Raw genomic sequence first — 118,122 nt, 5'->3', positions numbered from 1 at the left:
ACGAAGTCAGCCACAAGTAAGCATGCAGTTAGTACACAAAACACAACATCAAGCTGTACATGGGGAGGCAGAGTGACGGTCAGCAGCTACCTGGAGTGCGCCCCTCGTCTTTGTATCTTACCTGGTTCCTGAGTGTACAAAACTTGAAATTTGACCTGGATCTAGTTTTCTCATGGTCATGGTCTCATTTTCCCCGTATGAGGCGGGGGAAACTCCGGGCGTGACGCCAGTGCACCGCGGGGCCACAGATACGCAAACGTACACGCACATACTCATAATTACAGTCAATTTGGGACTGGCCAATTAACCTGAATAGCATGTTTGTTTGTTTTTTATCATAATACGGAGTTTTTTTAAATTGTTTTTTTCTTAGCTATTAACTCGTTGATTTTAAACTCTTTTTTCATTTGTGCGATTGAAAAACATGTAATGGAACGGTTCCTTTTGTTACTAATTTTCTCCAGCATTTCACGTCTACTTGAATCTGCTTTTTATGTTTATTGACCTTCACTTCAAAGGTGACACTGAATGTACATAATTTTGCAAAACATCAAAAAAAAACTTGCGCCCGAACAGGGACTTGAACCCTGGACCCTCAGATTAAAAGTCTGATGCTCTACCGACTGAGCTATCCGGGCTCTGACACAGATGTAGCACTCACCTTAATTTAACCATGCCTAACACATCATGTTATAACCCATTTTTCCTTTTAAATGGTTTAAATGGCTCATCTTGGCATGTTTTTACCGAATTACTCATACCATCGTCAACTGAATACTTCGGTTTGTAACGTGCCAGCGAGAAGTCCATTTCCAGGTCAATCTGTGACAACCAATCATGCTGCGTGCTTTGTAGTTCTAACCTATCCAGTTCCTCCTTTCATTTGCCAATCAAATCCACTTTTGTTTTGCTTGTGGTGTTTGTTTTTTTTAATTACCAATCAAGCCAAGCACATTTTTCTTTTTTAAAGAAAGGCTGGAGCCAAAGTTTAAAAGTCAGCAAAATACAATATATCTCCTATCGAAAGTGCGGACATTGGAAAAGCTGTCTGAAGAAACAGCGTATAAACCACAGTAATTACAGATCTAACGCGGTGAAGTACTGCGATGCCACATTTAGAACAGAAAATGTCATTTTTGCAATCAGCTAATAAAAAATTAGAAGCGCATGTGTGTTTCTAGCATTGTTTTCTAGAATCAGCTGTTTAGGCTGAGGGCAAAAATTGCTTCCTATTTATGTTTATATTGTCCTGTCTCTCGGGGTCTTTGGCTGTGACCCCACGTAACTGACTTTTGTTCTGTTAGTTGATTTTCAGAAGACAAAAACAGGATCATTGCCTCGTTTTAATGAATTTACAGCTGTACAAAATGGTATTTTACAGGGTTTATAAAACAAATGAACAAACAAACCAAAGAAACCCATTTACCATCAATACACTTAATCACTGCCTGCTTACCATATTACCAGTCCAGGTTAGCAGTGTGTCAGTGATTTTTATCCTGACCAAATGGCACATAACATCTCTTTATTAAGTTAAACAATTACAAAATATCAGCTCTATGTACAAGTGACACCATTTTCCATAACAAATTAATAAAGTGCATGTTTTTTCTTCTGAAGAACTGAGGCTTAATCGCGGGAAACAAGAACCTTAAGTGATAAAGCAGAAGTAGACGCTGGTCAGTGTTTGCTGTGGGATGATCATGCACTTGTGTTTCAGGGCTTTTTGTATGGCACAGAAGTCAGTTGTAATTTTAACATGCTTAAAACAGCCTTGTTTGTTGCACCCGTACACAAGTCTATTAAAATGATTAATATGCACTTCCATACAGCGTCGATGGTTACACATTCCAAAATTACTGACCTTACAGCTGTATAAATTTCGTTACTCTGATGTTCATAATGAGCATTGTGAAATAGCCTGACATTTATTTACACTGGCTGGTAGTCTATTCGTAGAATATCAGCCTTTGTTTTCAATTTGTCTATCTGTGCATATGGAGGCAGAATCTGGGAAAGACAGAATATTTTTGACAATTCACACAAACTTTATACTGCATTATTTGCAAGATGTAAAGCAAAATGATTTGATATTACTTCAAGACTTGGTTTTGAGACACAGACGAGCTGAAACAGAGCACAGGACAGAAAAGGCAGCCTTCCGCTGTTGGTACAAATAGACACGATGAGTGTATGTCTCTGTGTGTGTGTGTGTGTGTGTGTGTGTGTTACCAGCATTTTTCAGTATATTTTGTTGGGTTTTGTTCTAGAAACATCATTCTTTAAAAACTTCAGAGAGAACAACCCAGACAGTACAGTTCTGATCATCATAATCATTTTCGTGGTTTTGCTTGTTTTTGATAATGAGGAAAAGCCAAGGGTGCCTCCAGTAGTTAATTTTGATTTAATTAGTGCTGACGTATTCACAATTTCTCTGCACCTTGTAGTAAAACATATGGACTAAAAATAAAATTTATTGATATTATAAAGGAGTGTTTTCTGACAGCATCTTGACTTATTACAAATTAAAATGTACCCTTTCTTCCTGTAATAAGTCTTGTATCCTCTTTGAATAAGTGATGACGTATCAGTCATAAGCTGTCCAGATGATTTCAAAGTTGAAGTGTTTCTGGTGAACACCTTTCTTGCACATGCCCTTCTTCTGTGTCCCTTGTGATGATCACTCCTAGACATTGGTTTGGTCAAAGAGGGGTAGATGCGTTTGATTATCTACGGATGATGGAACACTGACACACGGTCTTTATGTAACCTAAATTGAGAGGAAGAGAACAGAAATGTCCATTTAGTTTCAGTGCATATGAGCAGATGAAGATAAATATTAACACAAACAATTTTTACCTTGTGGATGTGAGGAGGCATTTCATCTTCTGAGCTCTCCTCTGCTAGAGGCTCATGGCTTCGTGCTGCTTGATCTTCCTCTGCCCACCCTCCCATTGGGACACGGGCTGACCTCACTACCTTTCCTCCTGCACCAAAAAAGCCTGGAAAAAAAGAAAGCATGCTTTTTGAAATTGAAACTAAAGTAAGCATACTCAGCTACAGGGCAGTAAACATTTGACTTAAACATAAAATGACCTCGTGTATAACCTCTGTAGTTGCTCCTTAAAGCTAGCATAAGACTAACTGCTTCGTAAGGCTGTTTAATGCTTTAATAAAATTCATACTGGCATGGCAAATTCTTTGCCATGGCAAATAACATTTTCCTACTTTATATATACTACATGCTAAATGACCTTGCAATAATTTTTATTTTCTGGAAATGATTTCTGATCATTTCTATGACATCTCTTTATTGAAATATGTTTTTTATAAAAGATAATTCCATTGTTTATTTTATTTTGAAAATATAAATAATGTTGGTGCTGTAAGGTGTGCAGAATACTTGGGAAAGGTCAGAAATAACAGAAATAAACTCAATCAAAATGCACACAGTGTGACTACATCCTAAAAAAGATACCTATGAAAGGACCACTCCTCTGCTTCTGTGTGCCGCTCTTTAATAACGCCCCCTGCTGGCCCATGGTGGTACTGTCAGTGGCTGAAGCTGAAGTGGGAATGGCACTGGGACTGGGAACAGTGGTGGGGAAAGTGTGTGAACGAGGAAAATTTCTTGAGTGAGGCTTGGGCTCGCTTCTCACTTCGTCCGGGGTGCTGTCGCTGGTCTCGTCACTTTCCTGCCTGTGCCACGCGTGGCGAGACAGCTCGCCATGGGACTGCTGTTTGTGGAGCTGCAACGAAAAATAAAAAGGAGGTCAAATGGATGGAAGTCAGAAAGATATCCTGAGCTAGAAGATCAATATGCAAATTAATTGTGATACAGCTTGTCCTTTACTCTCTTCCCATTAATTTCACATGCAAGTACCTCATGAATGTAAAGTGCATGGATGCTCATCTCAGTTGAAGCATACTCTGATAAGACCATACTGGTGAGTTGACCCTCCCATGCACTGCTGCCTGAGCTCACAGTTCGGGCATCAGTACTACAGAAAGATAATGCAAAAATTTAAAGACATAAATACATAAAGAGGAGGTTAATAGTTAAGAATACTGAACATTTAGGATGGATTGTCCATCACAAACCTCTTGGAAGAGCAATATAGATATATACTTTATTAATCCCGATATTATGAATTATTTAATTCAAATAGTGAATTTTTCATCACCATGAAAAGAACTGAGTTATAAGTTAATACCACAGGAACACATTCCTACCCAGATCCTGCCATTGCTTTGTTCATGGCTGATGTGTGGCCAGCAACCCTGTGAGCTGCATTCAAACTGCCTCTCAGAGGCAGACTGCTGCTGATCGGAGAGAGGGAGCGTAAGGCAGAAGCTCCATCACTGACGCCACCCACTGCCTGATTGGTTGGAGAGCCGTCCCTGACGAAATGAACAGAGGCGAGTGAAGAGGGGCCTCCAAAGAGGTTTGCAATGAGGCTCCGTGGCTACAAGAGGGAGAAAAGTCAAGAGACAGGACAGGAAATCAATTTTTACTTCTGAAGATGAGAGATATGATTGCCTTGATACTTAAGTATGAATGTTAGCTTAGTACCACACCTCAGACTGAGACAATGAGAATGGATGCGTGTCTGCAGGAGCCCCCATAGCCTCTCTGTGAACTCGTTCTTTCATCTGACTGATGAAGTGTGTGGTCTCCTGAGGAGGCTGCCACTGGGGGTTGGTGATGGCAAAATGCATCAGAGATAATTCGGTTTTCCCATCCTCTGCTTGTTGGTAGATAGAGGCTTCAGTCTTCCCCTCTGACATCCACTGCACAGGTAGGATTGAGGGTCAAACAACAGACTCTCTTAACTTATACTTCATGTTTGATTGAATTAGAATAATTCAAGTCTGACTGTCTATGCATAAATAATTGATTAGATATTTAATGGATGTCTTTATCAAGGTATCTATGTGTGGCTTCACGTCATGTGGCAGTTCTTACTGCAGGGTGTCCATGCTGCCTGATGTCCATCTGAGCAAAGGAGCAGGTGTCTCCTACCCCGACTACCTCCACAGTGAAGTTACGGAAGAAGTCAATGATCTCCAGAGACTTCCTCCTCAGACAGAAGATCAGGATGATGGGAGTCACCACTGGACTGAGCAGCTCCTCTAGAATAAACACCTGCAGGTAAACAGGAAAACAATTCAAAGATTAAGATAAAGATTAAGATCCCTTTATTTGTCCCCTGTAGGAGACTAATAAGGAGTAGTTTAGTAGTAGTTTCAAATATTAGCAATGCACAACTAAATAATATTTATATTTGCTAGTAACAAACTCATTCTGCAAAGTAACTGGTAACTTTAATTATTATACAAGCGTAGTAATAAGTAACCCCAACGCAGAAAACAGAAAAAGTTTGGAGTAAAATACCTCAAGATTACCATCTGAATAAATTCTGTTTTTGTCACTGTACATTCCATCACAGGTACGTTCACACTGAAATATCTAATTCAAATGCAAATGATTACAGCACTGATTAAAGAAATCAGTCCCCGATCTTCTTGATTAATAATAACTGGTACAGCGCCCTGATAAACAGCAACAGGAATTACATTAAATACTGAACATCACATCTTTAATGGACTTTTAATTGAAGTCTTGACTCAGACTGCCACCCACTAGAACAGGGCAGAGAAAGGAGGTACTTAAAGAGCTTCTTAGCGTGATGTGAAAACCCCTATGGCTTTGGTAAGTCTGCTTTATCATTAGCAGGGATTTTTGAGTATGTAATGAGTGTAAAGTTCTACATTAGAAATACAGTAAATATTCTCCAGAAAAAATATCAGTTATAGGAAATTAAATGTTCAAATAGGATTTCAAAAACTACACAGTTCAATAACACAAGTATAATTAACATGTACGGAATGTATTCCAGAATATCCCAGAGAACTAACTTGTACTCCTGTGAAGCCCTAAAATTGGAAAGTACAAAAAGATACAATTTTTAATGTTATTTACAACTTTTAATATCTACCACACAAACACCCACATATTTTTGGCAAGATACAGTAATTCCCTGGCATTTATTCCCACTTATTATTCATACTCACTGCTTTGTACTGGAAGAGCTGGGAGAACTGGTCTCGGGTCTCGTATCTGTGGGCATTGCCCTGCCAGTGGTCTGGCATGTAATGGATATGGGCCAGAATAACCCGCAGCAGCTGCTCAGGACAAAACACCATGTTCTTATCAGGAATGAATGATCTGAGGAGAGACGGCGGAGAAGAACTCAGTCCAATAACTTAAAAGAAAATCAAAGGAAAATATTTAGTAGTGGTTTCTCCCTACCTGCAGACTGTGACGCACACTCCAAGCAGTGTGATTGATGAGAGAACATGTTCCACTGCAAGAACGTCCTCGTCATAGATGGTCAGAGCGATGAGAACAGCCAGAAGGGACCCAGCAAAAAACGCTACATTTTTGGCAACCACCGTGAGCAGGGGTGATAGGAAACAGTTCATATACTTGGATGAAGGCTGAATGGAAGAAAGGAAGAGGGGGAGTAAAAGAAGAAGACAGACATCATTATTAACTCTACAAGCCAAATTATTAATTCAGGACCATTTTAATGGTAAGTAATGTTCTGCACTTCCAAGTAAATTGAATATATTCAAGGAAATTATGATAAATGTATTTTTCAAAGGTCCACTGACCGTAACTGGCTGGAAATAAAACTATAAAATAACCTTGTAGCCTTTGCTGAGGCGCGACATGAGCTCATGGTCCAACTCATTGAAGTGGCGCAGGTAACATCGACCATAAAGAGACCAGCATCTCGCCCCCAGAGAACCAGGCTCTCTCTTGATCACCTAAGCACACACAAACAAAAGCACCAATACAACAACCTATTGTGTACAGCACTCACTGTCAAACAGAATTCTATAATGTCTGTAAGCATATTTAAACCAGATACAGTACCTCTGTGTAACTAAAGAAGGCATAGAGAATCTGCCACACCAGGATGACAGGACATAACAGAAGATTAGCAATCCCAATGCACAAAATACGGGACGCCAGTCTGTCTGCTAACTCGAGCCTGTTGCCTCCTCTCTTGTATTCTGGTTTCAGGCTCCACTCGTTCTCAAACAGAGAGCCTACAGAGAAAGGAAAACAAAATAAGAGGCCAAAAGAAGACATGCTTGTTATTTGAAAACTTCACAAACATATGAGCATGGACACGTGGATGAATCACACATACTGCGTACTGTACAATGAACATCATACATGGACGCACCTGGACCCCAGAAGAAGATAAGCTCAAAGTTGTATTTCAGACCCCGAGTGTAGAACACACAGTCCCTGAGTACGGGAAGTCGAAATCGCACGGGAAGTAGTGATTTGTTCACCATCGCAACCTAGGAAGAGAGCATTAGTATGCTTTTTAATAATTTATGCAAGCAGCTGTATAAGAGGTGTATAGTTCAGTAAAAAAAAGCACACCATGTAATTCTTAAAGCGGAGGATGCGATGGTAGATGTCCAGCTCTGTCAGTTCTTTTTTGTGAATGCAGATCTGGTGCTCTTTCTGGATTTCAACTATCCTAGCCTGAACCTCCTGCCATGTTGCGTAGGGGAGCTCTGACTGGAAAGACATTGAAACATTTTTTGTTGTTGTTAAGATGTGATACAAATCTGCCAATAAAAGAGCTCTACAATACCACTCTGTCTCACCATCGTCATCTTGAGTGCATTGATGTAGAAAGATCGGATCTCCCAGTAGCAGCAGACATTGTAGATGAATTTGACAAAGCGATGAAGCCAGAACACTCCAGAGATTATTAGCACGAAGATGACAAATGCATTGTCTCGGATACTATGGGAGAAAATATTTATTTCCATAATTTCTCTGCATGAACAGTTTCAGATATCCATGTGAATGAGGTTAGGATGATAATCTGTAATCCCCGAACAATAACAGCAGAAAATTAAGACTGAGCATGTGGGAGAACTGACTAATGGAATGGTATAGAAATATGAGAAATAGGTATCATCCACCTGATGGAACTCTTGGTACTGCACCATTACAACTTTACTATTGTTAAAAAGAAAGTGTCATGAACTAAGAACAGAGTAAAGCATCGCACTCACCGGGCACTGCACACATCCACTGGGAGGAAGGCATCAGGCAAGGTGACTTTAGATGAGTCGGTGTGGTTTACAAACTTGTTTGCAAAGAGTATGTCATAGTCGACACAGTTAGCCAGGAACACCGTGAAGCCAACCACAAATAGCAACTGACTGTATGAAGAATTAAAAAAAGAAAAAGAAACTGAGATTAAGACAGCATGATTCCAGGACACATCATGCACCAATACATAAATGATTCCTTCAAAGTCATTATATCTGACGGATGAGATACCTACACTAACTCAAAGATCTCCCCAAGCAGCATACAGGTGAATCCATTCTTCTGGTGCAGATTATAAACGTAATGGATATTAAGGAACATTATCTTAGGTTAGCAATTTTATTGTGTTAAAGCTTTTGAAACAGTTTCACCAAAACTCAGTAAAAGGATATTCTCTGGAAAAACAGGTCCAGGTTTTCTATGTGGTGCCACTGGGCTGCAAAGGATTTATTACACATCAGTATTAATTCAGCAGGTAACACCATGAGTGGAACAGAAGTAAGTGTGTATAAGGTCAAGATTTATTTGTGAATACATGTCGTACATTTGGCTCCTTCGGGCACATGCATCAAGAGGTTCTCCTCTCCAGGGGGGGAATCATTATAGGATGCCTCCAGGCGCTGATACTCCGTGTCAAAGTGTGCCATAGTGACATCGGCTTCAGTCTCACCAGGTCACTGAACCCACTGTGACAGACTGGAGGACAGATAACAGCAGGGAGGAATAAGGGGAAGGTTGAAGGGGTTACAGACAAGTGGTTAAACCTGAAGAGGAACAAAACAGTAAAACTAAAGCAAAACTAGATACGTTTACACGACATGTGTCAGTTAAAAGTCAACTAATTATGACATTTATACTCTTATCTTATGGAAAGCATGGACAAGCTAGCCCCTCTTTGAGAGCTGACCATTAGACGTTTCCCTCCACCAGATTTGGGAGGGAAACTTCTATCGGTGATCCTCAAGAGGCGAGGTTAAGATCAGTAAGAGAACAGCAAACCTGAAGTTGGATTTTTGCTGACACTAGCATTCAAGTCCACTGATAATGCAACTCAGGACCATTTAGTGATCAATTTCACTCTATTTTGAAACACAGCAGGGAGAGCAACCATTTCTCAAAAGCAGAGAAGGTAGATATTGATAATTTCCACAAGTAACAAGAGAAAATATAACAGTTAACAGACTGCTATATAGAATTATATATAGAATAATTTTACTGCAGTTACTAAAATCATCCTCGTCAGGTGGGCTGAATCACAAGAGCTAAATAAATCCCCAGTTGACCAATAGGTAAGTGTTTTTTGTCGTGACATGTCTACTGGTCATGGCCAAAATCCTCCAATCAGATAACAACATCACCAGGAGGAGGTTCCAAAGGTTAAAACCTTATTGACTCAAGACCAAGATTACACATTATGGAGTACAAAACAGCACAGCACAACAATAACAATGAACAAGAGGCAGGATAGTACAGTCGAAATTATTTTAAAATATAAAGACGTGAAGAGAGTGAATCTTGATCTCTCCTTCTTACGTTTAAATTATCTTATATAAGTGTATGTATCTGTGTGTGTGTGTGTGTGTGTGTGTGTGTGTGTGTGTGTGTGTGTGTGTAGTCTGAATTATAATCAGACCTCACATCATGAATTGTCAATACCTAGATTGTTTATTTTGATTTAAAATTAATTATCATTGATTGTTTTTTTAATTGATTGAACTTTCAAAATATCCTGTGGATATTCCAACGTGAGAGATCACATAACCTCCTCCACCGTTCAGATAACGGAGGTCACACCTTTACCATTTTGTGTACAGGTGGGACAAGATAATCCGTGGAGAAAGAAAAAATAAAAGTTAAAGTGAAGTTTGGAACGCTTACCTCCATTTCATTTCAGAACGTCTTATCCAGCTCAGTATTTCACTCAGCATTCCCAGCTGTAAAAACACGGGAGACATTTGTTACCTTCACAGTAACACAGGGTTTAAATTCACGGCATTCTCCATTCCAGCAACATTACAGTAAGTACAGAGCATAGCTCAGACTAACAGAGTGTTGTGAATGTTTGTTATTAGCTGAAAACTAGCGAAAAAAACACTGGGAACACAGCAGGACTGATTCCAGTGTTGTTGTCTTGGGCTAACAGCAGAGGCCTGCCTCCCGAAACAAACAATATCACGCCCAAAACCTGCCGCTCTTACTTACCGTCGGGTTATTATGGCTTCGCGATGCCAGTCAAAACAGCAAATCCAAGCAGAGTTATGTGATGAATGCCTTGGTTTTGTTTTCTTTCAGGTACCTCGAATCCAGTTTCATTTTCGAAATAGCTAACAGTGTGTCGTCCGTGATAGTTGACTGGCAGGTAATATACCCAATCAGAAAAAAGGCTAGTCTGGTTGAAGGGCATCATCCAATCACGTGCAGCTGGAGACGGGCTCTATGAGGAAGTGACGTAAGCAGCTACGCTCTACGGCACGCCCTGTGAATGAAGCCCGTGGGGAAAAGGACTTTGTTTTGCTTCCACCATCTGGTCGTTAGGTTTCATCACAATGGCGTCATACTGTCAGCCTGTAGATGTACTCGCTGAGATACCTTTGATGAAATTCTAAAAGTACATCAGAGAAATAGTTTTTCTTTGAGGTCAGCAACTGTTCATTATTATGCTGGTATTATAAATATTGTTACTAGTAGTAATGATAACATGTTACATGCATAATGTGACATTTTAAATAGAAAAAACATAAGATATTTTCATAGTTTTTACAAAGTATGATTTTTTTAAATTTAACCTTTATTTATTCAGGTTAGCCTCATTGAGATTAAGAACCTCTTTTTCAACAGGGACCTGATTCTTGCTCCATGGCTCATGATATGAAATAGCACTAATGCAGAAATCAATTCCTTCATCAACTGTAATCAAGTTTTCCATTGACTGTGCAGATGGTTTTGATGAGCCAAGACAACGTCCAAGACTCCATAGAAATAAGAAGATGCTTTACAAAGTCAAATGAACTCTCTGATGTGATGACGTTTCATATTATTGTTAAGCCTATTGAGTGACAGCTTGGTTTTTGTTAAATGTGTCACTGTATTTATTACAATGACACCAATCACTTTGAGGATTGTGTGCAGGCATATATGTTGAGTTTGCATGTATTGTATGTTGCATCTTCAGACAGCACAAAAGCAACACAGAAAGGCATGTATGTACATAAAGTCATTGCTGTGAGTAAATGGAGAAATTGAAGGCTTCTGTCTCTAAATTGTTCATCAAGTCCTAATTTTGTCATGATACAAACATTTCTGACAGTATACTTGTTTGTGCCAGTAATTTAAATAGATATTTCAGATGACCAGGGTTGCCTTGAATCAGGGGGAGTCTGTGTAATCCAGTTATTATTGTGATCAGGGTAATTTAATCTGTTCTGATTAGGATTAGGCTTCAGTATAATCCTACAGAAAAGTCTGTCACAAGGAAGCTCACAAACTGATGGGTACCATAAAGCAGCTGTACATAAACTTAAAAGTAAAATAGTCCAGGGCTATGTTCAAAAAATTCCCAATGGAAATGAACATTATTTTCCACCATAAACCATTTGATATTTTATTCTACTTCACCGACTGTACAGGAAATTGACACCATAAATTACCAATGTTGCTGAGAATAAAAATTAAGGAAAGCTGGCATGAGGTTACTCATCTCATGCTTTCAACTATGCATCTTGTTTCATTCTATAAGAAACTCCTGGATTATTTTATGTGGATGTTAGCAAGCTTGACCTTCTGCAAGATGCAGTTTGCTGATTAAATTACCCCTCTGTCTGTTGGGAATTAGGGGGTTGCAATAACAGCTAATTTGTCCTAAAGATGTGCCGTCATGCTGCCATGCAACCCATGGGGGTGCTGAGGTAGCAGGGGTGAGGGGCAGGATGTGGCAAATGGGGGTGCCAGGAAGGGGGTAGGAAACCGAGAATCTGAATGAAGTCATTTCTCTGGAGTAACTTAATTAGATCAAGCTTCATCCTGTACATGAACCCTTTAAACCCAACACAGAAGGTATGGAATACCAGGGGGGGACATTCAGGGAGGGACATTCAGGGAGGGACATTCAGGGAGTCTTGTGTTGCACCCATAGAGACATACAAGGTGTAACACAAGACTCCCTGAATGTCCCTTTTCAATTAAAATCTTTTTAGTCCTCCCTGAGTTTTCACAAATTTTTCCAATTAAGCTTTTAGAACTCGGCAAATATATCACTGTTATTAAATATGTGAAATTGAGATTCATTCATGCCTACATTAGATTGAAATGTAAAGGGAAGCAGAATGCAGGCATGCAAAAAATATTCGGAATGAAGTCTGTAGGTTCTCAGTTATCCAGGTCTTGGTTATCCAAAGCCGTTTAAATCAATCCACTGGGCTTTAAGAAAGTTTCTTGAAAACGTTTCGCCTCTCATCCAAGAGGCTTCGTCAGTTCAGAGAATCTGGATGAAGCCTCTTGGAAGAGAGGTGAAGGTTTTCAAGAAACTTTCTTAAAGTCCAGTGGATTGATTCAAACGGCTTTGGATTTGGAATGAAGAGGACCAAAACTTTGACTGTTTGATCTTATTATCTCTTATTTGATATTTGAAATTTAATCCAAATATTACATTGAATTTGATCAGAAAAAAATGCTCCCTTTGTCCCTCGGGGATCATTTAAAAATAAAAGAGTTTTTAGCCTCCAGGTCTTGTTATAGATTGCCCCATTTTTTCAGTGAAACCAGTACAATTCAAGGTTGATGAACAACCAGGGTGTTTCACACTGACTTTGTCTCAGGACAGTCTCCCAGACTGCCATAAACAGATGTGACTGCAGAAAGAGAGCTGGGAACAGGAGAGGGGTTACTGAAAGAGAGAGAGGTTAATAACTGAAGAGAGATTTATGGATGCTTCAGTCATAAAACTGATTGACTGTGGCATTCTAAATGATGGCTCCGAGCACATGCAACATATGACATGCGTGCACACAGACACTCAGACACACTCAGACATGTTTTACTAAATACATGTGTTAAAATCTATGCTTGCTGCATTTTACTAAATGTGTGGATACCTTGATGAGTGATCTTGGCTCTGGGCTCTACAATAATCTGTCTGTGTTTTCACTCAGAGAACTAGAGAACATATTGATGATCTGTCCGAGATGAACACACATGCACATACATATACACACAGTCGCGCGAGCATGCTCATGTGCAAGCACAGACAGACACACAGTGTAAGTAAGTAAGAGGAGAAGGAGACATCAAGGAGAAAGAGAGAGGAGTGAGACAGACTGCTGTGGCCAGATGAGTAAGCAGTGTTCTGCCTCTGACTAGCAGAGAACAAAATCTATCCCACAATTCACCGCTGCAGGTCACTTTGTCCTGATTTTGTCGTAGCAATGACAATTTCTAAGTCTAGACTTTGTAATAACCATCTGATGCAATGCACGTTTCAATGCATGGGTGTGTTCATGCACAAACACACATGGGGTTGATGTCTACTAACCATATAATTATGACCAGCAGAAACGCCTCATGAACTCTGCTTTAACCCCTCTGGTACAAATGAAATCTGTTGAATTTGTTCTATTCAATTCCATGCATGTTAAAATATGTTAGATTATTTGATTTATACTTACTTACTTATTATACCTGGACTATGAGTTGGGTGGGGTTTCGTTGGGGAAATTTTTCTTTATTATGTCTCCTTGGTACTGGATTTTATAAATTACAATTCATTTCATCATCAGATCATCTATTATTTTTCTATTAGTTGATTAATCCGTCAGTAAAACACAACAAAAATGGTTATCACAGCTCTTAAGAAGTGAAAGGATTATCCTTGTCTTTCCATGCAGTAAAAATAAAGAGTCAAAGATATTAAGATAATATTAAAAAAGAACAAATCTTAAGACAGTATTTGAGAAGCTGCAAAACAAACATGCTTGTTATTATTTATAACTATGAAAGTTTCTGGTGATCAATTTTCTCTTTATGTGATAATTGATTAACTGACTAATCATTTAAGGTTTGCAAAACTCTATGTATTGTCTTTGTGTGCTTTCGGTTGTTGATGTTGACACCAAATCGTCATGGTGACTTATATTCCCCCTAATAATAATTTGAGTAGAAATGTGGCGTCAGTAGTTAATGTTTTTAAATGATTAAATTGCTGTTTTTATACGCCAGCCTTAGTTAAAGTGTGGAAGTGTTCATGATCTACAGCATCAGGTTTAACACACAAGTTCACTTAAAAATTCCCTTCATATTAAAGATTAGGAAGCTTTTATCTCATTTCCTGACTGGGATCTCAATTCCTCAGTGCTTATGTGCACATGTGTGGGTGCTCCTATAGACACATTTCAAACATAAAGGGGGCCCCTGTTGTAGCTTTTGATCTGTCTCGCAGATGAAGATGGAGGGTACAGCTAAATAATATTGCCATGCATAAGGGAGGCCCCCTCTATACCTCCAGGGCTCCAGAGGGAACAGTCTAAGCTTCACAATGCATTATGGGCTCAGCCTGCTGTGCTGTTGATGGCTGCACCTGGCCCCAGCAGCTTGGTCTTCTGATGAGGAGAAGAAACACACGCATGGTCGCCACTACATAAACCAGTTGTCTGTCTACCATACAAGCTGGTGTCAAAGAGATATTGTTTGTTACCCTACTTCAATTTTAGGTTGTTTGTCTGCGCCTGTTCTATGTGTACATATGGGTTATTTGATATCATTTTCCACCCTACAGGGGCTCTAACCCTGTAACTTAGCCCCCCTCTCCTGTGCAGTAAGTTGTGGCCTTTTCAGAAAGATCACTGAGAAATAGTGTATTGAGTCCCCCTCTCACTTGGTCTTCTTTGAGATTTTTGATACAATAACGAATGCCAGTGTCACATCTTTGTCAACGCATACTTCCTTTGTGTTGTTTCATCTTTATATAAGCCCACATAAATTATTTTAAATGTATTATATCCAACAATATATTGTACCATATAATATTCATACCAAAGGAAGCACATAGCTGCACCTGTCTTTTATAAGTCACCTTTCATAATGTGTTTATAGGTTGTGACAAATAGTTCATTAATGTCTGTGAATTGCAAATGTTTTATTGATCAGTTAAAAGCACAAGTGTTTTTAACATTCTAATAAACATTAAAACAATAATTTCAACACCTAAGAGTCATCCACAAAACCAATGCATTAAAGGTAATAAACAAAGCTGCAGTGATATATGGTAATAATTGATCAATAAAAGGGTAATAAAGTACAATCAAGAAGTAATAAATGTAAGTCAATGAGAGAGAGTTCTTGTAATAATGCAAGACTGCATTTGTAAATGTTAATTATTCATAAATGGAGTTTGATTCCGATGCTCTGTGGTCCCTTAAGTTCAGAGGACAAACTAAAAGCATTCGAAGAGCCTTGACATTAAAACCTGACCAAGCAGGAAATCGTTTTCTCACGTAAGAGCCCTTTCAGATCCATCAGCATCCAAGAAAACACAAGCATAGTCCATTTTGTATCACTGTGATAAGATCACATCATGTAATGTTGAATCATTGCATCATCACCATGATGTCACCGTAACTACACGGTGTCACTCAGCTTTGCCTCATGATTAATGATACAGATAATTCTTTGACCCAGGAGGCCTACTCTTAGCATTTTTAATGTATTTTGTAATAATTTTTAATTTATTGTCATCATTTGATGAATTACCAACAAAAATGTTTTTCACAAAGGCAAATCTGTATCTTTTTTTCGTCCCAAATGTAACTGCTTGTCTGCCTGTTCTTTATTGTTCAAATGTCTGCCTTTTTAATTGTAAACAGTGACTTTTTCAAGTTAACATTTTATTATTTCTAGATTATGGCTGTTAGTTTTGTCTGGATGCCTTGCCCAAAACGCTGAATTACTTATTTTCTGACCACCTTCACCCACACCATCCTAAACAGAAACACCCAATATCATCACACTGGGTGTGTGTCTCACTGGGGGAGTCAAACTCACTCTGCCCTGTGACTGGACCTCTTTCTCATGCCCAAGCACAACACTTACAGAAATACGCACGCATCCACACACATGTTGTACACACACATACGCACGCACGCACGCACGCACGCACGCACGCACACACACACACACACACACACACACACACACACACACACACACACACACGCTTCAATTAGCGCTCCTCCGACGGATCCCTGGCGTGGACATTTTAAATATTTCATCACAGCTCCGTGACATTTTTTTTTCATGCGGCTTTTTTGCGCATAGCGCCCGGCCGCTGCTGAGGTGTGTTTGAGCGGCTGAGCCATTTCGGAGATGAAGATTCACGTTCGGTGAATGGAAGACACTAACATACAGGCACTGCTACCTCTCCCCGATCCCGACAAGCCCGCTCATCCCTCCCTAAACGAGATTTAGGAAACGGAGACCGGCGCTGGTGTCTGCGCTGCGAGGGGCCGGGAGCGCGTCGTCTTGGAGGTGGAGGAAGGATGGAGGCGTTTTTTGTAGAGGTAAGATATGAAGGATACGATTCACTTTTATCGGGTTTAACATGACCGACAGATTGAGCGAGATTCAGATCATATCTCCGACGATGATGGACGATGCTTTTTCGTTTTAACCTCGTTGGAGAGTTACGGCAGGTGTTGTTTTGCTCCCGTCGATTCATTCATCCAACAGAACCCACTGGACGCAGGCCTATGTCTTAAACTGCATGTCGATTTTGTCAAAAGACACACCACAGATCGGGTTTATTTGTACCACTGCTGAATATCAAAGCTTCTGGCTGCTTGGTGAATTAATTCTGAGCAGAGCTGCAGATAAATTGGCTAAACGACAGTAAACACGGACTTTTGCTTATACGAGGTTGACACTCGGATTAAAGCAATCTGTTAACGGAGGGTAGAGCGTGTTGGCTGAAAGCAGTGGGCCATCCACACCATGTTGCCCTTATTATTATTATTATTATTATTATTTGTTAATGGAGTATCCATGGGTGTGCCGATACATGCTTGCTGAATTAGGGGTGACGGAAGGGGGATTTTGAAGGTGGTAGAGGAGGAGGATTCTGGCTCTGAAAAAGTGGGAGGAAGGAGGAGAGGAATGAAGGATATGCGTGTGAGTGGATGAGAGGGAGACAAAGGGTTAACACTGTCTGTGTGACTATTTGGTTCCTCATTCATTCCAGTATTTCCATTGAAATGGCCTTTTCTTTTCTTTTCTTTTTTTTTTAACTTTCTAAGCCCCTCGGGAAATACAAGACTTACAACTCTTTTCCTTCCCTTTAAGCATCATTCTGTTCCACTTCACATGTCGATACACATCCACAGTCTCGTGAAACATCATCTAGTCTGATGACTTTGATGCCAATATTCATTCTCGCCAAGCTACTTATCCTTCCCTTCTTAAGTTAATCTGATATGGGTTTAAATGCTTGTCACATTGGCAGTCATCTCATCTATTAGTGGGTGTGTTGTGTGTGTGTGTGTGTGTGTGTGTGTGTATGTGTGTGCCTGTGTAAGTATAGGTTTATGTGTTGGTCCCAGAGACCCTGGTGAGAAATGGCTTCTGAGGGAACACAAAAAGAGCATCTGATAACACGGCATAACAATGAAACCCGTTTGGACGACCATAAGGCAACAGCTAAATGCAAAAACTGTCCTCTCTGCTCCATTTCCCACCAGCCTCTTTGTAATACAGTATATTGATCGAGGCATTGATTAGCAGGCCACCACATCACCAAGCCTGCAGCCACAAATGGTATGGAGACCAAAAGCCTATGTAAACCTGAAAATGGGGTAACTTATTCATTTGTAATGTTCATGCCTGAATTGGATGACACCTGACTTCATACACCTGACTTCATACAATGGTACTGCTGAGTAATCAGTCCTTGGAGAATGTGGCTTTTCCAACATCCACTTAGTTGCATTCCCCCACTTTCTTCATTGCTCCATCCTACAGTTCAGATCCCTCTATTTGTCCGCTATCTATTCATTTAATCAGACAGAGGGAACAGCTGACCTCTCTCTTTGGCTTTCTCTCAAGCCAGGCAGAAAACATGATAGCTGGCCGACCAGCCAAGCATGAAATGTCAGGTGGCAGTGGACCACTGTATAATCCCTCATATTGAAACTGGATTGGTTAGTGGTGGAATATGCAAGTTTTAGTGACATTGTGCTCTGTAAATACAAATAAGAATCTATCTCTATCTGGTTAGGGTAGCTGTTAAAAAACATAAACTTAACCTAATGTGAACAAAAAAAAGACTCTTGGCATACATTAGAAAATAGTAGAAAAGATAAGAATTTTAAATTACAGTATTGCATTACATGACTGCAATATCTTCATTGCAGTATGAAGATATTACTAACTTCATATTGCAATGAAGTTAGCAATATCAATGTGCAGCATACTAGTGCCAGATAATGGGAAGAGCAGTAGGGATGAGATGAGAGTGAGCAACATTGATGAGAAAGATGAGGGTGAACTCTCAGACAATGAGGACAGCAATAGAGCAATAAGAAATTGGACAGTGGCAAAGACGAGATAATGGCAATCTGCATGGATGAGAAAGATGAGATTGAGCTCCAAGACAATGGGAAGAGTTGTGGGGATGAGAGTGAGCAGCACTGATAAGTGAGATGAGAGCGAACCCCAAAACAAGACAATGAGAACAGCAGTGGAGATGAGAATAAACTCCAACACAATGGGAACAGATAAGATTAAAGGGGTAGTATTAATGAGAGAGATGAGAGGGAGCTGACATGTGGGAAAAAGAAGAATCATACATCACCAATGTCAGCAATAAACCTCATTCAGTCCTGGACAGCACTGGAAGGGAACACGATCCATACCCCCTAATGTCTGGCAGCAAAAATGAAATGACTGAAAGGTGCGTAAACAAACGAGTTAACACTGGATGTTATTTTTTATCATGAAGGATCATTCGTCAGAGACAGTTTGATAGAAAGGAGAAGTGGAAGGTCAAAACTGAAAGTTTGGTGTTAGTCAGAGACAGGCTAGCAGATTCAAAGGATATCGACAAGCACCTAGCATCCCTAAGGCAGAGAGGAACTATGAGGACGTAAAGTGGTCAACTCAGGCAAATAATGTACAGAGGGTAAGACAAGCACTGAGAAGCTAGCTCACAGGTAGAAATCAGATCCAAGCCCTCATCACCTAACACTGAAGCCTTCTACCTAGCTGGGAAGGTATGCTCCTCATGAGGTGAATGATGTCACCTCATGAAAGTTACCATCCAAAGTTCAGCACCCTGAGATGCTATGACCAACATAAAGAAATGGAGATGAGTAAATGTCAAATAGCGTCAAGAAATTATACATGAAAAACAGTGTGTGGCAACACTAGATACATAGAGGCAGGGGTCAATCGAATCAGACAGGACCCAAGGTGCATGCTGGACAAAGATGTCCAAGACAGAGTCAAGTTGACAATAGTAGTGTGTAAGATGTTAGCTGGGACTGCATGCAGGGAAAGGCGTAACCAAGTGGCAGGAGTAGCTGCGACAGATGAGGCAATTCCAGTTGACAGTAACATCATGAGATGAACTCATTGTTCAGTTTTTTCCACTCTTAAATGAATTAATATACATTCATTCATTTTCTGCCGCTGTATCCGCTGTAGCGGGTCATGGGGAGCTGGAGCCTATCTCAGCTGGCATAGGGTGTGAGGCGGGGGACACTCCGCGCACGATGCCAGTGCACCGTGGAGCCACACACAAATACATACAACTATGCACAAACACACACTCATTCCTACAGGCAATTTGGGACCGGCCAATCAACCTGAAGTGCATGTTTTTGGAGGTGGGAGGAAGCTGGAGAACCAGGAGAGAACACACGCAGACACAGGGAGAGAATGCAAACTCCCCACCGAGCGGGACTCGAACCCGGACTCGCCGTGTTGTGAGGCGACAGCGCTACCCACTGCGCCACCGTGCCGCCCTGGGCTTCATTTGATCATTTAAAATTTTGTGGTTTCTATATACCCTGTAGTTATGGAACAATAAAAACTTTCACACACTAAAGCTGAATTTCAGGCACTGAAATAAAATACTAATCACCTGAATCACTGAAAGTTATGGAATCTCAAACCATCATAAATTTTTCAACCTTAACCATTATGGTATTTTCTGTAGACTTTTGCTCAAAATTTTACACGTTTCCATATGATGTGCATATTGCAGGAAGCTGGTTGAGTGGAGGGAACAGTCACTGGAGATGTGTGACCTATATTCAGCAGCTCCGAACGCATTTGTTCTGCTCAGAAGCTGCATCAGCTTTGCCTCTTTCTTCCTCTCTCTGAGTCCCTTCCCTCTGATGCAGTCTTACTCCCTGTGGCTATTCACTTGGTGTTTCTCCATCTCAGTTAACCCAACCATTTTGGTATAGATCTGTCTCTCTCCCCTCCCTCTGGTATTTTTCATCTTTCTTTCCTCTACATTCTATCTGTTTCGTTTATTTTCTGTCTCTCGATCCTGTCTGGTCTGTGAGACTACAGTTTGACATCAGCCAATAAAGGTACTTTAAAGTGTGTGAATAAAATAACATTTCCGAGACACAGAACTGAGAAATATTAATTATCATGACACAAATAACATTAAATATAATAATTTTGATGGTATTTGTAATTTATGTAGAATTTAAGTATAATTTCTTGTTTTATTAAAGTAATGGTTTTATATGTAAAACTTTACATATAAACTTTACATATGTAAAACTGGCTCTTCTTGTAAAGTGCTTTGATGTAATTAGTGTTGTGATTTGATATAAATGAATGAACTCAGCTGAGATGAATTGATTTCTACTGATTAATATTGTTATTACATTCACTACTAAACATGCATGTGAGTAAGACAAAAAAAATTACAGGGCACAGTTTCCTAAAACTGTGACTACTCTTCAGATTGTTGTATTAAGTCGAAAGAAGCAAAAGGAAATACAAAAATTTAGTCTAAATTTAAAACGTAGAATTACAAAATTGCAATAATTCAAATTAACGGATATTTATTTTGTTTTAGAAGATCAAACCTTTCTTCTTAACATAGTGTAAAATTTTTCAAAAATATAAGCTGAAACTTGACAGGGTGCACAGTGTTAAATGAATGTGAAAATGAAATGAGTTTACAAAGAAAAAAAACATAAAATTAATAGACTAGTATCAATTCCCACACTTCTCTATACCTGAACACCATCTCCCAGAATCCATCGCATCTTATAGCAGAGAGGCTGTTTCCATGGTGCCCTGCTTCCACACTGTTGCTGTGGAGTTTGGTTGCCAGAGCGACAGTGGGGGTGGGGGCGTGCAACTGTAGTCTAATCCAAGATAAGAGAGAATGTGATAATTAGCAGACTGCTCTAAACTGGCTTCTCAAAGTACTGTAAACACACACACACACACACACACACACACACACACACACACACACACACACACACACACACACACACACACACACACACACACACACACACACACACACACACCATCAGCAGCTGGTTCTACCAGCTGTTTAAGCAGCATGCTCTGATCTGGTTTACTTTGGATAAATCATTCACGTGTTGGTTTTGGAATTCAGGACAGGTTTAAAGGTTTCCTGTCTAAAGCCTCAGATATTGCAGAGTAGCATCAAACTCACAAGGCTTTTAAATCTCATGATGTGTGCAGTAGCTCTGTCTAACAGAGCTTGTGTGTTTGTGGCCATTGTATGTGTCATAAAAGTAAAATTCTACCAAGAAAGAAAGTTTTTCTTTAAATGACTTTGGCATTCCTTCATATCATTGTCTGGTATTCATTTTACATTTTTAGTTTTGTCTCTAAACTGTCATAAAACATCAAATACAAATTATTGTTGCCTGTACATCTTGAAACATCTTATTTTGACTTATCGACAATTCAAAGCACGCCTCTAAAACACTACCCCTGCTTATATGCTATTTATTTTATGTTACTTAATTTTCAGTGTGCACATTTTTCCTTATTTGTCTAGCTTCTTGTATCCACAGCATTGAATTTGAAGTTTAATCTCTTTTACTGCCAGATGTGACTCACACAGATCAGGTGACACCCACCCACGCCCACACATAAACACATGTTGTTCTCCTTCCAGCTGCCATAATCTCTTGAAAGCCTCGCTGGCCCAATTGTATTATCACCTTTAATGGAATATTACTGACACAGTTTAGGTCCCTGACATAAGCTGCGCTACAGGAGATGGATCAGAGAGGCAGCACAGTAATGAAAAGCAGAAAACGCACATGGTAACCTCTGTGACAGCTTCAGGACTTCCCCACCAGGTTCAGGATTGACAAGGCTGTTATTTTCGATTGAGAGAAGCTCTGTTCCATGAAGCATGACAGTTTCACTTAAGAGATGAAAATTATAGTGTTTGTTTATCTTAATTCTTTCTTATAAAACTTCCATCATCATAGAGAGGGCAGCATCTGTGCAGGTGTGTAATCAAGGTCATTAAAACACGCTTGATGGAGCTTAAGATGTTTAAAAAATTCATATTTTGGGCCTGTGGTGTCCGAAAGCACTTATTTTTGCAATAATAGTTTAATAGTGAGCTGTAATTGATGTGTTTAGTAAAGCTGGTAGACAGAAACAGACACACACCACATTCTAAATGTCCTCCGACCTTTAGGCTGCAGACATCCTGTTATGACCTTGCACCTCCCTCCCCTCTTTTTCTTTTGGACATTGAACAGTTTGTGTCATGATCAACCAATTAGTTTTTGTTTTCTGTCATTCTGCATCTTCTTCAGCCTCCTCTGCTTGAAAAATTATCTTTAATTTCTTCCATTTATTACAAAGCAGATCTACTTTACCATAATTTTAATCCATGTCATAGATTTCCTACTATCAGGGGAATTAAGTATGTCTGATATAGTCAAGTTATTGATATTTGAATTATAGTTAACAGTAAATATAATGCCTTTATTAGGTGTGTTAAACTATTGTAGTTGGGACTATAGAGGGTGTTAAAGATAAATTTAAGCTCTACAGTCATGATTACAAGTTGTAAAACTCAAAAAATGCAGTGGCTTGTTTCTTGCCTTGAGGCTTTAAGTCAGGCGTGAGGTCGGAGGTCATGTTTGATGGTAAAGTGACATTTGACGTTGGTTGATCTTTAATGGAGCTTGCTGAACGGATGATAGGGGAACCTGGAGGCTCAGGCTTGCCAGGTGTTCAGTTTGAATTTCACAGAGCAGAAACCTGTGTTTTCCCCATGTATGCAGGTTCCCACACACAGAAAGCATTGGAGATTGTTTGGCATGCATGACCATTCCTGTCTGTCTGGGCTGGTAATAGATGGGGGATGGGGGGAGGACATATAGAAGACGAGTACAAGGGTGTTGGTGGGTCTACGTAGCAATGTTAGCAAGTCATTTATAACCGTCTGTCTCCCAGCTGTTACCTTTGTCTCAGAGATTTCTCATGGCTCAGGCAGAAGAACATTGATCTAGAGGCCAATTTAAAGATGAGACACATAATGGGCCAGACAGACTAAGATGTGATACTTATTATTGTCTGGTCTATAGAGAGAATAAGGAGAAAGAGCAATGTCTCCCTGTATCATCTGTGTGCTTCATCACTGGTGATAAAGACAGAGTCTAAGGCCAGCCTTCATCAGGTCTGGGCTCTGAAGCGACATCATTACAATGGCTCTGTGCTTTGGAATTGAACCAGTAAGGCTGGAACACAGGTTGGCTGGGACAGAGAAAGGGAGAATACAGAAAATGCTTTTGAATTTTTGGGTTGCAGAGTGATCCCGAGATGTGCAATGCTGAAGATAGAACTGAATTAGCATCAAATACAATATGTAGAAAATTCCTCATCTCAGACTTTGATATCTCCAGTGAGGCGAATTTGGGTGAAGCTCATAAATACTGAAAACGGAACAGAACACTATCCTAATCCATATATGCAGAGATTTCTTGATGTTACAGTGTCAACTTTCACGCTCTACAGGCTCTGCGGGTGTTTATGATGTTCACCAAATCAGGCTGGCTCATTAGCATGCAAACATTTGCTAATCTGCACCAAACACAAGGTGCAACTGGATCTGATATGACTGGAAGTGTTTGATCAGACAGAATCAGTAACGATATTGATTTTGAAACTTTTCAGCAGTTCATCCTAAGGGGATCATAAATATCTGATTCAAATTTCAATGTGCCCAATCCAGCAGCTGACAAGACACACTGTGAAACCTGACAACATTATAATCAAATGCCTTCATCACTTCAACATTGATAATATTATTATTACTCAAAAATGCTTTAAACTGCTTTAGTTGAACAAACTCACCATGTTTTTAAAAAACATTTCAGTGTAGCATGATTTTAAACATTTCTGATTAACTAGATCATTATAATGATGGAATTTACATCTATTAATTTACACATCATTTGTTGATATCCCCTGATATACACTCAAGTATAAACGTTAAAGGGAGGAGTTGTGGTCAATTTCATGTCTTTACAATACATCAGTGGCATTGTTACCTCTTTGTCTTCTTCCTCACTTGTGCCCTGTCCTACCACCACCCCACCCCCCCATTATGCTATGTCCCTGTTTGAGTGGAGGTCAGAGGTCAGTGGTCGTTTTAAAGAAAACTTCGCAGTGTGAATTGAACATACTTCCTCTGACCCTCAACCACACACACACGCACGCACGCACGCACGCACACACACACACACACACACGTCAGGCATTGTTACCAGTCCAACTGTGAAAGCTTTTAAATCTTTCAATGCATTTTTAACTGTCTTTTCACCCATAATGAATACAGACTATCAGTGTTGTAGAAACCAATCAAAACAACTGTTTGGTGACATATTGAATCTAACAGAAATACTTCAGTCACACATGAAATCAAATTCGATGGGTGAGAAATTATTTGGAGGAGAATATGATGCAGGTGCTTTGAAATATGACAATATTTTCCTTGATGGCATCACGGTTGATCACATGTGAAGTAGTTGATAGAGAATTAAAAAGACTGAAGTTCAAACCCAGCTTCACAGATTAAATTAAATAAAAATTCATGTAATCTTTATACCCAGGCCTTCAAAATCATTTGGTAACAGATACTGATCAGCACGAGCTGGTTTTGTTCCATGGTTAGATTTTAGTTTAGAGTTAAAAATCACGAGGATGCACTCCACCCATGAATATCTGTGAATATTTCAATGTTATCCACCGACACTCTTGGTGATTTGTCAGTCTTATTGCGCTTACTTAGCATTATTGTACATCTGGATAGTCAACTGTGAAATACCCTTCTAGTTTCGCTCAGTTTTTGTGTCTGTTCTCTAGGGGGCTCGTGTTTGGGTCAGAGAGAAGGAGCAGCTGGTTCCGGCCACGGTCAACTCCTGTGGAGATGGAACACTGGTCGTCACAACCGACTATGGAGAGGTAGGAAACCTACACATGGCTAATGTCTGTCTTTTCGTACCATATTTGCTTGTGGTACATCATCGTGTGATATAATCTGGTGTAAGACAATCGTCCTTCAAATGTCCCTGCACATAATTGTGTTAGTTTAATACCTCAGGGCATCGTGACGGCAGCCAGTCCAACTGAATTCAAGTTGCTGTTCCTTCACCTCCTCCACAGCAACCCCTGTCTTTTGCTACCTTTGTCTTTTATCAATTACTTTATAGATTCACATATAAGTTTCTAAGGACAGATTAATTATTAGAGCATAAATTTGGGTTTAATTGAGTTAGCAGCAATATGCTCTACTATCTGTGATGATCTAAATGTTGAGAATAAAACATTTAGATCATATAAATATAAAAATATTTGAGAACTGCGAATGTGAAGTGCTAGCATCCACGTTGTGTTTCTCATATGTTATACTATTCATCAGCTTCTGGATAAAGGTCAGACTGAAGGTGAAGCAGATGTTCAGGTTCATCCTCTCCTGGTCGAATCAGAAGAAACTACTGGTCATGATGCTCTATTTTCCTGCCCTAGTTCATTCTTCCTCCTCCTCTTCCACCTCATATACTGTATATGCAAAATTTATTTCTGACATATATTCTGCCTCCGGAGGCGAGCTGCGATGATGGGGAGCATTATGAGAGCACAAAAGCATACGCTGGCTTGTTTTAAGATGTCAGGAGTCAGATGTCCAGCCTCTTGTTCTTTGAAATGGCAAACCATGGTCAGAGCGCTGATGTTTAACACCACACCGGTACTAAAATAAAGGAAATTAACATGCAAAATTTATTGAGTATGCATGAGTTTGTCTAATCTCTAACCAGCTAGGACGTGCACACGTTTCTCTTTGGATTCAAAGCTTTCGTAACGGCCGATGCTCGACACACAAACATGTGTGCTCCAGTTAGCAGCATTTAGAGTGTTCTAATAATAGAAAGAGGTCTTTAGCTTGAATTCAAGAGTCTCAATCCTGCTTTTACACCCCATGGAAGGCCCACGTCTGCTTTCTCATTGTCACATGTGCAGTGAATTCACGGTTTGTGGCCTGAAAACGCTAAATACTGCTCGAAAAGCTTTGATGTAGATGGTTCATTGTTCTTGTTAGAGGATACAGCAGGGACATACAGGCATATCCCAAAATAGAGCGCCGGTTATAGGAACAGGCATGCTGTATGCTCTGGATTATGAAAGTGCTCAACCTCCCCAGGCCGCGTCCTGCTCTCCTTGCCCCCCCCCCCCCCCCCTTTGCTGGCTGTTGGTGCCTAAATGTTAGCTCTGCAGGAGGTGGTGAATATTTGATAGAAAATCAGCAGGATGGGAAGCTTTTCCCTGTTATAACAGGAGCTGACCCTTGTTAGCGGTACTGGGCACCTCATCGCCCTACCGGTGGTGATCCTGATGCTGTTTCCAGTGTGAAAACTGGGAATCGTTTCAATTGTTCAGTATTCCATCCAGTTATCTTTGCCGAAGCTGTTGTTAGAACAAGTAACACAAAATTTAACAGCTGGTTGTTTTTTTATCGTTACGTTTACTTTGCAATTTGCTGCTCATCTAATTCACATCATGTTAGAGTTGAGTCACATTACGTTGTTTAAGACAGTCACTATCTACAACAATGTAATTGATTGGATAGTAATATCAGCCTCTGATATTGGTTAGAAATATTAAATGTTTGTTTCCTCATAATGGGATGGAAAGCCTTTAAGTCTTGATCCTTTGATAACTTCACTTATGAGGTAAAAACAAGTCTTTAGGGGTCTTTCTGTTCATGTGATGTATGTTAATGACGATAGCACATACTGTAGTTGAAACGTTTTGAGTCTGATCCTTTCAAAGGAGGTGTAAGCAGTTTCAGTTACATCTGGAATAAGGCTAGAAGCTAAAATAGTGGCTGGTTTATTAGTCCAATAACACAAGATGATTATGCGATCCTTCATCTAACATCTGTGAGGTATTTAAACTTCCTCCTTTCAGCGTGAAGGGGCTACATTTTAACTCTGAACTCCTTTCAATCTCCTGTTCCAGTAGGCCTGTGCAGCAAACTCATTTAATTTGCACGCATTTTAAATCACTGAAGCTTCTAATGAGAAAAGAGTTAACCTGACCAGTTAAAACAGGTGCTTTAAACATTCTCTCTGGACTGGTTAAACTGTGCATCATGGACAAAGAGCTCATCCTTAATCCAAGGTTTTATCTGTCTCTTTTGTCTTTATAGTTTACATACTGCACAGAGAACAGGATTAATTTTGATCTGTTCAAATGGAACTTTATTGAACATGTGGTGACCAAGGTCAGCAGAGAACTGAACTCAACAAGATAGAACAAATAGATGGTTTTGAGACAATGTAGTATAAGACCACACTGATGGTAGAACATAACTAGAGGTAGATGACCAGTCATGATTAGAAAGAGCTTCTATAATAAAACACATGCACATAAAGATGCACGCTAACACACAACAGTTAAGATGGCAATGAGTTATTTAAACTGTTATGTGACCTGGATTTCAAAAGCCAGCATGAAAACCTCGAAGAGACCTCTCACCATCCCGTCTGAATTTTAATTTAATTAGTTCGATCTCAGAATTTTAACATTTTTCTCAGAAATTTTGACTTCATTCTAAGAATTCTGATTTTTACATCAGAATTCTGACATTGTTCTCAGGACTCCTGCTCTATTTTTAAATGGAATTCTGAATTCAACTTTGAATTCACTCCCATCTTGTTTTTTCAATAAAGAATTTGAATAATGTTTGTGAGCTTAGCTGAAATACTACTGTATTTCACAAATCCGAAGTCTTTCAAATTAACTGGCTACTGCAGGGCTAAAACAACTAACTTGTAGCTAAAGGAGGCGGCTGTGTGTATATCAAAAAAATTATTTGGTTTTAAGATAATCACTCTACTGACTGCAACTGCTCCTTTTTTTTTACCGTTAATAAAATCTGATCTGAGGGAGTGGATCATATACTTTTATACCCAAATTCTACTCTGTCCTGTGGAGGACACCGACTGCTGTTCCAAGACCAGTGAGGGGAGCTGCAGGTGTGTGTGTGTGTGTGTGTGTGTGTGTGTGTGTGTGTCTGTGTGTGTGTGTGTCTGTGTGTGTGTGTGGTGTGTATGTGTTCTCTGACACTGTATCTTGAGCTCTGTAGAATATGTAGGTCACTGTGCCCACAGGTCTCTCTCTCTCTCTCTCTCTCTCTCTCTCTCTCTCTCTCTCTCTCTCTCTCCCTCTCCATCTCTCTCTCTCTCTCTCTCTCTCTCTCTCTCTCTCTCTCTCTCCCTCTCCATCTCTCTCTCTCTCTCTCTCTCCCTCTCCATCTCTCTCTCTCTCCCTCTCCATCTTTCTCGCTCTCCCTCTCTCTCCGTGCTTCATCTCCATCTCTCCCTCTCCTCACTCTGGCTGCTGCTAATATGTGAAGTCCGATGAGCAGGCTTGTCTCCCCTGGCTCTCCTGAATCATGTAAAGCAGCTTCAGACATCAGAGGGTTTTACAGTAAAGCTGTGCTAAGCGTTCTCCGTGTGTGTGTGTGAAATTTTATTCATACTGAGAGTCAAACGAATAATAATGTGAAAGTAGCTACGGCTAACTAACCATTGGCTGAACAAAGGGTAGCCTATTCTCCGACAATGTCGACAACAGAATATACTCGCAGTTGTGCTTATAGATGTAATGGTAGCAGGCAAAAATAAATACGGACATCTTCAGCGTGAATTGGTTGGGGGTTGAGTGGCGCATGTAGTGGGAATCCAAAAGATACGTCGAGAGATGCTTGTGAGGCCTACGACTGAAGACAAACCAGCGTTGGTAAACCACAAGCTACTTCTACATCACCCTCATTCTGTCTCCTTGGCTTCCCATCACTCTATGTCAGACTCCTTCATTGTCTTCCACGTTCCCCATTACAAATTTAAGGCATTTCTTCAACTCTCTGCAATAATAAATTCTTGAACAATGTTTCAGTCATTGTGTGTGTGTGTGTGTGTGTGTGTATATGTGTGATAACAAACCACCAGAGGGCAATGAAAGACGAAGGCAAAAACCTTTTCTCTTTCGCTTCACCTGCTTTTTATTTTAGTCAGTGACATACTTTTTTACTTTCTCGGAATCTTCTGCATCTGTATTGTGCCCACACATTTTCACAAAAACTGAAAGCAGCTTCAGTGTTAGAAGTGGATGTAAAACTCAGAACTGTTATTTCTTTTAATTTGATGTCATTTTTAGATGAATTGGGAATAGACTTTACTTCAAATTTACCCACCATTCACAAACACAACTCCAAACCATTTTTCTATGTCCTCTACTCAAGGAATAAACACTTCAATAGAGAAGATTGGAGTGAAAAGAATTAATGCAAATACAGGCAGTAGCATTTAACAACAATAACTAGGTTGATGTGTGGTTACGTTAATCTGAGTTTAATACTTCATATATCTGAATCTATCTTATACTGTGCTTGAAGTTGGTCGAATGGTTGGTCATATAATATGGAAAATCATTCACATGTTGAAGTGAACACAAAAAATGACCATTTTGATAGCAGACATGTCTTGGTCTCAGATTGAGCCGTTAGAGCACTAAATGAATCTGTGTGACGGAAGTCCTTACGAAGATCAGACATGTGCAATAAAAACAAGCTGAAATGGAAAAATGGTAAAATAGAGGAAGTCCAAGGATGATGAAATGTGGGCTGCTCTTTAGGGGAGGGCAGATGAGAGAGGGGCAAATTAATGAAGAGAAGGATAATGTTAAGGAAGGAATAAGGATGAGGGAGAAAATGGGGGTGGGGAGAGTGCACAGGAGTAAGAGATGAGAGTGATTCTTGTGACTTGAAGGCATGAATACATGAGAGCTGGAGAGTGGGAGATGAAAAAGTAAAGAAATAGGAGAGAAGAAAGTCTGATAGAAAATTAATAGGCTTGGAATTTATTTGATGGAATTACCATCTCTCTGTTCTCACAGATAAAAAGAAAACCACACCCAGTCTAGTTCACACCTTCAATAACCACAAATGGCTGCGAGTAGCCAGAAAGATTTATTAATCAGAGTAACTAAATAGCAGTTATGTGGAGAATATGGAAACACACACATATAATCAGCTTTTATATAACGTTGCCCTAAGTAGTTGATTGTTCATATTAAACATCAGGATGACTGCTCAGGCTACCTCAATTCTTTTGATTCTCAACTTCAATTTTTGCTACTCAAGCTGTAAAATCAGTATGTGTTCAATTGTGGTTGTTTATTTATGTATTTTTTTTAATTTTATATACTGGTTTGATTTCCGAAGGGAACTCAGTGGCAAATTATATTAAACCATTTATACAGCATAAAGGACAAACAGTTAAGTAGAAACAATCACAGTGAAGATGCTGTAGAAGAGTTTTCTTTAATAGTGAGTAAGTTACTTCCTGAGTGGCTTGATGAGTAATATCTGTCGTATTCACTCCATATCTATACTTTCACAACAAGAAAAATGCACGGCACACAAATATATTTCTTACATTACACTGCTGTGGGTTTGTGTGTCAGTTGCGTGCAGCAGCTCTTTGAGGTGGAAGACGGTGTTACTGGCGTGAAATAGATTTATTTAAAAACAGGATGTCTGCACGCCTGCAGCATGCCCCTCTGCCAGTCTCAACAGATGACCACCGCATCTGTTAGAGCTACACACACACACACACACACACACACACACACGCACACACACACACACACACGGACAATCCTTTATTGTGAAAGCTTTGGAGTGACTGTAAACCTTTAAAGTGTGTATGGCAGGAAGCAAGCCCTCTAAAGGTGAAGCATCATGGTAGCATGGGCGTGCAACACACTGAAGCGCTGTTGTCTGTCAGATCAGATCTCCTCTTCTCTGCTTCTGGACCTCCTCTTCTTTCCATCCCACACAGTGTTTCCCACCTCTGCTGTCTCCCTGCTCTCTAGTTTCCTTTTTTCATGAGTAAAATAGATGAGACAGAGGTTTGACACACGAAGCTTTGTATTCTCATCTTGGATTTTTGTCATGTTGCATCATTACAAACCTTGTCATTGCTAAAATCAAAATGCCGTGCAAGAGTGGCATCACTGGCCAGACACTTACCTTGCTCAGAAAGACACACTCACGTCAACCCAACCTGAAACACTGAGTGAGATGAGACCAGTATAACACATGATGCAATTTAATCCATTTGAATGCAATACAACACAGAACAAGACTTTTCAGCGTATGCGATGTATTACAAGGAAATATCACTTCACGCAATGATAAAATAATAAATCTCAGCAGAAGATTTAGACAAGGAGATTGAAACCAGTGTCTTGTGTGTATGTTAAATATAATAACAGCTACATCATTTGGCCAGCTATCATCAACATGGGAAACATGGATCAGCCCATTGTATTTGATTTGTTTGGTTTTGCTATTTAGTTAATCTTTTGTGGACATTGGTTGCCTGTCATCATAAGAACCTGCTTTGTGTTGCATCGCTGTCAGATCCACTGCAGATTTGCAGTGATAGGAGAAAGTGTATGAGATCACTGTCTGGGAACATGTCACATCCAGAGAAGATTCATGCACAAAAACTACCATTTCTTCATAGAAAAGAATGGAGTTTAAATGTGGGGCATGCAACAATGGGCAGGCAGACAACTAACCGATGAATAAATAGAGAAATATGAGAGAAAGGAATTAAATTCCACTCAGAATCAATGTTTAAGTATAACAATGACTTGAAAAATAAACAAGTTGTTCTTTATGTAATAAATATGAAGCTTCATGGTTAGCAGAACCACTGGACACGATAAATTTGTGTATTTTTCACTCAGTAAAAGTTGAATAATTCTGCCAACCTGCAATGTGTGTGTTGTTGTCCTCCAGGTGTTGTACTTGCAACAGGCTGAGGTTACCAGGGAGCGGGTGTATGCCATGCACCAGTCCAGCATCGATGGGGTGGAGGACATGTCGGCACTGGCTGAGCTGCACGAGGCCGCCATCATGCACAATCTGTACCAACGCTACCAGAAGGATAACATCTATGTAAATGCTCTCAGATTGACGTGTTTGTATAGCGTGTGAGAGTGTGTATGTATGTATGTGGCCGAACATGTGTGTCTATTATACTGATGTCTTGATGTTCTCCCACTTCTCCTTTTTCCAGTAATGTTTGGATCTAAGAAGCTTTTAGTGGGAAACACAAATCATCTTAAGAAACGTGTTCCCTCAGCGGGACAGGCAAAGTGAAAGGCGAGAGCCTTTTAACGTTAGAACGCTGTAATGAAAAAGTTATTGTGTGGTTGAAATGACTCTCAAGTGAGTCCAGTTCTTTAAAGCTTGAATACTGAATTAAAAAAGAAATATGGCAAAATTTGTGACAACAACAGCGATTTGATGCTTCAGTAAATGACAACTGGTGTGTCTGTATGCAACGCCAAACAATGGAATAAGGTAAATTTCTCTCTGCCCTACATTGACATACATAAAAAACAGTTTGAAATAATTTGTTAAAGATTTACCAATATACAGTATGTTTCCTCATGAGGGTTGCATGTGGAGATTTATGGTTTCCCACAAATAGTTTCAAATGGACAACTAACGGAATGATACAAATAGAAATTAGAAATATACCAAAAGCTACAAATCAAGACAGACAGAAATGGTCCTTTTCTCTTTTTCAGACTAATATTGGCAGCATCCTGGCAGCTGTGAACCCCTACAAGCAGATCTCGGGTCTCTATGACCTGGAGAGGGTGGATCTGTATTCCAAACATCATTTAGGAGAGCTCCCCCCACACATCTTTGCCGTGGCTAATGAATGCTACCGTTGCATCTGGAAACGACATGACAGTCAATGCGTCCTCATCAGGTGAGTCTTAACTGTTTGGATAACTAAACAAATAACTTAATATTTAATTCATGCTTCCTCCATCCTACTCTGTCTTTTCAGATATGAATCCATTATTTTTCAAATCCTGTAACGAGGGGTTGCAGCCAATCCCCCCATGCATTAGGGCTGTTCCTACTGTTCAGTCTTCTAAATGGTTGCATTTTCTTTGTATTAAGAATTGGATGAGAAGACTGACACCACTGAATGTTAAATTATGAAAATGAAAATATGAAACTAAACCACGAGACAGCTGGAGATCTTCATCTAAGAGAGAAATACAAAATTCATTGGCTCTACAGTCTCATTTAATTTTGTTTTCTCACGTAAAATGATTGAGATGATTGAGATAGACGAAGAGCCAGTGCAATAACTGGATCTCTCCAACATCAACAGCCAGACTACGGTACCTTGATATGTAAGGGAATGCAATGAATTTGGGTTGTTTTTGTGTGTGTAAATACACTCCAGTGGTGAATCGGGTGCTGGGAAGACAGAGAGCACTAAACTGTTGCTTCAGTTCCTGTCTGTGATGAGCCAGAATTCGGCCGGGACGTCTCCAGCTGAGAAAAGTACGAGGGTGGAGCAAGCCATCGTTCAGAGCAGGTAAAAATGAGGCACATGAAGAAGAAACGTCTTCCTGCCTCTGAATGTTGTTGATGACCAAATCAATTCTGGGTGTTTAGAATTCTAATTTTGACATTTTAAGTAAAATAAGAACTGAAATCAAGTCACTTTATATAGCTTTAATGATATGATAATCAATATATGATTTTATTCACTTTACAAAATGTCATGAAGTCTTGAGTATGCAGATTCCCCGAAATTTATCATACGTGAGGTTCTTCAGTCTCTTTCCCACATATAATTACTGACCAGCAAAGCTGTTTCTTTTAGAGTGACATGCATATGGTGACTGCACTGCTTTCTCTGCTGCATGCTTATACAAAAGAGAACCAATGTAACTGTTAAATATTTTTTTGCAGTCCTATAATGGAGGCATTTGGTAATGCTAAGACTGTTTACAACAACAACTCCAGTCGGTTTGGGAAGTTCATCCAGCTTCACTTCTCTGAATGCGGCAACATCCAGGGAGGCTGTGTCATTGACTGTATCCTTATATTTCAAATTAATTAATTAATGGATGCATTTCTGTATGATTTAATTTTTGTATTATTATTTGAAGTGTCTCTGCGGAGTAAATGAATTTGTTATATGCCCTGGTTTGTTCCCTTTACTCTCCGCATTTCAGATCTATTGGAGAAGGTAACCAAGTCCATGTGGCCCAATCTGGACATGTCCATTTAAAAGTCAGCAGTATATTATCTGTTTGCATTGGGAATCATAAGATGATGTTAAGTGGCTTTGGTGCGTTGATTTTTGCAGAACCGAGTGGTGCGACAAAACCCCGGAGAACGAAACTACCACATCTTCTATGCTCTGCTGTCTGGAGCAAGCAAGAATCATAAAAGTGAGGATAAACATGATGCCCTTCAGATATTAGTTTTGCTTTTAATTGTTTCACTCATCCTTTTTTTTGTTTGATGTACATGAGTTATTATACTATCACGGCAGAAAATCAGTCATACAAAATCTGTTTCACTCTAATCGCATATATTTCCTCTGTTAGGCCTTTATTTCCTGGAAGACCCTCCGGAATCTTTCCACTACCTCAGCCAATCAGGATGTCTGAAAGACAAGAGCCTGAATGACAAAGAACTGTTTAACAGTGTTATGGTTAGTGTCACTGCATCTGCCTCCTTCCATTTGTATATTCAAATTCATCTTCAGGAATATATAATATGAACTCAGATGAAAACATCAGAGCACAATATTCTTGATGAGCTGATGTTGACCCTTGTGTATTTTTTTTAATTTAGAACGTCAACACTATCAGATGTAAAGACCCAATTTTAAAATTTTAGGGGGGTTTTGCAGTCTCTAAAATATTATTTCATCCATCAAGTTGCTTTATAGCAGATTTCTCTGGCAGCACAATTATTACTTGTCAATAGTCAAATCATTGCACCCCAGGGTTAACATTGCTTGACATTGCTACGCTTTGTGCCAAATGAAATAATATTGTCTAACTCCCTGAGGTAAGGAGCACCGCCTCTGAGAAATGTTTGTTGAATTTTACCATTCATCACATCCCTGTGCTTCATCTCATCGATACACAGTAACTGTGTTTCTTACATTTGACAACTTCCTGCAAAGAATTTCTGAATTGTCTGCAAAGTGCAACAAGCATCTATTCAGTTGACATGTTTTTTTTCTGTGCTTTTCTTTGTGCAGGAGGCGCTGAAGGTGTTGGAGTTCACAGAGGAGGAGATCAGAGACATGTTTAAGCTGCTGTCAGGAGTCCTACAGTTGGGAAACATTGAGTTCATGACAGCTGGAGGAGCCCAGATCACCACCAAGCAAGGTCAGTTCAATGCAACATGAAGTAGGAAAAGTTAAATTTAAGCTAAATATTACAGGAGTGTCTCTGTCCATCCCTCAGTGGTCACTAACGCCAGTGAGCTTCTGGGCTTGGACGCCTTCCAGCTGTCTGAAGTCCTGACTCAGCGTTCCATAATCCTCAGAGGGGAGGAAATCTGCTCCCCCCTCACCATAGAGCAGGTAACATAGACATCTATTCCCCCTGTGGACTGACCCCCACCACACCCGCCGTAACACTTACTCTGGTTTCCTTCCCACCGTTACAGGCTGTGGATTCCAGAGACTCTGTTGCCATGGCTTTGTATTCCCAGTGTTTCTCCTGGATCATCCTCAAGATCAATCAGAAGATAAAAGGGAAGGAAAATTTTAAATCCATCGGGATCCTTGACATCTTTGGCTTTGAGAACTTTGAGGTGCTTGTTTCTCTTGAAGGTGTTTTCTGAGTAGCAGTGGACCACTCTGTGCCTAAAACTCTGTCTTTGCTTCCAGGTGAATCGGTTTGAGCAGTTTAACATCAACTACGCCAACGAGAAGCTTCAGGAGTACTTCAACAAGCACATTTTCTCCCTGGAGCAGCTGGAGTACAACAGGTACATCCTCACAACCTGCATTAGTTGGTTTATTAGTCAACCACAACAACAAATTTATAAGTTTAAGGAATAAAATGAAATAATTATATCCACATGGGAACAAATATACAATAAAGGTTGTATTCTAACATATTTGGAAAAGTCTGCAACATTAAATCTCATTGAGATTCCAAGGACATTAAATTGTAGATATTTACTACAGGATAAAAGTGAATGAAAGTGATTTAAAATAGCTCACATCAGTTTTCTATCTGTAACACCTGGGCTTACTTCCCACAGGGAAGGAGTTCAGTGGGACGCCATAGACTGGATGGATAACGCTGAGTGTCTTGACCTAATCGAGAAAGTAAGAAACTGGTTTATCATAACTGGTAAACAGATTCAATATCTTCCGTTCATCTGACAGGATGAAATTTTATACGAACTTCCTTCCTGTGACCCGAAGTGTTTGAGACTCTTGGTTCAGATTCTGGGCTGATGTTTCAGAGAGTGGTTCTGATTTCATACAGCCAAAGGAATAACATGTTTTTCTCCCGATTGTTCTTAGAAACTGGGCTTGTTGGCGCTGGTGAATGAAGAGAGTCGATTCCCCAAAGGAACTGACTTCACTCTGCTGGAGAAGTTGCACAGCAGACACTCTGTGAGTTATTACACAAACAAACTGAATTATCAGATCAAATATGAAGCTGAAATAATGATTTATTTTTTTGAGCTATATTCTGTTTCTGCAGACAAACCCTTACTATGTCAAACCCAGGCTTGCTGAGTATCAGTTTGGCATCAAACATTATGCCGGGGAGGTGAGTTATAAGGAACTGAATCCCATCATATCAGCATATAGTGTTGTCTGTGAGACTCAGTGTGATCCTGCTTGTCTCGGTTAGGTCCTGTACGACGTCAGAGGGATCCTTGAGAAGAACAGAGACACCTTCAGAGACGACATCCTGAATATGCTCAAGGACAGCAGGCAGGAGGCGCAGACACACTAAACCAACAGCTTCATGGGGCTGTAATAAAAGTGTTGACATTTTATTAAGAGGATCCTTTCAACCATGCAAAGAAGAAATAATCTGCAAATTAAATCCCAAAAATCTTTTAGACAAATACACTCAGCAAGACGCCTTTTAACACGGAGCCTCTCCCCCAAGCTAGAGATCCTTCCTCTACGCCACATTTATTTTTTTACACCATAAAAACCATTTTGCGAGTAGCATTCACACCAGTTGTGACATTTTTGTTGATTTTCTCCTTCATTAAACATCACTGTCCGTCTTTTGGTTCTCGGCAGCTTGCTCTGATTTTACGGATGTCAACTGAGTCCTATCTGTATACTAAAGAGTATCAGGATATATTTTCCTGATCACTTCGAGTTGATTTCTGTTGGAATAACGCACTGTGTTCCCGTTGCCACTCAGACTGGACTTCATCTACGACTTGTTTGAGAAAGTCGGCAGCAGGAACAATGAGGAGAAGATGGGAACGGCCAGACGCAAACCTACTGTGAGCTCCCAGTTCAGGGTGAGTAATGTGAGCAGTTTAAGATCTTTATGGCCAGTTCAGCGTAGAGGTTCAAGAAACAAGATTAAAGTATCTGCAAAGCTCTTGCTTGCAGCGTTCTGGCTTTCCTTGACATGTCTACCAGCCGACAGTGAACTGTAACTGAATTAACTCGATGAAATCACCTCGATATCAAGTCATCAAATATGCTTTGAGAAGTTGGTCAGATTTTAATGGGATATTTAAACATATTGCCGTTTTAGGGAACTTAAATAGGAATCGTTTCCTTTCTCAGGACTCCCTCCACGCTCTGATGGCAACTCTGAGCGTATCAAATCCTTTCTTCATTCGCTGCATTAAGCCCAACATGGAAAAGGTCAGTTTCCGTCTTGCACTTTTTGTAGAAAGAATTTCCTCACATTGCTGAAAATGCCAGATTAAGCTATTGTACCAAATAGTTCTGTAAGTTAGACAATGTGCCATTTCGATCAATTTATTCGTCTCCCATGAACGTCGCTCAAACAGGAGAGTCTGAAATATCAGCTGTAAAATTTTACTTGTATCCGAGCCTGATTAATTGGAAACTTTTGGAAAATTTTTACTGGTAGAATCCAAACGTGTTTGACCCAGAGGTCGTCCAGAACCAGTTGAGGTATTCTGGGATGCTCGAGACGGTGAAGATTCGTCGGGCTGGATTCCCCGTCCGCAGAACTTTCAAAGATTTCTTTTCTCGGTAGGCTTCTCCACACACCTCTGAATTTTTATCCTTGGAGAGGTTTTTGCTATGATCTTTATTTGTTGTTTGCCACACTTTTTGCAACTTGTTTTCTATCAGGTACAAGATCATCGCAAAAGAAAAAATTCCAAATGCAGCAGCAGATGATAAGAAGAGGAGTACAGACCTTCTTTACAAATACGACAAGACCAAGAAAGAGTGGCAGCTTGGCAAGACCAAGGTGAGACGTAGTAATGTCTTGTTTAGGGTTCAAAGTATTTTTACTCTACAACTGAAATACGCATTTGAGGTACTTGTATTTTAAATATTTCCAATTAACACATTTTTGTCATTAGTTAATATTTTAAATGATAAGTTCTGTCAATGCAGAAGGATATTGTGAACCGTCTATCATCCATAAATTATCAAAATGATCATTTTTATTTTTTGTCCTGGTAAACATTCACTTTTGTACGACAGGTATTCATGAAAGAATGTCTGGAGCAGCGTTTGGAAAAAGATAGGGATGAAGTCCGACGCCAAGCCGCTATGATAATTCGAGCCCATCTACTCACCTTCTCTGCCAAGTAAGAAATGAAGGAAAGAAATAAAGGCTAAAACTGGTGTATTTGTTAGTTCTGGTTCACTGTTATTCTGTTCGTCCAACAGGAAGCACTTCAAGCGTGTACGTGCCAGCGTTGTCACCATCCAGAAATACCTCAGAAAGCACATCCATCACAGACAGTTTGTCAAGAAGCGTAAAGCGACGCTGGTGCTGCAGAGACACAGGCGAGGTCAGGTGGCCCGCGCTCGGGTTCGGAAACTCAGAGAAGAGAAGAAGAAAAGGGAGGAAGAGCAGAAGAAGAAAGAGGAGGAGGAGAAGGCATCTGGTGACGGGCAGCAGGAGGAAGACAGTGATGAGATGAAGGTAAAATCAATTATTTTTTAAAATAAAATTAAAATAACATTGGATTAAATTAACATTCTCCTTCCTTTAAAGTTGAGAATAAAGCAAATTATCTTTCTAATCAGTCATGCTTCATCTGTCCCCTCCGTCTTTTCTCCCCCTCCAGGATGAGGCCCGGCAGATGGAGGAGATCTTGCAGTTGGAGCGAGAAATCGAACGCTTGCAGAAGAAGAGAGAGGACGAGGTGTCCCAGCTGTGTGAGTCCTCCAAACAGGAGCTGCAGCTGCGTCGCGATGCTGAACTCAAGCGGATGAAGAAGGAGGCATCCCGCAAAGCCACGGAACTCATCGACCTCCTTAACTTTGGAGGGGTGGATACTTCACAGGGAGCGGTCTCAGAGAAATTTGCCGCAGAGACGAAACCTCCTAAACCTCCCAACGCCGCTAGGAGTGCATCCAAAGAGGATGAGGTGGATGAAGGGTTCCACGCTGAGGAGGAATGCATCCCTCTGCCTGATTTTCCTCCTCCTGTGGAAACGGATGCTCCTTTGGATCAGGACATATTTGTTCACCTCCCTCCCCCACCTCCTGCTTTTGCAGAGGGAACAGTACCTCCTCCACCTCCTCTGCCTGCAGATGGTGTGCCAGGGATTCCTCCCCCTCCTCCTTTACCTCCATTCGGGGACGTGTCCGCCGTTCCTCCACTGCCTCCACCTCTTCCAGGAGAGGGGGAGAAGAAAGATGGAGCCAAAGCTGAGTCGGAGAGAAAGGTCAGCATGGTGGACAGTCTGGGGGACGGGGAGGAGCCGATCTACAGCATGCCGGCCGACACAGAGTCCGATTACGATCAGGAGGAGGAGGAGGGGTCCGTCACTGCCGGGGACGACAGCTCGGTATCGGGGAGCAACCGCGGGAGCGCCGCTGTGACGGATGAGGAGCATCCGAGGAAGTCGACCTGCACGAACGCTAGCATCGAGTCCTACAGAGGCAGCTCTGACTCTGTGAGGACACACACTCACACGCATCCTCACACGCGTGCACGCAGACATGTATGGGCAGCACCGATTTTAAATTTAACTCAGTTTGGATGGAAATCTGATGATGTGATGATGTGATCCTTATGGTGAACACGTTCATTTGTTACAAGGATCCTTGTCGTTGCAGTATGCTGACAGCGACGATGAACACGACGGGATGATGGACACTGATGAAGAAGTGACTAACGGCAGAGTGACCTTACTCAATGGCAATGGACCACCATATTTCCATGGCTACCTCTACATGAAGGGTACATATTGCATCTTCAACCCATCCAACATTAAAATGACGGTGTGATCTGTTATTTACTGATGAATTGTTAGCTAATGTTTGAGAGAAATATCATCTTCAGATTAGTTGTTTCTTCAAAATACTATTTAAAATAGTTCTGGTCATGTCACGTGAGGTTTTTTTTCTAACAGACTTTTTGTTGTCTGTTCCTTCAGCTGGTCTGATGATCCCATGGAGGAGGCGTTGGTGTGTGTTGAAGGATGAAACCTTCATGTGGTTCCGGTCCAAACAAGAGTCTCTCAAGTCCGGGTGGCTCTACAAGAAGGGAGGAGGCCTGTCTACTCTCTCACGCAGGTTGTTGTAGTTGTCACCGGGCGTGACAGTAATTATTAATGGTTGACTGTTGCAAAGACCCGTCTAAATGACATGATGTGAGCGCTTGTTTCATCCATAACCCTCGTGTTTGTCTCAGTAAATGCTTCGAACCCTCTGGAGTGCTTGAAGACGTCAGAATCCCTCTAAAGCTGGAGCTGGATCAACTTGATGCCTTTCTTGGTTTAATTCTATCATGATGAATTGACAATAAACACCTTATTATAGACATTTTAAAAAATATAAAGTTAAAAAAAAAAAAAATCAAACCACTAAAGGACACAAATTTAAACCAAAAGTGGGATTTGGACATGCAAAGAAAAAGTGTTTAAAATATAGTACGCTCTAAAAATATGTAGACAATGTTGTGCATTACATTAAAACATTACTGAGAATAAAAACTCTAAAAGGTATTAACATTTTTTGACCTGAGATGTTATCTTTGAGAGCGTGCACTCTGGATGACTATAACAATACACACCATTATTCAGGAGCTCACACAGCTCACAAAAAGACATTTCAAGCTAAGAAGTTCGAACGAGCCAAAACAATGTTGTCTCTAAACCATTGAAATATATTTCAAAAGATAGTTTATACAAAGGTGTTGTATCAGAATCCAATTCACCTGAGAACTCCAGTGTGAAAAAAAAAACTTCTCCTGCATGCATAAAGGTCAGTTCAGCCTTCTGGGAGAAGACGAATACCGACAACTCAATGAGTTTTGTCTGACGTGATGCAGCATGATTTTACAGAATACACATAAAATGTATTGATGAAGAAACGGTGCGCAACACACATTGTTTATGAACTCACGTAAACGTTTATAATGTTGAGAGTGGACTGTCTTGTTCTTCATCTGTGTCAGAAATTGGAAGATGCGCTGGTTTGTGCTGAGAGACAGTAAACTGATGTACTACGACAACGACAGTGAAGAGAAGCTGAAGGGAACGATCGACATCCGAGCAGCAAAGTGAGATTCATCCCACACATTTATCCCACACACGATTCCCTCTTCCTACTGTCTGGACCCGACCGGCTTGTCTCAAACTTTTGCACCGTTTGCACCTTCACAGAGAAATTGTGGATAATCATGAAAAGGAGAACGCCCTGAACATTGTGACAGATGAGAGGACCTATCAGGTTTTTGCTGAATCACCAGAGGATGCGAGGTGAGGTGGATGAGAACAACCTTATATTTATTCTGGTGCAGATATGGTATATTCTTCTAACTTTTGTCTTCCTGTACAGTGGATGGTTTAATGTGCTCAGTAAGGTACGCGTCTGCACTCCTGAGCAGCTTCTGGACATGTCCCACGAACAGGCCAACCCAAAGAACGCTGTGGTCAGTCTCCACACAGGATAAACGTTTGTGTTCCCACACCTGTAGAGGAAACAGTGCACCAATAATTCACATAGGGAACTGTTTTTCCTTGTTCCTTTTTGTCCTTTTTCAGGGAACTCTAGATGTGGGGCTGATCGACTCCGTTTGTGCTTCTGACAACCCTGATCGGTTAGTTGGATGAACATTAAAAAAGAAAATGCATGTGATGCATAGTTTTTCTATTTGTTGGTGGTTTTCAATTTTTATTCACATCAAAGCTTTTGGTTTTTCTTTGAATTACTTGATAAATGACACCTCCTTTTGAAATATTTTGTAGGAAATTCAAACTATCCATGTAGTTTGCTTCCTGTACTTTGAAATGCTATCAGTACGTACTTCAATAAAATAACGTTCAATTATCTGAAGATGATTTTTCTTTTTCCTGCAGACCAAACTCCTTTGTTATCATTACGGCCAACCGTGTGATCCACTGCAACAGCGACACACCGGAGGAGATGCATCACTGGATTAGCCTGCTGCAGAAACCCAAAGGAGACGCCAGGATAGATGGACAGGAGTTCCTTGTCAGAGGTGGGAATAGAAATGACTTCAGTCCTGTTTAGGGATTTTTCTGAATATTACATGATAAAGATTCAAATTTTTGAGTACATTTACTGATCATGATTAAACATTTCATTCTTCCATGTGTTTCTCCTCTTGCCTTTTCATCTCAAAGGCTGGCTCCAGAAGGAGATGAAGACAAACACGAAGAGCACTTCCCTGAAGCTGAAGAAGCGCTGGTTCGTCTTGACCCACAACTCCCTGGATTACTACAAGAGCTCAGAGCGAAACTCCTCCAAAATGGGAACCCTGGTCCTCAACTCCCTCTGCTCCATCATTCAGCCGGATGAACGGGTGCACAGGGAGACGGGTGAGGAAAGAGAAATGAAAACAGAAAGGGCCATTTTAATTGATTTGATCATGAGAGGTTTTTAAGGCTAGTTTTACAATTACCATTGCATACAGCTGTACACTGAGATACGAGTTAGTCAACATTTTTGAGATACGAGCCATCACTCTGTCCATCCTTTTTTTTTAACGTATGGGTAAAAATCTGAGATACGAGCCGTGCTTTGGGACACCACCGCTAGTTGGGGTATAAATACGACATCAGCTGAGATTGGATTGTAGTCTTTCCCAGATCTAATGACTTTTGCATTTCTTTTCACACTTTATCATTGTTTACTTAACTTATATATAATTATTTATGCACAGTCAAAATATGAATAAAAATATGTTTCTGTTTTTCCCCAATTTGGAGGGGTGTAGGGCTTTTTTACAAGGCTGGAATAGATTAAAATGATTTTAGTTACTGGTATTTTAAATGGGGAAATTTGTTTAAAATAAAGAATTGTTTGAATTATATTGTATCTGAAGGTACTACTGTAAATGAAAATTAGCTAATATCCAGTTGAAATAAATAGTCTATTTCCCCTTGATGGTTAAAATTTTTATTTAATGTTTATTTCTTAATTTCTTTAATGTTTTCTCAGGATATTGGAACATCATCGTTTACGGGAGGAAGCATTCCTACCGCCTCTATACCAAGATGCTCAATGAGGCCATGCGGTGGACGGCTGCCATCCAGGGAGTCATAGACAGCAAGACTCCCATAGAAACTCCAACGCTGCAGCTCATCAGAGATATTAAAGTATCACAAACGACGGCAAACATCCACAAAGACGTTAACATTACAAACCCACTCTTAAATCGAGTTTGTTCTCTTCCCTTCCCCTCAGGAGAACAGTGTGAACCTGGACATCGTGGAGCAAATGTACAGGAGGAATCCTATCCTCAGATACACTCAGCATCCTTTGCATGCTCCTCTCCTGCCACTCCCTTACGGAGAGGTCACCAGCCGTGAGTAAAACTTCACCTTGACCTAAATAAACTGTGGGATTTGGTTTTACGTAGTCATGTCAGATACAGCATGAATATCATGATTCATCTCTAAAAGCACATAATGGCAGGACCTCAACAGATCATGTAACATTAAATAAATGAATATCTAAATAATATTTTCCACCTGAAGGATACATTCCATCTGACAAGCTTGAAATAATATTTTGTGTCACCTTCATGTGAAGTTGACTCATGTTAAATTTTACTGCTCCAGGTGTAATTCTCTGTTGTGTAATATTTGTTTTTGAAAAACGTTCATGACTCATTAGACTTCATTGAATATACAGACAGAGTTATTATGGGATATTTGTTGCACAACTTGTGGACAAGCGTGACTCACAGCCACCATAAGTAGATATAAGGCCTTTTTTAAGAATCTTTTTCCTTCATAAACTGTGCACACAGATGCTCCAGGTCAATGACAGGTGTTAATGTCACATGTTCTAACATCAATACAGAAATAATTAATACAGAAATGAATTGATAACTGAAATACCATAGTTTTGAGCTGTAATGTCTTCCTGCATTCTTATATTTTATGTGTCCTTTCTGCGGTTTTGTGGGTATTGTGCATTTTCTGTACTGACATTCTTCTGTATTTGCTTCCTACTTTCCTTTTCTTTCATTCTTTTTATGCGTGCAGTACAAAGGCAGCAGGGCTATGCAAGTCTGCAGGATGAGGCGGTGCGAGTTTTCAACTCTCTGCAGGAGATGGAGACTCTGGCAGACACGGTGCCCATCATTCAGGGCATCCTGCAGACCTGCCAGGACCTGCGCCCTCTCAGGGATGAGGTATTTTCTTAAATCTTAATAGTGGAAAATGAAAAATAAGGATAAATACTTTCAGCATTTCATAGAAAAACAACAGTTGTTGTTTTTTTTACATTTTTTTTTGAAGAAATCTATTTATCAATTGATTAATCTGCTTGTTACTTTCTTGGGGATTCTGACATGTTTTTGCAACATTAAAATTTTCCATGTTGTCAAATTGAGCAAGGCCATTCTATGTGTCTTTTTCAGGTTTACTGTCAGGTGATCAAGCAGACCAATCATGTGCCTCAGCCAAACAGTCCAGCCAATCGGGCTCACTGGCATTTGCTGACCTGCATGAGCTGCACCTTTCTACCCAGCCGAGCCATCCTTAGATACCTCCGCTTCCACCTCAAGAGGTCTGTATTTTTTTTGGCTTTTACTTCACGTTTGTGATGCATGATTCTTGATGTGAGGCAGTGTGTAAGGGATGTGAAATGTGATCTGATTCAGAGTACGTGAAAGATTTCCTGGCACGGATATCGAACGATACGCCACTTTCATCGGAGAATCTCTTAAGAAGACCAAGACTCGTGAATTTGTTCCCTCCCAAGAGGAGATCGCCGCCCTGTTGGTGAGACAGGAGATGAGCACCACGGTTTATTGCCATGGAGGAGGCTCCTGTAAGATCTCCATCAATTCACACACCACAGCTGGAGAGGTAGAGGACAATAAAACAAATCATAAGACCCTGTAATAGATCTAATGGTGGAGCTGCTGTGTGTTAGAAGCTGATCCATGTTTTTGCGTCGCTGCTGCAGGTTGTGGAGAAGCTGATCCGAGGTTTGGCCATGGAGGACAGCAAGAACCTGTTTTCTCTGTTTGAGCATAACACCTTCACTGACCGAGCGTTGGAGAGCAGAGTGATTGTGGCCGACGTTCTGGCCAAGTTTGAAAGGTAGCTCAGTTTTTAATTGCTGGAAGGTCTAAATACTGTTTAATAAGGCTTGCTGCTCCATACGTTGGTGTTGTTTGGATCCGTTTGGTGACTCATTCTGGACCTGCTATATTTGTTTCCAGACTGGCAGGCAGTGAAGAAGAGGAGGAAGAAGGTGAATGGAAACTTTACTTCAAGCTCTACTGCTTCTTGGATGTGGAGAGCATGCCTAAAGAAGGAGTGGAGTTTGCATTCATGTTTGAACAGGTGAGGTTTAAAGCACGTTATTGTTTTGGTTGACTCCTCTTAAAAGTCATGTTTCAGACAACAAAAGCTTTCACAATAAACTCTAAACTGTTTCATCTTCCCTCACGCTCAGGCCCACGAGTCTCTGATAAGTGGTCACTTCCCAGCCTCAGAGGAGACTCTGCAGCATTTAGCCGCTTTACGCCTTCAATATCTCCATGGTGACGGCGCAGGTCGTGCCGGTTGGAGCCTGGGAAGCGTTTACCCAATTGGACGTCTACGTAATCGAATCCTCCACTCCACCAAACCAGGAGTGGGTGCAGGAGGTGGAGCTGGAGGAGTGGGTGGAGGAGGACCTGGAGATGGGAAGGGCATGGTTGGTGGACAAGGAGGCATTCCAGTTGGACCAGAGAAACGAAAGACGCCAAGCTTCCTGGATGGCACCCTGAGGAGAAGCTTCAAGACTGGCTCACTGAAGAAGCAGAAGGTCAGTGGTGGAACTAAAATTCTAGCCTATATGATATGATTTAATGTAATACAACATGACAATAAATATTATACATACAATTTTAATTCTCAAGCTGATATTGTATTATTACAATGTAGTGAGGAAGTGCTTCTCTGTCCATTGATGCCTGATAATGTGGGTTTTTGCCTTGTGGACATCTAAAGCGATGGATATCTCTGCCCAGCTGAATCCACCTGGATTGTCTGTCGTGCTTTCTGATTGGCTGATTGACATATCCTTCATTGATTGGCTGACCTGTGTTGTCACAGGTGGAGGAGGAGCAGATGTTGGAGATGTGGGTGAAGGAGGAGACGTCAGCCACGAGGACCAGTGTTCTGGAGAAGTGGACGCGGCTGCAGGGAATGCCTCAGCATCAGGCCATGCTCAAATACATGAGCATCATTAAGGAATGGCCTGGATATGGATCCACTCTGTTTGATGTGGAGGTAATTTAAAAAAAAAGAAGAAAAGAAACGATGTATGTCAGAGATCTGTGCAAACATCTGCTGAAAAACATCTTCTCTTCCCCCCGGTAGTGTAAAGAAGGCGGGTTCCCTCACGACCTGTGGTTGAGTGTGAGCGCTGATAACGTGTCCGTGTATAAACGAGGCGAACCGAAGCCACTGGAGACCTTCCAGTATGAACACATCACCTTCTTTGGGGCCTCACAACTCTGCACCTACAAGATCATCGTGGATGAGAGGGAGATGTTCTTCGAGACGCCGCTGGTGAGATCAAGATTTACCTTTTTTTTTTTTCTTTTTTTTTTTCATGTGAGTTTTTCTCTATGCTTGTTTTTAGATGCAGTTAAAGATACCATAAGATTAGGATATAAAGCCCATTGCTTGTGTTTTGTTTCTCTGTCATTAGGTTGGGGAGATCACCAAAATAATGAGGGCCTACATTAACATGGTGGTAAAGAAACGCTGCAGTATCATGTCAGTGAGCAGCGTGACGAGTTCCTGGGTCAGGTGATTGCAACCCACCAGTCACAGCTCCTCAGTGCACCCAGTGGCAATAGATGCTTTCGCACCCCGGCATCGGTTGCTTGATTTTCTTGGAGGCAGTCGCATCAAACATTTCAAAGTCATTCAAACGGGGATAAGAAAGAAAGAAGAAGCCTGGGATCAGGGTGATTGAACGGAGCATCATAAAGAGGAACGACCTGCAAATTCGGACATCCCTTTCAAATGCATAACCCCCCCCCGCCCCCATTTGTAGTCTTGCATGTAGATATTCAAGCACACTTGAAAACTTCACTCCGCTCCTCTTTCCGGATGAAACTCAACAAGCACAACTCAGCCACCAAGTCCTGGTCTGTCCCAGGCAGAGACGAACAACCTCACCCATCAGTGCACTGCCAGATAGAAGAAAGTCACATTTCCCAGTTAAATCTCTTTCTTTCTCCCTCCTCCAGTTTCAGAGTCTCTCTCTTTCTCTTCATGGTTCCTCCAGTTTTTTTTTGTTTTTGTTTGGTGTTAAGTTCTACATGTTGAAGTCCTGTTCTGACTCTCTTTCTGTCTTTTATCTGAAGCATCAGCTGTTACCACATCTCATTATGACTGAGAGAAATGACTCAATGTGGATTCTTTTTCAGGGCTACCAGAGGGTGGGAAGGGGTAGAGGGGATTACCTCAATGCCATGCCCACTGGTCAGTGCCACCATGTGGCCACTAAAAGATCATGCTGCCATCTGCAGTGGCTTCAAATATCTATGAACAATATGAAGTAGATGCTCTTGAAACAGAAAAGGGAAGATTGACTTCACAGAGAATGTCTCTACAAGGAGGACATTATCAACCTGGATAGGAGACGTTACCCTGTTATGTCTTATACTGTATAACACACATTATCTACTGTATATTCACATACAGATAAATTCTACCAATATGTATTGTATATGACATATTATAAGAGTTATTATTGAAATTTCAGTGGTCACTGCACTACACAGATGTCACACTGGATGCAGTGGTGTGAAAAACATGCAAGTAAATGGTGTTTCTAATGAGTGCTCTACATCTGAATAAGATGCCAATCCTTTGCATTATTCACTGGCTGTGCCATTAATGTGACTCACAGAGAAATAAGCATTAACTGCAGAGAAGTAATAAGACTGGCTGTTGCAGCGACCATGTTTTCACAAGTGTTTTGATGAACTTATCATTATTGTCTGCACATTCAGCAGCATTTGTTGGAACCATAAATACTGTAAATCTCTTTATGCTCATGCTTTTGTCACTTTTTTCTTTGCTAAGAGCGGTGACTTGAACAATAATGCACAAGTGCACCAGATTGTCTGTGTTCCCCTGGTGTGAAAATGTTAAAATTGTTACTGTATGCCCCACACTATCTTAACCAACATGAAGTACTGTGTCTGGAATGCTGCTGCTGTGTGTACGAGTGTATTTATGGTGTAATCCAAAAATGTTGGAAAAGAAAAGGGAGAGGAAAAAGACATGCAATGTTTACTGAGTGTATTCCTTGAAAATATGATGTATTTACGTGACTAACTTTTGCGATGAATGCTGTTGTGATCGTGAATTAAAGGTAAAACAATGGGATTGGAAGGGAGGGTTGTGGGTTATTTATTTATTATTAAATTGTGAATTGAAAAGTGTGTTTTTGGAGGATAATGTAAAAATAGAGATATTTCAGTCCCAGTGTAAGAGGAGCAGATGGGACACTGTGAGGGTATGAGCAATGGTTTAACTGTGCACTTGTAATGATGAATGATGGAATGTCATCACTGCGTTGTCTGTGTGTTTATGGACTGAAAAGTGAAGTCACGGTTCTGGTAATATCACTTTACTGTGTGACACTGCAAGCAGATGATAGTTTTCATGCCTGTTGAGAACAACACAATATCTTCAGCAAATTTCCAGCAGAAGTGGTTTCTAATTTCACAACATGGTAAATATTTTTTTAAATTGTACTTCGGTCTGTAAACTAGTTTTTATGTTAATAATAATTTGAGAATTTGCCCTGAAAATGTTTCTAACATAGGGTGCAGCTTCTGAGGCTGGTGCTTAAAGTGTTTGACATGGAGCTAGGATGAGGTAAAAATAAGATGAGTCCAAATAAGCCAGTGACACCAAAAATCAGATTAGAATTTACATCTTAGCTGTTTTCTTTCTGTTCTGTATTTAAATATGTTTTTAAAAAAAAATAATATAGCCCCAAATTACAACAAGACTTACCTCTTCAAAATCCTATTGTATAAACATTTTACTTGTTCAACATGGGATATAGATTATGTTTCAAAAATGACCCCAGTATTACCAGCAATAAGAGTTTTATTTTGTTTTTCAGGAAAAGGAAAATAATTTACTTTCTTAGCTTGCAGACTATTCCAATTTAAACATATACTTAGTGAAATTCTGAATTCAAGCTGTTGTAATAATCTCGTCTATATTATTGCTGCCATTGATAAATTTGCCAAAATACCCTGAGGACATGACTAATTTGTTGGCAGAGACAGCGTCGACATCTTTGGATTCTGCTTGTAGAGTTACAAAAAGCAGAGATCAATTACAGACTTATTTTAGATTTTGGATGAAGTAAAAGTAGAGAGAGAAAAACTAACCAATAAGCCATAATTAACAAGGAACCTGGAGCTGCCTGTTCTAGTCATTCTAGATCCATGGTTCTGTCTGTCACTGATATTACACTCGGTTCCTGAAATATTATCAGCATGTTTGTTGAAAAGAACAACAAACTGAAGTTAGATTCTGCATTATCTCTCGGCAGATCTGTTTCCAAGGGCAACTTCATCACAACGGGTCCGGTTATCAGCCGCAGGCGGCCAGACTGGGTCCCATTCTTATCTCATGTTATGGTTATTATCATCATCATCATCATCACATAGTAAAACATATTGTGCTTGTTTAAAAAAAGAGGAAGAGAGAGATGTGTGTGTTGTTCTTTTTATTTGTAACTGGCTTTACAAAATTATGCTTTAATAAATTATTGGAAATATTGTCCTCTATTATGTTATGTTTGTGAATTTTTTTATGACACAGACGCCTACATACAGTGACGGAAAATAACTGCGGATGTGAATTTAATCACTGTGGCCACCTCAAGCCCAATTTTCCCAGTCCAATACATTTCAGAAGATAATGTACTTTTCCTTTCACTGCATTCTGCTATAATCCAAAGATTAAATACATTATTTAATAATTTGACAATAGACAATTTTACTAAATTTTTAGTTATCGATATCAAGGCTTCAGTTATCACTAGTGGCTTTATACATCAATAAGAATTAATGAGCAAACTACCAGTTATTATTGCATAGTCTGGGTAGTAAAAGCAAACCTGACCTTTGATCAAACAGGAATTAACCTTTTTAATAAACCAACAATCATCAGGGAATTCAATTAGATCAACAGAAAACGATGCCAGGGAAAAAAAATTGTTTCTGTTGTTTGTTCCAGAGTTGGATCGGATGCAGCGATTTATCTCCTGCTGGCCTCAAAACAGCAACTGGGGGAAATTCAGTAAAACTTCTGCTCACATATATTCACGCATTACATCATAATAAATACATAAATACACACAAGGGAAAAACAGTTGCCACAATAACAATAGACAAAAAAAAAAAATACACCACTAAAACAATTTCACTTCAGAGACAAAACTAAGCAGACATACAATTTACATCTCCAGGTAAGAGTACAAGAAAAAGCAGCGGAAACAGAAAACATAAAAAGAAGAAAGTACAGTAAACTGACTAGTTAAAGCAATAGTTAAATATATATACTTTACGTGTTGAAATATAACCATAAATTAATTACACGTCTATACAACGTTTTTAATTTCCAGTAGTAAAAGTTATGGTCGTAAAAAGTATTCTGACGCTTTTAAATAAATGTCTTGCGCCGCCGCTTGCGCCCAGAAAGCTTTGAAAAGACTCAGGTGCGCATCCCCGCCTCTGTGCGCTGTGCGTAACGAGTTTGCGTCAGGATTCAGCGTCTAGTTCCTTCTTGGCAAATTCGTCAACGGAGTTTCTGCCCTTTGTTGGAATACGTGAAACATTTCCTCCTTAGGTTATCCTCCGTAGGTGATCACGAGAAGTCCGAGAAATAACTAGTTTATAATCTGCGTCTCCTTGGTCGAATAATGAATCCGCGGTTTTCTATCGCCGTTCTCCTGCTCGGGTTCGGTTTGGCGACAGTTTGGGCTCAGACTGCCGCACCTGCCACAGGTAAGAAAGAAAAGCAGCGACTCCGTGGTGACTAAAGCGTTAATGACAAAAACAAAAAACCCCAATAGAAAATCACTTGCTTTTTCTTATTTTACATGGAACTGAAGTTAGAGCTCAGGTGTCTTACAATTGAAAAGATAAATGGAGGTAAAACATGGCGTAGAGCAAACACAATCTGGTTGACCTTGTTGAACCAAAAATAGACTACCCACCTTTGTGCGGTGTGTTTTGGTATTATTTATTGTAAATTTTTTTTAGAAAAATTCTACATTTTATGAGATTAAAACAAAATTAGGTAAGGAATCCTGATAAAAACGGCTCCTTGTTGGACCCATACCTCTGTATTGTTAGGTCTCAGCTCCTGTGTTGGTTCAGGCTAAAGAACCATTAGGAATAAACAAACAACCACACAAAAAGGAGAACTTGTTTGTTTATGGCAGTTTTTTTTAATATATTTTTTTACAGATGGTAGCTATGCCGACACAAAGCCAGCTGTAGACCTCAATAAATATTAATATGAACGGCCTGAAGTCTTGCTTGTTTGTTAGCTGTATTGTCATAGAAAATTCCCCTGGAGGATCAGCACCAGAAAACACACTGGCCTCACTTAAAATGTGTCTCATCACATTCACACCCTCCCTTTATCATGTCACTTCTCTTTTTGAAAACATGTTGATCAGGTTTATTCTTTATTGTGTGACTGCTTCATCTAAACTAAACGTCTCTCACAGTTTGTGAGGCGAAAAATGGGACAAGCTGCGAAGAATGTCTGAAGAACGTCACGGTAAGATACGAAGGAAACATTCTTGTGTGCTGGGTTGATCTTATTCTGGGTTAACAGTGTATTTGTGTGCGCTTGGAAAAAATGTATTTTCAGTGTGGAAACGCCTCCAGTGACTCCTCCCGCCTCCACACCTGTTGGACCGGTTTGAAGAGTCACAGAGCTGTCTTTTATTGCCATCCTCTTCCTCCATTTTCTACTTTTTGCATTCGCATGTGTGTCAAAGTGTCTTCTGCATTGATTGTCTGCTCAGACAATAGAGGTCATCATGTGTTCTGGTCTTTACAGTGCTTGTGGTGTATCACAACCAAGTCCTGTATAACATATCCTGTGAGGACCATCCTTCCACCGCATTCACTCTGCCCACTGAATGATGCTCGCTGGGGCCTCTGCTGGAGTAAGACAAGACACGAGCAGATTATTTGATTTTAACACGATACTGGATGTGTGTATAGAAACTGAATGAAATATTCTGAGAGGTTAGAATTTCTAAGTGTTCTTAGAGCTTTTCCAAGAAAAGTTAACGCAAAAACAAATCCATCACACCCTCAATTCAAACATAGGCTCGAGTCCTCATTTATTTAGGCCTAAGGCATTTGAATTTAAAGCGTTTTTACTCATTTACTATGCAAAAAAGTCACTAAATAATGAAAGAAAATTTTGAGGCACTAGATTTAAATATGAAGGTTAGTGTTTTATGCATCTTGTAAGTCACCAAGTATCAGCGGTCATGCAACGACATTCCTCTGAAGTGACATAATGAATCGCTTTACTGGTAGACAGTAAAACCTGAAAATAGTTTCCAAACGTCTGAAATGATCTATTTAGATTCCCTGTTTTATCTTAAGAAAACCATCAGAGATAAAAGAAGATAACAGATAAAAGAGAAATAATTTCGTGTGTATGGTTTTTTTTTTCTATTTTAGACAGCTGTGGGTTCCTGTCTAACTTTTTTAGCATCACTTCTTGCTCTTTTGCATTTGTTGAGTTTTTCTAATGTTCAGTGGCTATCACATTGAATCTATTCTGGTTGTTTTTTTTCTCTGCAGTTAATTTTCAGATATTGATAATTACATTTGCGGTGATCGGAGGAATCCTCATTATCGCCTTCCTGATCTGCCTGTTCTGTTGCTGCAAGTGTGAGAACTTTGGGTAAGTGCAGTGAGCTAAACACATAGCTGAAACATTTAAATTTACTTTTAGTCAAAGAAGAATAGAATGTTTTGACATCTCCTGAGGTACAGTATAAAACCCCCAACCAGTGTTGTTGTTTATGTCAGCCATATTTGCAGTACTTTCATAACGAACTTTGACAATGGGAAATAGCTCAAACTTGACTTTTTATGGTTTTCAAAAGTATTTACTGTAATATGTGAGACTTGGAAGAAATAACAGACAAATAAAGAACAATTTTATTCTCAGATATGCTTCTCTACATATTTGAACCAGTGACTTCATCTAACATCATAGGTTTTTTAGACATTGAAAACTTGGGGTGCTCTGCCTGCATCCCCGGGTTTTGTATTTAATTTTCATCATGAGTTTTGCCAGTTAAATCCCGATCCGCCTCCCCTTCCAGCCCTTTCATTTTAGTTGCTATAAATACCTTCCCTCCAGAGATATGCCTTCTTGTACAGACCATCCCATAAACATGCAGCATGTGATAATTAAAGGTTTGAGAAGTTTCCACCTGAGAGTGGGAGACGGCAAGAACAAAACACAGTGAAAAATCAGCTAATTAACATAAGTGGCATACTGCTATTTCAATCAGTGAAATGTGGACAGCAGTGCTAACAGGGTAGCTTGGTATTGGAAATTTTCTGGTAAGACTAGTAGTTTGTTGGTAATTCTGAGTTCAGGTTTCCCATTCTGCTTGTAAAAATGTTACATTTTGAATTTGTGTGACCACTGATGAATGAAAGTACATTTTGATCTTCGATGAATCTTTTGTTTGGTTGTCACAATAAAACTATTTGACATGTGTTCATGAATGTATGGAGGGTTAAACTTATTAAATGTTGGTAAAAGATCCAAGTAAAAGATATTACTTTCTGTAATATTTCAACACTTCAGTGTCCATTTATTTCCGTACTTTAACTGCCAGGCCTCATGGAGGCATGCTCTCTGTTGAGTGTCTTTCTAATTTAAGTACGTATTTGTCAGGGCTAAGACCAGCGTAACAAATCATTGCAAGATGACTGCAGCACGTCTGTCACATGTCATGAAAGATGTTTGTAACACTTGTCCTAAAGCCACAACAAGATGGCGTCAGGACCATCTAATCATTAGAAGATAATTGGGCTGCATTCTGTACATTTCTGACTAGCTCTGTGAGGTTGCTGCACCATAAGCACGTCCTGTCATTGTATTCACATTGGTATTTAACTGTCTTTTCAGTGCCAAAAGATTTGAGGCCAAGATGCAGAAACAGGCTGATAAGACGAGAACCAAGCAGCAAGAAAGGTGAGGAGGAATGTTCTCTGAGTGTCACAGATGCTTTTCTGAGCAAAAGGTTTTAAACTATCATCACACATAAAACTGTTTTCCATACAGTTGGTCATCAAATATGTTTGCCTTTGGTTAATTGCTTCTTTAAAATTGTTTTTGGGTGCTTTTACAGGCCTTGTCGTTTCTATGTAGTCATTTAAAGCTTTTACTTGTTGCACTGCTTTAAGGTGTTTTATCAATAAAATGCATCTAAACTTGCCTGACTGCATAACTCTGAATCACATCTCTTGGCATCTGATTAAAACCAAGTACTAGAGTGTTATAATGCTACTAATACTCATGTTATTCCCAAGTGTGACTGATATGACTTAAAATGTGCAAACATGAGTGATACTGTGGACCTAAACCAATATTTAAATGATTTATAAAACTATACAAAAAATCCGAGACACCCACCAGGGCCATTTTTATTTTCCTTGAGATTAAATAAAATCTTTTCTCTGTGTACGAAGAATGAACACCACAAACATCCACTAAAGGAGTTGTGACATTTCTGACGACTGGTTAAACATTTAAAAGTTGCAATTAGCGCTAGAACAAATATTCATCATTCATCATGTATTCATCTCTTTGTATTTATTTTGTATTTACTTACTGGTTTTCAATTCGCATGACTCAGCAGCTGCTCATTCTGCACTGTTAGTCTTGATCCATGTCAATTTGAACAGCAGCACACACAGACACATGCAAGAAATATGCATGGGCATATTTCTTGGCCCAAACTAGTTTGTGACCATGTGACCTTGTGTTTGAGAGAAGAAAATATTATCAGTTGTGTAACTCTGAAGAGAATGTTTTGTTCTTGCAGGAAAGCAGCGATGAAAACCAAACATGAGGAAATCAGGAAGAAATTTGGTGAGCTCCCCCACATTATTCTTCTTTTTGACCAACTATCCTATTTTAACCACTCAGAGAATGTGGGAATGATTATCAGTGTTAATTATGAATGAGTTTAAGTTTTTAAGCAGTCAAACTATTTGTCTTATGTCTGAACTAACTCCCAACTAACTTACATTGACCTTCTTTTCTTACGAAACAAGTAACAGGCAAGACACGTGCTTCATCTAAATTGATAATTCCGTGTACTACAAAATTTCCTTTTAAGAAAATGAGAAATAAATTGAGAAGTAAATGATTATTTAACAGATGAATGACTTTTCAGACGAATGGAGGGGGTATTGGAAGAGAGGAAAAACTATTGGAATGATTTGGAATTAATGGAGTAAAAGAAAAACTAAAAATGGTTTTCAGGTCTAGACATGTAAGTTACTAGTTCCTGAGATACGAACCGCTGCATTTGGTGACTGCTCATATGAAGGGCTGAGTCTCACCAGGCGATTGATTGCCTATGTAAAATAAAACCCACTTTAAGAACTGATGACAAGTTCATTCATGCATCGGGTGAAATTATTTGTCTCATCCTGATATGGGAGTGAATTTAAAAATAAACTGTTTTCTCATACATTAAATAAGTTATGGATCACAGTGTGCATCATTTTAACATTCTCTAATGTTTGGAATTTAGAAAAAATTGAGGTAACTCTATGTTTTGGTAACTAACATGAGAGTGTTGTTTATCCTGTCATATAAAAGGAAACACATCATACGCTAACCAAAATCTCAAAGTTCTTTCAACTCATTGCCTGGTTTGATTGTTTTATATCTTTTTGCCAGGGCTGACTGGGCCAAACCCATACTCCAAATTCTCATAAGTGGATCTGTGAACAAAGATTGACATCACAACCCTTCCATTTTCACTGGACTCTAACCTCTGAAAGCCATCAGCAACCTGTCCTGTGGTTGTGAATGTAGACTCAACCTCAATGTGAATGTAACCCAGACAACCTTGGAAGATGACAGTAGTTTATACGTGCGCCAATGAAGAGCCGAGTCAAGTTCAATGTGATGACTTTATGGTGAAGGTTGAAAATGAAAGCGAGAATAGATGTACATAACAATAGTGTTTATCAAGATGTGCTCACTCTATCCTGCAGTTCCTGTTTTATCTATATGTTTTATATAAGCTGAAGTTTTACATACTGTATTTTTACAGAATGTAATGAATCCGATGAGGTTATTTCCTTTTACTCTGGGAAATTGAATGCCTTTTCAAACTCTTAGATTACATTTTTATTTCTTTGACTTGATGCTGATGTAGCTATACAGTATATTTAAAATTAAATACTATTTTAGTTGGTGTGATTGTCTTCTCTTATTTCAAATCCACTCATTACTGTTCATAAATTTTTGTTGTATAGCAAGATGTGTGTTATTGGTAGTTAATTGGTTTTGAAAACATGCTAATGTCTTAATCAAAATAAAAAATTTCAGTCTAGCACTATGAATTTATATAGTGATCCTTTATTTGAGTGTGTTTATCAGATAGTCATTCCAAGTTTGCCTTATTTAAAATTTGGCTGTATATCTTGTAAAAATCTATTAAAAGACTGGAATGGAATAGAATTTTGCCATTTGTGTTTTGCCTGTTTCAGACATTTAAGTTTTGGCCTTCAAATTTTTATCTGCTTTCAATAATTGAAAAGGTGTACAAATAACTGCGGCTTAAAAGTTTAGAATGCTTTCATAAGCATCTGACTTCTAATGTGTGAGATAAATAACATTTTTAATTTAAAAATTTGGGGTACTTAATATGTGGAAATATTTTATATTGTGGAATTAATTTCCATTTTATCAGGAGATTTTAAATCTTACAGAATTAGGTTGTACGGTATGTGTGAAGTATGGTGACCCATCAGTAGTTCCCATGTCTATTGTTGGATTTAATAGTAATATTTCATAAAAAAATTCCTTGATATGATTCTAAATTCTAAATTTAACAATTCAACAAATTTTTGTATGTTACATAGTTTTTGATTTTAACTGGATTTTGTCTCAGGTTTATGACAAAGTTTTTCTTTTGAACCATTGCAGAAAACTCATGCTGGAGGGTGATGAAAATGCATTTTCTTTGATTTTTCCGTCATGATGAAAAATTTTACTTTTGACGATTGATTCCTTTTTGATATATAATCAAGTGTGTGTGTGTGTGTGTGTGTGTGTGTGTGTGTGTGTGTGTGTGTGTGTGTGTGTGTGTGTGTACATATATACTGAACATACAGTATATACTGAAAAAAATATTACTTAAAGCCATTTTTATAGATATAATCTAAGAAATACTAATAGCAGCAACAAATGAACAGGATAAAACTAGCATCAAGTTATAGATAGGGCAAAGGAGACATCAACAAAAATGTAAATTATATAATACAATTATGAAACAGCATGTGCCAATACCAAAAATGTGTTGATAACTTTTTGTCATTATTTTACTGCTTGTATCTCTTTCAGATCCAATTCTAGATTACATTTATGAAAAATGCAACAAATGGCAACAAATACATGCACAGACGGCGTAAGTGTGAACAAAAATTTCACATGGTTACCTATAGAGGCTTTCCTGTTCGCGTGATCGCGCATTTTGCATCGATGCGCGTCCCCGTTTCCGCGTCCCCGCGTATAACTGGTCACGTAGTCCTGGGGAACCAATCATTTATTTATAACAGCAGTCCAAAGCGCGTTCCAGTCAGCGGCGGAGAACAGAGGACAGAAGGCGGCAGAAAAACAAATAAAGCTCAATTATTCGACTATTCGGAAACACGCACACGAAATACAGCCAGGATGTCAGACGAAAAGCCAAAGGTAAGGCATTAAGGGCCACAGGGTTGTAGATTTTTTACTGATGCCCCAGTCGAGGTCCTACCAACCATTTGTGTGCAGTGCAAAATGGCCTGGTTTGCACGTTTTCTGAAACGGCGCAGTGTTTGTTTCGCAAATGAATGAGTACTAGCACAATATTTTTTTTTTCTATTTTTACGCACTCAACAATACTATATGGCAATTGAAGTGTTTGTATTCCGTCAAGTACAGGCTACGGGATTGTTAAAAGAAATTCCAGTAACACAATGATTGTCATTTGCGGATTTTTCCTTTGTCGAGACCACGTTACGTCTGCAACGCCGCAAAGGGGATAGCGGCGACAAAAGGGCGCTAATGGAGGTGACCCACTCGTACAAAATAATAATAATAATAATAACGCATCCATGGTAGTTTTTATTTGTTTCGACGTGGCAGAGGTTTGTTAGTAAAGTGTAGAAAAATTAATTGCTTGCTGTTAGCCGGTAGCCACGCTCGACACCGATGTCCGAAGGCTTGCGAGCTTAGCTAGCCCGGAGCTAACCGAGGCACCGTTAGCATCGGTAACAGTCCGCCTAGCAAACATGGAACCTGTCTGAATTAATGTATGCAGTAAAGGTTTGTTTTGGGTAAATATGTATATATAAATGGTGCGACTTCATCAATCCACTAACTACACACATTATGTTAAGACACCATTTACGTGGGTCTTCATTTTAAGCTCCACGTTATATGTAGCATGCAACTTAGCTTGCTGGGCATTTGACTTGGAACTTTTTATTTTATTTTATTGACTTATTTTGCTAACTTTTATCTATCGTAAGTTGCATGCGATATGCGTCTTTAACATTAGCAGCGAATCGTCTTATTTTATGGAACACGTTTGTCTCTGCAGGAGGGAGTGAAGACCGAGAACGATCACATCAACCTGAAGGTTGCGGGTCAGGATGGGTCTGTGGTCCAGTTCAAAATCAAGAGGCACACACCTCTCAGCAAACTCATGAAGGCGTACTGTGAACGACAGGTAAGATAAAAGCCCAAATGTCTGTCTCTTGTTATATTAATGTTCCCTCATTTTGCTGTTTCTATATTAGGAGACCCTAACACACCTTAATCTTTGCTTTTTGTTGTGTCACTTCTTTCAGGGCCTTGCAATAAGGCAGATCAGGTTCAGGTTTGATGGCCAGCCAATCAATGAGACGGACACACCTGCACAGGTAAGACGATGTTCTTAAAGCTTCACTGAATATATATTTTTCCGTGATGTTACCTTATGAGAGCAGGCAACTCTTCAGAGATCATTTGGTTTATATAACTTACCACAACGTTCAGCAATTCAGCAGTCTAAATGATGTGAAGTCATTTTACGTGACCATCCATTGACTAGAGCCTCATTCCCTCTGCTCCTCTTAGCTGGAGATGGAAGATGAAGACACCATAGATGTATTCCAGCAGCAGACAGGCGGATGCTGCTAAAGCCCTCCCCACCTCATTGATGGCCACCCTCAGACCACACCCTCAGCCACCTTCACCATCTTTCCCCATCGCTCCTCTCCTCCTCTCCGCTTATTATTATTATTATTATTATTATTATTGTTACTATTATTTCCTATGTTTGAAGATGTCTGTCACAGATTTTCATCAGGTGTGGGAGAGTCAGGGGGGCTCCTCAGCTGTGTATGTACTGTTTCAGTCGGGACTGAATGATGCGAGTCCACAGTCTCTCTCTACTGGCCAATCAGGACAACATTTCCTACTGGCACTGCAGGCTGTGATTGGTCCAACAGTGCGTCCCAGCGCTTCCTGGTTTGTCAGTGCTTCTTACTTACTGTGCAGTGAAATCTTATCCAGTAGTTTGTCACGGATTTAATACTTTTGGTCGAATGCAAGACACTTCAAGATTTTGTGTGGGGTGGGGTGGGATGGGGGGGGGGGTCGTCCACAGTCAGGGAGAATGAAAAGGTTTGGAAATGGAAGCACTATTTGAACTTAATACACACATGCTCTCCATTTCACTACACTTTTTTTGTCTTAACAGTGACTCCTGTCAAATAAGGTATTTAAGGTGTTTTTAATTCTCTTTGCATTTTAGATGCTATTTGGGTTCTGCAATGTTTTTTAATTGTTTCATTTAAGAATTAACACCCAACAGAAGTCTTTCCTTTCTGTACGTATGTATCAGAGAGGATATTAGACAAATGTTATGGGGCTTGGACCAGTACTCCAAAGACTGAACCTCTCTTTCATATTTGATGTACTTGGAATACCCTAAAATCAAAATGTGTCACATTTTGAGGGAGTTTGTTTCCATTTTTTTGTCATCTGGTGCAGACTTACTCAGTCATCTGGACAAATACTTGTTTAAGGGGTGGACAGTTCAATTCATCTGTGACAATTGTGTTTAGTCTGGGTGTATAAGGATAGTCTCGTCACAAAGGGTGCATATATCTTCATTTCTCAATTTTCCACTGAAGGAGGCCAGTTCATATGATATACACAAGCGGTCCTGCTTGTGGGTGTTACTTGGGGGGGGGGGGTAAAGGGTGGAAATAACTGGGAGGTGGTTCCTCAATGCATTCTGTGAATCAAATGTGTTATCTGTTGCATTTGCAAATGTAGGCGGATGACACAAGTGATTCTAGATATGTTTTGAAGATGAGTAGCTTGAGTAATGATATCCAGCAGAAATCATCGGTTTAATACATTTGAAGACACTTTTCCCTGCTTTGTCAACTTTGGAGCTGCTCCTTGTGTAAAATACAGATGTTGTCGGCCATTTATTAAAACAACAAAAAAACCCAACCTGACTGCAGTGTTGCCAATAGTGAGGATATTCCAAGTGGTGATGAGTGTCTCCAGTTATTTAAACATTAGGAAGGTATATGCAGTTTGTTGCATATCAGGAAGGCAGGAAGTCAAACCAATGGAGTTTGGGAAATAAATGTTCCGTAAACAAACAGACCCGTTCTTCGTACACGGATAACAATTGTTGGCTCAATTTGATCGTTGAAAGCCTGAAGTAAACCCGCATTGTTCAGTCAAGATCAAAACGTAACTTAACGTAGAGTGATAGCAGTTTTAATTTTCATGGGGAAGGATCCTTCTTTTTAATTTTTTAAAATTTAAAGGCATCAGTATTATAACTGAACAGATGTTTGGGTGTAGTAGTCGTGTAAATTAAAAGAACAAAAATAAAATCTAGGTACAGAAGTTTGACGCCACACGAAGTAACCCAGAACTTGACAATACAAATGAAAGTCTTATTGACCTATTTAATGATCACATGGTTCTAAGATATTTCGTAATTGATTTGCTTACATACACACAATATGCGTCATTCTAATAAATTCACAATTCAAATTAATTTGTAACAAGTACTTAACAACTTTGAAGGGGCTAAATTGGATTACTGCCTGCCATTTGAAATAACCTATTTTCTGGGGGACTGACCATCTTCTGTCCTACAATCGTTAACATCCAGCGCTTTGCAGCTCTTTGTTCCACAGAAATGTTAATCTGAAGACGTTTGTCTGAAATGATTGTTTCTTGTCTCATAAATTAAGAGCACAGTTATTAAGACTGACTTCCACTTGCATGTGAATAACTGATCTGTATAAAGCTGGCTGACATTCGAGCTTAACCACGAACTGTACGAGGAACGGGGCCCAGATCTTGTCATGTTATTTGTTTCTCTACTGATTTGTACATTATTTGTTGTCTTTTACTACTGTATACAATAAATATAGTTTGGTACTCAGATTTGTTTTGCTGTTATGTACTTCATTTGCTTGTGTTAATGTCTAAATGTGTTGTATTTAAAGTTTTTTTTTAAAATCTCCAAATAGAAATAACATCTGGCTGTTATGTGCATTCATACACAGTCGATTGCTTGTGTCGGTTATTTAGCTTCTATTCATTCCCTGTCATTGAATCATACCCGTTACTGGTTGATTCTTTATATGCGGCAGGATTTCAGTATCCATAAGGATCCTGTCTGCGTAAAATGAATCTACATGCATCAGTGCTATGGATGGAAACCTCAGCTAGGTGGAGACAAAGATCTGTCATAAGTCACAAGCGTTTTCTAGGCTTAGTGTTAATTTTGGGGAGTTGAAGCATTTTGAGCATAAATTCACAGTGGGGTCACTGAATTCTGACAAATCAACTCTGCCTGCCCCCACTGGTGCAGTGGAAATGTGTTCTGTGGATTGGTTGAGTTCTGCAAATGCCAGAAACTCCTTAGTTCTAGTGACGAGAAAATCTTATAGTTCAGCACCCTACAACAATATTTTTGCTTCTAGTATTGTGGAATCAGTTTGGGTAAGGCTCATTTGTGTTCAGGCATGACTGCCCTGGTGCACAGAGCACGGTCCATCAAATAGTTGGTTTGGTATGAAATTATTTGACTGCCCTCACAGAGCCCAGACCCCCAAATCCCACCGAAATCCTTTGGGTTGAACTGGAAATGACTGCGGGTCAAGCCTGCTCGCCCAATGTCAGTGCTCAATGGATGTCAATGGATGGAAACACACGCCACATAATCTTGTAGAAAGCCTTTACAGAAGTGTGGAAGATATTATAATGGTAAAAATACATACGTATTTAAGATCAGGTGACACTAAAAACTTCCTGTTGGTGTGTGAGCCATGTGTCCCAGTACTTTTGTCCAAAAAAATGTATAACCAATATGGACACTTACCAAATCATAATATGACAAGTTGTTACAGGTGATAAATCCACTGACGAAAAACATACAAATGAGGGCACAGTGTAAACTGTGGTATTTTATTATAATACCTTCCTCTGAAACCACACATCAGGGTACAAGGCCTCCTCTGGGCCATATCTAATTTGGAAGGAAGACAGATTTATGAATTGATTAGCAGACAAACGCAAGTAAGGAAATATATTCCATCCTGATCTTTCTGCAGGTTATTATCTCATCATAAACTAATTGTGCCAGCCCGAGTATGAGAGAATTCCGAGACCTGACACATGCCAAGACGCTGACGCCTCACAAAACACGGTGACTGTTTACCAAGCAACCAGCAAATATTGCTCAAGTACCTTTGGGTTGATGATCCTATTAGGGTATATACAATTGTTGGGAGACCCAAGTACTATTTGACCCAAGCCTTCACAGTACTTTATTACTGCAGTGTTTTATGACAGTTTACGCTTCTGTATGTAATAGTGTGAGACTTAAATCATGGTTGTGTTAAACACACATACTTCAATATGTCAGATAAAAAAATACGGGACAGCAGCTTCAAATTCAAACCGTAGATTGCACGTTTTGTTTTAAAGTTGCTTTTTGATTTTCATGTCTGTAAGAGTTATTTCTTTCATCAGTTCATTAAATACTCTGTTAGTCTACCAAAAAAACCAAAAACACACGCATGCACTGGAGTATCTCACCCCTCTGGCATATCCGTGTCATCAGAGGCAGTTTCAGGATGAATGACAGTGCAGTAAGTGATTTGCATGTCTCTGATGTTTAAAAGGAGATGCAGGTGCAGGATCCTCCACATAGATAAATGAACTCTCTGGGAGCTGATGTCCATGGACTGTATACCTCTACTGTTTCAGGATAAATGAATGAATGCTGGACACACGGAGCAACTTTGATGATTTTTCAACAGTTTCTTTAGAGCTGGAAACTCTGAATGTTCACACTTGTACCAACAAGAAAACAGTGCAGTTGCTTGGAGTGAATTGTCACTTAAGGTGGAAACAAAGGGAGCAAAACATCAGGAGATTTCATTATGGAGATATTTGTACCAAGTGGCAACCAAATCTAACATGATTTTTGTGATGACATCACTGATATTTGTGCAGTTCCTTCTCTTGGGGTTAAGGGTCATCGACACGACCACAGACACATGGAGACACTGCACAGGTATGCTATCGTTTGTGCTATCTTTCCTTTCTATGTTCAGCTTCTTTTAAGTTCACTTCAACACATTTGATGTTTGAGTTAATTATTATTCGGCAAATCATTTATTGTCTCAACTAAAGCCTGGGAAACCCCTCCAGCTACAATTCCTTTGGATAACCCAACTGTCAGTTTCTACTTACAGTACACAGAGGGAGTGTTTCTGTGCAAGGCATTTTTTTGTAGTATTAGTTTTAAATTAACATCCAAACACAAGTACAGGCAATGAATGGGGTTAAGATTCCAAAGTAAAAAGAAACAATACCAACATTGTATAGTAAACATATGACATGTCTTCAGTTGTGTAGTAGTTCCTTAATCTGTTCTCTTGAAGGGTGTCTTTTGAACAGCAAAAAAACAGCAAAAAAAAACAGCAAACACTCCCAAAACCTCCTGTAGTTTTATTGCCACCCGGGGCTATTTCTAACCGGCTGGTGGAATCAGAGGATCAAGAACACTCTGCTGTTCATTAATTCAGTTTCCAGTACTTGTTCCCAACTTTTTCAACAGAGCTGTCCCTACTCGCAATCCCTTGTTGGCATACCTTAAAAATATAGATATGTATGCAAAGTAATGTAAGCTTAGATTATGAAACGCAAAAAATATACGTATTATTTTTAGACTATCTCATATAAAGCCACAACTAAAGTTGTGTTTTGAGGCAATAATTATTTTGTTGTTAATTGATCTTCCAAATATCAACCAAGTAAGTAAATTAAGTTAGTTAATTTTATTACATTATTAAATTAAATGACAAAATAGTTGAGCTTATCCTACCGTATGTTGTTCATATGTTGTCTATAAAACCTTGTTATACTTCTAATGTAATGAAAGCTAAGTTGTTACTTGAGAAAAGATATTTTGGAGCCAAGAAGTTTTTAGCCAAAAGGTAGAAAGATTAAGTACATTTTGGCAGCAGGTTATCTGTTCTATTCACTCAAGATCCATCTGTGACCTCTCCTGACCCCCAAAGTTTAGGAACAATTGGTCTGTGAATGGTTTAAGAATTTTTGTCTCATTATTCAATCATTCTTTTCAGAATTACTCCCACTGGATCTCCTTGCCTTCATCCTTGAGCAGGACACCGTCAAGCTTCCTGGGGTGCATGTGAAGCAGTCTGGGGGGGTGAGGGGAGTGTATATCTCACAAACACCATATAACCCCTTGAGCTTCCCCTCCTCCCAACTGCTGGTGAACTGTGACCTCTTCCCTGAAGAATTCTCCATTGTTGTGACAATAAAAGTCACGCGGCATACAGCCAAGGTGAGCATTTTTGACACACAAAGACGTTAGTGTTTTTTACTTAAATGAAAAAAACACATTTTCTGTAAAATACAGACATATTAATAAGTAAAACTATGGCAACCACAATTTGATGTATTATAGGCTGGTTTATGTAATAGAAAACAGTAATAACTGCATATATTTTATGTCCGATGTGCTCAAGATTTTCCCCTTATGAGCATGATAATATTGCTGTCTGTTGTGATATGTTTCATAAAATTTTGATGAAAAGATCATCTTATAATTAGTTAGAAGAGCAGAGCTGAGAAGAAGAGAAGGATGTAAAAAGAACGCAGAACCGTACAAGGATTTCTGTGATCATAGCTATACATTATACATTAGTTCCCTTTCTAACAGGAAATGTTCGAAATGGAACAACAGAACATTACCAGACTGGAGCTCAGTGGATACAGATACCTGTACCAAGACCCAGCAGTTTACTTTAATTCATTTAAACCTTCAAAAATCAAACTGGAACCACAATTAAAGATGACAGGACTAAGTCTGGTGGACCCAGACATATTGTATAACACAAAGAACTTCTTGATCTGACTCTTGGCAACCACCAAACAAACCTCATTTTTCTAAAACGCATCTGGACAGGCTGGCCAAAAATTTGGAAAGTACATTTATGCACAAATTTTTAAAAATTATATGAAGATCTTATATAACACCCCAAATCTGTGTCTGAGCGCAATACCTTCGCAAATAGACGATGATATTTCAAAACACCACCAAACACATTGCTTTTCTAATTTACCCACCAGAGAAATGAATACCTGCTAACCTTGATGGAGCCAAAACAATTAAAGAAAGGACATGTGGAGGAGAAGGAAGAGAGGAACAATACAGAGAAAGATTTAGGGAGGCAACGTGACGGGGAGCGTCGTGAAGACAGGGAGAGGAAGATGTGGATGAAGACTAAAGGGACACGTGGACGGATCATTCTGGGACTGAAGCTCTCCAGAAAAAGTCTTCACTTCTCATTTAGAGGTCATGAAGGGGTCACGGAGCGGTGGAGGTTTCAAGACATTCGACTGGCTGACAACCAGTGGCATACTCTGATTTTGTCCGCTGATCGCCATCACGTGAGGCTCACCGTGGACTGCAGATCTCCAGTGGAAATGTAAGCTCCTATTTCTTTTTTTGTGTGTGCGTCTGATTGCTTAGTGGACACGTGATCTCCCACTCTTCCTGTTCCCTTTGAACCATAGTAAGCTGCCCATAGATCTATCACCACATTACAATGGCACTGCTCCAAATCCACTAACACCCTGCAGTCATATCATAGTGGACTGACAGCATGTGATTTATGGCATAATGTGGAAACTCCCTCCGGTGCACAGAAGAGAGGAAAATCAGCCGCTATAGATGGCATACAATTCCTGTCTATGTATTACTTTAATTACAGAAGCCATAAAACCAGTATTTAAAAGTAATAATTTCTTTTTACGGTAAATAGAGTTCCCTTCAGGCCTTTTCCTTCAGACATCAACATTCAGGGATCAAGGTTCCACATTGGCAGTCGGGGGAGACGTAAAGACTTGTATACAGTAAGACTCACCTTTCTTTAGTCAACGTTCATATGGAGTAAGTTGTTCAGCTGCAGTTTTCTCTGAAACATTCTACTCTTTTCCTTCCCCCTGCATAGGGTCTCTTGCGACAGCTGGTTTTGGTGCCAGGTTCAGACGCCACCCATCACATATGTCCCTCCGACAACCCACAGCTAGCGGTTCTATCCATACCACCGCTTCTGTCAGACCTGCCTTTGATGAGAAAGGAAGATGCTGGCCACATGTCCACCTACGGTAACCTACAGATGTATTTTTGCAAGATATGTGGTTCAGAATAAAGTAAGACATGACATACGTATGTGCCTTCTGGTGGATGGGTTGTCAGCGTTCTTACCGCTTTGATTGACTCTTTGCTTTTTTTTGGTCATAAACTGTTGAAACAGTGGAGCGAGTGTCAGCAGGACTGGAGGAGTCATGCTCAGAGCTGCTACAAGGCCAGCTGTGGTTCAATCCACTTCGGAAAGGCCTCTACTTCTGTGACGGTAAAATGTGGATTGCCTTGCTGGAGGGTGAGAATCTACTTTGAACATCTACCCCAGAGGCTTTTGTCAGTTAAGGTTGAAAATTTGACACAATTCTCATCTCCTCCATCTCCTCAGATCAGAAACGACTGGACTATGTGGTGGAGCATCAGGTCCTTGCCACCAGCTCAGAGACACATGATGTGGAGGTAACCTTCCATTTTGTGAATGTTAATGGGTTTCTACCACCCAAAAAAGCACGACAAAATCATGTGAAATCTAAACAACAGTGGAATGTGATCCGAAAAACATTGACATCTGGTATGTTTTAATTACATCAATTTTGATTTTGTTGGTGGCAACACATTTAAAAAAAAATTGTGACTGTGAAAGTGGTGAAAGGCTCAAAGTAAACACGTGGTGGAACATTTCACATTTAATTGAATGAACTGTCAACAGGTTAGTAACTTGGGACATAAAAACATCATACCAGACGGGCTGAGTCTTTCTGAGGTAAACATGGGGAGGGATTGACGCCTTTGGAAAACTGCACTGACAAGTAGTGCATCAAATAAAGAATAATATTTTTTAATGTTAAACTGTAAACAATTATAAGATTTCATTGCCTGTAGTAAAGTATTATTCAAAGAGGTAGAGAGTCTGAAGAACTCTGTCAAGGTCAAAAACTAATAGTCTTTGGTCAGACAGCACTGATTCTGCAGGGACTTCTCTGCATCGGCTCAGGAACAGTTCAGTTGGAACAGTTCAAACAAAAGCATCTGTGATAGTGTCAGGTTGCATCAGTGCACAATGATTGAATAAACTACACTTTAATGATGAGGTTTTGGAGCAACATTTGCTACCAAGTACATGACGTCTTTCTTAAGGCTGATTTCTACAAGACGCAGCATACTCTGCATGAACTGCAGAATCTTGGCTCCATAATAGAAGAGAATGAGTGCCAAATTAGCTTTGATTGATTCTGATTTTCCTGCAGTCCTGGCTCGTCACCCAGTGAATGTTTTTGGCACACACCCTGAACCCTTGAACTCTACAGCACCTGATCATCCTGTATCAGGCAGGAATTAGAACACATTCCACTTTCTAAGTAACAATAAATGTTTACAATAAATGAAACACAAAAGTAAATTTGACCCTGTCCCAGCTTTCTTGAAATGTGTTTGTGGCATCAAATTCTAAATGAAAATATTGCTTTATTGTTTTAAAAAAATGCTTTAATTCTTGTGTTTCGACATTTGAAATGTTGCCTATGTGTCGTTCTCAGTTACAGGGTTTGCTTCTTTAATGTTCAGGTGTTCCAGGTGCCTGGTGTGGGTCTGATGGCTGCTATGGCTCATCGTTCAACAGCCTCTGCTGTGTATCTGTGGAATCACACAGGCTTCCAGCTCTACCAGAACATCAGCACACATGGTGCTCTTGCTTGGAGACACTTCAGCATGGGAAAGAGGGTGTGATATAAAACAATAGATGGCTTGTGAAGTATCAGTTTAGCATGAGTGTATATCAGCCCTGTCGAAACAGTTTGATGGGTTGATCTCTGTGTTTTGGCTCTTTAATCTAGGGGTTTCTGGTGGTGTCTAACTCTGGCACAGAGATCGACTTCTCTGTGATTTACAAGTGGAGCAAAAAAAGAAAACGGTTTGTGCAGATTCAGACTCTGCAGACCCACTGTGCACGGGACTGGGAGGCCTTTACCATCAATCGGCAAACCTATCTGGCAGTGGCCAATCATAGACAAGGTAAAAGGTAAACATCCATCAAATTAATATTAACCTGACATCCAGAAAAAATTAAAAAAATCATCTTTGGTCTTCTCTCCCTCTCTGGTCTTCCAGGTAATAATAATCACACAATAGACAGTGTGATATACAAATGGAACAGGTTAAGAAAAGCTTTCGAGGTCCACCAAATGCTTCCAACCTCTGGGGCGTACGACTGGGAGTTCTTCACAGTCGGACCGTACCATTTCCTGGTGGTTGCAAATGCTTTTGATGGAGTGACCACCTCTGTAGATTCAGTCATCTATATTTGGGTAAATGGAAGCTTTCAGGTGTTCCAGAAAATTAAGGTATGTAATGAACATAAAAGAAATGTATAATCGTTCTTGTGTAATTGTTTTGTCCTTGATTTGGATTGAACCTCCACCACAGAACAATGAAACTTAATAACACTAAAATGGAACACATTTGTGTGTGATTTCTACACCTTCTCATCAGATGGGTTTTGTTGAGATCTGTATCTCTGAGAATAGTATGGGAAAAAAACCTTGTTTGTATGAGAAGGAAGGGAATACAAGCGTTGCGAGATAAAAGGGTAATGAAAGGGAAGTGGAAGGAAAGACACGTGTAAGACAGTGTCGAAAACAGCATGTGATTTGCCATGATTTGCATAAGTGATGGCTGTGCTTTGACATGTACCTGACAGCGAGTCATCTTCAAATATAGCCACAAGTGAGCAACAAGTGTTGACACATTAATAGTAACACAAGAAACCATAATTATATGACTTAGGGGAACTCCACCCCTGGAGACGAGGATTCCTGTGAACACTTCAGGGCAAGTGCAAATGAATTCGGTCAAATAATCCGGAAATTGGTGAAAATTAATTGCCACTTTTTTTTGTGTGTTAGATTTCATGCAGAACTAAAAGTAAAAATTATGTAAACATTTTGAATGTGAGATGCTACATTCAATGTCACATTAAAAAAAAAAAATCAGTTAAATATACTCATAAGTTCTGATGCAAACATGTGAGAAACATTTTCTTGATCCAACTCCAGCTGATCAGAAGACTAAATCCTGAGATAAACTCTGAGTCCTGCTGTATGAGTATTTATTCATCTTTTGGAAATGTCTCTAATGTTTGAATGTGAATTGGGCACATAGCGTGTCAAGGGTAAACCTTGATCAGGGTCCAGGATTCTAATTATTTGCATCAAATGTTCATCAAACGCAGTCCATGTTTTTTGTTGATCTGAAACACAAAGCCTGTCAGTAGATAAATCAAATCATGTAGGTAAAGCCACATGTTGAAATGCAGTTGCCATAATACACTGAAGTTTAAGTTTACACTATCACAGATTAATGGTTTCTTTCTTTCACTGTCTACGTAGACATTCTGTGCCACAGACTGGGAGATGTTTCAGATTGACAGTAGAGTCTTCTTAGTGGTTGCCAACGGACACAAACATCATGCCAACAGACCGAGTCAGTACGCCATCAACTCCACTATCTACGAACTGGACGTGAATGGACAGTTGTTTGTTCGCTTCCAGGACATTGTCACCTACAGGTATAGACATACAAGCACGGCAGTATATAGTTGCATTTCCATTCCGTAGCTCCACTTGACTGAACTTGTTTTTTAGTTTTTTATTAGTCATAAATACCTGACAGCTACTTTTTTTGGTATCAGCGTACATCAAGGTTACTTAATACCTGAGCAGGTGCCAAAGGTGACGTGAAAACACTGCAGGACACTGATTGGTTGTGAGAATCCACATTGCATCGATGTGTCACCATGGATAATTCTGCACAGTTCAAACAAAAGCATCTGTGATAGTGTCACATTGATGCACAAATAGGATGCACAAATCCCTGCATCCTATTTTTAAAAACTCAAACTACTACAGGGGCAGCAAGGCGACATAATGTGTAGTTGTTTTGCCTTGCAGCAAGAAGGTTCCAGGTTTAATCCCCTTCTGTGTGGAGTTTGTATGTGCTCCCTGTGTCTACGTGGCTGTTCTCCGGGTTCTCTGCTCCCACCCACCTCCAAGAACATCTAACTTGGTGAATTGGTCACACCAAATTGCCCGTAGGTGTGAGAGTGAGCATGAGTGGTTGTTTGCCTGTTGTGTGTCTATGCGATTAGCATAGACACACCTATAGCCTGCTGGGATAGGCTCCAGCAGACCTGTGACCTGCTATGCAGATGGGGGGGCTGTAGATTGAGATGATTGTGACTGGATCAATAAGTGTGACTACAGACCTTGGTTGATCATCCTTTGAAGGATGCACCCGCTGAATTGGTTGCTCATTTCAGTTAACATACTGTAATTACAGAAAATGTCACTCGAAAAAACAGTTCTAATCTGAGTCTGGGCCAAAAGTCTTTAAACGAGACAGTCTGGTTTGCAAATAATCTCACAAGCTCTTTAATGTTTTTGCATGTGCTTCAAAAGACCCTTTGCTTGTTTGCCTGTTGACGTCACCTGCTGGAGCCGATCGGTAGTTGATCAGTAGTAGTATAAGCAGTACAATAGTTTAGTAAAGCTAGTGTTTGGAGTTGGACAAGCATTGCATCCAGAAATTTTTTGATCAATTTTTAGTTGTTGATTGTAATCACAGGTGCACAATGGGTCTGGGGATATATGGGCCACTCAAGATCCATTGAGTGGATCCTTCATGGATGGGGCAGGCAGGGTCACGTCACCGTCATACATTCGGTCTACAAATGCAGCCTTTGGAGGTTGCCGTGTCTGAATCGGGACACGACTGTGGTCGATTGAGGCAGTGCAGATGTTTTTTCTGTGGTTACATAATGAGGTGCTTGTGGCGTCGAAGACGAATTGACAGTTTCCACGTATGTGCACATTTCAACCTTATGTCATACCTTTTCTGTGTCCAGTGCAGTGGATTGGGAGTTCTTCAGTCTTGGGGAAGATTCTTTCCTGGTTGTTGCAAACTCCTTCAATGGAGAATCCTACTCTCTCAACAGCATCATTTACAGGTATGCACACTGTGAAGCCACCCACTCTGACAGCCCCGAAAATCAATGCCTGGAAGAACACTAACAATGTTTTATCATAGATTTATTACTTCTAGGTTGCCAAGTTTGTAAAAACATACCTACATTCATGAATATTAGGATTCACTAGGACATGGCTAACTACTAATTTTAAGTCTAAAGTTTTTGATACAAATACACCTTTTATTTGTTTCTTATGCTCTATTTTAGGTGGCAGGGATATGAAGGCTTTGTTCCTGTTCATTGGCTTCCAACAATTGGGTGCAGTGACTGGGAATTTTTCAGCTCAAAAGGAGAATCATATCTAATCTACTCCAGTGCTAAAGCACCTCTCTCCAAAGTTTTCAAACTGAAAACATTTTAGGGGGGAAAAGAGTTTGTACAAGTGGTGCTGTGTAATGTAGCTTTCTGTGTAAATATTTGTGTGTGGGTTTTTTTGTAAGAGAAAATGTTTGTACCGATGTTGAAATGTTTGCGAAGTGTGTGTTGGTAACTGTATGTAACAATTTGCATTGAGTCAGTGCCTTAGGGGCAGTCAGTGCCTTAGGAACCGTCAAATTCATAAACTTAGTTTTGTTTCTATAGTTTTGAAGCGTCTAAAAATAAACCTGAAATACACATGGTGGGTTTTGAAGTATGTAATTTTTTTTAGATGTTTAAATATGACATCACTTGGCAAATTCTTTTAATAAATCTGGCCATAGGGTAAAACACAGGATAAAATATTAATATGAAATACACTGCCATGATAATCTTATCCATTATACCCATGTATTCATTAAATGGAAAATAATAAATAGCTTATGAAGGCAATGAGTTTGTTCTAGAGAATTATGAAACAATTACAATTCAAGATGAACTTTGTTAGATTTCTATCTTTGTGTGGTAACATTTACCATCAGTGACCTCTTTAACCTCTTTGTATAAAAATGGAAAGTGTTTTCTCATATAAAATTGAGTGTTTATTACGTGTTTGCTTGTGACTGCAGTAGTTATTAATATAAAAATAGAGTGTAAATTATTAAAATTACAATAAAGTACTCTGAAATTATATTGCATTACAGAGTTATTTGTGCAGTCATTTCAGCTCGTTATAAATTGTTGACAATGGCGGTAACTTGAACAGATCCTGTAGGACAAACGGACTAAAAAGTTGTCTACCTGATGGAAAGCCGCTCATTTACCAATCACAACTTTCACTGATTACCGAATGACGTACCACCTTGCTGCTTTCAGAAATGCTAGGAATTTCTGAATACTACAAAATGACCCGTGATCAACCCAAATAACCATTTCTGATGCCTGGTCATTTCACTGACAGAAAGTCCAAAACATAAATAGCCCAGATAGAAGATACAGTTATTATGTATTGAACTGTGACACACAGGGATAAAGCGAGGTTTCAATTAATGTTTCAAAACAGGACGGAGTCATTAAATATTGTGATCTTTGCCGTGCCCTTATTATTCCAGGATTCTAAATGTGTATTTGAATGCAGCGCAAGGGCGCATAGAGACTAGCACTGTTGGAAATGCAGTTTCAGTTCCTGTAAAGCGAAATAGAACAAAATAAGTTTTTGACTTTGATGCAAATATTTGATGTACTGGTAGTAAATTCATGAATTATAAATAAACAAAGCTTAAAAGGTCTCCACATATTGAAATAATATGAATAACAGACAGTTATATTCATTATGAAAAGAAATGTTAGCCAATTGTAGGACTACAAGGTCCACAATGCACCATTTAATGGTCTCTCTGGAAGAAACATGGCTGCCTACAGACATCCGACAGTGTTATTTACGTTTGGTTTGTTACGTGTTTTAAGGCACACAGCTGAACAAATTCCACTTCATCTGACGCGATAGCTAAATTCTCTATCCACGGAATCAGTACATAAAATTTTGTGAAGAACGGTCATTTTTTCCCGGTTCTAGTGACACTGTTCACGTTGCCGATAGTCTATCACTTAAAATTTCCGCGGAGATGTCAAGCTACTTATCAGAGCCGGACTACGATTGATTTATATTTGTGTGTTAAGAACACGAAGGCGTGAGTCTAGTCAAACGCATCAGGGTTTGAGACGGTTGTAGTCGCTATGTTTTGCCCCGTCAAGTCTTCTTATTTTAGAGTCAGCCCGATCATTGTCAATAGAGAACTAGGGAAGACCAAGATGAGATAGCAAGAGGGCACATCGGAGTGGTGAAACACGGCTTAACACAAACACATCTGGGGGAAACCTGAGTTTAGTGCTTCACCCAGCATGTTTGGCAATCTTTTCGATCAAGAGGAGGAAGAAGAGGAGAACGGTTTCGCAGCTGCTTCCTCCACGGGGAGAGCTGCCAAGGTGGGAGACGAGCCACCTCCGCCCCGAGGAAAAAGCAGTTTGTGCGGCATCAAGAACCAAGGAGGGACCTGCTACCTCAACTCTCTGCTCCAGACGCTGCTGTTCACGCCAGAGTTCAGGGGTAAGACCGGGTTACATTTACTTGGAGAACACCAGGGAAACTAATGAATGGAGGCTAATACTCGCTGTTTTTGCAGAGAAGCTGTTCAGTCTGGGGCCAGAAGAATTAGGATGCCTGACAGACAAAGACAAGCCAGGGGCCAAAGTAAGTTTGATTACTTTATGTGTAAGTACTGATGCAAGATGTTTGTGATGTATAATTAGGTTTTTCCTCCTTGCAGGTCAGAGTGATCCCACTGGAGCTACAGAGATTGTTTGCCAGTCTGCTGCTGGTGGATCAGCAGAGCGCCTCTACTGCAGACCTCACTGATAGCTTTGGCTGGAACAGCGCTGAGGTCTGAGCCCATTATCTTTGTAAAGATTACTTTATCTTCAAGTCAATAAGGGCCTCTCAAAGCTGCACTCCAAACTGCAAATTATTTGGAATTCAATGCTATTTAATTGATTGGAAGAACCCAGCTAGGGAAGGTCGAAGTGACGGGCAATAAGTAGATAAAAGTTTTATGATGGGATTGAAATAGAGATGAGAGATAAGGAAAACTGTCCTGGTTTCTAGATGGTGACTTAGAAGTTTTAAAACTAGACTGATGGCAATCATACTTAAAGGACATGTTCAGTATAGTCAATAAAATGCATCTTAAAATTTCTAGTGTTTTTTTTTCTTTCTAATCCATTTAACCGACACTATTTTTCCGACAGTGCATTGCTCCAAGTAAATTGAGAACCTGCTGACATTGCCGATGAAGTACATCCAGAGGGTGTTGTCATTCTCTTTCAGGGAACAAACCAGCATGACGTGCAGGAGCTGAACAGGATTCTGTTTAGTGCCTTGGAGCACTCTCTCGTGGACACTTCTGGCAGTGCTTTTATCCAGCAGCTCTACCACGGCACCATCGCCAACAGCATTGTCTGCAAAGAGTGTGGCAATGTCAGCCAGAGACAGGTGTGTCAGTGTTTGCAGGCCTTCTCTTGCTAGTTCCTTTTATCAGACCAATTAAACACACCTGTAAATATAGTTTTGTCTTTGGTTCAGTAAAACTGGCATTGGATGAGAAATTTACATTGAATACAAAGATGACTAACCTTTTTGTTTTCTGTAGGAGGACTTCCTGGACTTGACGGTGTGTGTTTGTGGGATGTCCAGCCTGGAGGAGACTCTCTGGAACATGTTTGTGGAGGAAGAGCTGTTTGAGGGCAATAACCTGTATCGCTGTGCACAGTGTGACAGGCTGGTTACTGCTGCCAAGGTCAGTGCCACATATCAGACTGGGTCAACATAATAAAAAAGGGTGTGATATACAGACCTTTGAGACTTTAAAATCTGTAAATTTAAACAGTTTAATAAAAATTAGGAGCTAGATATGTAAAGAACTTATACTTCTTTTTCAGTTTTTCTTTTACATTTTTTATGTGTTTTGCTCCCACTCAGTCTGCCAAGCTTAAGAAGCTTCCTCCTTTCATTACCATGTCTTTGCTGAGATTCAGCTTTGACTTTGTTAAATGTGAGCGATACAAGGAGACGGGGCGCTACAATTTCCCCTTCACCATCAACCTACAGCCGTTTTGTGAACAGGTACTTTGCCTGACACGTTCTTAGATGTATAGGAATTTTCTTTGTTTCTAGTCTAGTGCTCACATAAGTTAATATGCTTCCTTACAGACGGATGGAGAGGACACTGATTACTCCTATGAGCTGTTCTCAGTGATTATCCATAAGGGTGGCTGCTATGGTGGCCATTACCATGTTTATATCAGGGATATTGATCAACTGGGCAAATGGGAGCCAACGGTAAGATAGTAAAGTTGTAAAAGTTTTTCCTTCATTCCTCATAAAATGCCTTAAAAGCAGGTAAATGCCAGATTTTTTTGATTTGCATTAGTGTCAGCATTTTATAATACTTCAGTAAAACTCTGTCAGTTTTTGAATGGCTTCTGTTTTGTTGTCAGGAGGAGGAATGTAAACTGAAGATCCAGAAAAAAGTGAAGGAGGAGGTCAAGAATGAAGTGTGTGGGCCAAAATTACAAGAGGATGACCCTCTGTCTGTCCTAACTGCGATTATTGCCCAGGTATGTTAACAGCCAATCTTAGAAGTGTGTTTTTTGTGTCTGAATTTTGGCTGTTTTTGTCTTTAAACTGTTTGATAGCTGTGGATAATTATTAGGTGATCTTGATTGCTTTTCTGCTAGGAGCCATCAAAGATTGTTCTGTTGGACCAACTGGGACAGAAACTCATGGATAAAATTGGTTCATCCTGGAGCAAAAAGTTCAGAAAACACTACGGTCCTATAGGAAAGGTATGGCTACTTTCTTTGTTTTAAATAATTCTGATGCTGTTTTTTTTAAATCTGGCTTCATTTGCAGATTATCTTTTTTTTTTCTTCCCATTTTTATGTTTTTTTCCATTTTCAATTTTAACAAATAACATCACAAGGGGGAGAAAAACAAAACAAAACAAAAACTAAACACACAAACAGGGCGAGTTTCCCTTGGGGGTCTTCAGCAGTCCTTCATACACACACCTACAAATTGAACGAGGCAATTAATCAGGCTACAGTGTATGATAACATTCAGGTGAAGTCAGATCTCACAGGTTTAGCATTTTCTGTCCCATTTGGACCAAATCTGGTAAAACTTATCTATTTGTACTTTAAGAGTAAAGGACTCTTGCTCTTGTAAGACCTCAAATCTCTGGAACACACCTTTGTTGACAAATGAGTAATATGAAGTTAAACCCTTAGAAATCCATCTTTTAAGTCGAATATCATTTTTGTTTGGTTTAAAGTCTGAGTCAAATGCAGATTGATTGTCTTTTAATTCTCTTTTTTGGTGTGTAGTTCCTGAAGTCCAACAACGACATTTTTATGTTGTTGTCCAACGGTACTCAAGTGACACTGAAGGCAAACACACCGGGCCCTGTGAAGGAACCTCTTGGCCTAGCAGAACACACCTTTGACTCTAACCATTCAACACATGCAGACCTTAGAGATGCGAAACAACAAGAGCCTGAAGACGGGGTATAAAACCAACAAGCACAGTTCAGCAAGAATGTGTGATCTAAAATGAAACTGAAGACTTTATTTAAGAAGAAAACAACACTCAGTTGTGTCCATTTTTCATCTGTGTGCCTGCTGGCCCTCTGTGGTTACTTTGATGCCTGTTTCTCACGGTGTTCCTCTTTTTCCTGTCAGCAGGGTAGCCACTGGTTTGACTTCAATGACTCCACAGTGACATCCATCAGGAAATCTGACATAGAGAAGCAATTCCAGGGCAAGGAGAGTGCATACATGCTGTTCTACAGAAAAACACAGCTGCACAGACCCAGCGAGGGTAATTCACTCTATGTAATACATTAGCATTGGAAACGAGTGTTGGATCTGAGAGGTAAATGGAGTGGAGGTGACATACGGAAGAGAACCCTTCAGCAATTTAGAATAGGAGTACTGTAATTAGACTCCGTTGAACAATAATTAATCGCTAGTATGATTTTGATAATATCGATTGTGTTATTATTGCAGTATGAATTATAATTGTTTGGATGTGAAGTACAGACAAGGTAAAATGTGTTTTGTTTTTCTTCTACACTCACAGCACTGAACAATCCCCGTTATAAAGTTCCTCCTCATCTCATCCAAGTGGCTCAGGAAGAAAACTTCAAACTCCAGCAGATGCGGTAAAAGAAACACACTTATATCACACAATCTCATTTTGTGAAGCTTTTAGCTGTTCGATAGCTTCTCAGTGCATTGATAACCAGAAAACAGATAAAGTAATTTACGCATTCACATAAATTGTTAATCACAATTGTTTTTTGTTTTATTTTTCAGAGACAGGTTTGAGGCTACGAACAACACTATAGAGCTACGTCTCCACCTGGCAAACTGTTACAGGATGGAGAATGGAGCGCTTCAGCCAATCAGCAAAGAATGGAATGGGAGCAGCACTCTGAGTTTTGACCGTAGGAAGACTGTGGGAGATCTTCGTTTATCTATTTATCAGGTAACATCATGTCCAAAATTACCAACTTAATTACCAACTTCATTTTTTTAAATGCATGTTAAATTTCTATATAGATGCAGGAACTGTGGGAAGGGGATATGGCTCTAACTATGGCCAAGAGTCTTCCTGCAGGTTTGCACCTGTATAACACCATTACAGGTGAGACGCTCGACATGCTTTCGGGAGATTAAAGGAGTTTTTGTCAGTGCTCTAACTACATTTTTTTTGTGTCATTCTTCACAGATGACAGCATTCCTCTGTACAGTGCAGGCATTCAGACAAACTCTGACCTGTTTGTGTGGAACGGCAAAGAGGTAAGAAGAAACTTACTCCTAAAGACTAAAACCTAATGCAAGAATATTTTTTTATCGTCAAACTGTTTTTGTCATAGATAAAATTGATTGTCAAATTTAATTATTGGCATAGTTGGGGTTTTTGTATATGTCTTTAGGCTGACAAAATTGATGCCAATCATATATATTAAAAAAGAAACATGTCAGGAAATGCAAAAATTGGCAAAAAAAATGCACAGTGCAGATATGGTTTAACATTTTTTGGCTTTAAGTTTATGACAGATGTTTTTAGAAGTGTATTTAAACTCAGTTTGATTAATATCAAGGCATTTGGTTTTTTTTGTACCTCTTCAGGTGTGCGGTGCGAGCGTCCTAACTGGAGCTGAGTGGGAGCCAGTGCTGCTGACTGTAGTTCGTCCCTTTTTGGAGCAAGATGGGGTGGAGTGTGAGGGGGGAAATGGAGGATTTGAAAATGGGGGAACTAGACTTAAAAAGGAAGAGAGAGGTTTTGCTGGTGCTGTGACGCTTGGGCAGGTGAGGGAGGCTTTAGGGGAGCCCAAGCAGATTTTGCTGTGCCAGGAACGTAAGGAAGGAAAAATAGGTGAGAAGGGGGAGGGAGGAGGAGGAGGGGCAACTGGATGGCAGCTGTTCCCCCCTGCTGACATGCAGCGGACGCTGAAGGAGCTGTCGCTGAAAGATGGAGATGCCTTGTTGGTGCTGGAGCCACAATCTTTGGACAGCAGGTGAATTTCTCTGCAGTAAATGCTTGGTCGCTTCGCGGTGCACCGGCGTCGCACCCGGAATGTACCCTGCCTCTCGCCCCAAGTCTGCTGGGATAGGCTCCAGCAAACCTGCGACCCGCAACATCGGAAGAAGCGGTTCATGAAAATGAATGAATGAATGAATGAATAAATGCTTGTGTTAAGTGTGTGTGTTTTACTGCGGTTGTCTCGTCTTGGTTCAGTGTGTTCACTCTAAATGGAGACATCGTCACCGTGACTACACCGTCTGACTGCCGATGGCTCCAGGTAGAGTTTCGACCACATGGAGGAGGAGAAGGAGGAGTAGGAGGGGAGGAAGAAGAGGAGAGAAGAAAGATTAAGGTTCCTGCTACAGGAAGTATGGTTAGTCAGTTGTTTGCTGCTGTGTTTTCTCTGCTTGTCATTCATGTGTATTTACGTTTATAAGTATCCTGTCATGTAGTCACATGTGATGTCTGTCTTACAGCTCCTGGGGGAGGTGAAACAGAGGGCCATGGAGGAGCTGCAGTTAAACAAGGAGCCCCCAGGCAAGCTGTTTGATGGTAAATAAGGCTGCCCCAGATCATGTGACTCACACATTATTCATTAGCAGTCAGTTATGTATACAATTTCAACAACACAGCAACAATATACATCCCTCAGGTCCATGAAATGTAATGCATTATTTGTTTTGATGTTAAGTGTGCTCGACTGAAGGGTCTTTATAGTCTGTACCACATTGAAATAACTGCCTACACTATTATTGGATAATGTTCTCTTAGCTGCTGTTGTTTTAGACACATTCTTAAATGTGCTGATTGTTGGTTCTGACTAGATGCACAGTTCTGTCTGAGGCAGGTGGACCGCACAGGGAAACTCCTTCCTCCAGGTACTATACCATTTCTTTTCTAAATAAATTTTATTGTTGTAGATCACTTAAGAACTGGGGATCCCCCATTATGACAAAATATTAAGACATGCATTCCCTGACACTGTCCCCTCATAAAATGTATAATCTGTACTCCCCCTTTTTCCAATAGTTATTTTGTCATCTGTTTTTGAAGTTTTACTAAGTGCACATGTTTTACCCTCCGCAGTGTGTGAGGAGCTGAGTGTTCGTGATGCAGGCGTGCGACTTATGACCACGCTTACACTCTGTCCTGGAAATGCCCCTAAGGCCTCACAGGTGTGTCTATTAATCTGAAATCGCCAGTAAAATGATGTACCTGCAGCTGCACGTATGAATGTTACAGAACCTTTTGAAATAAAATTAATGTGAGTTTTCCTGTTTGTGGCGCAGATTTTCTTGCACTTCTCTGTGGGAACAGCGCCCCCTGCTGGCATAGAGATGGACATCATTGTGGAAAACAGTTGCACTGTCAGAGAGGTGAAGAGAAAATGTACATTTATAATAATGGCAAATAATGTTTGCTTGTAGGACATGTTGGTACTTGAAAAATCAAAATTTTTTTGGTTGTTATTTTCAGTGTCTCAAGGCGATGCTGGACGCTGTTGGACTTGATGGTAAGATGGAATCAATTTTATTCTTCACTTTTAGTCTTTAATGCATTGCAGGCTCCTCCTTTGTGTTTAGTGTGTTACTGCAAACCAAAATTATCTTCAGGTAATTCTAGTCTAGTAGATTGTACGATACACTCCACTGTGTGTTTGCAGGCACCTGTTGGCACTTGAGTAGACTCGACTGGTGCGAGGAACTTGGAGAGCCACTTATGGATGAGGTGAGTTTTGATTTATGTGAACAATCAATCATTTTGAAAATCATTATCACAGAGACCTTTTTAATTTTCACGTTTTGTAGCAGTGGTGTTTCCCAACAAAATATATTAATAGAATATCATCTGCCAGCTGATAAAATATTGAAGGATGAAAGGAAATTTGCGTAAAGGAGGAATGTATTTAGAAATAAAAATCGCTCGCATGCCCAAACAAAATGTATGTTTGAAATACTAACTATGGAGTAATTGCTGCCAATTTTCAGGATGCTTCTCTGTCAGAAATGAAGATAATCAACGGAGAGACATTAATCATCGCAGAAGGACAGCTTCCTCCAAAGGTGCATTGATGACTTGGCTGGGGATTCATTGTATGCTATAACACAACTTCTCTCTTTAGCCTTATCTTATATTTTATGTTTTTATCAGGGTTTTCTCAAGCTGTCTGTGTGGTGGTGTGTGGATCCCGCGAACGCCGCCCAGCAGTTTAATCACGCTGACCATGGAAGCGCTGAGGAGCAAACAGTGGAGGTTTTACCGGAAAGACACAGTCGCTCACTTCCTCTCTGTTCTGACAACATGGCACAGCTGAGGAGTGTGGGACAGGTGGAGATATCAGAAGACGCCACCCTGGAGGATCTCAAAACTCAGGTAGAATATTAAGGCCACAGTGTGTCATTAAAATCGGGAGTTGACAGTCAAGTGAACTAGTTAGGTACCATTTTCAGCCTTAAAGTCATGAATGACCATAAATTTTAATTTTTTTTCTAACCAAACATTTAGTGACCTTGTTCTTACTATACTGCGTTGTGTATTTTTCAGGTGTTGACGCTGCCTGCCCTCCAGGATGTGTGCATACCTACCACTGCGTTCATGCGTGTGTGGCAGCTGGATGCATGGCAGCTTGCACGAATCCTCAGGGGACAACAATTGACACTGAAGTACGAATACTTCTACGGGTTTTATATCTTTATATGTGTAATTGATAGCTAAACAATTATTGATTGTTCATTATAGGGCTGTGTCATACAATGACAAATCGAAAGAAATTCTTTTGAATCATGTTTTTTTTAAATTTGGTCTGCTACAAATCATCGTGCTCTTTACAGTAAAGTACTGTAATTCTGTTCATGCATTATTACCAATCTATCACAGTATGATCATACTGCACAGCTAATTATAGATAATACAGGCATGTTATCTCCTGACCAGGAAACTAAAGCTGACCAGTGGTACAGACCTTTGTGTGCAACAGCTACTAAAAGAGGAAGATCTTGGGTGAGGTTTTGAACATGAAGTTTCTAATTTATAAAGAATGTTTCTTCATTGTGTGTGAAATGTAAAAAAGTCTTTGTCCTTCTATTACTAAGGCCCAGGGAGGTTTTGCTTCATGTGAAAATGGGAGTGCCAGGGGAGAGGTGTTACTACCCTGCAGAAGAGCTGGTATGGGATGCGTCCCGCGACTCCTCTCCTCACTCTCTACGTACTTGTCTGGCAGCACACTACGGCCTCTCCCCCGACACTCTGCTGTTGGCCAAATACCAACCTCCCAAACACTCGTGGGAAGAAATCTCAAACTGGGTAAAATGACGTCATTTCTTGTTTCTCCTTTTGTGTTAGTCGAGGGAAATCCATATGCATGCTGGCAGTCACTGTAATGCAAAGGCTGGTTCAGTAAATGATGGAGGTGTTCTTATCTAGTAGGACTAAAAAAGAAACTCAGCCTCAAACATTTACTTCATTATTTCGTCACAAAGTCTTAATATTCTTGTATGTTTTGCTAATTCTCATAGTCAGTGAATCATATGTTGTATTTACTTCAGAGCCAGCAGGTTTCCAAAAAGAAAAGGAAGAAGAAAGCAGAATCTCTGCTGGGTGCACCATTTCACTTTAAAGATGGCGACACAATCGGCGTCAAGGTATTGGTTTTAAAAACTAATCTGATTCAATGTTTTGAGAGAAACTGAATGTAATCTTAATATTTTCCAAGAATCTTCTGATTGACAACAACCGGGACTTTGTCACCCTTGACGATGAGCAGGCCCAGCAGAGGCTCAGGGAACAGGCAGAAGAACGCAGGAAAGGGTGAGATGTCACTGGCCATTCTGCCATTTTTTAGATATGCTTCACCTGTGACAGCAAAGTTACTGTAAAACATGTTGATTGTTCAACGTTTTATCCACGAAATGAAAGCTTATCCCTTTATTTTTTTGTTTGTTTTGCAGAGAGCAGGCTGCAGGCTGTAACGGCGTTGGGCCTCAGAAAAAGACTGCGCTGAACAAATTCAGGAAACCAGAGGTGGCGCTGTCAATCAATGTCGGCGTGTTCAGATAGCAGCCGAGTCCTTCAGCTGCACGGAGACAGAAGAACTACTTATTAAAGGACATTCACAAATACATAGTGCCACACTGTAAGACAATCCACTCATTAATCATGTGTTATTATTTTATCGTATTTATCGTAATTATTTAAACTCTGAATCAAACAGTAATTCCATCTCATTGGTCTAATTTGGTGACAGGAACAAAGTTAATATAATTTTGACTTCTTGATTTTCTGTTTAATAACAATTTACAGTAATTTGCATGATTCCATTGTGGATATCTCGTTTTCCTTTGTCCTCACCCTTTCTGTATTCTAACCAGGATACACACCTTTTGGTTTTTGTTTTTAAAAAATGAAGACATTTTGACGTTCATACGAATGGATTGTGTTGCTCATCAGTAGTTGATTTGTAACCTAAAATCGACAGTACAAGACCTGAGAAAACATTGCTGCTGATTTGTTTTTTCTTCCTTTTTTCTGTTAGCGGCTGGTGGTTATAGTAACACTTGTGCTAACAAGAGTTTGTGTTGTGGACTTTGTTGCATAGAAAAAGTAATTGGGGTAAAAAAAGAGGACTAAACTGTTGAGCATAAGCCAGCTGCTGCCAACTTCTGATAGGTTTAATTTGTTTAGTAAAGTAAACAACAATAGGAAGTCAAACTACATTAAGTCTCATTGTTTCTCATCATTTAATGTGTTTTAAGTGATGCTCATTTTTTTAATGACAAGCCATTGAGTGCCAAGAACAAAAGTCAATCACGATAATTTCCTTTCTGGTATTATTCCTCTTATTTATGAGAAAGTAAAGATCCCTGAGCTGCAACATGAGTTTTCATTAGAGAGTGTTTTGGGTTTTTTTTTCATATATAAACTTCAGGGATGTTATAATTTTATGCGAATCTAGAGACAAATTGTTTATACTGTATGAATTGCAAAATGTTTTTTACAGTGCTAGTTTTTTTTTTTATTACATGTAATCTGGCCTTGAGCTGTGCCAAGTTCAAATAAAATTTCTTTTTCCTCGACCAATGCAGGAAGCCTGATAATACACCCAGGAACATTGAGCTTTAATCATACGGTCTGTTATTATTTACTGGTGTTATTGATGAAATCTTTGCTAAGGTTAATAAAGACTCATCTGCCATTGTGACTGTAGACTACTGTATCAGTGTCAGATTGTATCTACAGGAAGTATTTTACTGAGATTAAAGTTTTGCGGTGGTATTTGTCAGTCATTTTGTATTCATTTTGCTCATTTGATCATTGATAATGATCCTAACAGCTTCAAAAGTTCAAAAACATTATTGTTTGCTCATCGTCCTTTCACCAGACATTGAAAAGCTTGTGAGAGACAATTGTTTTAGACATGGGACACTATGTACACTATAATGACCTACAAAACTATGTAACAGTTTAATTCATACTTGAGAAATATATAAATACACCACTCTTTTGCACTCCTTGTTGGGAACTTTTTTTAATTTTAAAACTGGATTTCCACCTACAGTAAAGACAGACTAGTTTTTATGTGGATCCACAACGGTCAGGAAGTTTGGAAGTTAATTTCACTGAATTTTGTGACTAGTCTTGAGTCTGAAAGCACATTCTTCTCCTTTTTAAAAAACAAACAAAACAAAACTAGTCTCAATGGTTTAATTAAAAGCACAAAGAGACAATTGCATCTGACAGAATGCCACAGCAGGGGGATTGTAACCAGGAGCCTGTCATTGGTATGCTGGAGGCATGCACACCCAGTCCTGAGACCTGGTTGGTGCCTTGACTGTGGGACATAATCCACAGCAGCTCCAGGCAGCTCTGACTGAGGAGTGGGCCAACTGTCTCCACGGATGACGTCATGCAGAAATTTATTGTCTTTTTGGTCCAGCGCTTCTATATAAATAAATATCACATTTATTTAGGAACAAAATCTGGTTTGTTTTCATGTGACACAAGCTACAAGGGCAAAATTGCAGGTATTTTTAAAACAGTTTTTCTTTATTGTATCAAACATCAGTGCTAGAAAGCTAATAAAAACAGTCCAACGTCACATGTGAACATTAATGTACATCTATACATAGCATGCTAGCGTTAACACGCAACATGCGTTGTTTATTTTTATTCATAAATTGTATTTATTTTATCCTTGGTTGGAATAAAATCGTAATCGTCGTTTAGAGCCGCTAAATAATCCACAACCAATCACTGCCCACCGGGACGGCGGGACGTCCAATCAGCTTTTAGACTGCAGCTCGAATCCCCGCCCTCCGTTCCACTTCTTTGGACACACAGAAATTGTCGCAGGGAGCGCAGAAGCTGACTGGCTTTAATACTAGACAGGATCAATAACATTTGCAAAAATGGTCGATGCTTTCTGCGCCACATGGAAACTGGTGGACAGCCAGAACTTTGATGACTACATGAAGGCACTTGGTGAGCTACTTTGATTTGTTGTTAATTCATTTTACACTTTGAAATAAGAGGCTCTAGTGTAAAAGATGTTGCCTGCTGTAACTTTAAACTGCACTTGCTCAAGATTATTTATATCTGGGATAAATTATATTTGCTTCATTTGTGACTACAATAACACGCCATTAAAAAGTTGTAATTTTTTTTTAAAACAGGTGTTGGGTTTGCCACAAGACAAGTGGGCAATGTCACCAAACCAACTGTAATAATCAGCCAGGATGGAGAAAAACTGGTGGTGAAAACCCTGAGCACCTTCAGGAACACTGAGCTCTCTGCCAAGCTGGGCGAGGAGTTTGATGAGACCACACCAGATGACCGTCATGTCAAAGTGAGCTGAGTATATGTCAGGTTAATTCTTAGACATGGCATTCACTCTTACTTGGATCTGACATGACCTGAACCATTCCATGTCTCTGCTTGCAGTCTGCCTTCTCTATGGAGGGAAACAACCTGGTGCAGGTACAGAAGTGGGATGGCAAGGAAACCAAATTTGTCAGAGAAATCAAGGATGGAAAGATGGTGATGGTAAGATTAAATAACATGTAATGATTATATCAGCCTCTACAACTATAGATACATACTTTATTTCTGCCATTGTGTTTATATTTATTACTTTATGGAGCCATAACCCTAAAGATCCAAGTGTTTAAAGGACTGAGGTTTTATCACCCAGTGTGCATTAACTTTGAAACATTGCATTAAAATCATAGCTAAATTGTAACCGCCATCACGTAACACAGGTTGTTTTTACTTTTTCCCCTTCCCTACCCGACAGACTTTGACGTTTGAGGGAGTCCAGGCAATCCGTACATATGAGAAAGCTTGATTTGACCACTTGAACGAAGAAGTCATCTCTTCATTGCGCCAATTTACCCAGAAACATTTCTACTTTTGCAGTGATTTGCACTTGCTCTTGTAACATGAGATATTCATTTTGTTAAATGTTTTTGTAAAATCATTTGTTTGAAATTTCAACCTCAACTATTTCCCTCTGTGTATTCGTGTTTGAAAGAATAAAAAAAATAAAAATAAACACTTGACTGAATATTCTGTGTCTCAAGCATTTCAGTTTTAATTTAAAGAGAAATAGATCTCCCTTGGGAATGTGTGGGTTCTTGTGCACGTTTGAATGCAGTCCTACATTTCTTTCAATCAAACAATTCAACTTAAGTTGTGGGAACAGTGGTCCTCCTGTGATGGGCGAGATCCAGGTGACAGCTGCAGGGTTACGGTGCAGGCCAGAGCTGGGCGTCTAGCAGCAGCAGCAGCCGGCGTGACCGCTGAACTCAGGGGTGTGAATGTCCTCTAGTAACCTCCAGATGGTCAGAGATGAGCAGGAGCCAGAAGCAGTGGGGTGGGGGTGTGATGTCACTTGAGATAATCCGGTTTTAGTTGTGGTGTCATTACGTAGAGGCATCATGCGATGGTGTGTGGACCAACCATGAATGGATACAACGACAAATGACAATGATAAAGAAAAACACTGCAGATATGGACAGATTTGTCAGTCCAGCATTCCCTGGTTAGTAACTAAAAGTGAAAGCATAAAGTGTTTGCGAAGTGTTTTATACAAGAGGGCACTGTCATAAAGCTTTTATTCAGTGGGAAGTTCCCTCATCTATCCTTCATCTTTCCCACGTTTTAAGCATCCAACCTAAAGCCTCCCCGTCCTCTGTAGTGAGCTGTGTGAAACCCACGGAACACTGGGACAACAAGTGGCCATTCTTCTCAACTCAGCACAGGCTGCCAAGTTTTTTGGCCCCCTCTAAAAGGCTACAAAGAAACTGTGGTAACTGGAGTGGAACTCATTTGGCCATTCCCTGCTGAATTAATTTAAATTAAATTCCATCTGTATACTCCAGGTAGAGCATTCCAAAAATTATCCCTGCTCCTACAGCAGCAGGCCAAATCATTTGCGTATGTATTTAGTGTGAAAACAGTTAAAAGACAAGGTCAGGTCAGTATCACACCCTGTGTTGGAGAAACACTGTGAGATAATATTAGTTCAATGTAGCATCATCTCTCCTCAGTGTGCATAACAGGACAGGATGTGTGAAATCTGTGTCCTTGGTGTAAACTGGCCTGTTGTAACATCACTCTAGCTTCATGAAGCAAATACATGTTGACCAGACTATCTATCTATCTATCTATCTATCTATCTATCTATCTATCTATCTATCTATCTATCTATCTATCTATCTATCTATCTATCTATCTATCTATCTATCTATCTATCTATCTATCTATCTATCTATCTATCTATCTATCTATCTATCTATCTATCTATGTGTATATATGTATATATACAGTATATATACAGTATATATACTGTATATATACTGTGTATATATATATATATATATATATATATATATATATACACACACACCACACACACACACACACACACACACACACACACACACACACACACACACACACACACACACACACACACACACACACACACACACACACACACACACACACACACACACACACATCTAAAAGTAAGAAAACCTAATCTCATTTACCCCCACCCTTAACACCCTTACTATTACTATTTAAGCTTAATGCTAGCCTGACCATTAAGCGTAAATAGTCACCTGGAGAAATATTGCGTTAGAAATATTGTGGTTGGCATCATCAGAGAAAGAGACAACTCAAAAAATAAACGCTTGCATTGCTATGTTTTAATGTCAAATTGCTACTTTTTACAAATATGAAGGATCTTTAATTGTCAGATGTTACATCTGGTTTGATCTACAATTGAAGAGCAGTTGTAGTAATCGCTCAGTATATATCTTTCCATTAATGCTACTATTTACAATAAGATTATTTAAACATAAACGATTATCTAGACTTATTGTAGCAAACAAGACTGAAATTCAAGTGTTTCGTGTTGCTGCTCTTAAAGATTTGGGCCTGCAAAATAAAAACACAAACACATCATGCGCATTTCATTCAAGGAGCAACATAAAATATTTTGATCAGTCAGGTGTTCAAATATGTATATACCACACATATTATTGTGGTGAAATGAAAACAACAAATATTTATCGCCTGTCATCATGAATAAAAATGTTGGATGTTATACAAAACATCTTCTTTCAACAACTCATAGAAATAATTCCCACAACTTCAACAGTCAGAGGAGCATCTCCTCAGAACTGCTGCGTCCTGGAGAGGATCGCCTTCTACAGCATGGACTGATGAAGACTGTGGTTCTGCTCTTTAAATGAAAAGATAAGTGGATGTACTTTTGAGCAGATTTAGGATTAGTGTCACAAGCTGTAGTAACTGTCTGTACAGTTAACAGCCATATGTAAACAACAGCTGGTGCAAACCGACAAATTATTTATCATCTGACAAAACCTGCGACGCTGTCTGCAGCAAGTCAGCGCGTTGTCACATGACCGCAGATATAATAAAGGATGTCAACGTTTCACTTTGATGTTATACTCAAATTCATCTTACAGCAACATTCAAGTTGTGTGATCAACCTGTGGAGGAGCCGCTTCCTGCAGCTCCATTTGATCTTCAGAGAATTCAACTCATGTTCAACATTAATCTGAAATTATCCATACTCTTCATCGAATGCACAAAATATTCATAAACATCAGCATGAATCCCGTTATCTTTTGTATTAACACAGTTAAAAAGATGCGATGAAAGGATTTTCCTGTTAATACCATGTTCAATATGACAGATAAACTAGAGGATGCTTTCAAAGACTTTCCGTAGCGCTTAAGAACCCATTCAAAGGCTCCCTAAACTATATTGTTTCCACATCCCACACAGACACAAGCAGTCACTGACCATTCCTTATGACTGAAAATGAATCTCTTGTGCCCTGCTGTACTTCAGCTTGTAAAACATCTTTGATATCAGTGCAAGAAAAGACTTCACATTTCTAACGTGTCTGCCAAATCTAGCATAAATCTGATTGATTGTAGGAAAATAAATATCAAGTAAGTTCCATTTTGACAGTGCACACAGGAAATGCTTGCAATTTCTATAACACCAGTGTTGAAATATGGCGCTGGTGCACGTCCACATGGACTTAAAAGGTAGTGTTTGTGGTATTGTTAGGAGCTCTCATATACAGTGATCAATCATTCCTTATAATGCATAATAAATAGACGGAAGAACACAAGAACCATTTTCTTTCGTCAGTGCTTTGATTCCTGGATTGTACCCATTGGGAAAGAAATAGGAATATGTGAATAGGAATGCTGTCCGAAGACAAAAAGAACAAAATATCTCAGATGAATGAGTATAAAATGCTCTATTTCTTCTTGAAAAGCATGCCATCGTACTGACTTGCGCGATTTGCTGCGAGTTCATAAATGAATACTACATAAAGGCTGCACACCTTATTTTCCCATTTAAATATTCCAGTGACATGCACCTTTCAAAAGAATAAAACATATAAACGAAGAATAAATAAATAAATAAAAGTAATGGAGAGGAATGACACTATTTAGTATTGAGAGCTCAACCAACTTGGAAATAGAAATAAAATCGGTCCGTCACGTAAAATTACCCATCTTTCTCTGCTGTCCAGGGACGAGCAGCAGTGAAGAGCGGGCTGCGTTTCAGCAGCGCAGGGAATGACGTGACCTTGTCATCATCACTAAACTGACTTCACTGTAAACATCAGACTAAAATCAGACCGAGGATTCAGATCTGCAGCGGCGAGAAGGCGTAAAATGGGAACTGGGCCTCGTCCTCGTCCACAAAGAAGCACTGGAAGTAGGGCAGCTCATCTGTGGAGGAATTCACAGTTCAGCACAATAAGTTCCTCGCCTCTGTCTGGAATCCTGAGGAGAATGCGCCGTTTGCACACATGTATGATATTTCACTTGTGATCCGGGAATCTGGACTCACCTTCCATGGCAAAGCTGTCTGATAAGGAAGGCTCCGCTGTCAGAAAGAGAATGTAATGTCAACCATAAAGTGATTTTATAACGTATCATCATTTACTTACTGCTCCTCTATAAAGTACCTTTCTCCTCGCTGGCAGCTTTTTTCTCATTAGATCTATCTACAACACAAAGAAAGGATTGTGTGAGTGAAAAAAGTCCTGGAGATTTTTTTAAAAAATTGAGTAGCTTATTAACAGTTATACCTTTCTTTGCTGGCTCCTGTATCTCTCTAAGAACTCTGTCTTCTTAAATAGGGAAACAAATATAAATTTGACATATTTGTACATATTTCACACATAAATTTTAATTATTTAATGATGTAATCATGAATTCTGATGTACCTGTAGATTTCTCCCCCCGGGCTGCTTTTTTCTCAACCAATTTTTCTAAAACAAAACAAAAAAAAATAAAAAAATAAAATTAGGGGGACAGTTTGAAGTCATATGAGTATAATATTCAGTTTGTTAACAGTGAAGTACCTTTCCTCACAGGCGCTGGCTTTTCTTTAACTTGTCTGTCCTCTGCAATGAATCAAATAGTTACCAGCTGTGATTAGTCCAAAACGTCCTGGTCTTCTTTTTTCACAAATTAACATAGCATTATGTATTTCTTGATGCACTTAAAGTGTAATGTGTGCATATATCTTTCTTTGCTGCAGTAGTTTTGAAATTTTCTTTTGAAACCTGAAATATGATGTTTGGATTTCTAGACCAATTCATATTCAGCAGGAAAATATCCTCAAACCTTCATGTTATAATCTGATTACTACAGAGGGCTAAAAGAAGTGCTGACCAAAATGCATCTCCAAATGACTGCAGACTGCTGCAAACACTTTACCTTTCTTCATTGCAGTGTGCTTGTCCTTCTCTTTAGGAGTCTCCACTTCTGAAAAAGCAAATCTACGTTCACACATGAACAAAGCTACAAGGTTTACAGAAACGCATTTCATTTGTGCTGTTCCTGTTTTGTGGCTGGTTTAGGCCTTTCTTCAGAAACAATCCTGGTGTGTTTTTAATAACTAAACTTTAACTACAAGAACAAGAAGTTGTTCACAACACTGTATAGAAGCATGTGTTTGCTAATAGAGCTGCTGCAGAGAAACAATTCTCCATTTAATGCACAAGACATCCTTTATGATCATCATATTCAGCTCTAATTTTTTTAAAAAAAAGTATGCATTTGTCACCTAACTTGGAAATGTGAGATGTGAAATTTACTGTACCTTTTTTAACAGCTGGTTTGATCTTGTGTTCTGGTACTTTAGGCTCTGTGTTAATAAGAAGGTGAAGAGTTATTGCCACAGAGTAAATAACCTAGACTACAGCACAATAATAAACACTCAGTTACCATTTTATTATGAACTCTATATCATTCAAACTGCTCATCAGAACCTGAACATTATGACCTTCATAAAGGTCACATTTATTGCAGGACGGTTGAATGAGGTGAGGCATGTGTCTTGTAAGCTGGCAGACAATAAAGTTTCCTCTAAGGTGCTACAGAAACCAGCAGCATGCAGACGTTAACATGCTACCTTTCTTCTTTAGCAGTGATTTGACCTTTTCCTTTGTTTTAGCTGCCATTTTAGGAGCTGATTCAAAAGAAAACATTTTCAAAACTTACTAAAAGAAAAAATAAATGTGCAACAGATGTCTTGTTTGATTCAGTTTTTACCTTCATGTGCTAACTTTGGCTTCGCCTTTGTAACACCCGTTACTGAATACAACATAGAATGGAAATGAGTTAAGTTTAGGTATCATTTAAATTCTTTCAGTGGTGGATTTTTTTGTTCTGCATCATTACCCATGAAGTCTACTTCAGTGGGTTGTTTTGACATGGTAATACTGAGGTATTAGCACGGATACACAGCACTTCTTTAGTTCTGCTGGCATTATGGTAAAAAAATTTTTCGTAAAATGCTAGATAATATAATAAATGCATTACCTTTTGTGGAAATAACAGGCTTAGCCACAGCTTCTAAAAGGAAAGAAGAAAAAACTGTCGTCATTTTTGCTCTTTTGAAAAGTGATTGAAGTTCTAGAAGCAGAATTTTTAACTGATCTGTACCTTTCTGTGAAGTTCTTGCTTTTTCCTTTGCTTTTACAGCTTCTACATTAAAAGAAAAATGAGAAATGTCACAAAAAACCCTAAAAAAAAGATCTCACAACAATCCTAACAGTTGCACATCTACACAATTCTATGCAATGTAGCATTGCGCTTTAACACACTGTAGGTAAAGCCACTGTTGCCATGTGAAAATCATGCATTTCAAAATTCATTCATTCATTCCTTCATTCATTCATTCATTCCTTCATTCATGCATTCATTCATTCATTTTCTTCTGCTTTATCTGCCATTTCCAAATTACTGAATATAAAAGTTTAAAAACACTTTTATCAGCAAAGCATTTAAGTGTTCAGAAGAAGTGTGGTCTTACAGTAAACGTGAGCTGTGGTTGAGCAGCTGGATGCAGAAGCATTAAAACTTTACAGAAATACATTTCAATGCATACCTTTCCTTTTTTCTGCAGATCTAGGTTTTACTTTGGTAACAGATAGTAGAAAAATAAATGACATTATTATTGTAAAGTGTGCGATGGCTTGTGAGAAACCATTAAAAAAATAATGTCACAAAACTACAACTAAATTAAATTTTAAACAAATTTTAAACGCCAAAAGAACAACAGACCTTTTGTAGTGGTTGCTGGTTCTGCCTTCTCTTTGAGGAGCGTAGGTGCTGCAGGTGCTGAAGAGAAAATATCACAAAGGAATATTTTTATTTAACCAGAAAAAAGTTGTATTGAGTTACAGTAACTCTTCTCCCAGGAAGTCCTAACTGAGATAGATGGTCAAGAATTACACAATACATAAAGGACAACACAAGGCCACAAATGAGACCATAAAGATATACTACACGCACTATAGTACCTTAGATAACAGACATGTATAACAAGTTACTACAGACAGCTACAAAGGCATCATGGTTAAAAACAATTGCATTTTTTTAAAATCAAGGTCGGTTTTAAAAGGTTTTTTAAAAGTATTAAGATGTGGATGTGATTCTGTTCCTTTAAAATTGAAAAATCCTTCATGGATGCTGAACACTTTCTGATGCATGTGCACCCTAGACAGAGACATTCTGGAAGGGTAGATAACAAATATTCAATGTAGTCGTGTAACCAAATAGACATACCTTTCTTTACAGGCACAACCTTAACGCGCTCTTTTGTTAGGGACTCATTTTTATGAGGTGCTTCTGCCTCTGTAAAAATGAAAAGTCAGTAGGAGAACCAATGGGTTGACTATTTATCAGAAATATTGATTAGTCTCCTCTCACCTTTTCCTACTGAGGCTGGTTTTGTTTTGAGTGGAGCTGGTTCTAATTCAAAGAGATTCATATTTATTACGCAAAAAAAGGAATAATACTGAATGTGAGGTTAGAATTTACCTCTCTTAGTTGAAACCGGTTTGTGTTTCTGTTTTGAAACCTCAGCTGCTGGAAAACACACAAGATGTTCAGAATGGAAAATAAAGACCCCCAATTTCATGTGAATGTGCTTGTTTGAAATGTGTCGTACATGAATCTGGAGATATTGGTTTGACTTTCTCCTTTGGCACTTTTACGTCTAAGAAAAGAAGAAAAATAAACAGGTGCATGCTTATCATCATTGTTCCACTGACTTACACATGGAGAACTGCAACACAAATAAAATACACAACACAAAGAAAAAGTTCTTTCCTCGACAGGACCATTTTGACTTTATAACCGGAAAGATCTTATTCAAGCAGAATCAATTCTAAAATAAAATAGACCTATAGTACCTATCTGGACATTGTTAACCTGGGACTCGTCCGTTCTGGTATAGACTTCGGTAGATGAGCGCTCATATCTGTTTGACAAAGTTTATGCTGGATGGCCTTTCTTCCACAAACCTCTGAATTTATCTGGGCTTGGGACTGTCCTACAGCTGACACTAGTTTGTGCCCCCGTAGTGCTTCATTAAAAAAGTCATTTAAAATACAAGTTGTTTTTGTTAATAAAAATACGTGTTATTGATGATGGGGTAGCTCATTTTTTGTTTGTTTCTTATTTCATTTAAACATCTGGGTGCACACTGTTTCACGACAACATCCATCAAAGATCAACCAGAGGTAAAATGTAACTGTGACCTGATTCTTAGTTGTATTTACTCACCTGCTTTTGTTACATTAAGATGCTCCTTTTTCAGGACAGACACAACCTCCTTCTTGAGTACTTTGATTCTTTTAGGAGGTCTTTTCAGTTTAGATTCTGACAAACACAGCAGAGATTGAAGAGGTATACAGGACATCATTACATTATACAGTACTGTACTTCCAATGAATAAAGGGGAACTATCCACATGCTTCTTTGGATCCTTACGTGACATAGTAAATCTAAAATAAATGCATCACCACTTTTACCTTGTGCTGACATGACTGGTTTGACGTCATCTTTAACAGCTTCTGTGTATCAAAAACAAAATTTCATGACTTTATGACTAATATTTTGCTCTTGTGATAAAATTATTATCAAGAAGTTCTAGTTAATGAACCAATAATGCATTTGCGTTACCTTTCTTAGCAGGAGTCGCTTTCGCTTTAACCTTTGGAACCTCTGTTACAAAATACAAACTTAAATTGGGTGGGTATCTTGTATCATTTTAAAATTTCCTCAAACAATATTGTGACTGAAAAAAACTGTTAACTGACTGAAGTTACCTTACTTTATGTTACTATGAAGAGACAACAATTACACTGTAACTTGTCTCAAATGTTTTCCTTGGAGTATTTTAGTAATTTTTAATGAGTTGAAGCACATTACATGTGATCTGCATCCATATTCCCTTAGATACAGAAAAGATTTATATAGATTATTTTCAATTCTTTTGTTTTGACTTCATGTTAGAAAACTCACAAACGTCTAATTACTTGTCTTGCTGTGAAGCCGCATAACCTCATGTAATGGTTGCACTATCAGCAATTCCAGCAGACTGTATGACACTTTATGTTAAAAGTTGGTAGAATTCAAAGTGTTACTTGACAGTGTGTGTTTTATTTGTGATGAAACACACTGTAGAGCACACTGAGCCTGTTACCCACCTGTTGTAGTAACATTCATACGCTCCTTCTTTAAGACAGGAACAATTGGCTTTTTGACAGCTTTCAGCACCTTTACTTCCTTCTTGGGCTCATCAGCTGAAATGAACAGAAAACTTATTCTATGGTGTCATAATTATGGTGCTTTTTGTAATTGTACACAGTATTACACAGTTTTTCTGATGAAATCTGATCAATATAATGTCCATATAATGTCCAAAGCAATTGTATCAATTCCTTGAAAGACATATTATTATAATAACTAAAGCTTTGTAACAGATGAGTCAAAAATGCATAACTGAAAGAGGTAATTTAAACCATGGGCTGTTTTGAGCTGTTTGTAACAATTATTAATGATAAGGGCATCCTGTCTTTTCTGTTAGTTTCTTATTTCATCTAAACATCTGGGTGCACGCTGTTTCACTTCAAAATCCATCAAAGATCAACCACAGGTAAAATTTGACTGTGACCTGCTCCTTAGCTGTAGTGACTCACCTGCTTTTGTAACGTTAAGATGCTCCTTTTTCAGGACAGACACAACCTCCTTCTTGAGTACTTTGATTCTTTTAGGAGGTCTTTTCAGTTTAGATTCTGACAAACACAGCAGAGATTGAAGAGGATCACATAGGTGTACAGGACATCATTACATTATACAGTACTTCCATTGAATAAAGAGGAACTATCCATATGCTTCTTTGGATTCTTATGTGACAAAGTAAATTTAAAATAAATGTATCACCACTTTTACCTTGTGCTGACATGACTGGTTTGACGTCATCTTTAACAGCTTCTGTGTGCCAGTAACAATATTTCATGACTTTATGACTAATATTTTGCTCTTTTGATAAAATTATTATCAAGAAGTTCTAGTTAATGAACCAATAATGCATCTACTTTACCTTTCTTAGCAGGAGCCTCTTTCGCTTTAACCTTTGGAACCTCTGTTACAAAATACAAACTTAAATTGGCTTGGTATTTCTTGTATCATTTTAAAATTTCCTCAAAACAATATTGTGACTGAAAAAAACTGTAAACTGACTGAAATTACCTTACTTCCATGTTAACAATTACACTTTAACTTGTCTCAAATGTTCTTCCTTGGAGTTTTATAGCTCTTATTATATGTCTTGATGTGAAGCTGCATAACTCCATGTAATGGTTGCATTACAAGCTATCAGTGTGTGTTTTATTTGTGATGTAACACACTGTAGAGCACACTGAGCCTGTTACTCACCTGTTGTGGTTACATTCATACGCTCCTTCTTTAAGACAGGAACAATCGGCTTTTTGACAGCTTTCAGCACCTTTACCTCCTTCTTGGACTCATCAGCTGAAATGAACAGAAAACTTATTCTATGGTGTCATAATTATGTTGTTTTTTTAGATTTTACAATGTATTGCACATTATTTCTGATGAAATCTGATCAATATAATGTCACACAGCTGAAACATTTATGAGGCATTTATTGCATCAATTCATTGAGAGTGATAATATTATAGAAATTAAATCTTTGTAACAGATGAGTCAAAAATGCACGACTGAAAGAGGTAATTGAAAACATGGGTAGTTCTGAGCTGTAACAATTATTGATGATAAAGGCATCCTGTCTTTTCTGTTATTTTCTTATTTCATCTGGGTGCACGCTGTTTCACTCCAACATCCATCAAAGATCAACCAGAGGTAAAATGTAACTGTGACCTGATTCTTAGTTGTATTTACTCACCTGCTTTTGTTACATTAAGATGCTCCTTTTTCAGGACAGACACAACCTCCTTCTTGAGTACTTTGATTCTCCTTAGAGGTCTTTTCAGTTTAGAGTCTAACAAACAGAGCAGAGGATTGACGAGGATCACATATTGTACATATTCATTCATTCATTCATTCATTCATTCATTCATTCATTCATTCATTCATTCATTCATTCATTCATTCATTCATTCATTCATTCATTCATTCATTCATTCATTCTTTTTGTCTTGAAGACGAGTAAATCAGTAATTGTATTGCCTCCAGCCACTTATCCGAATCTGGGTTTAATTTAATGTGTTTGCATTGTTGATGTTTTAATTTTGTGATGTAAGGTGACCTTAAGTGCTAAGAAAGGCACCTAACAAACAAAATTTATTAATATTATTATGACAATATTTTGTTCATGATCATATCATCGAGTAGCGGATGGTCATAATAGTCTGTCAGGTGCTGTAGCACTACCGGCTGACATGATTTATTTGTACAGATATTGTGATCATTGACTCCACTCCTGTAATCTAGGAAGACTCTGAAACCAATTAAACACACACAAAAATAGATTTTCATAGGCGCCATTTGACTTTACTTTCACTAAAGGGACATTTCTGGAAACACCCAAAATTAAATATGCCAACAGTAAGAAACTGCAGTTCAAGACATAGCTAGTTACATCCCGCCTCAGCGGTGATATATGGTAATGTGCTATTGCTGTCACTATCACCACTTTTACCTTGTGCTGATATGACTGGCTTGACTTCATCTTTAACAGCTCCTGTGAGTCAAAAACAACGTTTTATGACTTTGTGAGTATTATTTTGCTCTTGTGATAAAATTATTATCAAGAAGTACTTATTAATGAACCAATAATGCATCTGCCTTACCTTTCTTAGCAGGAGCTCCTTTTGCTTTAACTTTTGGAACTTCTGTCACAAAATGCAAGCTTAGTTTAGCTGTTTGGTTTTTTTTATATCATTTTAAAGTTTCATTAAAACAACATTGTCACTGAAAACCTGTAAACCGATAGTGTCTTAGCTTAACATTTTATATATCTTGCTGTGAAGCTGCATATTCCACGCAGAATTCAAAATGTTACCTGACAGGTCAGATCAGTGTGTGTTTTGTTTGTGATGAAACACACTGTAGAGCACACTGAGCCTGTTACTCACCTGTTGTGGTTGCATTCATACGCTCCTTCTTTAAGACAGGAACAATCGGCTTTTTGACAGCTTTCAGCACCTTTACCTCCTTCTTGGACTCATCAGCTGAAATGAACAGAAAACTTATTCTATGGTGTCATAATTATGTCTTTTTAAAAAAAAAAAATTTCACAATGTATTGCACATTATTTCTGATGAAATCTGATCAATATAATGTCACACAGCGGAAGCATTTATGAAGCATTTATTGCATCAATTCACTGAAAGTGATAATATGATAATAATTAAATATTTGTAACAGAAGAGTCAAAAATACACAACTGAAAGAGGTAATGTAAAACATGGGTAGTTTTGAGCTGTTTGTAACAATACATGTTACTTGATGATGAGGATGTTTGTTTCTTATTTCATTTAAACATCTGGGTACACGTTGTTTCACTCCAACATCCATCAAAGATCAACCAGAGGTAAAATTTGACTGTGACCTGCTCCTTAGCTGTAGTGACTCACCTGCTTTTGTAACGTTAAGATGCTCCTTTTTCAGGACGGACACAACCTCCTTCTTGAGTACTTTGATTCTCCTTTTCAGTTTAGAGTCTGACAAACAGAGCAGCAGATTGACGAGGATCACATTGGTATGCAGGATATCAATACGTTATACATTATGTTTTCCCCACCATGTTCGTTTTATTGTACATTATACTATGCTAAATATTACAGTTTAACTGTTGAATGGGTTCCATTGGATTTATCTATAAATAATTAGTCTAGATAGCTACACATATCCACAAGAGGACAACTGATTATCCTCAAGTGTTAATCCCCGTTTATATTTAAAGCTTTTGCTAACAATAGTCAGTGGATCCATATATTGTGAAATCATTAAAAAAAATGGCGTTGGTGGTCGAATCAAACCTGTCTTTGTGTCTCTCTTCTTAACAGGTTCTTTGGGAGTCTTCTTGATTTCTTTCTCTTCTTTGGAAGATTTGGTTGGATGCGGTTGTTCGTGAGAAATCTTTTCTGTTTCTTTTGCTGCAGCGGGGATTCTTTTGACATCAACCTTCAAGGGCTTCTCTTCTATTTCTACTTTTTCCTTCACAGAAGCCTTCTTTTGGTCTTTTTCCATCCTAAATATTTTATCCTCAACAGGTGCTGTTTCTTTAGATGATTTAATTACTTCCTTTACAGAAAGCCTATCCTCTTCTTTCTCTTTCTTGAAAAGATTCTTTATGTCTATCGGAAGTGACTTCTTTTCTTTGGAGGGCTTGACTTGTTTGTCTACTTCAGAAGGTTTCTTAATGTCTTTATCTCCCTTGGATGGTTTTGTTACTTCTGCTACTTCTTTAAATGGCTTTTTCACTGTTCTCTCTTCTTTAGATGGCTTCTTTACCTCTGCCTTTTCTTTAGGTGATTTCTTTAATTCTTTCTCTTCTTTAGATGGTTTCTTGACTTCTGGCTCTTCTTTAGATGATTTCTTTACTTCTGCATCTTCCTTGGATGGTTTCTTTAAAACTTTCTCTTCTTTAGATGGTTTCTTTACCTCTGCCTTTTCTTTAAGTGATTTCTTTAATTCTTTCTCCTCCTTAGATGGTTTCTTTACTTCTGCCTCTTCCTTGGATGGTTTCTTCACTTCTTTCTCTTCTTTAGATGGTTTCTTGACATCCGGCTCTTCCTTAGATGGTTTCTTTACTTCTGCATCTTCCTTGGAAGGTTTCCTTAAAACTTTCTCTTCTTTAGATGGTTTCTTTACCTCTGCCTTTTCTTTAAGTGATTTCTTTAATTCTTTCTCCTCCTTAGATGGTTTCTTTACTTCTGCCTCTTCCTTGGATGGTTTCTTTACACCTTTCTCTTCTTTTGATGGTTTCTTGACTTCTGGCTCTTCTTTAGATGGTTTTTTGACTTCTGGCTCTTCCTTAGATGGTTTCTTTACTTCTGCATCTTCCTTGGATGGTTTCTTTACATCTTTCTCTTGTTTAGATGGCTTCTTTATCTCTGCCTTTTCTTTAGGTGGTTTCTTTACTTCTTTCTCCTCTTTAGATGGTTTCTTGACTTCTGGCTCTTCCTTAGATGGTTTCTTGACTTCTGGCTCTTCCTTAGTTGGTTTCTTTACTCCTGCATCTTCCTTGGATGGTTTCTTTACATCTTTCTCTTGTTTAGATGGCTTCTTTATCTCTGCCTTTTCTTTAGGTGGTTTCTTTACTTCTTCCTCTTCTTTAGATGGTTTCTTGACTTCTGGCTCTTCCTTGGATGGTTTCTTTCCCTCTTCATCTTCTTTGGAAGTTTTCTTGACTTCTTTTTCTTCTCTAGATGGTTTCTTGACTTCTGCCTGTTCCTTGGATGGCTTCTTTACTTCTTTCTCTGCTTTGGATGCTTTCTTTACTTCTGCCCCTTCCTTAGATGGTTTATTTACTTTTTTATCTTCTTTAGCTGGTTTCTTTACTTCTGCCTCTTCTTTAGATGGTTTCTCCATGTCTTTCTTTTCTTTTGATGGTTTCTTTACTTCTTTATCTTCTTTGGGAGTTTTCTTGACTTCTGTTTTTTCTTTATATAGTTTCTTGACTTCTTTCTCTTCTTTGGACGACTTCTTTACTCCTGTTTGTTTAGGTGGTTTCTTTACTTCTTTCTCTTCTTTGGATGGTTTTTTGATTTCTGGCTCTTCCTTAGATGGTTTCTTGACTTCTTTAAGCTCTCTGGATGTTTTCTTTACTTCTGCCTTCTCTTTCGTTGGTTTCTTGACTTCTTTATCTTTTCTAGATGGTTTCTTGACTTCTTCCTGTTCCTTGGATGGCTTCTTTACTTCTTTCTCTTCTTTGGGAGTTTTCTTGACTTCTGGCTCTTCTTTAGATGGTTTCTTTACTTCTTTAAGTTCTTTGGAAGTTTTCATTATTTCTTTCTCTTCTTTGGATGTTTTCTTTACTTCTGCCTCGTCTTTAGATGGTTTCTTCACTTTATCTTCTCTACGTGGTTTCTTGACTTCCGCCGCTTCCTTAGATGGTTTCCTTATGTCTTTCTCTTCTTTAGATGGCTTCTTTACTTCTTCCTCTTCCTTAGATGGTTTCTTTACTCGTTCCTTTTTCTTAGATTGTTTCTCTATGTCTTTTTCTTCTTTAGATGGCTTCTTTACTTCTTTATCTTCTTTGAAAGGTTTCTTGACTTCTTTCTCTGCTTTAAATGGTTTCTTTACTTCTGCCTCTTCCTTAGATGGTTTTTCTACTTCTTTATCTTCTTTAGATGGTTTCTTTACTTCTGCCTCTTCTTTAGATGGTTTCTCCATGTTTTTCTTTCCTTTAGATGGTTTTTCTACTTCTTTATCTTCTTTAGATGGTTTCTTTACTTCTGCCTCTTCTTTAGATGGTTTCTCCGTGTCTTTCTTTTCTTTAGATGGTTTCTTTACTTCTTTATCTTCTTTAGATGGTTTCTTTACTTCTGCCTCTTCTTTAGATGGTTTCTCTATGTCTTTCTTTTCTTTAGATGGTTTCTTTACTTCTTTATCTTCTTTTGGAGTTTTCTTAACTTCTGTTTTTTCTTTATATAGTTCCTTGACTTCTTTGTCTTCCTTTGATGACTTCTTTACTTCTGCCTGTTTAGATGGTTTCTTTACTTCTCTCTCTTCTTTGGACGGTTTCTTAACTTCCGCCTCTTCCTTAGATGGCTTCTTGACTTCTTTCTGCTTCTTAGATGGTTCCTTTACTTTTTTCTCTGCTATCAATTGTATCTTTTCTTCAGTTTCTTCTTTAGATGGTTTCTTTATTTCTACCTCTTTAGGGGGCTTTTTGACTTCTTTTTCCACCTTATATGGTTTCTTTACTTTTCTCTTTTCTTTGGATGGCTTCTTTACTTCTGCCTCTTCCTTAGATGGTTTCTTTACTTTTGTCTCTTCTCCAGATGGTTTCTTTATTAATTTCTCTTCTCTAGATGGCTTCTTGACTTCTTTTTCTTCTGTAAGTGGTTTCTTTGCATCTCTCTTTTCTTTAGATGGCTTCTTAATTTCTGGCTCTTCCTTAGATGGTTTCTTTACTTCTTTGTCTTCTTGAGATGTTTTCTTTATTTCTATATCAATTTTAGATGGTTTCTTTACTATCTCTTCTTGGGGTGGTTTAATTTCTTCCTTCTCTTTTGATGGTTTCTTTATTTCCTTCTCTTCTTTGGATGGTTTCTTGACTTCCTTCTGTTTAGATGGTTTCTTTACTTCTTTCTCTGTTTTGGATGGCTTCCTTAATTTCTTTTCTTCTTTAGATGTTTTCTTGACCTCTTTCTCTTTAGATGGTTTCTTTACATCCTTGTCTTCTTTGGTAGGTATCTTGTTTTCTTTCTCTTCCTCAGATGATTTCTTGATTTCTTTCTCTTTCAAAAGTGGTTGCTTTACTTGCTCCTCATCTGAACAAAATTATTTTAAAAAATATCATTCACTATTATTTACTTCATATCCTACCACAATTATTCTTGGGTGCTTAAAGTGATCAAAGTGGTTTACACACCCTAAATAAATCAAAATATCTGGCACCATGTAATTTTGGCTATATGTCAATAAATTGCTCTCGATGTGTAATTACCTTTGGCCTTCTGTAGTTTCTTCTCAAGGAGTTCTGCTCTTTGCTTTTCTTCCTTTAATTTTACCTCAGCAGCTGCTTCTATTTTGTCCTCCACCTCTTTCCCCACTTCCTTTACAGCTTCTGCCAGGTCTGTAAATAACAGCATATTTTCACAGATAAAACTCAGGTCTTTCTGTGGAAGGAGTACATTCTAGCAATAGAATCAGTTTGTTAGATATGGGATCATTTGAGTCAATGTGTGTCCACCTGTATAAATCCGCAGTTTTGAGAATTGGAATGATTTAATGATTTGCCCAAAGAGTTACATGACTTTTTTTTTTCCGGCTAAAGACAACCTAATATTTTCGATGATGATGCTTGTCTTTGATTATTAAGTAATGATATCCTACGAAATGGACAGCACATTGAATAGAAATGTGTGACATTTCTGCTGATAGACCTGGACAGGATAAATATATCAGTTGTCCCTTCTCAAACAACTCTTCCTAAAATCTAATCCACTGTAATCCGTTCAGTCTGTAAAACATATTTTTCATTGAAAAAAAAACATGCTAATGCTTTCGAAATGGTTCTAAATGCAGATTTAAAGGTTGTTATTCACAGTCAAAAAACAAATGAACACAAAAACACTGAAGTAAAAATCTGAAATTTGACACGAGTCTTTGAATGATATCTGATTATTATTACAACTGATATCCTGTCTCAATTCATTCCATGTCTTTTACAAACATCTTAAAAAAGGCAGATGGTTCAGTAAATTTACATTCAGATAGACAGATAGATATATACTGTATACTTTATTAGGAAATTGTTTTAAAAAATTACGCATTGGCCAGGAATCAAACCCAGGTAAATTGCTTGGAAGGCAGTTATGCTCACCACTATACCACCAAGGCCACACCATTCATCACTAACAACACTCGTCACTGAGAAAAAGTTTCATTACCTGACAGAAAATAAATTCAGAAAGTGTGGTGATGAAATGAATGTACCTTTTTCACGTTGGGCTCTGGATCCGACTCTCCTGAGCCTTTCAAAGGGAATGTGAACTTTCCTCCTTCGTTTAAGTTCTGTTTTCACGTCATTGTTCTCGTCGTGATCATCAATACTGTTTGTGTGTTGATATTTGTCAACAACAGTCAGTTCTTCTCCTTCCTCATCATCAGTTTCTGCACTGACATGGTCAAGTTTTGTGACTGACAGGATTTCTAGCTCTAGATAATAGTCTAATATCTCCTTTTTTTCATCTTCATTATCCGCCTTCATGACAATCTCCTCTTCATCCTCTTTTTCTTCTCTCTCATCCTCCTCTTCGAAGAACTCCTCATCATCAAGGTGTAAAACTTTGTAGTTCTGTTCATTTTTTACAAACTCATCTTTGACATGAGTGACAGTTATTTCAATGTTTTCTTCAACTTGTTGTTCATAGAAATTTTTATCATCAATATCCTCCTCACTGACCACGTCTTCTGTTTCTGTCTCCCACTCCTCTTCATCCTCCCCCTCCTGTCCTCCCTCTAACACCAGTCCCTCTGTGGACTTCTCCTCTTCCATGTCTTTGAAAATAGGTTTAGTTTCTGTCTCCTCCTCATCTTTAACTTCTACACCTTCATCGGTTTGTGTTCGTTCCTCCTCCTCATCTAGTGCATTTTCAGCTTTCGTCTCCTCCTCGTCATCTTGAACTTTTGCACCTTCATCTGTTTTTGTTTGTTCCTCCTCCACATCTGTCTCATTTTCAGTTTTTATCTCCTCATCCCCTTCAGATTGTACTGCATTATCACTAGTGATTGCTTCTTTCTCCTCCTCTATGTCCTCATCACCAAGAGTATCATCTTCAGTTATTGTTTCCTCCTCCTCCTCCTCCTCCTCCTCCTCCTCCTCCTCCTCCTCTCCTTCATCTTCCACCAAAATATCTTCAGGTTTTCTTTCCTCCACATTCTCATCAATGAATAAATCATCTGTTTTGGTCTCATCCTCTACTACAGTTTTCTCCTCTTCTTTTTCCTGATCTTGTACAGCAGCATCTTCAGTTGTTGTCATCTCTTCCTCTTCCTCATTGTCTTCTTCGAAAATCTTTTCAGGAATTTTGTCCTCCACCTTCTCATCTTGGACTAATTCTTTTGTTATGTTCTCATCTTCTTCTAGTGTTTCCTCCTCCTCTCCCTCCAAGTTATCTTCTGCTGGACTGACATCAGCTTTTGTTTCCTCCTCCTCCTCTTTTTCCTCACTATCTTCCTCTAAGACATCTTCAGGTTTTTGGTCCTCCAACTCATCTTTGACTAAATTTTTTGTTTTTCTCTCATCCTCTTCTAATGTTTGCTCCTCCTCTCCTTCCATCCCATCTTCAATTGAATTGACATCATCTGTTGTTTCCTCCTCCTCCTCCTCCTCCTCCTCCCGATCCTCATGTTTTATTGCAACATCTTCAATGATTGTAGCTGTCTCCTCTTCCTCACTATCTTCTACCAAAATATCTTCAGGTTTTTCGTCCACTGTCTCATCCAGGACTAAATATTCTGCTTTCTTCTCATCTTCTGCCACTGTTTCGTCCTCCCCTCTGTCCACCTCTCCCCCCAGCTCCTCCTCATCCTTTATCTCCTCTTCCATCTTTATTTCCTCCTCTGCTTGTAATTCACCCTCCTCTGCTTTTATAGTGCTCATTGCTTGTTCTTCTTCACCCTCCAAGATTTCTGCATGCTCCTTTATTTTAACTTCATCTTCCTCCTCCTCTGCTTCTTCCTTTTTAGTCTCATCATCAAGGGTTACGTCATCCTCCAGAGATGGTTGATGTTCTGTTTCTTGAAGCCTCACTATTGACGATGATTAATAAAAAATGAATGCCTGTTATTGATGTTGAACCTGCCAAATGAATGTGTCTATTAAAGAATAAGTGTGTGAATACCGTCATCTCGCTCAGCCTCTATCATATCTGCATCACTAACAGGTTCAATGGGGTCTTCAGCCTCGCCCTCCATCTCTGAGCCTGGGAATCCACTTAACTCTGCATCAGCAGCGACTGCATCTTTGGCAGCAAGCATGATCTCTGTAACTGCATGATTAACCCATGTGACCCGTCTGATCTGACTTTCACATATTTGGCATTTTTTACAATAACAAACGTTGTTTTACATTCAGCTGAAATTTGTTAGCGTGAAATGGAAAATTAACTTTGAAACATCAACATAATATAACCTATGTGCTGTAGTTACTGGTTGTCTTTGTGGTTTTATCTAAAAAAAATTTTTGTCAACAAATCTCTAGAAATAAATAAAAATCAGGTAACTTAACTTAAAATAAATCTATATTCTTCAATCAATCTTTACATAAAAAGCTGTAAATAGTGCCTTTGTTGGGGTTGAGTTTCAGTATTAATACATAAGTGTTCATGTTGAAATGATTAATTTTCCTGAATAAATGAGTCAATACTCTTACTATAATGTAATACTTTAAGGTGAAAATCAAATATAAATTTTGATAGTAGACATTATGACATTATGGCTTTGATGCTGATAAGTTCACAAGTTTCTCTGAGTTTATTTCTAGAGGGAACTTAAAATCTGAAAATGTCCATTAAACCTAGTTCACCCAATGAGAATATCTGGCACATTAGAGAAAGAACTGCAACATTGTTTTTCAGTATCATTAAAGGAAAACTTTAAATGTAGAAACTTACTGAGCACTAAATCAGTATAATTAATATTTTGAATTTTAGTTTTTTCAAGGGATTTGTTGACATAAATAAAAACATAAAACGCTTTTTATTGAATTGTTCCCTCAACATCAGCACCCACAATGACAACAGTCTAATACCCTCTGAAGGCTATCGTTTGACCCTCATTGTCTGATGTACCCACAAGGTCATGCAGTAAGCACATGAAATAGGTCATATGAAAACACACGTCACCCAGTACAAACAATCCAGTTACATACATACATACATACATACATACATACATACATACATACAGGAAATCAAACATGTTTAAATTGTTGTGATACAGACAGTTCAGTCAGTTGGATAGATAATGACTGGACAATGCAATTCCAAATAGAGCATAATACAGTGAATTCCATGCTCAATATGTTTTTTTTAAATAAATATAACATTTTCTGAGATAAACTCAGTATTATAACACACATATTTCATTTAAAAAAATAGCTTGACAAACAGTGGGAGAGATGCAGTCACCAAAACATAGAGAAGTTTCTAATAAGGCAGACAATGGTTATGATTTGTTTGTGTTATCATTTGGTCATGCCAAAGAAAGAAACGTGTCAAAGAGAGTTTATTCAAACAGGGTGTGCATACAGAGTCATCGTATTTGTTTCACGCTGAACATGATAGAAGGCAGCACCGAGCCAAGTTCACACACAGTAGTGAGAAAAATAAAGGTCATTGCCAACATGCATGAAATGAAAATTGAACACACATGTGCAAAAACGGACATTGTAATGTATTTGTGTGATTGTAATGTACTGTACTTGTGTGTAATGGCAGTGTTGTCTTACCTTTTTCTAAAGGTGGCAGAAATTCCCCTACGTTTCAAAAAAAAGAAAAGAAAGTTAGTCTTTAAGAAATTCTTTTGACCCGTCTTACAACAACCCTGTTGTCATTACTTACCTTTCCTGTGTACCAAATGCATATCAGATGGAGAGACTACAGTTTCATCTAAACAGAAGGAAAAAAACCCCCACAATTTTAGTTGCTGTCTCAATCTGGGAAGAGGCTTAACATGCCAACTAAACTGATTTTTAAAAAGTCTGACCTTTTTCAGTCGCTACGTTTACAACTGGTGCTGCAGCAGGTTTACCTAAAATAAGAGAAAACAATACAGTAAAATACACATCAATATATGTATGTGTGTGTGTGTGTGTGTGTGTGTGTGTGTGTGTGTGTGTGTGTGTGTGTGTGTGTGTGTGTGTGTGTGTGTGTGTGTGTGTGTGTGAAGAAATAAAAATAAAAGAAGCATACCTTGATCACCAGTAATCATGCTAGACATGTAAGCCAGGAACACATCTTTCTTGTCTGTGAATTCCAACAGGGCATCCTCAACAACTTTCATGGGGTCAATGGACACTTCAGGCATGATCCCTGAAATATTATTACACCAAAACATCAGCCACACAAGGTAACACTAAAAAATACATTGTTCTATTGTTGACTTTCTCTTCCATCACCGTGCTTATTCATATCCAAATATACATACAATGGAGCTGATATATTGCGAGGTGTTAAGAAAGACCTTTTTCACTAGTCAGCGTTGTGGAGACGTAGCTCAGAAAGTCATTTATCTGTTCTGTTGTTCTCCTCAGAGCTGCTGTTGGGCTGAATCCCACAGCTTGTTGGATCTCTGCAAACAGAAAAGTCAAAGTGAAAACTGCAGGTAGCAGAAGAGTAAACATGGAAGAAGTGTTCATCCTGTTACTTATTGAAGGTATGCAGATATTACCAGTAATGTTGGATTAAAGTATCAAAAATAAATGCAGTCAATGTACAGAAACAATTATTTATCTAGGTAACAGATACTACATACACTGGGTAAAGGTTAAAAAACCATGACAGTTACTGCACCTTTTATTGTGTCCAATATTACATCCATGACTGCACAGAGGACATCCCGGATGTTTCCTGCTATTCCACTCGCAAAGTCATTCACAGCACTGAAAGCGTTCCTTCCAATGACCACGGGGTCAATGAAGCTGATGTCAGTGATTCCTGAGGAACGTGCATCCAGACAAAAGACACATCAGTTCATTTAAATTTGTTTTTGTTACACAAACACAAAATTTCCAAGTTAATACTGTTGATTTAGTGATAAATCAAAAGAAGGAAAAATGATATTGAAAGTAAATACGTATTAGCAATATGAAGGTTTAAATATGAAGCCGGTACCTGTTATTATGTCAAGGAATTTGTCTACGATGGCACAGAGCACATCGCGGATGGAGCCCACCATTCCACTCACAGTGTTGTTAGTCACATTGAAGACATGTCTGCCAATGACCACAGGGTCCATGAAGCTAACATCAGTGGTTCCTATGGAAACACAAGACAGACGGTGGATGAACACAAAGGACCAGAATGTAAAATCTGTGACGTGCTTTATGAAATAGAAACCACAAGTTTAACGACAATCACCTTTCACTACATCCAGAATCGTGTCCAGAATGGTGCAGAACACATCCCGGATGTTGCCAACAACTCTGTTTATGAACTCATTAGTGACACTGAAGACACGTCTGCCTGTCACCACTGGGTCAAAGTAGCTCAGGTCTATAATTCCTGCAGGAGAAAAGGTTATGTGAAATGCCCACGTCAATGCTTTGGAATGCAATCTAGCAAAAATATTGAAGTATAAGTTTAATTTCTTGAATAAATCCTCCTGACTCACTTTATTTTGACAAATATTGTGTTACTTGTGTGCAAATGAAGACGGAATGCAGTTAGAAATAAAGATAAATACAGGGAGTACATACCTTTATTTATTTTTGATATAATTTCCAGTACAGAATCCACAGCGGCACAAAGTGTGTCCCTGAAGGAGCCGAGGACTCCACACATGATATCATTAGTTGAGTGGAAAGCTCTTCTTCCGATGGTCACAGGGTCAACGTAACTGAGGTAGAAGTTCCCTGTGTTTTTCATGGGGTGGAGGGTTATTGTAAGGAACACCTAATAATGCTGACACCTTTCTCACCCGGTTGAGTTTGTTGTCTTACCTTCCTCATCTGAAAAGTAGCGAACAAATCCATCTTTTGCTTCTATTATTTCTTCGGCAGCATAAGTGGCAGCAGACCTGGGGTCACTCAAATCAGGTGCACATTCTAGTGGCACAAAAATAAGAGTCACATGTTCCATCCATCCTTATAGACGAGAGTCACATATTGTTCTGTGTATTTCAAAGGTACTAAAAGCTTGCAGCATGTTTTTCTTTTTTGCACCTTGGAACTTTTGAAGTAGACTGGATACTTCCTCAACGGCGTCATTAACAGCTTGAACAGGGTTCGTCATGATTTGCTGAATGTCTGGGAGTTAAAATGGACATAAAGATGACTAACGTCATGATAGAAGATCTGAATCAATTCACTTGTGAATATTTGGGACCCACCAGGAACTGTCTTGTACTCCACAAAGTCAAACATCACTATTCCCACAACCACCCAGGACAGGAGAGCAGCAAGAGCGATCAGGAGCTCCGCGGACGTCTTGAGCTTCCCGAGGAGCCCCAGGCCTTTGGCCCTGGCGGATCCTCTCCGTGCTGCCACTCCATTGGCCCCAATGGCTGTGGAGGAAGATTGTAAATGCTAGAATCTCTCTGTGAACTCACACATAGGATTACACATTTTAAACTAAATTAGAAATTATGATGGCTTCACCTGGGGAATGTTACCAGCTCCAATGTCATCCTCTGGACACTGGAGCTAAATCACAGGTGAGGGATGTTTCCTGTGTCGTTCAAAGTAATAAACTTTACACAGTGGGTCTAAACTTAGTTTTTATCAAACTAGAACCTCTGCCTGTGTATCGTATCAACATGCAAAGTTTGATTTGAATGAGATGAAATTGACTGAAAATATTTTTGTGTGACACACAAAATTTTGAAATTTGAAATTTCCGCTGAACTTCTTTAAGACCAAAGAAGGAAACAAATCATTAAAAAGAGATTAATTTAAAGAGATCTGTTTTTCATATTTCATGTGATTATTCTAAATTGGGATGAACATGATTCCAATAGATAATAAAATATTGAAAAGATTTAAGAGACAATGCTGCTTGATAAACTTGATCATTGGAGAAACATTTGATTAGAGGATCTGTCTAAACTTAAGCTAGTTCCCACTACTAAACGAACATGCACACAATTATACTAATCTTGAACAACAACCTAAAATTATGAAAGAATTCAGTGTGGGTGTGTTGTGATGTATTTCATTTTTGTTCTTTCTTAAAATGTAGTTGCATGTCTTGTTTTGCATACTTAGTTGTGTGTGGGGGAAAAAGTTGCTGTCTTTGAGGCAGCTAATGGGGATCTAAATGGTAAAAGAAATTAACAGTGGAATAATCTTTTAACAGCATTAAAAACCATCTCTATACTAGCATCAACACTGACGTACTGTACCAAATTAAACCTGGTGCCAAACAGTCCAAAATACGTGCATGACTTATGAGTCACATCCTCATTTACAAATGCTGGATTGAGCTCAAAGCAGTCTCTTGTGTCAAATAAATTATGAGAGACAAGTGGTATCAAAGTAAATGCACAGTGACATTTCCCTTGCTGTCAGCTCAACCAATTTTTCTAATTTCTGACTCCATCATAAATAATAGTTTCTTGTTAAGGAGATTATTGTTTAGGGCGATCACAGACTTATTTTTAAAATCTGTTGAAAGTCGAGGCCAGCTTCAGCAGCAGTCGTGTCTGTCACAGGACAGATTCAGGCTACATGATATCCTGTATTTATAGCAGCTGACTTTCAACACTGTCCTACGATGACTCATGACATTATAACATCACAACTTCTTTGTTATATATCACCTCAGCTTTATTTGCTCCTGCAAACCTTGAGAGTAGTTAACTTCAATACTGATTCGCTTGTACCTGTCCTACCTTCAGCCATGGTGACAGAGAGACAATTTCAAGTATTAACTCTTGAGTTGGGGGCAAAGCCTCCTCATGCAGAAGCGAAGGAAAAATCACAGTAATCAGTAAGAATCCAATCAGCGTCCAGTGAAAAAACGCCCCAGATGTTAAATTATTCCATTTCAAAGTGGTGATCGTAGTCTTGATTGCCAAAACATGTAGTCCGCAAGTTATAATGAACAGTTGTTGTTTTTTTTAAAATGAAGGCAATGGACAATCAAACTTGAAGCTTTCTCCAGATGTTGGGGAATTTAGTGCTGCCGATGGGGCAGCATTGATGAGGGGGGTCTAAGAATGGTGGGGCAAAGCAAAGCAAAGACAAGACAAGGAAAGAACCAAGCTAAGCAGAGGGCTGGGTAGGGTGAGGGGGTAACACACGCAATATTCCACCCAGTGTTTTTGGTGCCTCACATGGGTATATGTGACAGCACAGCATGGGGGGCTTCAAGGTAACTTTATCCCCCCCAGAAGGTCTAGGTTATTCTTAGCTGGAGCTCTGCACACCAGCTGCTCTGACAGGCCTTTTTTGGCGTTTGAAGGGGTGTGTGCCATATCAGTTGGCTGAACCGGGAAACCCGTACTGATGGGATTATCTGCTCACTAAATCGGAATAAATCAGGTGTCCTAGATGAGGAATGGACAATAATACCATTGGAAACAATAAAATGTTTCCCTGCTCAGCATCAGCAGACATTACGTTCACATTCATGACTTCCTTTTTCCACCATCTGCCCATTTTGTTCACAGCGTCTTCATTGCTCATCACTTTCTTTTTATGCACTCACAGCTGCTTGCGGTTGTTTCAGCTCAGACATACTGTATGTACAATGTAATGTTTGAAGTTATAGAAAAGGCATTCCAGTAGCAGAAATTGAAGTCGCTTTTATTTTTTTTAATTTTAATTTTATTTTTTTAATTAAAAAAATTTTTTATGGACACATTTTGGATCTGATGATGGTAAAAAAAAGAAGAAGATATTTTCAAAGTTATTACAGTACAAGTAATCCAGAGAGGATGTGAACGTCATGATAATCCAACTCGTCAGAAGTTCTCCAAAGTCATTGGGATTCCTTTGGGGACAAATACATTTTCTTAATGTTGGGGTACATCAGTTGACATAACATCGATGGAAAGCCATGCCATTAAATAGTGGGAGAATATGGTTCGTAGCGGAATGTGTGAACAAACATGCAGTAAATATACTTTGTTGAAATTCATCAATTGTACATCAGGGTAAAATGATACAGATTTCAGATACACAATACATAATACTATATAACCAGAGGGTTGTCTTCACAGTAGAGTTGCAGAGCCGGTGGGCACAGGTCTCGCGATCAAGGTGAGCTCCACAGGTACAGGAGGAGGAGCGTATCTCTCCTCCCTCAGCAGCCTCAACAATAAATCCTCAGAGTTCCAAGGCCAGCGGTAAACACGTGTGTTCTGAAGCCAGCTCGGGACGTGATTCTGCATTTACATGTTCGTATCGTAGAAAAGAAATATTTGAGTGAAAACAAGAAAAAGTGTGGAGTAACTGAAAAAATAGCTAAAAATAAATAAAAATATATGTTTTTTTTAAAAAAAGAAATAAAAGTCTTTCTGACCAGGGATGCATTGAGGAAGAGAACCGGTATGAATCTGAAATTCAAGCTGCCTTGCAGGATGAATTCTTTTTGCATCTGGAAAAAAAGAATTTGAAGTCTAAGCAACTATTTGCAATCCTTTTTCTGACTGTTGTGTCTCATTTGCACAAAGACAAAACATACACTCACCATGGTGTGAAAATATCTGGTTTGCAGACCATGTCTGTCTGCCACAGAGCTCTCAATGTCTGCCTTGTACCGTGGACTGATGGCGATGATGATCAGGGTTGAAGGCTGTTAAAACACATCCCAGACTGATTCACTGCCTGATAAAACAACTTTAATTCAACAGAATAAAGCTAAAACTGACATTAAGTTTGGACACAATAATTTTAATTTGATTATTGTAATCATTACAATAATAATCATTACAATAATAATCATTGCAATAATCATTATAATAATAATTTAGTGCTGAATAGCACTAAATGATAATTGTAATCATTTAGTGCTATTCAGTTTTATATTTAACCACTATCTAGTAACACCACCATTATTACTACATCTATTCTAACTCAACCATAGTAGTGCAGGACTGAACGGAGTGTTAAATTAGTCATTCACTTACATCTTTTAGATACCCGTCCATCTTCTTGTTGTCATCTGTGCATTTAGGGTTGTCAAATATTCCAATCTGTGAAATGACATCCAGAGCTGTGAGTGTTCAGATGTGTTTTAATAAAATGTGCAGTAATTTAGAGAAGAAGAAGTAGCTCACAGGGAGAAAACCTTGTTTTCTCAAGAAGTCCGTGAAGGCAAAAATCTCTGAAGTGGCATCCGAAGAATAAGTTATAAATATGTTTCCTGAGAAGAGCAGAAAGAATTTATCTTTAGACAACGCAAAGATCTTTTTTGGGTTTATTTTAATTTTGCTCACCTCCTGCTTTAACTACAAAAGGATCATTTGAATTCACACCTTCATTGAATATAAACAAGCCTTTTACTGCACTGTGCCAAAACACAAAATGATGACACACAAACCATGACAAACGTCTTTATGAAGGAACGCAAAGAGACTCACGGCACTCCTCGGGCAGATTGATTGCTCTCCTTTCCTCACGTGGATGTGTAGCACACACCTCCATCCCGGCTGAACTCGGGTTCATTTCGCTCACCTGTGACATGCTCTCCGTGGGGGGGAGGAAAAACTGTGGCACATTCACCGAGACACCTCCCTGAGCAAAGCTGCCATTAATGAAGTCATTATGAAATCAGACCCTGAAGCCATCGGAAAGGAAAACAAAGTCTTCTTTGTTCAGTTCTAACGTCTGATAGGCATGTGTAATATGCAAAGCATGGATTGTAACAGCACTTGGTGCACGGCATGTGATTTAATACTGAGGCATGGAGGAACTTTGCCTGTTACTGGACTAGTTATAGTTACTAGTAGTTAGTCTTTTTTTTTTTTACCACTTCTGGACATCAATCCATGGTCCTCTGTGCTGGCTGGGGGCAGAGTGGAGGTGTCGCTGAAGTGAGTTAATGTTGACTCCTACAGAGAGAGATCATATGTGACATTACATTTAAACATTTAAACATTTCATTGTGACGGCACAGCAGTTGAGAATAAGCAACACACGTTTAAATAAACTATTACAGAGATAAGAGGGTCTTGAAAGCACAGATATGCAGAGACACTGACCATCCCCTATTGTTTTAAAAAATTTGCAGTATGTTTAGATGTCCATGAATATCCAAGAGATTATAATAAAACAATTGTGAAAGTTGCCTTCCTGGTGCAAAAGCTCTTTATCTTTCTGTACAGTCAGTACATGTTACAGATAATACTCATGCACCTGCAGCAATCTGAAAACAATTTAACTTGTGAACACTTATTTTGTGTTTTTTAGACAATGTTACACCATTTTCTCCCTTCCAGTAAAAGAAAACACCCCCCCCCCAAAACCCCCCCCCCAAAAAAAACAAAAACGTCCATACCGTGATTGTACATCGTGTGAAGAGGTGCAAAAGATTCAGAGTACTGACAAGTAGCATCAAACCTTAGCGGCAAAGTCAATTCATTATTTTCCTCCGCCCTTCTGAAATGATAAATCTGAATTATTTTATCTTAAAAAAATTTTCTTTAAAGAAAGTGTTTCACTTAATTCTTTGATGTTCTAACCTATTTCCTTACCTAGAAATGCCACCACCCATCCTATCTCCCACAGGAGGAGGGCAACAGCCATGAGGATGATAATGATAATGATGATAATTATGATGGATTTTCATCCCAGCAGGAGCCTCTCCTCTACCTTCTGGATCTTTGAGCTGCACCAGCTTTTTATTCAATGCAACACAAGCAGGAGGCTGAAACATTTGGTTTGCCCGTCTGACTCCACAAGGAGATTTTTGATAGAAATGATAAGTATCCATACATCTTGGTAGGAATTTATCATGGTAAGGATGAGCAGGAAATATCTGGTTTACTGTGACTTCAGGGTCCAAAAGTTGATCAGAACTCTGTGGTTGATTCGCGCCTTTCATTTGTGATTCATCCATCTTAACCAGATTTCTTCGCTGGCTGAAACACAGAAGAAATGTTAGCCGTTTGAGGATGAAGGTAACAAACATGGCATCTGGTTCAAGTAAGACTTTGACTTGACTTAGAAATACATGCTGTAAATACTAAACGACATACACTGAAGGTGTTGTACTTACTGTGACAAGCAGCGGAATCGTCTCACCTGTTCTCTGCTGGATTCTTTGAACTCTTGTGGGTGTATAGACTTGTGCTTGTGTGACAACCTGCTATATGCAAATTCCTCACTGCATAGGCGATGACCAATCAGAGCCACGGTTGCAGTATTTTTGTTTCTGAGCCAGATGATCCGGGAACGTTTAATCAGGAAGTTTATCCGTCCAAAATGTAAATTATTACTGTCAACACTAGATATTTCATCATGGTTGGTTGAAATGATTTATACATTTATGAGGGCAACAGAAAAAGGAGTGAAATCATGTGATCAACAACAAGTTCAAATGAAGTTTCAGTCCTAAGTTTGTGACATAACAGAAACCAAACTAGGTAATGTTCATTTAATC

The 118,122-nt window shown here is 39.1% G+C and overlaps 9 protein-coding genes and 1 non-coding gene across 22 annotated transcripts; 6 read left to right on the top strand and 4 right to left on the bottom strand.

Annotated features, from left to right (window-relative positions):
• Positions 1-565: 565 nt before the first annotated feature.
• On the bottom strand, positions 566-638 carry trnak-uuu (transfer RNA lysine (anticodon UUU)). The gene has a single exon. It is a non-coding gene; the product is annotated as a tRNA-Lys (tRNA).
• A 1,816-nt stretch (positions 639-2,454) lies between these two features.
• Positions 2,455-10,501, bottom strand: atg9a (ATG9 autophagy related 9 homolog A (S. cerevisiae)). The gene is made up of 20 exons (XM_068338497.1): positions 10,355-10,501; positions 10,031-10,086; positions 8,697-8,848; positions 8,545-8,588; positions 8,388-8,452; positions 8,113-8,262; positions 7,696-7,837; positions 7,466-7,606; positions 7,260-7,380; positions 6,944-7,119; positions 6,712-6,834; positions 6,314-6,501; positions 6,076-6,229; positions 4,967-5,146; positions 4,579-4,791; positions 4,234-4,466; positions 3,884-4,001; positions 3,479-3,749; positions 2,860-3,002; positions 2,455-2,770 (listed from the first exon to the last, which is right to left on the bottom strand). Exons 3-20 carry the CDS (start codon positions 8,797-8,799, stop codon positions 2,762-2,764), a joined length of 2,574 nt encoding a protein of 857 aa, XP_068194598.1. The 5' UTR covers positions 8,800-8,848; positions 10,031-10,086; positions 10,355-10,501; the 3' UTR covers positions 2,455-2,761.
• A 6,081-nt stretch (positions 10,502-16,582) lies between these two features.
• Positions 16,583-51,012, top strand: myo10l1 (myosin X, like 1). Its single transcript, XM_068339734.1, has 43 exons — positions 16,583-16,698; positions 25,535-25,633; positions 32,544-32,702; positions 33,341-33,528; positions 34,018-34,152; positions 34,533-34,657; positions 34,799-34,812; positions 34,933-35,017; positions 35,177-35,283; positions 35,842-35,971; positions 36,050-36,168; positions 36,255-36,401; positions 36,478-36,578; positions 36,858-36,924; positions 37,126-37,218; positions 37,310-37,378; positions 37,463-37,545; positions 37,994-38,096; positions 38,371-38,451; positions 38,684-38,808; positions 38,911-39,031; positions 39,271-39,377; positions 39,460-39,718; positions 39,864-40,697; positions 40,861-40,984; positions 41,181-41,319; positions 42,203-42,307; positions 42,411-42,506; positions 42,586-42,679; positions 42,792-42,847; positions 43,107-43,249; positions 43,395-43,589; positions 44,212-44,369; positions 44,458-44,578; positions 45,264-45,412; positions 45,641-45,789; positions 45,884-46,091; positions 46,192-46,328; positions 46,451-46,574; positions 46,687-47,040; positions 47,331-47,507; positions 47,598-47,789; positions 47,932-51,012. Exons 1-43 carry the CDS (start codon positions 16,678-16,680, stop codon positions 48,034-48,036), a joined length of 6,198 nt encoding a protein of 2,065 aa, XP_068195835.1. The 5' UTR covers positions 16,583-16,677; the 3' UTR covers positions 48,037-51,012.
• Positions 51,013-52,018: 1,006 nt separating this feature from the next.
• On the top strand, positions 52,019-57,992 carry pttg1ipa (PTTG1 interacting protein a). Its single transcript, XM_068339160.1, has 7 exons — positions 52,019-52,270; positions 53,002-53,054; positions 53,340-53,448; positions 54,101-54,203; positions 55,449-55,514; positions 56,368-56,414; positions 57,234-57,992. The coding sequence occupies exons 1-7, from the start codon at positions 52,186-52,188 to the stop codon at positions 57,269-57,271; spliced, it is 501 nt and encodes a 166-aa protein (XP_068195261.1). The 5' UTR covers positions 52,019-52,185; the 3' UTR covers positions 57,272-57,992.
• Positions 57,993-59,125: 1,133 nt separating this feature from the next.
• Positions 59,126-63,011, top strand: sumo3a (small ubiquitin like modifier 3a). 2 transcript variants are annotated; one of them, XM_068338404.1, is made up of 4 exons: positions 59,126-59,258; positions 60,148-60,276; positions 60,398-60,469; positions 60,666-63,011. In XM_068338404.1, exons 1-4 carry the CDS (start codon positions 59,238-59,240, stop codon positions 60,726-60,728), a joined length of 285 nt encoding a protein of 94 aa, XP_068194505.1. In that variant the 5' UTR covers positions 59,126-59,237; the 3' UTR covers positions 60,729-63,011. The 2 variants fall into 2 exon arrangements, with proteins under 2 accessions (XP_068194505.1, XP_068194506.1); XM_068338405.1 differs by lacking the exon at positions 59,126-59,258 and adding an exon at positions 59,566-59,615.
• Positions 63,012-65,066: 2,055 nt separating this feature from the next.
• LOC137611284 (thrombospondin-type laminin G domain and EAR repeat-containing protein-like) lies at positions 65,067-73,885 on the top strand. The gene is made up of 13 exons (XM_068339388.1): positions 65,067-65,151; positions 66,227-66,450; positions 67,239-67,597; positions 67,934-68,024; positions 68,123-68,279; positions 68,429-68,554; positions 68,645-68,715; positions 69,820-69,975; positions 70,089-70,266; positions 70,363-70,595; positions 71,640-71,818; positions 73,154-73,255; positions 73,484-73,885. The coding sequence occupies exons 1-13, from the start codon at positions 65,067-65,069 to the stop codon at positions 73,635-73,637; spliced, it is 2,115 nt and encodes a 704-aa protein (XP_068195489.1). The 3' UTR covers positions 73,638-73,885.
• Positions 73,886-75,042: 1,157 nt separating this feature from the next.
• Positions 75,043-86,179, top strand: usp40 (ubiquitin specific peptidase 40). Of its 2 annotated transcripts, none has more exons than XM_068338498.1 (31): positions 75,043-75,740; positions 75,817-75,884; positions 75,961-76,074; positions 76,518-76,682; positions 76,840-76,986; positions 77,169-77,312; positions 77,400-77,528; positions 77,687-77,806; positions 77,927-78,034; positions 78,575-78,754; positions 78,929-79,067; positions 79,329-79,410; positions 79,565-79,736; positions 79,811-79,895; positions 79,980-80,050; positions 80,384-80,772; positions 80,994-81,153; positions 81,257-81,332; positions 81,605-81,658; positions 81,867-81,955; positions 82,070-82,156; positions 82,257-82,293; positions 82,444-82,508; positions 82,769-82,843; positions 82,932-83,153; positions 83,325-83,443; positions 83,715-83,780; positions 83,873-84,083; positions 84,326-84,421; positions 84,493-84,587; positions 84,728-86,179. In XM_068338498.1, the coding sequence occupies exons 1-31, from the start codon at positions 75,536-75,538 to the stop codon at positions 84,834-84,836; spliced, it is 3,879 nt and encodes a 1,292-aa protein (XP_068194599.1). In that variant the 5' UTR covers positions 75,043-75,535; the 3' UTR covers positions 84,837-86,179. The 2 variants fall into 2 exon arrangements, with proteins under 2 accessions (XP_068194599.1, XP_068194600.1); XM_068338499.1 differs by having other exon boundaries at positions 78,932-79,067; positions 84,728-86,178.
• A 923-nt stretch (positions 86,180-87,102) lies between these two features.
• Positions 87,103-88,322, top strand: fabp7a (fatty acid binding protein 7, brain, a). The gene is made up of 4 exons (XM_068338515.1): positions 87,103-87,257; positions 87,449-87,621; positions 87,717-87,818; positions 88,069-88,322. Exons 1-4 carry the CDS (start codon positions 87,185-87,187, stop codon positions 88,117-88,119), a joined length of 399 nt encoding a protein of 132 aa, XP_068194616.1. The 5' UTR covers positions 87,103-87,184; the 3' UTR covers positions 88,120-88,322.
• A 1,644-nt stretch (positions 88,323-89,966) lies between these two features.
• Positions 89,967-113,787, bottom strand: si:ch211-266g18.10 (axoneme-associated protein mst101(2)). 11 transcript variants are annotated; one of them, XM_068339032.1, is made up of 48 exons: positions 113,399-113,787; positions 111,908-112,081; positions 111,741-111,824; positions 111,519-111,623; positions 111,276-111,431; positions 110,938-111,081; positions 110,692-110,835; positions 110,371-110,514; positions 110,042-110,149; positions 109,771-109,890; positions 109,565-109,609; positions 109,420-109,467; positions 109,308-109,334; positions 107,701-107,847; positions 105,791-107,608; positions 104,799-104,927; positions 101,161-104,622; positions 100,756-100,842; positions 100,255-100,350; positions 99,970-100,011; positions 99,819-99,860; positions 99,063-99,158; positions 98,573-98,668; positions 98,238-98,279; positions 98,087-98,128; positions 97,834-97,929; positions 97,342-97,437; positions 96,815-96,856; positions 96,664-96,705; positions 96,416-96,511; positions 95,799-95,846; positions 95,669-95,716; positions 95,558-95,599; positions 95,414-95,482; positions 94,910-94,966; positions 94,734-94,763; positions 94,289-94,330; positions 94,166-94,198; positions 93,896-93,937; positions 93,756-93,812; positions 93,444-93,488; positions 93,059-93,106; positions 92,701-92,742; positions 92,563-92,607; positions 92,425-92,463; positions 92,302-92,340; positions 92,184-92,219; positions 89,967-92,062 (listed from the first exon to the last, which is right to left on the bottom strand). In XM_068339032.1, the coding sequence occupies exons 1-48, from the start codon at positions 113,415-113,417 to the stop codon at positions 91,977-91,979; spliced, it is 8,637 nt and encodes a 2,878-aa protein (XP_068195133.1). In that variant the 5' UTR covers positions 113,418-113,787; the 3' UTR covers positions 89,967-91,976. The 11 variants fall into 11 exon arrangements, with proteins under 11 accessions (XP_068195133.1, XP_068195130.1, XP_068195131.1 ...); XM_068339029.1 differs by having other exon boundaries at positions 92,425-92,466; positions 113,399-113,785; XM_068339030.1 differs by having other exon boundaries at positions 92,425-92,466; positions 95,669-95,713; positions 113,399-113,785.
• A 614-nt stretch (positions 113,788-114,401) lies between these two features.
• On the bottom strand, positions 114,402-117,083 carry LOC137611369 (E3 ubiquitin ligase TRAF3IP2-like). Its single transcript, XM_068339520.1, has 8 exons — positions 117,019-117,083; positions 116,491-116,572; positions 116,102-116,265; positions 115,799-115,884; positions 115,649-115,714; positions 115,210-115,314; positions 115,042-115,116; positions 114,402-114,904 (listed from the first exon to the last, which is right to left on the bottom strand). Exons 1-8 carry the CDS (start codon positions 117,029-117,031, stop codon positions 114,734-114,736), a joined length of 762 nt encoding a protein of 253 aa, XP_068195621.1. The 5' UTR covers positions 117,032-117,083; the 3' UTR covers positions 114,402-114,733.
• Positions 117,084-118,122: the final 1,039 nt, after the last annotated feature.

The sequence above is a fragment of the Antennarius striatus genome, chromosome 17, assembly GCF_040054535.1.
Source record: "Antennarius striatus isolate MH-2024 chromosome 17, ASM4005453v1, whole genome shotgun sequence".
Lineage (NCBI taxonomy): Eukaryota > Metazoa > Chordata > Actinopteri > Lophiiformes > Antennariidae > Antennarius > Antennarius striatus.
The sequence above is the reverse complement of the archived record's forward strand: the minus strand, read 5'-3'. Positions and strand labels throughout refer to the sequence as shown.

Bases quoted from the DNA above. Each gene is read 5' to 3' on its own strand.
- atg9a (XM_068338497.1), bottom strand. From the start codon at position 8,799: ATGGCACACTTTGACACGGAGTATCAGCGCCTGGAGGCATCCTATAAT. The intron at 7,607-7,695 runs GTGAGACAGAGT...ATGTCTTTCCAG, and splicing joins ATGCACTCAAGATGACGATG to TCAGAGCTCCCCTACGCAAC. The intron at 4,002-4,233 runs GTAGGAATGTGT...ATCTTTCTGTAG, and splicing joins AAAGCAATGGCAGGATCTGG to TACTGATGCCCGAACTGTGA.
- myo10l1 (XM_068339734.1), top strand. From the start codon at position 16,678: ATGGAGGCGTTTTTTGTAGAG. The intron at 16,699-25,534 runs GTAAGATATGAA...TCTGTTCTCTAG, and splicing joins TGGAGGCGTTTTTTGTAGAG to GGGGCTCGTGTTTGGGTCAG. The intron at 32,703-33,340 runs GTAAATGCTCTC...TCTCTTTTTCAG, and splicing joins ACCAGAAGGATAACATCTAT to ACTAATATTGGCAGCATCCT.
- pttg1ipa (XM_068339160.1), top strand. From the start codon at position 52,186: ATGAATCCGCGGTTTTCTATCGCCGTTCTCCTGCTCGGGTTCGGTTTG. The intron at 53,449-54,100 runs GTAAGACAAGAC...TTTTCTCTGCAG, and splicing joins TCGCTGGGGCCTCTGCTGGA to TTAATTTTCAGATATTGATA. The intron at 54,204-55,448 runs GTAAGTGCAGTG...CTGTCTTTTCAG, and splicing joins TGCAAGTGTGAGAACTTTGG to TGCCAAAAGATTTGAGGCCA.
- sumo3a (XM_068338404.1), top strand. From the start codon at position 59,238: ATGTCAGACGAAAAGCCAAAG. The intron at 59,259-60,147 runs GTAAGGCATTAA...TTGTCTCTGCAG, and splicing joins TGTCAGACGAAAAGCCAAAG to GAGGGAGTGAAGACCGAGAA. The intron at 60,277-60,397 runs GTAAGATAAAAG...CACTTCTTTCAG, and splicing joins AGGCGTACTGTGAACGACAG to GGCCTTGCAATAAGGCAGAT.
- LOC137611284 (XM_068339388.1), top strand. From the start codon at position 65,067: ATGACATCACTGATATTTGTGCAGTTCCTTCTCTTGGGGTTAAGGGTC. The intron at 69,976-70,088 runs GTGTGATATAAA...TCTTTAATCTAG, and splicing joins ACTTCAGCATGGGAAAGAGG to GGGTTTCTGGTGGTGTCTAA. The intron at 70,267-70,362 runs GTAAAAGGTAAA...CTGGTCTTCCAG, and splicing joins AGTGGCCAATCATAGACAAG to GTAATAATAATCACACAATA.
- usp40 (XM_068338498.1), top strand. From the start codon at position 75,536: ATGTTTGGCAATCTTTTCGATCAAGAGGAGGAAGAAGAGGAGAACGGT. The intron at 75,885-75,960 runs GTAAGTTTGATT...TCCTCCTTGCAG, and splicing joins AAGACAAGCCAGGGGCCAAA to GTCAGAGTGATCCCACTGGA. The intron at 77,807-77,926 runs GTATGTTAACAG...CTTTTCTGCTAG, and splicing joins TAACTGCGATTATTGCCCAG to GAGCCATCAAAGATTGTTCT.
- fabp7a (XM_068338515.1), top strand. From the start codon at position 87,185: ATGGTCGATGCTTTCTGCGCCACATGGAAACTGGTGGACAGCCAGAAC. The intron at 87,258-87,448 runs GTGAGCTACTTT...TTTTTAAAACAG, and splicing joins TGACTACATGAAGGCACTTG to GTGTTGGGTTTGCCACAAGA. The intron at 87,819-88,068 runs GTAAGATTAAAT...CCTACCCGACAG, and splicing joins AGGATGGAAAGATGGTGATG to ACTTTGACGTTTGAGGGAGT.
- si:ch211-266g18.10 (XM_068339029.1), bottom strand. The intron at 100,351-100,755 runs GTGAGTCACTAC...TGTTCATTTCAG, and splicing joins TCTTAACGTTACAAAAGCAG to CTGATGAGTCCAAGAAGGAG. The intron at 93,813-93,895 runs GTAAAAACTGAA...CTTTTGAATCAG, and splicing joins GCCAAAGTTAGCACATGAAG to CTCCTAAAATGGCAGCTAAA.
- LOC137611369 (XM_068339520.1), bottom strand. The intron at 115,885-116,101 runs GTGAGTCTCTTT...TGCTCTTCTCAG, and splicing joins CAATCTGCCCGAGGAGTGCC to GAAACATATTTATAACTTAT. The intron at 114,905-115,041 runs GTCAGAAAGACT...ATGTAAATGCAG, and splicing joins TCTTCCTCAATGCATCCCTG to AATCACGTCCCGAGCTGGCT.